This window comes from Cydia amplana, chromosome 1, assembly GCF_948474715.1.
Source record: "Cydia amplana chromosome 1, ilCydAmpl1.1, whole genome shotgun sequence".
Classification (NCBI taxonomy): domain Eukaryota; kingdom Metazoa; phylum Arthropoda; class Insecta; order Lepidoptera; family Tortricidae; genus Cydia; species Cydia amplana.
Genome location: NC_086069.1, coordinates 24,002,723 through 24,146,901, shown reverse-complemented (window position 1 = coordinate 24,146,901; position 144,179 = coordinate 24,002,723). Strand labels below are relative to the sequence as shown.

Here is a 144,179-nt window from a genome sequence, read left to right as displayed (position 1 = left end):
CCATATACTTAAAATACGCTTTAAATACAGACTGAGTGAGTTGGTTGGGGCTGATCGCCGATATTAGTCGGCTTTTCACTGTTTTAGTACAAGAAACGACACAATAGAAATCTATAAGTCGAATAAGATATCGAAGTGAACAACAAATTCATATTGTGTATTTATTTCGATTTCAGCATTAAACAATTGGATGTTTCTGTAAATGGGTGACCAAGAAGTCATCATTAAAAAGCATATTCATTTAGATAAACAAAAATACTGTCAACGCGTTTTGCATGCATTGAATTCATTCATGAATTTGGGCGAGAGGGATGCAATATTTATTTGGCCTTAATACAGGGTGATTTCGAGGTCGTGGAGCAACAGAACAAGACATCATACATAATTCAACGATGAGCCTAATGATGTTGTTAATTATTGTTTATCAGCAATAATGATGATTATTTTTCAGATGACAAATAGAAAAATAACTTTTTTGCATAAAATTTGGTCTCCCTACTCAATGTGACGTCTTGTCGCTTTCCATATAGCCAATGTCAAAAGTAATAGGGTGGCCATGATTACTTTAGTATAAGATTTATTTTACCTACTTGAAAAATGAGAAACAAATTATTAAATTATCCTTTAATCAAATACTACCTACCATATTATGATAACGTGGATCACTCACAGAGTTAGAAAAAGTGGTTCTGGATCACGACCCCGAAATCATTCTGTATACAGAGATCAGTGAGATTGTATAAAAAAATCTGAAAAGTCTTTAGGGATAATCTGACTTTGAAACAGGTATGCCAACAAAAAAGTCTCAAATATAAAATATCGTGCTAAGTTAAGAATAAAGTATCTGAAAAAGTAGCTAAGGAAACGATAAGATGAAATAAAAAATACGCCTTGAAGGCAATTCAACAAGTTGATCTACATAATCTTTACCTTGAGCAACCAATTAGGTACGTGCCGATTAGCCTATGAAGTCAGTTCAAGTTTCTTTATTAATTTAAAAATGAATTATATATCTCAGCGAGACAAGACAGCGCTGCCTAGTAATTTATTGAATTTTCTCCCATTTTTTCATTGGAGCCTCGTTTTATTCGATTTCGTCGCTATGCCGGCAGTAATAACATTATTTTAATGAAATTTTTGCTCGCCTTTACACGTTACACTGGATTGGATTTTAATTAAGGAGCTCTCATTTCGATGAAACGATATCGTAAAATTTCACAATTGAGTATCGCGGCAGTTGTTGTTGAGACGGTGTTAATCTGTCACAAGAATGTATACTTTTTCAATACAGACCGGATCAAATTTCAGCATCGAGCCGTTGTATGCTGGCTTATAGGTACAGTACTGGTTTTTAATATTAAACAGTGATCATATTTATTATAACATCAATAAATTAGGTACACCGACATACATAATTATAAATTAAATATTATATATTTTCCTAAAAAACTAAGCTATCAAACTTGTTCTGGCTCATATATGAGCCGTGGGAGCTGACAGAAACTAAGCTACGTATCAAACTTAAAATATATATATGGAAATGAAACAAACTAATCTTAAAATAAATATACTGCCGTAAATGTGCCTTCTTTGCTTACCAATAGATAATAAGACTGTGCTCCAACAGTTTTTATACAATGTATGAAACATATATCACCACCTAATTTAAGTGTTGTAATATGGTATAAGTTATGGTCAGGGGTCGGACAAAAAGTGCGGATGACGTCAAACCACTTATAGGATGATTTCAAATAGTATTTTTGATTTTCATAAACAATTATCACTTATCATTTATCAACCTCTTTATTAAACGATATCGCCACTTGAAATGAGTAAGTAGGTACGTTTTTGACTGACACATTGTCAATCAGATGAATAGTTATAATGTTTTTCATTAATAAAGTTACCTTTACTAGTTAATCAGAAGAACAATAAATTGACTTCGTTATTGTTTAGCTATTGTATCTTCACGATTATATTTAGCTAAAATTTATATTTACTAATGTATAAGAAAACGCTCTAAAATGTCATCTGTACTCGAATATTGTGGCAATTTTCCGTTTTTGGAGGTACGTGACAAACACGTATACTGCTCTTGCTGTAATCAAGATATACCAACGAAGAAATTTATTTTATTCACTACATCACCCTACCACCTGTATTATTAATGCCATGGATTTATTTACGATTATTTTGTTACTTCATTAATACTACTTTGTTACTACATGTCACACGGAAGTTTAAATACAAACTCAAACATCATCCTGTGTGCAAGATTACGTAATTTTTACGTCATCGGCACTTTTTGTCCGACCCCTGGTTATGGTCCACTTTAAATCGGCATTTAAAGAGATTTTTATTAAAAAAAACTGGCTTAACAGAAATTAGATGTTTGATATAATTATAATAACACAACTCACAAGTATTTCATTGCACCTAAATCTATTGTTCATTAATCATTAATAATTTGAGATTGTTTTATTTCAACATTGTCATTAAGTACAAATTTTATTTTGTTTTAGACATTGGTAGTGTAGTTGGTAGCTTTTTAAAATAAATGAATATACAAAATAAGTTTATATTACAAACTGACCAACAACGGACTAATGGCCTGATTAGAACTTTATGATACGTCAAAATTTTGCTAAAGATACGATGTCGTAATCCTCACCTGATTTGAAGTGACGAAGACGACACGGCTAAAACTGTAGCTCACTATTAATTCACTCTTGTTTTGAGGAAATATATGTGGTATTTATCGAGCAATAGGTACACATAGGGTTTGCAATCCGGATCCGGAATGTATGAAATTATCCGGATCTGGATCCGGATCCGCGGATCTTCCCATACATTTCGGATCCGTCGTACAAACTAGGTACTTACACACGACGCAGTAAAAATCTCCCCTCGCAGTCTGCACGAAAAAGGAGTAAATTGCTTTGTGCGAATAAATGGTATGTCAAAAACGTGTGGGCATATTAGCTCACACGTGAGGACGAAAATGCAGTCATGTAATTCCTGTGCACTCTCTAAAACGTATCCGATGGAATACCGTCCAGCAAGCGATTGAAAGCCGCTTTATATAGGTAATGCAGAGCATTTGACTACACGGTTTTGCAAAAATAGACTAGGAATCCTCTAGACGGAGTTTAGAGCAATTATTTCTTGAAACCGATGCTGCCAAAATACTGGGGTGCGGGGGACGAGTTGAGCAAGTCCCGTGCCGTGATTGGTCCGTTCAAAGACACGGACGTCACACAAAGACACTTTGACTCGAAAATGGAGTAAAACTACCGTATATTTGTGGCAGAGGGGGTAGCGCTACTATGATCAGTCTTCAGGATACGTTGTCTGTGCAAAATGCTAATAGGAATTGGAAAAAGCCCCCAGTTGCATTCGCCCCGCCACGTGGTAATTCGCGTTGATTGCCGATACAGTGCGAATTACTGCGATTGAACGCGACGTCGCTGCCAATACCGGGACCTTCGTTTAAGCCATTGACGTCGGGACGGTATTCGTGATTTTATCACTGCATTTCAGCTTATGGCCTATTTTTGAAGTGAAAACTTCTTTAGCGGCACTGTGCACTTTTTGAGGTGGGGAAAAAATGATAAACTCGAGACAGCGTAAGGCGATCACGTAACCGTAAGCCCCGTAAGGTGGCCACTCTTAATTTAGATGGCATTTAAATCAATAAAGAAAAACTCAATGTTATTTGACATTTATGTTGCGGACTCCTTTTCAAAACCTATACTTATCTTTTACACACTCTTTACCTATGTTCAAATAATTTGACGTTGTCATGGCAGTATGTAAATAAACATGTCAATGAAAAAGTGTGATCTTATTTGAGAATGATAATAATAGGTATATAATAAATAAATAGAATAGGTACCTCCTAAACGTATGTATCGTGTTACCGGGCGTCGGTAACATAGTGAGGTGAGTTTTCACTTCTATCGGCACTCCCAAAGTGCAACCCGTTGTTTTTTTATATAAGGAACAAGCGCACGGTTGAAATCCTGCTTGCCTATAGGTAAAGTACAAGACTTCACTGGGTTGGCAGATTAAGGACTCCATACTATATTATACTATGAAGCGCTGGTGGCCTAGTGGGAAGCGCTGGTGGCCTAGTGGTAAGAGCGTGCGACTTGCAATCCGGAGGTCGCGGGTTCGAACCCCGGCTCGTACCAATGAGTTTTTCGGAACTTATGTACGAAATATCATTTGATATTTACCAGTTGCTTTTCGGTGAAGGAAAACATCGTGAGGAAACCGGACTAATCCCGATACGGGCCTAGTTTACCCTCTGGGTTGGAAGGTCAGATGGCAGTCGCTTTCGTAAAACTAGTGCCCACGCCAATTACTGGGATTAGTTGCCAAGCGGACCCCAGGCTCCCATGAGCCGTGGCAAAATGCCGGGACAACGCGAGGAAGAAGACTATATTATACTATGAACGATTCATTCGTGATGCCAATAAGGATTCAATTTGTTGGTTTTGTGGCGTTAAGTTCTGTCGGTAAATCGCGCATAGTCGAAAAATTCCGTTATTAAAAAAATCAAAGAATAATTATTCGGTTTACAAGTGATTAAATATAGGTACTTGAAAGTTCCAGTCGTTGAAAAACTGAACTACTTAAAATAAACTTGATAAACGGTTTCATAATTGCGTGGTTGTGCAACTTAATGTAGGTACCTACCTCAATGAACCATGTCACAAAATTGTCGATATAAGTAACTTAGGTATCAGTTATTATGGCAATTTGGAACAGCACATCTCTTGCTCATATGTATTACTGTTAGTCTGTTATGGTGATACCACAATTTAAATGCCGAATCGAGCCCCACCGTGATTGCGGCCGCCATTTTGAATTTAAATAGTTAATTACGATGTTAATGAAGCTGGTTGAAAATAATATGTAGGAAAGTTTTGTAATGGAAATCGAATTACGGGTAAAAATAATTTTTTGTTATTTTGCAAAATGTTTGACTAGTCGTGATTTTTTCTATCGAGCGAAAATCAAAAAATCAGGATTCGAATCGCTGAAGTCCTTAAAGAAAGGGGTCAAGATTGATAATTAAATTTTTGCCAACCGTATATCCGTACCCGTGTGCAGGGATCGGATACCGGTATTTTTTGTATGGGAACGGAAACGGTATTTTTTCGTTCTTTGCTAATTACTTCATTTCTAATTGGGCAATCTAATAATACGAAGTCGTTACTTAAACACACAACTGAGTCCAACATGTCGAGTATAAAATAATTCGAAAAATATGGTTATTTCGATGTTTTTGCAAAAAACCGGTTCCGATCCCTGCCCGTGTGATCTAAAAAAGCCCTGGAACTTTTCAAAAACTCCATTCTTTGAGTCTACTGCACCTTAAAGACCAGTATGGTTACCATCAGTTTGTCACTGACATAAACACCGTCGAGAACGTAATTTACTTTCTATACATCCCGTTTGCACTAATATGCGAGTGCGAGCGAGATGTATAGAAAGTAAATTACGGTCTCGACGCGACGGCGTTTATGTCAGTGACAAACTGATGGTAACCGTACAGGCGTTATTTTCTAGCAATAGTAACTAGTATTATACAAACTAATGTTACTTTAAATATTGACATGTAATTTTTTTATTTACCAATAAAATATACATGAATACTGAACATAAAGTGTTTAAAGTAAACTAAAACCATGGCTCTGAGCGTTGATTGCGTTTTCCTTATCTATTGTGATGCGCCGGCCGCGCTGGCTGGGAGCTTGCGCTCGCCCGCTACAGAATGCTCCAATTATGTAGGTAATTTAATTTAGTCCCTAACTTAATTGTATTATTTTGTATAACGTGTAGGTAACTGGTAATAATGTGACATATAATTTTCTAGTTCTCTTTTAACATATTCAGGTGTTAATGTTTTCCTTCTATTAAGTTGATTTATTTAGTTTTTGCTTTTAAATTGAAGTTTAATTAATATGCTATTTGTTACGTTTCCAGATCCTATATGTACATACATATAGGCTACATAGCAAGTAGATAAAACAGAAGTCTGCATCAGACAGAACATAAAACAGAAGTATCTGTTCACAGTAACTAAGACAAATACTTACTTACGTACTTATAAAATTAGGAGGATATAGCTCTCCAAGCGTCAAAATAAAATGTAAATGAACATACATTTCAAAAAAATGGTAGGTAGGTAGGTAGGTACTTGTTTTTCTTTTACGCGGTTTACCAAAATCAGAACTGAATTTGTCAGCAGTAGGTAATTTTGCCTTAAAAAGTAATTAGGTAATTAGGTACTAGTTTATTCCTAAAACATTTTGGTCCTCATAGGATATCAAATAAATTGATTGATTGGCACAATGCCACGTGAGTGTCGGATTTCTCTCTTTCTTTTACGACACTTTAGCAACTCCATACCAAAAGACGCTAAAACAAAAATCGGCGGAGAACATATAAGAAAAAAGGGGACAATTGCTTATGCTTCTCTATACATATGTAGTCCTCATTTGACGATGAAAAATTAATTTTGGCCACTCGTGCTGTTATTGAAAGCCAAGTGAAATATGACCGTTGAAAACATTTAAAACATCAAAAGGGAAATACTCAGTGCTCCTGTGAAGGTTTCAAGGCTCAAAACGCAAACTTTGTGCCGTGAACATCACCATGAAGAACATAAAAAATTATAAATTTAATGCTTAGGTACCTACTTATAAAATTAACACTTTTAATGATTTAATGAAAATTAATGCTTAATACCATATTAATTCAACGTACAAAAACTACTTCTCCTTGAGATAATAAAATGGTCGTTTGTGGACGGATCTTAAAATTAAACACAGCCTTTTGACCAGATTAGGTGAAAACCCAAAACAAACCATTAACATAGTGATTCTTTGTTGTCCGCCTCATTAGCGGCGTTATGGCGAAAAATCTAACTGAAATCTCTTACAGATAACGTAATTAATATGTAAGTTTCGTGCCGAGGCCGTTGACCCTTGTCACGGTTACGGTCCTTTCCTCTATTTCCCGTATATAACGTCAGTAATCCCTTAAAGGAATTGCCTTCATTTTCAGCTTGTGATAAGTGGCTTGCGCCTTGTGTGAGCCAGTGTGAGGTAGGTAAATCCGTATTTTCTATTACTGGTGTAATTCCACTTTGTTTTTTGAGGTCACGTATTATGCATTACAACAATATCAAGGTACCTAACGGGGAAATGCTGCCCTAGCATGAATAACAAGCGTAAGAGCCATTGTAAAACTAGTTTAATTCAGACTTTGTTGCCCAATAATACGGTACATTATTGAATGAGATTTCCAACAGTTGTTACGATTTTTACCGACACGTAATGGGACAGAATTCGTATAATTTGATTAATTTGCCTTTCTAAACAAAAGTTTAGTCGGGTCATAATTGGATTAAGTCCTGAGTTAATTGGTCGTTCCAATTTCAGACAGTGTATAGGTACTTACTCAATGTTCTTATTGTCTGCGTAAGCGCGGTGCAATGCAAACCAGTTGTTTTGCCAAACCCACGATTTATTAATCCACGTAACGTCAAAGATACAACTTCCAGTTAAGGGTCTGACTGTTTTACAAATAAGAAATGTTAGGTTAAGTAGTCTGTACACGTCCAAAACATGTTAATGTTGTTATAACATTAACATCATAACCCAATTCCGGTAGGTACAGAAACTTTTTATAAACACTGCCTTAGGCAGCGCTTAGGCAATAATTGATAACTGACAGTAATAGACATGATATCTATCTAAGATATTCCTTGTTAACTGTGGAATACTTTCATTTACAAAACGGAATACCTGTACAAAATACATAAATATTGATATTTTTCGGATCCGGAATACATCTTCCATTCGTGACCCAATATTTGATTACACCAACCAAACATTTCACTTCCCAAGTCAGGCCTAATGACGTGCTGAATTCAAATACATGCACATGAGTAAGTAATGGACCTCCAATACCACCCCGAATACTAAAGAGCCGTCTTGGACTACTAGCCTGCTCAACGGGACAAAACACCTTATTACAATGTAGCTAGGGTATATTTTCCTAGTCACGGTATGGGTATGTTTATTATGAAAACAGTGGCGCCGGTTTGTAGTTTCTTGGGTAGTTAACCGTATGTGATCGGAATAGTTTTGTTTATATTCGATGTGTAAACTGCCATCTATTGGAATAATGTATGCAATGTAGAAAGCTTGTTTGAAGTTGTATTTGAGTTTAAACTGGCATAATTTATTGTAAAGTCTCCGTCAATAGAAATTGCTATGTATATATACTAACAACGTAACTTTGTTTTATCACTGTTTCTCTTTGAATTTTCACAGCACCTCATCAAACACCATTGAAACCATACACATATTGGCTACGTGCGAAGTACATGGTGGGAGAAAGTAAAGCGATCGCAGCGCTTGCGGTGGTGAAAATTGTAAATGAAAAAGAATAGCGTCTTTATTGTCTTTAAAATTTCATACAAGTTATATGGCTCGAACTGGAACTTTAATTTACGATTACTCCTGAGATATAAATTGTATGGTGCAATGGACCATTGTAATCTGTATGAAATGCTTAATATAACTAACGTAATTAATTTGATAATAATTGATACCGCCGTAATAATTGATTACCGTGTAAAAAGCTTTGCAAATGCCACATATGATGTGATCTTTTTCTAGAAGTTAAGTATGAGTATAGTAAGTTATCCTTTAAAGATAGACATACACCATCGCGGACTTTTTTGTAGACCCATGAAAGAGAGACAACCCCACCATACATTGTATTGTTATAGCTCAAACGGATTAGGCAGCGTTTTCGATTAAAGCTCCTAGCCAGCGTGTTTTTTTCCGACATCATCGTCATATTTCAACTATTTTAAACAAAACCTTAATAAGTTATATACCTAAACCTTCCTTAAGAATCAATCTATTGATAGATGAAAATCGTGTGAAAATCTGAACAGTAGTTTTTGAGTTTTGGAGTAGTTTTATAAGATGTAGTAAATTGACGTTTTCCCCTAGAGTTGCGGATGCTAGGTTGCGTGACAGTCGTGCACGACTGCATCTATGATGGGTAATAGTGTTGTAACTAAAGTTTGTGATATAAACCCGCTTTTAGAGGTTATACGGATTTGGGTTCCTATTAAATATTTACTGAAGTGGTAACAACAGGTACTTTTCTTATGATAGATGTCGCTAAACGCATTCTTAGAGCTTGTGGAACAATGAAGAATATAAATATGATTCGCCACAGTTGGGTAGGTTTCGGTAGGTTGGTTCGTTGAGCGGCGCGGCACCCGCGGCAGTGTCCCAGAGCCACTTCTTTTCACATTAAAGGCGGTAAATTTTCACATTTTCCCATTTTCCCGTACTTACTCCAAAAATGCAATAATCTGTTATAAATAATACCTAACGTTGTTCTATTTCCCCTGCGCACTGTTCAATTAAACTGTGAGTTACTTACTGTACTACTGTTGAGTCAGTAAAAAGGTACGTTAGTGCATTGTTATTCGTCCGAATTTTAAAACGGAATTTGTAATATTCATCCATTCACTAATTCATTCATTTTCGGCTTTTAGTAGTTAGAGTCGGACCAAGCTAACTCCGCATGACATTAGCAATGAGAAAGTGTGGCAATGTATCAAGGAAAATATGTCGTTTATAATGACACCGCCTCGCTTTGTTCTATCTAAATATTCCCAACTACCTAATGTATTCCCAACTCCTACTATTAGGTACCTCGTTCTCATTAAACAAACATTAGCACTGGGACCCAGTCACCGATTAATGCAAACAAACGAATATGCAGTCTTGTAAACACAATAAACACCAGGACTACAAAAGCGAGATCCCAGTGATACCCAGGATCAATTCAATTTGTAGCTTCCAACAATCAATGCTGGAATTACTGCGACGTGCCTGTTAAAACCGTTGTTCAATACAGTGTTTGAAGGTTGATTCGAGCCGCCACGCATTTAGGGCTTGAAGTAGCAAATTCCCGGCTAATTCTAGAGAAAAAACGTTTGTGTCGGGACTTCACAAGTAGCTGAGCGCAGGGCAAATATGGTACCTGAGAAAAATTTCTTACCGCCATTTGGAAAATACAAAAAAAAAATTGTTTCTTAAGTACATTTTTATTGAACACATTTAATAATATTATAATAATAAATTCAGCCTAATATTACGTGTTTATAATATTTTTATATTGTTTTTGTAAGTGTTTTTATATTTTAATTTTATATCCATATTGTAATAAAACCTAACTTAAGACGAAAAATGAATAAAGAGAATAATAATTCAGCCTATATACGTCCCACTTCCACTACTGGGCACAAGCCTCTTATGCCCGAGAGGATTTAGGCTATAGTCCCCACGCTGCTATGAGGCTTGGGGACTTCACATACACCTACAAAAATACAATGTTCAATAAATATAAACTTGAGCACTGCACATGTACCTATTGCATGCAGTATATATGCAGTTATTCTTCATCTACCATTTAATCAACAAAATGGAATCTTCCACAAAAGCTGCAGTATTAAACCTGGCACACAATCAATTTTATACTCTCTCAAGTCAGTAAAGTGGTAAAGTAAAATTTCAAAGAATTTGCCATAAAAATAACATTATCTGCAAAAAGCTATCCTAGAGAAGATCCACGGGGAATACCTAGAATATTGCATGTAATAACATCTTTCTCTTGTGTTCGTAGTTAGTTTCTCAATGCGGGTTTTCAGGTTTTCACCTGGGGGCTTCAGGTGCGGACTTTAAAGGAGATTGTAATACCTACCGGCAGCTTCACGCTAGCATCAACAATATACCTTTAATCAAATCATTCGTGCATTTGTTAACTTTGGTGTAATTTGCAGGATTTATGGACTGGTTTAACTGGAGCCATACCAGGCGCCTTACTCAACACATGCTCAATAGAGGGATCACAGACAGGCCCTTAGAGCCTGCATAGAGACAAAGAAACAGGTAGCACATCATTCTCGAATACCGAGAACGGCACCTTGGATCACGAGGTCTCTCTCCGAGAAGTTTTTGGTAAAATTTTAGATGAGGGTGTGCTATGTTCCTGGTAGAGCTGGGTTGGAAAGAGTAGCCGACAACCCATCATATAAGTGAAATTTAAGATAGTATTTTTGTATTAATAGAAAATAAATATTCGTCAAATTGCGTCAGTTAGAATTAATGTAATAAACTCTGCACAGATGTTGAATTGACAAATCGTGGTAGTGCCACTATAGATATCATATTTTCATAGGATTTTGGCATTTATGGTGGCATTTACACATTCTGATAGCTCGAAAACTGTGCAAATTAAGCTTTGTGCGACTCCTAGGTATTGTCTTTTTCAATTTTACGTTTAACAAACGTTGTGAGATAGGTAGCAACAATTTATTCAAATAAATTACCCATTTTCAAAAATGGAGCCCGACCATCTCTAGACTCGTAGTGACATCTACGCCTACGCCCCTGCTCAACTCACGCTCGCTTCTACAGCGTGTCCCTCAAACAAACGTGAGCGGACGATAAAGTGGCTACTCCGTTAAATGCCCCCCTCCCGCCTTTACCCTCGGATGGGGGATAACACTGGCTAATGAAACCTTTTTCCGCGATCTAGTTTAAACTGGTTTGTTTCGGATTAATAGGCAGTCAGGGAGCTGACTGTTATTCGATTGCTTTTTGTTTTTGGTTGTCGATTGCAGACATCTGGCTTTAGCGGGGTTTGCTGTGTCGAATGACTGCGTGCTGTACAAATTTGTGACCATACGGAGTTTTTTGCACTCGTTATATTTGGTACCTACCTATATTTCGATATTTTCGATTATAATAATTTATAAACAATTTGGTAGGTACGTTTCCAGATGGCTCATAACAACACATTGATAAACGTTAACAGTTCTAGTAAAACAGTTTGCAGACACCATTTTGACTAGTTTTTAGTAAGACTTTTTACCCGGCCCGACATGGTTTTGACAGGTTTTTAAATATGTATAGGTAAGTAAATATTTTTTTATTTCTAATAGGTAAATATTTTACCTATTAGAAATGCCCGCTTTTATGGTACCGATATGGCCACTTTAATTATCATAGAGGTAATTTTAATGGCACTTATTCTGTCTACAGCCATTCAGGCATTCTCTGCAAATCAAATTTATAGGGTTAAACAGAAAAGTTACATAGTATTTTTATATTTAAACTAACTCTAATAACTAATGAGCTTAGTCATATTTCAATTTGCTGTAAAGTCTCAAGTGTTCACGGCGACTGTCGACGGTAATAAATGTTGCAAGCTTTCTGCCCACAAGACAGATGTGGGGAGGAATTTTGCGCTGTTTTTAGTTCCCTAGGGACGGAAGGATAGCTCGGCTATTAGTGTTACTAGACGTAAAAAGAATGTTTACTTAAAATAATTTGATATAGATCTATAATGTTTTGGGCTACTTTTCTAAATCGTTTGTTCTTGATAACCTCGTCGATAAAGGTCATATTAAAATGCCTTGTCTGGGCTGCCTGTCAGATTTGAAATTGTTTTTTTTTTGTTTTTCAATTTAAAGGGGAACGTACCTATTGAGTACGAGTAAAATAGACTTAATTTTCGCACCAAATGTTTTAATAATTTCATATAGGTATTGCTACTTTATTTTTCCATCTCTTTACCCAATTACCATAAAGTCCATAAAAAGTGTTGAAAAGTTTTAAAATACCTTAGGTACCTATCCGTTTAGAAATGTTCATTAAAACAATTGCCAGAAAGTACTGCGCTTTAACAACAAGAGCAATTTAATAAAATTTATCAACCCACGTTAATTTTGCAGTAAAATTGTTGACATCTTATTGCAAAATGAATGTGGGTCGACACATTACCTATTGCTTATCAGCAGTGATCGTTAATTTTCCAGCAATTTTGGTGCAGCATTGTTGGTTAAAAACATCTGTATGGCCTACTCTAGGTGAAATACATAATTAGGGTTAATAACAGTAATATTATTTAACCCTAACCAATCCTCTTCCTAGAAAAAAAATGGAAGAAAATCCTTTATTTTTACTATGCTGCACCACAATTGCTGGAAAATTAACGATCACTGCTTATCAGTATCCCGTTATACGAGGGGTGTTCAAAATATTCTCGGTATGAGAATGAAAACAAATAAGTACGAAAAGTTTGATATTTTTATTTTTCAATATACTCCCCCCCTATGTTCATACACTTAAAAGATCGATCAATTATTTTTTTTAATCCCTCGTAAAAATATTTTTTATCTTTCGTGTAAAAATGCTCCTCCACTGCCGCCTTCAATGCTTCATCGTCAGAAAATTTATTTCCACGCAGATCCTTTTTAAGATTGGGGAGCAAAAAGAAGTCGCTGGGGGCTAAGTCCGGACTATACGGTGGGTGAGTAACAGTTTTAAACCCACATTCAACAATAGCTGCCTTGGCAATATGAGCAGTATGGACGGGGGCGTTGTCATGCAGAAGCAGAATACCTTTGGTTAACTTTCCTCGCCTCTTTTCTTTAATTACATCCTTTAATTGACGTAGAATGTTAGCGTAGTACTGTCCTGTGATATTTACACCTTTTTCTTTATAATCGATTAGTAATACTCCTTCACAATCCCAAAATATCGTGGCCATGACCTTGCCAGCTGAAGGGATAACCTTGAACTTCTTGGGATGAGCTGAACCCTTAATGTGCCACTGCATGGACTCTTGTTTACTCTCTGGGTCATAATGATGAACCCAGGTTTCATCTCCAGTAACTATTCTTTGCAGCACCTCATCAGGATTTTCATCGCACAGGTCAATAAAATCGGAACAACAAGCTACACGCATGTCTTTTTGAAGCCGAGTCAGCATTCGCGGAACCCATCTTGCACTTACTTTTGACATATTAAGATGGTCATGTATAATATCATGTACGGTACCAATAGAGAGATTGGTTACTTGTGCTATAGATTTTACCTTCACTCGACCATCTTCCAATATAAGTTTTTCCACTTTATCAATATTTTCTTGTGAAGTAGCTACTACAGGCCGGCCAGGTCTAGGGTCATCTTCAATACTCTCCCTTCCGCGTTTAAACTCGCTTGACCACTTTTGAATGGTAGATAAAGAAGGACCAGACTCACGGTAAACACAATCCATTTCCTCTTTTATGGTTTTTTGATTTTTACCCTGTTTTGTCAAGAATTTTATCACGCATCGATGTTCTAATTTAGTTAACATTGTCAATTCGCACATGATGTTCATGTTTGTTCAGCAATTGCAGAAAAACAAAAGACTATCTCGGTTCGAATTATACTTTTTTTTAATGTCAATGAATAAACCTTAGCGGCCAGTAACGAAAGAAATTTTAGAAGAGGTCGTAAGATATCAATACCGAGAATATTTTGAACGCCCCTCGTAGTAAGGTATGTCGAAATTGGAATAATATCAAAAGCTGTCGCAAAACAATCCACAATAATAGGATCAGGACCTATTGCTTGCATCGTAGTAACATTTTGCAACACTGTTAGATTACATGTGTTAAAACGATTGGATGAAACGCCGGCATCTCAGCAACTGTGTTTCATTTTCGATACAATTTATAAGCTTTTATTGCTGACTGTGATCTTTTAGATCAGCTCGATATTACCTCGATATTTAGCTCGGCATTAACCTACTGTATTGTCTCCTAAGTTTTAGACGTACGCAAGAATTTAGCTCAATCACCGTTTTATGACCAAGTCCAGTCTACGAAATGCAAAATATATTTTGGTAAAGTTTCTGGACGTGTACGGTAGCGTTATTATATAACATATAAAAGTAGAAAGTTACCAAAATTTCTAACAATCTTGAATGCTGTTCATGTTGCACTGTTATTTGGCAATCAGTTAGGTACGAAATATGATGTTTAAGTATTTTTAGGAAATGGGCCTTTATAGATTCGTTAGCCAGTTTTGAATTGGAAATATTTTTAACATTTTTCAGCTGGCTATCATTTCAGATATCGACTCCAAATTTATCTGCCAACTGAAATTGTTATTTGTTTTACAAGGGCGCAAAGTTGTTGTTTAACAGCTTGTGCTAATTTCAATACCCGAGCAAGTGAAACATTCCAAAGTTGCACGAGCGTAGCGAGTGGTGTGAAAAGTGGGATCTTGAGCATTGCGAGGCACGAGGGTTAAACAAATTTTGCCACCGAGTTAAACACAAAGTTATTCACCATACCAATGCGAGAAAAATACTAACTATAAAACATTAACTACACAAAATAAAACCAATTCAAATCCAAATGAACGTCATTAAATATTATGTCATTCAAAACCATCATTTAAAAGCCAATTCTTCCAGTCAACATGCAACGTTTTGATCAGATTTTGAACAATCAAGAGAGCCTTTACTAGCTGGTGTGGTGGAAATATTTTTTTTTCCTACCAACAACCAGCGCCATGGCTAAGGACGATATCATAGTCATCGGACTCATCGGCATATGCTGAGTGGCATCCATTTTGGTGGTTTGTATAGAATAAGATATTTGTATTATACGTTAAGCTAGTATTTAACACCAAATAAACCATTTCTATTTCCATTCAACACATTCAGGTTTCAAGCTAGAATAAGACAGTTAGGTGGGTCACCGCAACACTAACTTTTGCTACTTCAATAGTTACAGAATGTCGAAGAACACATTAATTCAAGTTTCGCGTTAAGATACAGTATCTGCACTTGTACAGTCGCCATCAGATATATCGGAGCGGCCAAGGTGCTCACAAACATCGGAACACACCTCTTTTGTCAAGGCGTTAGAGTGCGTGATCAGATTTTGTGAACACCTTGGCCGCTCCGATATATCTGATGGCGACTGTACCCCACCATTATGTAACTTTGTCCGCTTACATTTGCTAGATCGATTGCGGCGTCCGAGCAACAAAGTTCCCGTTATATAAGGAGGGACCGAGCTAACTTCCTTTTCCCTAAGTTGCTTTGACTAACAACTTGGTTTTCACATACCTACTCACATTCAAGTTTAACTTATGAACTTATATGTAGATCAGATGATAATGTAGTTTAAATATCGTGAGTAAACTTTGTGTTGTTCAAGTTGACTAAGTAATCGAATTTTGACTACATTGTAAACTCACAGCCACAACCAGTCACAACAACTACTACAACACAGAGTAAAATTATAGGTAATTCCTGTCAGTTCAATACGTATACCTATACAAATGTACGTTCTATACCTATCTACATAAAATGTTTTTGCTTATAGCATATTCATTAGAGCGTGTACGTAAACTGCAGTAACATTATGTAACTTTCGGCTTAGATTTAATAAATCGATCCATGGAAACAAAAGAAGGAGGTTATCAATTCGGTTGTATGTTTTTTTTTATTTTTATTTAATGTTGATAAGCCAGTTGAGCCTTCTTCCTCCTCTTCCCCTGTTGCCATTTTCCCTTCTAATATTAGCCACACAAAAACAGGAGAGAAATGACAAAGGTGGTCGCCGACGTCCGTCCGTTAGGCACGACAAATAAAGAAGCTTTGTTTTACTTGAACTAAATTATTTCGGTTCACAGCTCAAATACACGCTTCACTTCTTGTATAAGTCCCACAGTAAAATCGCTGAGCACGTCCTCATCTAAAGCTTGCCTGCTTTTTACTATCTTGTAGAAGTGGATTTGCGTAAAATGATTGCATAAACGAGCAAAGAAATCCAATAATCCACGGAGTTGCTGAATAAAACAAAACTATCCGGAATTGAGGCCCTACCGCGAAAAATGAAGATGGGAATCTGTTTATCTGCCTCTTTATCGCTCGAATACGCAAGAGCGATTGAGAGGTAGATAACGCAATTTCGATTCTCATTTTTGCGGTAGGCACTGACATAGAAAAGTAAGTATTACTCTGCGGTGAAAAGCGTATTCTGACCTGGGATTTATCTATAGATGTTTTATTTGGCAATGATTTGGTTGTAGGTAAAAGTAACTTATATACCTACATGTAACCACTGACTCGGATTTCTAAGAACAAAGAAAGCCTTTCTCGAGGCGAAGGGAAGGTTGAACATACGAGTAGGTACTATATATTTGTAGGTAGGGTTATTCCCACTATATACCTAGTTACCACCAAGTTGTTACCAGTGGTAACTACTGGGAATTTTTGTCCCACCTTTTACCACTGGTAACTACTGGAAAAAAAAACCCAGTAGTTACCACCAAACCGAGTTGGTGGTAACTACTGATATACCAATTAATTACGAATACAAATGATGTACCTTGGTGGCTTCTATAGATCAACTCGAAAACAAGATGGAGCATATAACACAACTTTCTATGACCGCACATAGGTGCTTCTGTAATTAAATATATATAGGAGCGTAACCACTGATTTGTGATGTCCGGTGGCCGTTGCTAGATTTTCATGCTTTAAGATTTTTAATGGATTAAAGAGACAAGAGAAAGAGAAAAGAAGCAGATAATTTTTTAAAAGTTATTTAGTAATTAATGAAAAAACAGTGTACTTACCTACTTATTTATACATAAACTGAATAAAGAATAACTTCATTAGTCAGAATTTGTCCGCAAATCTTACGCTAGTATTGTAAAAAATTTAATTACTTACCAGTTAAATGCCGTTTCCATTGACTTTTTGTACAATACTGGTACCAACGGTTTTTAAACCTAGACCAAGTTTTATTACAAACTACGGACCACTGGTTTAGCTTCAATGAAATTTAATTCGCAATCTTGTTCGACAACATTCTATAGGTATGGTAAATCACAGTTGGCCCATTATATTCCGTTTACTGCGAAAAACAGACAAGTACATAATAAAAACTGACTGTCCAGTATTAAAATTAGAATAAAGGTAGCATTCGTATGACGACGACTGCAGAAGCATATAGTACACTGCAGTACTGTTGCAGTATTACTGCTACGGCGTCATCCGAATGTCTCTTCCTGTCAGATTCCTCCACTTATTTTATCTATGCAATTAACAGTGAAAGCGTCTGCGTTAAGGTCGCAGCAGGAATGCTGCGACAGTATTTTCAAGAAGAAGTTTTAATTGAGAAAAATGCTGTCGGTATGGAAAAAAAATACTTGCAGAGACGTGTTAATTACCAACATAGTTAAAAAAAAGAATTTACAGATTGTTAAAGGGTTGCAACGCGTATGTGACTCCTCTGAGGCCTATGACCCAAGATAAACGGAAATGATGAGCATGAGTCGGTATTAGGCTTTAGCAACCGCTTTCTATTAGACAAACTCTAAAGTTTGTTTACCACGCGGTATAAAAAAGCGGCCAAGTGCGAGTCGGACTCGCCCATGAAGGGTTCCGTATTTAGGGGATTTATGACGTATTAAAAAAAAACTACTTATTAAATCTCGTTCAAACCAATTTTCGGTGGAAGTTTGCATGGTAATGTACATCATACATTTTTTTTAGTTTTATCATTCTCTTATTTTAGAAGTTACAGGGGACACACACACACACACATTTTACCACTTTTGAAGTGTCTCTCGCGCAAATTATTCAGTTTAGAAAAAAATGATATTATTAGAAACCTCAATATCATTTTTGAAGATCTATCATAGATACCCCACACGTATGGGTTAGATGAAAAAATTTTTTTTGAGTTTCAGTTCTAAGTATGGGGAACCCCCAAAATTTATTGTTTTTTTACTTTTTTGTGTGAAAATCTTAATGCGGTTCACAGAATACATCTACTTAACAAGTTTCAACAGTATAGTTCTTATAGTTTCGGAAAAAAGTGGCTGTGACATACGGACGGACAGACAGACAGACAAACAGACAGACATGACGAATCCATAAGGGTTCCGTTTTTTACCATTTGGCTACGGAACCCTAAAAACAGTGGCGAAGAGGCTCTGGGGATTGCGAGTCTTTATTTTGTATCTCTCTGGCTTACTGTGATGCACGGGAAGCTCCGGCAGCATGTTGCGGGCTAAGTGGTTGTACTTGTTACAATTACCTATTCCACAGCAGCCAGTGAATGCGTCGGTAATGCCCTAATGGCGAGAGCGATTTGACGGGCTCGCGGCGAGATACTTAATCGAAATATCATCATTCCATATCGATCTGTAGCGGCGTGTTTATATAAGCATGTTCAAATCACGACAAATTATCCTATAAGTAAATGCTCAAATGCTGCTTAGCACAGCCCTAATATGAAGAAAATTTGTCTACCTCTAAAGTGGAATTTATTCGCAAATGTATTCAAAATCACCATGATGTTTTATTTTACCTGCCGAAATGATATTTCTTACATAGGTATATACTTGTATAGGTATGTAGATAAATATGATGTACCTGTCTATGTATTGGTATTAAATAGTAGTACTCTCCTTACCCAATAAGGAGCACATTTGATCACTACATAAGTAGGTACATCACTTTTAGAACACCTAAGATGCTGCTACCGTCTCTAAAGAGGCCCACTGATTAACAGTCCGCCGGACGGTATCGACCCGTCAGTTGTTCGGAACTGTCAACATTTTGTTCTAACTGACAGGCCGATACCGTCCGACGGACTGTTAATCTGTGGGCCCCTTAAGAGACTCGCAAACCTTCATCCCAGGATCAATTTCTTCATAAATGCTAATTTTTTCTTACGCGGCTTCGCAAAAAAGGCTTATTATGCCTCCAGGCGGTTCCACCCAAAGGGAATTTGCAGTTAAATGTGTTTTCCGCCATCCTGTAAGAACCGCTTTATGAAGCCGGCGTTTACACATCTATATACCTACATGTATATACTATTTCATTTTATACCAATATAAGGAAGCGCTGGTGGCCTATCGGTAAGAGCGTACGACTTGCAATCTGGAGGTTGCGGGTTCAAACTCTGGCTCGTACCAATGAGTTTTTCGGAACCTATGTAGGTACGAAATATCATTTGATATTTACTAATCGCTTTTCGGTGAAGAAAAACATCGTGAGGAAACCGGACTAATTTCAATAAGGCCTATTTTCCCCCCTGGGTTGAAAGGTCAGATGGAAGTCGCTTTCGTCAAAATGAGTGCCTATGCTATTCTTGGGATTAGTTGCCAAGCGGACCCCAGGCTCCTATGAGCCGTGGCAAAATGCAGGGACAACGCGAGGAAGATGATGATGAAAATAAAAGTTAAAACTAAAGTAGGATTAGGTACTGTGAAATTACAAATTAATCACTCAACACACAGGCAGAGTCCATTCAAACAGTCTAAAGCGCTGGGACTTCCTGCGTGTCTTAGTTCGAGATACCGGTACAGCTAGCGTTAGCTAACTGACGACACAAAGGGCTTGACGACTTTTCAAAATCTAAAGGCTCGATGAATAATTAGCAGATTCAAACTATCTAGTGACTCTTGGAATCCTAAATTTACCATGGATATTGAATGTATTGAAAAGGATGAAGCCAGTAAGTCTGACGGAAAAAGAGAGCTTTCACGACGCTTTAGAATCCAAAGACTTACAATTTTAAAGCCAAGCTTGAAATAACATCAAATTGGCTCCTTAGCAATTTTAGAGTTATTCATATTAAAAGACAGTTTTCCTCCGACCCTTGGGTCAAAGCTAGCTGCACTATCAAGATCTTGACGTTTTGAGAACACAATAATGGACAATGGCACTTGGGCGAGATAAAACTGAGTCAAGTGCCGCCGCACGACAAACGGGACAACGCGCATATAAAGCTAGTGCTTAACCTCATTTTAAATAGGTTTATGCTGTTATTATGCGTTTGTTTACGAGCCTGCGTCTGTTACAAGTACCGGATCCAACCACAGACTTCCTCAAGAATCTTCGTAAAAGTTAAATAAAAAATAAACAGATTAAAGAGACTCATCTTCCTAGTTATCCTGGCTTTTTGCGATGGTTCAAGGGAACCTGGGGTCCGATTGGCAACTAATCTTAAGAATTGGCGTAGGCACGTTATAAAACTAGTGCCTAAACTAAGTAATAAAGTTTCAATCAGATTAAAGAGACTCACTAATATCATCAGTATATATTTAAGACAACTAAATTTAACCGTTTAATAAAGTCATCGGAAGAACATAGGTCCGTGTAATAAAGTTACTAGGGTGTAATGAAAGCTCGGGTGTGAGTCGTGATTCTAGATTATTTTTGATAGTTCGCAACATCGCAAATACTGCGATACGGATGCCGTCTATAAACTTGGCCTTCGCACTTCTGTCTTCATCTTGAATAAACAAGCAACAACGGTTGCTCTCCGGGAGTGCCGATAGAAGTGAAAACTCACCTCACTATGTTACCGACGCCCGGTAACACGATACATACGTTTAGCGGAGGTATTCTATTTATTTGTTATATATTATTATCATTCTCAAATAAGATCACACTTTTTCATTGACATGTTCATTTACATACTGCCATGACAACGTCAAATTATTTGAACATAGATAGAGTCTTGAAAAGGAGTCCGCAACATAAATGTCAAATAACATTGAGTTTTTCTTTATTGATTTAAATGCCATCTAAATTATGAGTGGCCATCTAAAGCTTACGCCCCTTACGGTCACGTGATCGCCTTACGCTGTCTCGAGTTTATCATTTTTTCCCCACCTCAAAAAGTGCCCAGCGCTGCCAAAAAACTTTTCACTTCAAAAAAATGACCATTCATAAAAATATATTGATATAAAATTGCTACTCGTATTATAACAACTCGCATCATACATCTGGCTCCTAGTGGATATACGCCAACATATTATAAAATAATAAGCGAATTAGAAAGAAAACATGACTAAATCTAATGACACCATACCTACAGTCCCTCAAACTGCTGTAGGGCGTGCCAAAGAATTAATTCATAAAAGTAACCATTAAGCTAACTAAATTTTCCAAATGTTTCTGTCAAAACCGTCAGTACCAAGAGCTTCAGTAAACAGTCCCGAATGCTACCCCAAAAGGGTCGCGGCTGAAATATTATGTCGTCAGTGCGTGATGAACGCATAACACACGATTGACTCCCTACCCCTGACCGATACCCACAGCCTCCCTTTATTTTTCTCGCGAGACCCCGGGTTTTACAGCCGGCCGCACCGAAAAATGTTTCTAAATTAAAATAAAGTAATTACGAGCAGCAATAGGTGCTTCGAGTACAATGGTTTGCTTTGTTTTTGACACAAATGAAACGGAATTACTCTGGTTTGTCCGCGCATTGTGAGCCAAATTAATCCCGTATTCATCTCGGTGCCATTTCAGGTTATATTTATAGTGGAGCTGGGACTCGTGTGTAGGGCTGGACCGGGCATTCCCGGGCGGAAAGAATAATGGCAGCGCACTCGGAAATATTAACACAAAAGGGCAATATTGATTTCTGTAGTGTAAGCTTTCCGTAATAAAGAAACATATTCTTATGTATTTTTACCATCATAATATCTTATGATACTTGCAAGTCAATTTCTTTTAAATCTTGTGCAATCCTATCTTTTAAAAATGTGAATGGTTTTAATAATATCTCTGTTGTTAGTAAGTTTTTATTGGCTACTTATTTTATTAAAATGTTAATTTTATTACGGAAATTGACAGTGAAAACGCCTGTTTTCCACTGGTGCAATACTGTCAGGATTCATAAGCTAAATTCCACCTTTAAACCTCCTAAGGCCCAAGGTCCTACCCATAGTACTTATTAACTTTCTTATTCAGACCCAGCTTCTACAACAATTGTGTAGTCATAGCGTACCACGGTCCTACCAGTAGGACTTACCTAATAGAAAACCCATTACAAATTTTGCGCTTATCGAAATTGGCGTGTACGAACTTCTAAAAGACATGCTTTGTTTTGTCTGTGAGCCCTTTAACAAGTTCGTAAAAAAAAATCAAAGTGCTGTACAAGGTGCTGTATAAGTACAATAACATTAAAAAAAGTATTTTAAATACTTGGGTCTGAATGAGTATAAAAAAACAATAGTACTACTGGTAGGACTACGTGCCGTACTGACTACATACTCAATTTTTCGTTGGACCTTAGGAGGTTAACATTAAGAATGAATTGTTTTCAGTACAAAGAGTAAATTCCCGGGGCTACGGCAATTCCCGGGATTCACGTGGTGTAAACTTTGTGACGGTCCGTCAGCGTACAATAACGATGTATTGAACCGTAAAGATATTTGGGTGTTTTATGGCGGTCAGGGCGAGTTTGACTGACAAGGACACACAATTTTTGAATAATAAAGTCGGTCAATTGTGAGTTGTTTCAATAAATATACGATATATAATATCTGCATACACGTCCGGGGTTTGAACCTTGACCGTCGCTGTTACAAAGCGGCTGTTTGCTAACTGCGCCACTATAGGATACACGTACGTCGGTAAAGTGAAATAGGCTACTTATTCTCGAAAGACCATTTATAAGAAAGGGTCGTGACGGGGTTTTCGTGACGGAAAAATCTTACATTTTTATTCGCCTACCGCCAACCGTCCGGAAAGGAAGTTCGTTCGAAAAATATCAAAATGCTATTGTGCTTGCCGTGTGCTTAGGCCTTAAGGTACATCCTATATCACAAACAAAGCAAGTCTACGTACGTAGGAGATGCCCAACGAGAACAAACTTTAATCACGCTTTTACAAAAATAACTCAGTCTGTAATATTTAGTTCGCTTTCTGTATGTACGAGTAAGGTAGGCAAAGTTGCTCGTTTTAACGTTAAAAGGGATGCAAATTGGAAAACATCTCGCAAGAAAAACGCAATCAAGTCAGGCGAAATTAAACTAGACCGTGATCTACAAACGGTGAACCCTGAAGCCAACTGCAGCGAACGGACAGACTACGTAAATACCTACTTTGTTTAATAAACCGGGCCGGTAAAAGCATTATTTGCAATTGTACCTTTTAGAACTACTGGAAACGCATAATTAAATTCAAAGGCGTTTTGGAGCGGTGTAAAGGATGGAAGGAAAAGCAAAAGGAAGGAAGGACTCACGCTAGAACGGCCCGGAACCGGGCCGAGGCAACTGACACTTCATTTTCTGTGACAGGTGATCACCGGATGACGTGATACTTTCTATATAAGCCTTTCCCGAAGTAAGAAATATGTAGTTAGGTATATTCTCAAGTAAGCATTTTAGAGACATATTTTTAGTTAAAGCGTAAATGAAATTCCCTAGAAGTATTTTTCTACTACATAACATTCTCGAGTAATGTCATTTTGGCTTCAAAATGAAATATGCATCGCTTTACCAACACAGCAGTTTGAAGACTTACAGCTTTTAGTGAGATTAAAAGAAAACAGTTTCTCATGTAATGTTAGGTATGAACGTAGTAGTTGGTAGTAGGTACACACTTTTCTTAAATACCGTTACCTGTGTCGATTTGTGACTGCACGAAGAAGAAGAAAATATACAATACAACTCATATTTCGCATTTTCATTCTCCTTTATAAATACATACCCAATATGCTCGTTATTTTGCAAGTTGCACTGACTTTTTACTGGAACAATCAAAATTATTTTAAATATATTTTTTTAAATATTCCTAATAGTAAGAAAACTTTTTATAGGTACTGCAATGAAATTGACATTACGGCAAGGTAAGAAACAAGGTATTTTATGAAGTTTCTTGGAACTCATTGATACGATTTAAACCTATAATGTTACCTATAAAAAATGTTAGAATACGTGGCATCTGGAAATCTCACGATGATTATAAAATACTTATTCCCCTCTTTTTCAGACTGTCCTATGTTTTTTATTTCCACGCATTTCGTAATACAATACATACATATTCCCGTTGACTGTACATTATCATATTATTACGTGCAACAGAAGCTGTTTCAGGGATATCTTTGGTAAAATATTAGCCTACAGCTCAGAAAGACTATTCTGGACCTACAAATGTTTTTTTGTGATATTGCGTATTTTGTGACACTCAGTTGACTTTAGCACATCGCTGTTTACATGTAACTAGCTATGTATGTATGTACTCTGTATCAGATTAATAAAAAAAATAGGAAAATGTTTGATAACCCAAATAAGGCTTCCATGTCATGAAGAGTTAACAAACTTTATTTAATAGGACCTCAGGAATTCTGCACGGACTCGCTACAAGTTGTATAAAAATGCGTGAGGCAGGGATCTCAGATTATTTTAATGCAAACAGTATAGCATTACAAAACAATAAATGGCTCTGATCCGTGTACTATATTTTCAGAAACACGCTAACAAAAGATTTATGTTCATATATGTACCTACGTATATAATATTTATATATATGGTAACCGAAGGTCAAACTTTTTTTGCAAAATATCAACGGTGTTCTAAGAACTTTCTTGAAACATGCCTACCTAATTCACAAACAACTAAAATTATATTTTGACAACAGACAGAAATTTGTCATGGTGCGTTCTCATGCTTTAAATGCCACTGCTAACCTACAGGATACACCCTGTAAGATGGATGTATGTATAATAATTTATAATATTCAATACCATTTGTTATACAAACGAAAATATAGCATGGTAAACAAAAAGACCACGATTGAGTACGAATGTATTGTGCATTGTGTTTCGAACATAACATTTTCATTTCATTTGTTCACTTCAATCAATCAGCACTTACAGATAAACCTTACGTGCTAATTGGCATTACATTACTTAGTATCTAACATGCATTAACTGCAATAAATACCTACACTAAAATAAAATTGGAATAAATCAAAACTAAAATTATATGTACAATGCCGAATAATTATGGAATTAGAAACATCACAATTTGTCAATGTCACAATTTTCTAAGTTTTCTAAATATAATATATAATAAAATAGAAGAATAAAATTGTATAAACGAACTCGCCATGTTGTTACGTTCGTTTCAATCATGAACTAGGTAAGTAGTACATTTTAGTACACGATTTTTGTAAAATGCGTGGTCTCATTTCGGGACGAATATTTCTAGCCTATAATATATATACCAACAAAGAGAAGGCTTATATTTTTCAAATGAAATATTTTTTGTTTACAAACACAGTTTACAGAGCTTAAAATTAAAAATATACTACGATTACTACGTCAAACCTGATACAATTTGTTTATAAGTCATTGTTGAAATTTCTATCGAAGAGGAATTTAAAAAAGCATTCACTGCAATTATTTCAGCTGTATTGTCATAACCCGCCTACTTAATATACGAAAAAATGCGACCTATGTGATGTAGAAGCACATTAAGGTTGCTGAATCTAGGCCTTAGTTGGAAACATTGCATGCGTTAGCGCGTAGGCACTGTGGGCACTGAGCTTCGAGTATTGCCATGCTCGGTCGCTTAATACCAGCCGATAATACCAGTCTTAACGAGCCAGTAGCTCCGAGCCGTCAAACCGAGCATTAAGCCTGCTAACCTATAAATAACCAGATATTCCCGGTCCAATTTAACCGTCGAAGGTGCCGACGTCTACTGGCGGCTTGCCAGAGGCATAATCAGGCTGGCCTGTTTATGTGCCATCTACTAAACTGGTGAATTGTGGGACTACTTCGTCCTAATAAACATCCGGACATCAATCAGGGCGTAAGGTCGTGTAAATAAAAATAATAAATAAATAAATATTTGGGGACAATTCAACACAGGCTTACCTAGCCTTAAACTAAGAAAAGCTCGTACTATGGGTACTAGGCGACGATATACATACTTTAACTCAGGAACAATTGTTCATAATACACAAATAAATACCCTTTTTTTTTTTTTTTTTGACGGAGTGGGAATGCATTTACGCACGGTGTGTGGGACTCGCCGCTCCTTGTCCCTCTCTTGGCGAGAGGGGGGGAGAATTTGGCCCTACCCACTAAACCCACTCCGGCGTTTCATCCTCTTTGCCGTTCGTGAGGGCACACTGGGATCGATATCATTCCACCACGGCGCCCTCCGGCAGCCCCGGCTTATCGCCAGGGCACCCTCACAATGCAGGGGGGGGGGGATCAGAAACGCTTGATCCCCACCCCTACGACGTGTGTGGGGCCGTGCAATGCAGGTTCGGTACCCGCCGGCCCCACTAGGGCTCGAGGCGAGCATATGCTCTTCGCCTTCGACCCTGCCGCCTGCGTCGGAGAGGAAGCGCGTCAGCAGCCGCTTCTCGCTCCCTTTCCGCCTCCTCCTTCTGCGACATAACCTCTTCGCAGAATACCCTGACCGGGATTTAAATCCGAGACTTTCTGGATCGTAGGCAGGGTGGCTATCGACTAGGCTAGGAGGCCGTTAATGAATAGGTACCTATTGATTGTGACTTCAAACCTACGCGTTTTTAGTGTTCCGTACAAAACTTTGTTCACGGAATACTTATTGTGAATAAGTTCGTTTTGTTAATCTGATAAGTTTAATTTTATCTCTTTAGATAAAAATATGTACATAATTATATTAGTACGTGTCTTAGAGCGCGTGTACACGGTGCCGCCTCCGCGCCGCCGCCGCGCCGCCGCCGCACGGGCTCGTGTACCTAGTACCTACACGGTGCCGCCTCCACGCCGCCTCCGCGCCGCCGCCGCACCTTCGCGCTATGTACACGAGACGCGTAAAGCCTGCCGCCGCGCCGCCACCGCGCCGCCACCGCGCCGCCGCCGCGCCGCCGCCGCACCTTCACGCTTAACATGAGACGCGTAAAGCCCGCCGCCGCGCCGCCGCCGCGCCGCCGCTGCACCTTCGCGCTATGTAGGTACACGAGACGCGTGAAACCCGCGGAGGCTGCACCGTGTACCCGCGCCCTTACGACGTCAATAATAAATCTAAATACATAGTAGGTACATATATAGAAAATTTTACTCTTTTGAGCTGCCAAAAGTTGCAAATATCCCGTTGATTTGGCGACATAAAGTCTCAAAATGCTGTGCCAGAAGGAATGGTGTCGAGCGTGCTTGAAATCTCTCTTCAAATGTCAATAGGTGGGAGAGTTGCAAAATTGTGACGTCGATATTGACTGAAAGTTTGTCGGGTCCAACGCGTTTTTTTTGCCTTTATTTCCAAAGTTTCGACTAGTGTATCCTGCGTCGATACGTCGGAAATAAATGTAACAAAATAAATTATGGTTTAATATGTGTTCAAAATGCGAATTTTAAATATTATATTGAAATATTGTTGTTAAAAATAAAACCTATACCTACTATATACGTAGTATCTATTTATTCGGATATAACAAAAGTTATCTTGGTTCGATCTGATCTTTTGGTCGGTTTTCCTTTAGTGTATGGTATCTATTTCAGTTTATAGTTTATATAATAGTAGGTAGTGTGACTACTTAAAAACAAATCAAAATATTTCAAAATTTGTTCCCTAGTTGATAGTAATGTTAGTCTTTAATACCATTAGGTTATAATACTTATAATATAGGGATGTTGCGGATGCCGATTTTTTGACATCCGCGGACGCGGATGCGGATGCGGGTTTTTAATGGCTCACATCCGCGGATGCGGATGCGGATGTAAAGACAGGTACATAAAAAACGTCAAATATTACATCTTAGTAATTTATATTTCAAAAACCGGCCAAGTGCGAGTCGGACTCGCGTTCCAAGGGTTCCGTACATTAAGTCCCACTCACGCTTGACTGCTCATTTCTAACAGGGTTTTATGGCTAATGACTAAATGACCTAGCAGTCTAGCACTTAAGTACGCCAATGCTAAGACGTTCCTGTACCGACCTATTCCACATCCGCATCCGCATTAAACTCCGCATCGATTTTATGCGGATGCGGATGCAGATGCGGATGTTGAAAATAATGCGGAAGTTCCGCGGTTGCGGATGCGGATGCGGATATTCGCAACATCCCTGTTATAATACAATGATAATAATTTGCATTGGCAAATTTTCAAAATGTATAGTAAAGTAAGTGTAAGCTATAAAACGGGGATTATGATGAACTCTGTAATAAAACGCAACACACAGCAGCCTGGGTACAATATACTAAGAATTTTGCGTAAAATATTATAAAATTGTACATTTTACTAGATAGCATTAGGAAATTTTACACAATGTAGCTCCGCTTCGAGCGCGCTAGTATTAAAATATGTAAAGCAGGTTTGCTGCGGAATAGTGTTCTCATTGCTTGAGGTGTTTAAGGAAATTCGTTATTTGCAAGAATATTTTAAACGTAGTGGGTATTCTTAAGAAATTCCTCTTTATAAGTAGGTTCTTACTCGTATAATATTTTTCTCTATTTTATGACTGCAACACCAAGATATATTATGATTCCATATCAATTTTACTATTAAATATTTTTCTACCTGCTAAAAGTTAGTCGATCATTTTAATTTCATACAGTCCGTCGAATGCATTATTAGCTGAATTAAAAAATACTCAGAATTAAGCTAGACGCATACACGCGGGCAAGCGCGAGCGGTTGTGTGTCTGCGGGCCCACTTAAGGTGACATTCCATTTCCAACTGCAGCTGCACTACTGCTCCGGCATTACTGCGGCGGCCTGAACGCGTCGGTGTGATTGTCAATTTCCATAGTAAATTGAATGACAATACCGACTGCATGTAATATGCTCATTTTAACGTATTTCCGACCGCAGCTGCACTACTGCTCCGACACTACTGCGGCGGCCTGAATGCGTCGGTCTAACTGTCAAATTCCATAGTAAAATGAATGACAATACCGACTGCACGTAGCATGGTGATTTTTGCATGTTTGGTGTATTATAGCAACTGCGGCTGCAGACCGCACGTCAAATCTGTCATCTGCTCTGAAATGTCTTTGGTCACAGATAGAAGTAGTTCTAAGCAAGGAGAATATTGCCACTACGTTGCAAGGAGTTTATCACACCCACGGATAAACAACCCCAATAATACCTAATGTTAAAAGTTCCGTCAGAGAGCGTCAAATTCGGAGAGATAACTACAATGTGGCAAACCCAATTTGTCAGTAAATAAGATGAACAAAGAAAACTCTATTACTCATCCATTTATTTTGGGTGCTAATACTAGCGTAAGACAAAGATAGTATGATTCTCTCTGTCTATGTTTCAAATGAGACAGTCCCTGGTCAAACTATACTACTTACGTGATTAATTTCTGTGATTTGGGGCTTTCTTATTCCTTTAAGCAACTACTGCGATTTCTTGATTTTCTTACGTTTTTGTCGTATTACCATAGATGTCTGTTCGAAGTTTTGTAAGGACAACTTTAAACGCGAAGCACTTCTTACGTTTGTTCCTTTCTCTCTATCGTAGAGCATACACAGCACCCCGAAGCACCTGCGTTCTCGTATGCGGAGCAAGTTCAGTTTCCGTCGAAAGGCCAACACATTTATTTTGTGCATAATTATTTTCCATCGTATTTTCACGGAAACGTACGAACGTGTCTTGCTATTTCAGTCAGTGTCGGTACAAAAAGTACTGGGGTTGACTGAAGTAGCATGACTAATACTAACGTTTCCGAGAAAATACGATAGAAAACCATTTGACAGTACATAATATGGTGCCACTTTACCGCCCTAGTGCGGTAATTGGCACAATACGAGCATAATAATATTATGTCGATAATTTAAAGGGCCATTTGTACTGTAAAACGTCGTACAATCGTCGTCGTATAACGTTTTACAGTACAATATCTGGGTGAGCGAACTTTGCTCAGAAAACATATAAAAACTCAAAAGTGCGTGTTTCCCAGAGATAAGACCTAGCTAGATTGATTTTTCGCTCCCCAAAACCCCCATATAGCAAATTTGATCGATATCGTTAGAGCCGTTTCCGAGATCCCCGAAATATATATCTAAATAAATATACAAGAATTGCTCATTTTAAGGTACCAGATAGATAGATTTAGATACTATGGCCCTTTAAATTGTGACATTGTCACGTAATAGGTTATTTATCGCATTAGCACCAAATGTACTGTAATAGTTATTTACAGTACATATGGGGCTACTTTTCCGCACTAGTGCGTAAAATAGCACTTTTCGTGCGTATGTCGAAACTTGAGAAACGTGCGAATAGGTAATTCGAAACTAGTGTCGATTTAAAACACTCCCTTCGGTCGTGTTTTAATTTATCGCCACTCGTTTCGAATTTCCTCTTTTTCGCACTTGTATCGAACAACGTTTTACAGTACATATGGCACTTTAAAGTTTCGACATACGCACGAAAAGTGCTATTTTACGCACTAGTGCCCCATATGTACTGTAAATAACTATTTCGATACAAGTGCGAAAAAGAGGAAATTCGAAACGAGTGGCTATAAATTGACAGTTGCGGTGGTTTCAAGGCTTGAAGGTTAAATAAACTTTGCAGAGTACCTACAACACGGATCATCACACCAACACGAGGAAAATATTTATTATTCAGATTAATTTATTAAAAGTATATCAGCCAAAGTCAACGAAATAGCTTTCTTCATAAAGGATTTCTTGTTACTGACAAGAGCGCCGCCTCCCATGGTCACCTGTAACACAAGAGCAATCATAAGATTTCAATTTGTTACTGGACTATAAAATATGAAGTGTAAATTGCTCAATTATAGCACTTCCAAATGCATTTATTAATTTATACCTTTAAGTATATTGAACCTCAGAAAGATAAATCTGTAATATTTTGCTAATACAGAACGACGTGTCACATCGCCTTCTCCGGAACCCACGAATCACCTGGATCACGTACCTACGTGATGTAGGTGGATCAAGTGCACGCCCCGTATACTTCACAAGCTACATGAGTCCCGCTCACGTCGGGTTGCTGTGTGCTGTTGCGGTCGTCACGCATTTGGCCAAGAAGATGGGGAAGATAATTTCAAAATGTTAGCTTACCTTAAGTAATTTTAAGGTAATTTGAGTGTATTTAGTCAATTATTAAGCCTCAAACAACGTTGAATTGCTTTTCATTTAATCGGTAATATTCCCTGAATCAGGACGACAATTCAATATCAGATTTTATTGGTAGCTGTCTTCGACTGCCTCTGATTCCCGTAGAAAGGCAATCTGGTCTTCTTTTTCGTTAGCATGTAGCATTATTGCAACTTGCTTTTTCTTGTAAAATATACGAAAACAAATTAGTATTTTTATTCATACGTCTGACACTGACATTGACAAGCAACTAACGAATGCTGCTGCGACTGCACGACGCAACAGCAGCAGTCGCCGCCGCTATCGCCGCTGCAGTAATGTCGCACCAGTAACGCCGCAGCGGTAGTGCAGCTGCAGTTGGAAATGGACTGTCACCTTTAGTTACGCGTACGCCCGGACCCGCCCGTGTATGTGCGTCAAGCTTAAAACTGAAGCTGGTAGCCAGACAACACGCAAGAAACTATATCTATAGTTCAGGAAAGCCAAAAATGCTGTTGTGAATGTCACGATCGGCAAAACCAGTTTCATTATTAACTTGTGCAACGGGACTTAATCGCGTATCTAAGTTTTAAGATTTACCTCCGACGTTTCGAGGACGGCGTTGTTGTTGTTAAGACCAAGTGCGGGTAGTTCGAAAAGCTCGCGCGGTTAGAAGATGCTGATGTCAACTTAAGCCAGTCTTCTCCGAGACCACGGGGACAATTTAACGCCGTCCTCAAAATGTCGAAGGTAAATCTTAAAACTTAGATACGCGATTAAGTCCCGTTGTACAATTTAATAATGTGTAAAAATCGTGAAAGTTTAAATCAGTGTTAAAACCAGTTTCAACGTAGTTTTATCAGGGTGTAACAAAACGGTAATTATTTGTTTGACTATGTCCTTAAGTTCGGGGATCAGAAACACATTAGAACCTAAGCCTGTGTATGACCCTTACATCTTGTACTCGCACGGTTATGTTAGACATAATTCCTGGATCACTTGCATAATCCATCCATCGGGATCTTCATGGAATTGCTCTCCAATATATGGATATTAGTAGCTTGAGTTTGGTTCGTCGAAAGTTACACCATACCGCGCCCAGCATGGGATGTTGGATCGAGACACAACGATCGGACCTTTCGTTCCCACCTATGGTTTTAGCCTTAGCCGAAGCCAGTCGCGCAATGTCGTGGCCAGGCCTACTATTGTTGACGAAACGAGCAGAGGTTATGAACCCACGAGTTATTTATTACATTTATATTTAATGAAATCGACGGTACGGTGTAAGATGAATCTCGTACCGTCAAGTTCGAGCCAGTTACCTACTTGCAACTTAGGATGTGGCGAGGGAAATCAGATTCGACGAAGCAGATTAAGAGATAATCGATTGCGCAGTACTGCTTCGCTGCGCCATTTAGTTGGAGTATCTACCTACCTAGTGGCTCTATAACCTGTAGACCTCGCAAGTCTGGCCATTTTGAAAAGATTCCATAACTAAACCAACATAAAAAAAAACATTTATAAAGCTTGAAATTTGAAAAACTTGAATGAAGTTACAGGTACAGGTACAAAAAATTTGTCTCGCGGGTCAAATGAAATCAGATTGTATCTTGTAGGTAGAAACAATAACCACATTTATACAGCAACTTCCACACCTAAGCCTCGAAATTCATAAAAAAACCTATAACTGACTCGCACATCCTAATTTCAAATGTATATCCTTCAAAACATCTTATATTGTTTTCAAACTGATGAAATAAAATGAGAACTATAGTCATTCAGTACAGTTCATTTTTAAACAAAACAGAAAACTGTTTGTAATAACCGGTAATCAACCTAAAAACGCAGAGTGTTCGAAAAAAGGCAGGGGTGAAAAACTCGGTCGGATTAACAATTAAGATTAGCGGGGTAAATGAAAGAAAAACAAAGGACGAGCGGCAGTGGTGCAGATAACAGCTGAATTGAATTTTCATAGTAAAGGTTCGCAACCGCTGGGCTGGGAGTGGACGTAGCAGTAAGTATTACCAAATTATTCTCGTTTCATTGACGACTCGAGCAACAAATAAAAACTAAAATTAAAATGGTGACAGGCAAGGTACCAAATAGTTCGCTAGTGATAGTTTGTTTCATCGTGGTTTACCTACTCATAATATTTATTGCATACTAACGTAATTTAAAATATCTTACCATTTATTTCAAAAGAGCTCAAATTATGCAGTTTATTTATGTAAAGCTATGCGATTCCAGTTAGTTTATTTTCGCTTCACTTCATATACTTATTGCATGTTTTGCTAATTTATAAAATGATATTAATGTATGATTTGCAAATTCTGTACCTATTTCAACATCATATCATTTTGCGAATTGTACATTTCACAATTCTAATAATGTGGATATGAATGAAATCAAATAGCAGGCCAGTTCAAGTTCTAGTTATTATATCTGTTTCAGATATGATACTGATCTGACAGAGTCAAAACTGACGGTTTTGGTTGAAGAAATGTCACTTTTGAGACAGACAGATCATACTGGAAAAAAAGCGAATAGGCCAAATGCTTGTCAGATTTCGCACTATATAAGCTGCAAGCGAAATACATAAATATACTGGGTCAACCAAATCTTGTCAGTAAATAGGAACAAAAAAAACTATACTCATCCTTTTCTTTTGGGTGCTAGTACTAGTGTTAGACAAAGATAGTATGATCCTCTCTATGTTTGAAATCAAACAGACCTTTGACACATTTTACTTTAAGTACAGTCAATATCGACACAGACAAAGTGCCAAAGATACACTATCTTAAGGTATGGGAATGAAGTTGTATTTAATACCTTGACTGTACAAGCAAACGATTTGTGACACTCCAGAAACGATCTGTATCTGTATTGTGTTGTACCTGTATCCTGTATCTGTGAGTGTATATCGTAATTTTAACTTAACTTTATCGATAACCGATACCTTAATAACATTCAAATTTAGAATATCTCTGAGAAACAAAGCAATTTGATTTGGCTTTTATTCTAATATCAGTCGATATGACGTTTTATTCGAAATGAAGTTTCAGTCACAAACAATTTTGTCTAATTTCGCATGTTACTTGATATGGCAGTCAGTTTTCGACTCTAGTTTGTTTTTGAATAAAAAAAAACAATGGATGCGCGAAAAAGTGAAGTTAGGATTCGTTTACGATTTGTTCACAATACCTATATTTTCGTGTTTCTGAAGAAATGCTCTGCATTTCGCGTATTTTGCACACAAGCTTTGCGATGAACGATGAACGTTAATAATTATATATAGATAAGTAACTGACGAATTCATATACGTTTTTCTATCTAGTTAGCATTATGAACTTGCATTTGACTTGTAGTGACTAAGTATCTATTTTACTTTAGATATATTTGTTGTATTAGTTAACCTGCTGTAATTCTTGCAAGTCTTATTAATCGGTGCATTGGCACATGCTGTTATTGCGTGTAAATGTATTTAATAAATAATAAAAATAATAAATAATGAATCCAAAAGGCAGCATCGCAAAGTTGTGCTTATACTTTCTGGAACACCCGATATGTACGAATGTTCGAGCTAATTAGGTGAGTTTTTGCACAAACGTAAACTACAGAGTTTTAATTGAGGAAGCGTTTCGTACCAAGAGAATCATAGAATTGTAAATTGAAACGAGTTTTTACGTTGCTCTAATTTCCATTAAAATTTCCTAATATAGGTAAGTGCAAAATAAACTTTTGCAACAGACTTAATATTCGGTAAAAGCAAAGTCATATTTTAGAATAAATTTGAAAGCATAGTTTCATAGTCGAAAAAAGGACATATGTTCAAAATGGTCAAATGATATATTCGTCGTTTTCACCAGCTAGCTACGCTTAACGCCAGCACCGAACGAAATGTATCGAATGGGCCCGGAACTTTCATCATTTGGAAATATCAAATGTATCGAAAAGTCGGGTCGGAAACATTATTGCCAAATATATTACTTTCTGTTCGGAGTTGGATATAGGTACGTGCATTTCTATTATCCTTATTGATGTTAGTAAGTAGGTATGACTATTTTTCAGTAACCCATGTTAAGGAATTAATAATTTTTACAATCAATTTTACGTGAACTAACTCCGATTCGTCTGAAAGTATGTTACATACCTTTTTTATCATCATGAACTATACAAATGTACCTATCAATTTACTTAGCCTCACGGTGTAGAGTTTAAAGTGTCATATCGTCGTTAGTAATATTAATGGATGCCGCACTAGCGTATCAATTCTCATAATTGAAGACGCCACCGAATACATTAAGGGGTGGCATGACTGTGTGGTGTGTGTACATTCAGATTATATTAAATTTAGGGATTGTTGAGTTTCCTTCGCGTAGCGGGCGCAACTAAGCGTTCACCTTAATAGTTTTACCAAAGATATACCTATCTATTATATCCTCCGTATAAGATAAGTAAAGTCTAAGGAAAAAAGGTGCCGGAAATTAAGAAAAAGTTATTCTCGAATAGATGGCGCCACACCTTTAGCCTATCCTCGGGTAGATGGCGTTGGTGACACCGTTTGATATTTAACAATTAACACATATTAGTGAAAGAACATGGGTCAAAGTCATATGGCGGTCTAAAAGTAATACTAAATAAAATTTTAATATCATTTCATATACAATCATAGTATACATTTTTTGATATTTTTATACAGTTTCATTTTTAGTTTTAATCCTGTGTCGATAGATGGCAGTAAATTTACTATGACTACAAAATTTACTATGACAATAAAAATAACCCTCTATACCTACTATTTATTCTCTTTGGTTTTACAAAGGCAGCACTTATCAATAAAACTGACGGTGGCTCACCTATAAAAATAATGGCAGTAAGTAGTTATGTATACAATTTGATACCTAAATTATCTCACCATTCGTTTGGCGCTACGGGGTCGGAATTTTCCCGTGCGCGATCGAACCATCGAAAAGCGTTGACCGGAAAAAGAAGACATCCGTAAATATCACGCAACAACACGAAATAAGGTTATTCTACTACATTGCATAACCTAAACCGTTGACGATAAAACTATGCAATTTAAAATACATGACTTTCTTTATATACATACATATAATACATTCTTTATAAATTTTAGAGTTTCACTAAGTTTTTATTTATTTAGGTAGCCCATGAAGGCGCGGGTGTTAAACTTTTTTCACGACTTCAGAGCAGCTGACAGAGGCTTATAATTATTACATGTACTCTTTAGTATGAAAAGATATTTTAAGCAAGGCAAGAAAAAGGAATTATGGTCCTGAATAATATTAGAATCTTATACAATACATTTTTATGTTAATGATGTTTCGATAAAATTTACTCTTCTGTTCATGTTGAAGTGCTAGATTCGCCACTTTTTTCCTCATACATATCAGGGATGTTGCGAACATCCGCATCCGCATCCGCAACCGCGGAACTTCCGCATTATTTTCAACATCCGCATCTGCATCCGCATCCGCATAAAATCGATACGGAGCTCATGCGGATGCGGATGTCGAACAAGTCGGTACAGGAACGTCTTAGCGGCGGCGTAGTGCTAGGTAATTTCTTCATTACCTATAACGAAATCGTCTAGATCCAGAAGAGTCGGCCAAGTGCTCAAATAATAAACGTTTCGTTTTTTTTTAATAAAAAAATACTAAATATGTAATATTTGACGTTTTCCAAGTACCTAATCTTGACATCCGCATCCGCATCCGCATCCGCGGATGTGAGCCTTTAAATATCCGCATCCGCATCCGCGGATGTCAAAAAATCTGCATCCGCAACATCCCTGATACATATACACATAGTGTGCGTCGAAATGTGCCAATGTCTGTCTCCTTAAAGAGCCGCATCCGCCACCCCACCCTAATGAGTACTAAATATTTATGGTATCCGCGACATGCCCAAAGGAATCCTGCCAAAACCCACACAGGGGTTTCCAAAAAGCCCTACGAAAATATCATTGAAAAAATAAGCGACGGCATCTTCAATTGGAAAACGAAAAAGAAAAAAAAACTTGAGAAAATTGCTATTGCTACACTTTTTATCTGGCGGATTTATAGTGCCTAAAATAGCCACTTTATTTACAATGACGTAACTAAATAATAAGCTGTTTAAGAACACAAGGTGTCTCTTGTCTGGTTTAAAATACACCTAACCTCGAAACTCCATCTACGAGGGGCGTTCAAAATATTCTCGGTATTGATATCTTACAACCTCTTCTAAAATTTCTTTCGTTACTGGCCGCTAAGGTTTATTCATTGACATTAAAAAAAAGTATAATTCGAACCGAGATGTTCTTTTGTTTTTCTGCAATTGCTGAACAAACATGAACATCATGTGGGAATTGACAATGTTAACTAAATTAGAACATCGATGCGTGATAAAATTCTTGACAAAACAGGGTAAAAATCAAAAAACCATAAAAGAGGAAATGGATTGTGTTTACCGTGAGTCTGCTCCTTCTTTATCTACCATTCAAAAGTGGTCAAGCGAGTTTAAACGTGGAAGAGAGAGTGTTGAAGACGACCCTAGACCTGGCCGGCCTGTAGTAGCTACTTCACAAGAAAATATTGATAAAGTGGAAAAACTTATATTGGAAGATGGTCGAGTGAAGGTAAAATCTATAGCACAAGTAACCAATCTCTCTATTGGTACCGTACATGATATTATCCATGACCATCTTAATATGTCAAAAGTAAGTGCAAGATGGGTTCCGCGAATGCTGACTCGGCTTCAAAAAGACATGCGTGTAGCTTGTTGTTCCGATTTTATTGACCTGTGCGGTGAAAATCCTGATGAGGTGCTGCAAAGAATAGTTACTGGAGATGAAACCTGGGTTCATCATTATGACCCAGAGAGTAAACAAGAGTCCATGCAGTGGCACATTAAGGGTTCAGCTCATCCCAAGAAGTTCAAGGTCATCCCTTCAGCTGGCAAGGTCATGGCCACGATATTTTGGGATTGTGAAGGAGTATTACTAATCGATTATAAAGAAAAAGGTGTAAATATCACAGGACAGTACTACGCTAACATTCTACGTCAATTAAAGGATGCAATCAAAGAAAAGAGGCGAGGAAAGTTAACCAAAGGTGTTATGCTTCTGCATGACAACGCCCTCGTCCATACTGCTCATATTGCCAAGGCAGCTATTGTTGAATGTGGGTTTGAAACTGTTACTCACCCACCGTATAGTCCGGACTTAGCCCCCAGCGACTTCTTTTTGTTCCCCAATCTTAAAAAGGATCTGCGTGGAAATAAATTTTCCGATGATGAAGCATTGAAGGCGGCAGTGGAGGAGCATTTTTACACCAAAGATAAAAAATATTTTTATGCAGTATTAAAAAAAATAATTGATCGATCTTTTAAGTGTATGAACATAGGGGGGGAGTATATTGAAAAATAAAAATATCAAACTTTTCGTACTTGTTTGTTTTCATTCTCATACCGAGAATATTTTGAACACCCCTCGTACCTCTTATTTCACATCCTAAAAGGAATTTGTTTTGGGAACTTATTATGTAATTTAAAGATAAAAATTATCCGTTCCTGTGAGTGCCAATTTTTCTTATGACAACTATAGCGTTACGTCTTATAACCACCATAATATTTTTGAATAAATATTGTGGACTATATTAAGAATATAAACTACCTAAATGTTTATATGCCAAATTAGAAAATGTCATATTATTTATTCTTCACTAGTTGAATTAATTATTTGGTCCACGATTAAACGTCAATATAACCGAATTAATCATAATGACAAAAGAGATTAATACGATACGAACTCACTAAGTTAATAATTTTGATGTACATTTAATTGTTTCAATAATATACCAGGTATAATCTATGTCATAACAATATTATACTGCCATTGACACCATTTTGGACGTATAAATTGAATCGACCATCCAACCTGATGTTGAAAAAAACAATTATTATCGACATTGCCGGACGTAAATACCTACATTTTAAGCCCGCGCTACCCCAAATATTTAGTAGCAACGATGCGAGTTTTTGTAAGTACCTAGGTATATAATATATAAAATTATTAATAATCCTTTATAAAAACCGACCAAGTGCGTGTAGGATCAAGCATAATGGAAATTTCTATACCTTGATACGGTATAAAAAACTTCGCGGCACTTACGTCATTTGATAAACAGAGAAGCTGTTTGGAAAAAAACTATTTTAAATAGGTACTTAAATAGTGACATAGGTAATTAATCAAACATGAACCCTGAACTAAATAACAAAAGATAGATTTACCTAAGACAGATTATTCTACTAAATACGATTTAATATAGGTACCTCTATAAAAGCTAGGTACCAACACAAAACTCAAGCAAGATAGAAACAGCCAAACTAATAAATTGTGAATATAAATAACTTTCCTTGGCTTGTCAGTCTCAAGTCTAGAAGATCTTCCCGCACTAAAGTTTCCCCTTGTATAATAACCAAATTATCCCCCTTGTTTCGTTCACTAAATCGTTTATACTCAGCGTTGTTCACTTAAATATTAGCTCAACTAATTTTCTCGAGGTAGTGGCAATTTATGCGTAGTTTGTACCATTTGGGATCACTTAACTTAATAAGGGTTTACAAAATGTCATCAAGGAATGGTTTTATTATATTTTACGGTTTCATTTTGTACCGTATAACTTATGACTAATATTATTACCTAAATGTTTAAGAATAATTATGTGCTTGGGTCTAATTTCTCTATGAAACTAGCTCGCACCTGTAGAATTGCTTTGAATATATTTATTAACTTCATAATTTATATAACTATCATATAACAATCTGTGTCTAATATTTTGAAGTGTATTGCAAATACTTAAATGAATACATAGACAAACTGTTTATTTCAATACACAGATAAAAACAAAGTCAGACGAGATGAGAGCTATAACAGACATTAAAAGAAAGCTAGTACTGGTGCCTACATATTCCACAAATACAGTCATGTACATGTGCAATATCTGTGTGTGGGTTTTGTTGTTTATCAAAACAAAATGGCTTAGCGATATTCGTCGCTCCTTCGAACGAAAAACTACATTATTTTAAAATAAAACACAACGCTGAGCTATGTATTAGTTTGCGTGCGCTCTATACGGCTACCATCAGTTTGGCACTGACATAAACGCCATCGAGAACGTAATTTACTTTCTATACATCTCGCTTGTACTCGCATATTAGTGCGAACGAGATGTACAGAAAGTAAATTACGTTCTCGATGGCGTTTATGTCAGTTTTGACACTGTCAGTGACTCATGGTACGGGCTGTGTAGTCATAATATATTATGAATATTTCGAACATTGTTACGCATCATGTGAAAATTCACCATTATTTTTCAGATTATTCTCTGCCTAGTGGCTTCGCTGCTCTACACCGAGGCGCGCCCCGACTGGGCGAGCAACACCGTCGGGTACGTCCAAGGACTTGTCAGCTCGCCCGCTGATGCCTTCGCGCAGTGCGTGAAGAGCGGCTTGAGCGTCGAAGTCTGCAGAGAGAAGATAAAAGAAGTCTTCCATGTCTACTTCCCTTATTTCCCTTAAGAGCCCGTACCATGAGTCACTGACAGTGTCAAAACGGACATATACGCTATCGAGAACGTTTTTTACTTTCTATACATCTCGTTTGCACTAATATGCGAGTACGAGCGAGATGTATAGAAAGTAAATTACGTTCTCGATGGCGTTTATGTCAGTGCCAAACTGATGGTAACCGTACTTATGCCTAGATCTATACGTTAGGTTTCTTACTATTCGCTTTTTTTTTCAATTTGTGGAAATAAAGGTTTTCTTGTTTTAACTGTATTACTTAATTATTTGATCCTATTGGATGTATTTAAAGACGTTTAGGTGCTAGGTATGTTGTATTATCCGTACCCTGTATGTTCTGTGAAAATATTATTTAATTCAAAATTATAGATGACTACTCTATCATCGTAAGGGGCTGTTCATAAATTACAAAATGGACATACATGCCTCAAAAATGATCATACCATAAATAATAATTACATTGCACGACAATCAAATACTTACCCTCACTCCGAAAAATCCGTTCAAAAATTTCATTTGCTCGATCAACAGTTGCTGCTTGACTTTGCTATCTCACATCTGCATTTAGACATAACCGGTAACACTTTTACATGTTTTCCTGTTGCGTTCCTAACAGTTTTCAACCGACATGCCGAATCTTCTACGACCGATGCACACTCTTTAATGTGATCGGCAATGCCCTTGCCTTGAGACGGAGTTTTACGTGCTTAGTTTGAAAGATAAAGTCTGAAGCGGTAAGTAATCTAATCAGGAATATGAAATATGAAACAGAGTACGTTGCTGAGAATCAACTACTTACCTCTGAACTGATTTAGATCAAATTTGGTATTATTATTATTATATTGGTATGGTCTACATCTTTGATTTATTTGAAAATAACACTAAACGTGATTTAGAACCTGAACTTAACTTTCCAAAAGTATCCAGAAACTACGTACATAGTTTTATATAACCAACATTTAAAAAAACATTCAACCGAATTGTGAACCTACTCCTTTTGAAATAGTGAAGTCGGTTAAAAACAATTAAAACGTAAATGGTTACTTCATTGGGAATCAATTTTAAAATTAAGTGTCAGTTATTTATAGGATAGTAATAAATATTTAATATCGAATAATGGCGGTCCTTAACATACAGACGGACTTACGGACCGCCGAGGCGTAATAATAACAGAGTTCCGTTGGCACCCATGAGGTACCGACCCCAATAAACAGTTTGTCAGTGATATTTCACGCTGGAGTCTATCTATTCTCTTAAATTGGAAATCCGACCCGCAAAAAGCGACAACCAACGCCGTACGAGTGTGACGGGATGGACAGCACGGGCCTAGTGCGACCGTCTACCAATAAATGGCTGAGGTTAGGACACACAGAGAGATATACCTAATTTAATAATTTTCGGTTAACATTTACATTTTATGTTTATTTAAGAGTATGGCCATGTTTTTCTTTGACCTTTCTACCTACAGTTGTGTTGCGTGGGTTTAAGTTTAGTAATTAAGATTTTGAGCTATGCAGATGACGTCGGTTATTCTCCATAATAGAAAACTGAAGCTCTTAGCATATTTCGCTTTATTGTCAGTTTAATCAACTTTTAGGCTTCGTAATGTAAATTAAATTTATACGCGCGTGTTTGAAAAATTGTCACATTGCTGAAATATGTTGCAACATGTTGGCTGTGACTTACAAAATTATTTACAGTTTTACAAAAATGACGTTAACAATTCATAATGCAAATAACAACAAATCGTAAGCTACACTTTTTTAAATTATATGTTTGTAAATCTTCCGATTTTCTACCTAATTGTATGGTAAGTAATGTCCCTACTTCTCACTGTACAGATTTTGAATTAAACACCAATATTTTAAAACTTATTTTGCAGGTTGATGCAGGTTAATGTTAGGTTCACCAACTTATATTGTATCGTAATATATACATAATATTCGGCAATAAGAATTGGTAAACGCTTTACTACGAGCGATTGTTCTGCCCAATGTATGTACTCGTTTTAATACACATTCACTGCCAGCATCCCGCCAGGCGGGCGCTCAGTCCGTAGTCGCTTTTCGCTACATACCTACGGGTTTTTACATGTTCGGCTACGCTCGTAGCGCGTAGCACTCGCTGGCACTGAATGTGTTAAATGTATGCTATATCAGTTTTTGTTTCTGTGTGCCCACGCCCTTATCACATCACAGTTCGTTACTTCGGTCTTTTTGTGTGTTTTCACTGGTTCCACAAAAAGCTCCGCAGTTGTTGCCGTAGGTACTCGAAAAAACTCTATGATTCAAATTCAATAGAACATACATAGGTAAGTCGTTTATTCAATTTTCAGTGGTACAATTTTAGATTTTTGAAGTTTTATAGAATCAGTCAATAGTGGAGAGTTGTTTTTGCAGTGCAATCTGCACAATTTTGATAGCGTTTTTAACTCATTCTTGTCATGTGTCTGTCTCTATCTGTCTCTGACATCGTAAATGAGTATTACTAGGAAGGTACCTACTGAACGATTAAGTAGGTATCATACTCCTACATAAAGAAATTTAATTGAAAACCTTTGCACCCGGTACAACTCGCGGAGGTCTTTTAGATTAAAATATTTTAATATTTAGATATATTTAAGTTATTTTTGTATGTTTTTTTATATACCATTAACCTTTTGTATACTAAATAAATTTTTCGCATTTTGACATTTTGACATTGAAAACAGACTAATCTAGGATATTTAAGATAAGTACCGAGTTTATTTCTAAAAAAATAACCTTTATTAGGATAGATCCCCAGGTCAAAAGCACCCGATATACGAGCCTTATTAAATATATTTGGCTAAAAGATGAAATCAAATAAAGCATTTTAAGATCGGGACTATTACTTGCTAGTTCAAAGACCTGAAAACAAAGGCTAAAAAATGATTGCATAATGATATATCTTTTTATTTTACCCGGTATAAATTGTTTGTTTAATCAATTAAACCAAAATACCTTAAAACATCTTTATCAATCACCAATGTTTAGTTCAAATTAAATCCGATCGGCGCAGATTTTACGCGTTAGAACAGGAATGAATTGGCCCTATTAACCCAACCCTCTTTAATTGGAAAATAATTGCGCTCTTTTATCTCGGCCGCCGTAAAAGTGCCAATTGTGCTCACATCCCTAATAAAAGAACCTACAAACTGAAGTAATCAGACGAAGGCATCGGAACCTAACCGCTAATTGCAATTTTCTAGTTTTTAAGTGTACTCAGAATCAGCAGACTCAAGTGGCGATCGGATAGCAGAAAAAATAAAGTTCCAATAGAGGGTGAACGGGGGTGAATTCGCCCGCCTGCGCGGCGCCAGACTCCCCTCCCTCCCCTCGGCGTAGCCGACTCAGTCAAAACCTACCTTCAGGGGTAGAGCACGTTGCGAACGTTACTTCTGTTTGTAGCAAAAATGCGTTCATATCACGCTGATGTATGTGTATAGTGAACTGTGCTGCAGTGCTGTGTTGTGTGTGTGTGTTGGGATGTTTTACACGTAAGTATGCCGTCTGTAGGCGGCTTTTTTGTGCGAAAGTGCAAGTTTTAGTTTGATGTTTGTGTTGTCATCTAAAGTTGAAAGCGTGCTTAGTTATTTAGGTTAATCAGCGAGAGTGAGGTATTCATCTTTTAATGTGTCTACGTCTTTTTATATAAGTAGTCTGGTTACTATGTAATCATCCGAAAGTTTTCATAATTACAGGTAGTCTAAATATTTACATTTTACTCTAATAGATAACATAAGATTGATTTCCATGTGACAACCTATTTCAGAAAGAGCATTTCACCGATTTCAACTCGTTGCACGTATATATATATATCTATCGCTGTTTCCTATGTATACGTTAGTGTGGAGAACCGAGCTCGCTGCGGACTCTTAAGGGTCACACGAACCCGCCGTAAATACAATCCTCCCATCGAAATTACGTTCTCATTTTAAAACGACATGCTTAAATTATACATGAATACTTAATTGGCATGAACATTGGATGACTCGCGTTATAGACCAGGCCGCGCCGTGTCCGGGCCGGAGTTTCTGGAGCTTCGTTTTCTATGGAATGCATCACGTGATTACCTGTCATTGTCATAGAAAAGTAAGCGCCGGAAGGTCCGGCTCGGACACGGCCCGGTCTATAACGTGAGTCATCCTTTAACATAACATAATATCTATATCTGTTACTAGTTTTGTACACATATTTAACCCCGCACCCCCGCTCCCCGTTGCGCACCGCGTTTTTGTAGACCCGTTTGTGTAATTAAATATGGTACTAGTTTGTAATGCTAAAATTGTTACGCAAAGAAAATAGACTAAGTAGAAGTTTTTTTATGAGAAACTTCAACGTTCATGTCAAATTTCATGTTATTTCACAATGTCATTTTAAAATAAGACGGTTAATTCGATTGTATGGCGGCGGCTGAGTTCGTGTGTCTCTTAATAACTTACGTTTGGGTTAATTACCCCATTTGATACCTATAACATCTTCTCTTATTTTAAGAAGAATTAAGAAATATGCCGGTATAGTGTAAGCTTAGTAAGTTCAATAGTGAAATCACACGACAGCTGGTTGTATTTTAGTTACTATGACTCCTTTTAACCTGACCTATTAGTTTGTAAAGAAAAGGTCGGATTTTGACCAAACATCAAACGATCTCTCTACTCATAAACGACTAAACCGATTTAGGTAAAATTTTCATAATAGTGTAAATGAGCATTTCTCAAAAAGTTTGACGTACATTTCGATCACATCTTAGATTTCTATAAAAATTGGTATGCTGGTAAAGTACATGAAGCTGAACAACTTCCACCATAGGTATTTCCCAAAATGTCCCAGAAAGTTTTTATGAAACATTCCTTTTTTGTTACCAGATTTCCTTACACATTTGGTAACAAAATCGAAATATACAAACTTTTTGAGAAATGCTCAAATGGACCACCTACCTAGTTGGCCGGACAAGAGAAGAAGGGAAACCTAGAATTACGTATCTCCGGCAAAAAAAAAATAACGCGTCGTATGAGGAAATTAAAAGACTGGCACAGGAAAGAAATGATTGGCGATTACTTACTCCACCGACAAGAGCAAAGCTCTTAAGTTAGGTACGATGATGATGATGACCTAGTTGGCCGTCGTAATTTGCATAGATAATATTTTTAAGATTTTTGTTTTATATGTTATAAGCAGGGATGTTGCGAACATCCGCATCCGCATCCGCAACCGCGGAACTTCCGCATTATTTTCAACATCCGCATCCGCATCCGCATCCGCATCCGCATCCGCATAAAATCGATGCGGAGCTTATGCGGATGCGGATGTCGAACAAGTCGGTACAGGAACGTCTTAGCGGCGGCGTAAGTGCTAGGTAATTTCGTCATTCATTACCTATAACGAAATCGTCTAGATCCAGAAAAGTCGGCCAAGTTACTGTTTATTAAATATAACGCACCTATATTCTTGCTCAAATACTAAACGTTTCGTTTTTTTTTAATAAAAAAATACTAAAAATGTAATATTTGAAGTTTTCTAAGTACCTAATCTTGACATCCGCATCCGCATCCGCATCCGCGGATGTGAGCCTTTAAATATCCGCATCCGCATCCGCATCCACGGATGTCAAAAAATCTGCATCCGCAACATCCCTGGTTATAAGTACCAAATTGAATTTTAATAAAATTTCTTTAATTTTACATTACAAACTAATTGACGAGGTACTAAATATGTAGCAGTAAAATTTGACATATCCATGAACAAAAAAAAGCGTTTACTTATGTAACGGTTTTACTAGGTATAACATACTTCAGTCAATCGCGCGATATGATTCGGAGGCCCTAGGTAGCTCCATACAAGCACTAAGCGAAACAAAATTTTAGGCCAATTCGAACGTACCCGTACACTGATATCAGTATGATATTTAAATCATGTTATTTAGTTATCGTACGTCTCGCCCGCGCTAATACATGTACGGACAAGTACGACTGAAATGCACGTTAACTAGTAATTAACATGAGGACGCTCTGGTCGCCGTTCGAGTCCATTTGCTCAATTTTTCATCCCATGTCGCCTTGACTCTATTGCGGAATTGCTTTGCCACGCCTCGGATGACTTACATCCTCACCTCAGAACATCCCCGACGTGGCAGTGCGTTGACGAAGCAAGGGATATCGACCGTGAGCTCAGGGCGACTTTGGAGATGGTTTTGAATGTGGAGCTTAGCAACACACAGTGGGTTCAGGCTGCTCTTCCCATACGGTATGGTGGTTTAGGGATACGCGCGGTTGAGGGGTTAGGGCTAGTCGCGTTTCTTGCGTCGGCTCACGGGGCTGCGGATCTTGCCACTCGCATTTTCCCTTTACATGGTGGTAATGTTCCGGTCCCGTTAGTTTCTGATGCTCTAGCGAGATGGTCGGATGCTATCCCCGGCGCTAAGCGGCCTGACAATCCCGCTGTTCAGAAGCAATGGGATGACTTGTGGAGCAAGCACGTCTACGACTCACTGTTGGGTGTTGCCTCGGGTGCTGACGTGGCTCGCCTTAAAGCCCTTGAGCGACCAGAGTCTGGAGCGTGGTTACATGCCTTGCCTTCGCCGCAGCTTGGGACGGTCTTAGACAACGATTCATTGAGAATTTCAGCGGCTCTCAGGTTGGGGGCAAGGGTGTGTGAGGCCCATCGTTGCCGTTGTGGAGTATTGGTGGGGGAAGATGGGCACCACGGTCTGAGTTGCCAGAGGTGTGCTGGGCGGTTCCCGAGGCACCACTCATTAATGAGATCGTGCGGCGGGCTTTAGTGTCGGCTAACGTGCCGTGCGTTTTGGAGCCGCCGGGGTTGAGTCGCACAGACGGTAAGAGGCCAGATGGACTTACCTTGATTCCGTGGCGGAGGGGGCGCTGCCTTTTGTGGGATGCAACTTGTGTTAGCACTTATGCTGCATCTCATTTGAGGCAGACCACAAGCTGTGCTGGCTCAGCAGCGGAGTCCGCGGCAAGGGCTAAGCACGCGAAGTATTCCGCGCTGGAATCCTCGTACGACTTTGTGCCGGTGGCTATCGAGACGGCAGGGCCTTGGGGGTCAGAGGCTCGCGCTTTCTTTAGGGATTTGGGGCGTCGTTTGCGCGCGAGGGGCTGCGATCCTCGCTCTGGGTCGTATCTGGTTCAGCAGGTTTCCATTGCAGTTCAGCGGGGGAACGCAGCAGGAATAATGGGGACCTTTGAGCCAGGACGATTCAGGGTGGTTTATTTTAGATTTTTGTGCTGTATTTATTTGTAGTTTTAGTATATAAGTTAGTTTATAGGTATTTATTGTAAATTATCTGTAATGTGACTTAATTGAGATGTATTCCAAAAAAAAATATATGATGTACATTACCATGTAAACTTCCATCGAAAATTGGTTTGAACGATTAACATGATTCAAATATCATTATAAACCGTTCAAATATGAGCCGTGGGAGCTGACGAGTTAAAGTAGGTAGTAATAAAACAAAGTTGATATTTGTTGAATTATTGGTTCAAGTACCAAATGATATTATCCGCATTTAATGAACACGCGATTCATTCAACTGTTGAATTGAGACGACGCAGAGAGGACGCAAAATCTGACAGTTGTACATGTCGAATAGGGGCCCTGAGTGGAGTGATATCAGAGAGATGTCATTCTGTATCAGTGTACGTTCGAATTGGACATATATTTAACATGAAAAGTCATTACTTACGGCGGAATGTTGATGTCCGTCCGGTCCCGCATCAAGTTTTAATTGCCAACCCACGGCCTCGTTCCATAAATCCAGAAAAGTCGAATCCGCATTAAACAGAATACATTATCCCACAACAAGGGTTTTAACGAAAGTGGTACCCTCGGGACTTGAACGCTATACAGTTTCGTGGGATACGGATTGCTCAAATCGAATTTGAGGCGAAAAACAGGAAGGTCCCGTAATAAACAGGGGCCTGTAACATGAGCAAATAATTAAAACATATATTATACTCCTCAAACTATAAAACTTTTGTTAAACAACTCCTAAAAATTATGAATTCTTTAGTTACCACTTTTTCATGCAAAATAAATATTGCCTTCAATGTACGCTGACACCATGCAATGTGTTTGACGGTTGCTTGGTCAGTTTGAGGAGTACAGCCTACAGTTTCATTTATTGCTCCTGTTACAGGAAACACCCTGTATACATATATTAAGTACCTACGTTCTGTTAATGTATTATTAATTTTTTTTAGTGTGTTATGTTGTGTGGCAAAAGTTTTTTGCAAATATCAATTAGGTAAATGGCGTAAATGCCAAATTCCGTGCAGCATCGCGAAAATGGTTTTTAGGGATTTCGGTAAGCTGATGTGAAAGCACTCCACTTTATCGACAGAAGCGAGAAAAATAATAACGGGTGACTTTATAACACTTTAAACTCTCGCGTTTTGTATACAATACACATTTAATAACACAAACCGGTCTACGGAATGATTTTCAGTGATCACAGCAGGTGCATCTCAGCTGAAACGTCGGAATTTAAGGTAAAAACAATGAAACTATATGGCGGTAGACCCATGTGTATACAGTTAAAACAGATGAAAAGTAGTCGCGGTGCACTAGTGCTAAGCCTACTGAAGAGTGAATTAATGTTTGTTTTTTATACGAACCTGCCTGCGTGCCTGAGTGGTTATTTGTTTGTTCCGCTCGCGGTGGAGACCACTGGGTGTTGGTGCTCGGAGGCGCGGTCCTTCTTTAGGGAGCTCGGGAGTCGCTTGCGAGAGAGGGGACTTGCCGCGGTATTCGGAAAACAAGATACGTTCTAGAGAAGAGAACGATACGATATGTACTAGGTACCAACAAGTTTAGATTTCAACTAGATATCTTTTGCAGCTCAATTCGGGCAACTAATGTCACTTTTACGTTAAATTATCGTTTTAAGATCGTTTTGAGATCTAAAAATACACAACGAGACGTTTTAGATATTGTGAAAATCGTTCAAGAGTATCTCCAGAATCGCGGAAATGTCAAATTTGACAGGCTAGATCTTAAAAATATCTTTGTCGTATCTTGGTGATGTCTAATAGATATCTAATAGATACCTAGTTCAAAATCCGAATCGGGCCCCTAATCCCCGCTCTGGGTCATTCCTGTTGCAAAGGTTACCTATCTATTGCGATTCGACGCGGAAACGCAGCGAGCGTGTTGGGGACTTTTGCGCCTGGAATGACTCGGGGTGGGTTATTTGATTAGTTACCTAGTATTCGTACCTAGATATTAGTTTTATGTTAAGTGTCTTGTGTTAAATGTAGTAGTTTTTAAGGTTTTTATTATTATTGTATTTTTTGACATGTGTGGAATATGACTGTATTTAAATAAATAAATGATACAATACAAAAACTATAAAAAGCGCTGGTGGCCTAGCGGTAAGAGCGTGTGACTTTCAATCCGGAGGTCGCGGGTTCGAACCCCGGCTCGTACCAATGAGTTTTTCGGAACTTATGTACGAAATATCATTTGATATTCACCAATCGCTATTCGGTGAAGGAAAACATCGTGAGGAAACCGGACTAATCCCAATAAGGCCTAGTTTACCCTCTGGGTTGAAAGGTCAGATGGCAGTCGCTTTCGTAAAAACTAGTGCCCACGCCAATTACTGGGATTAGTTGCCAAGCGGACCCCAGGCTCCCATGAGCCGTGGCAAAATGCCGGGATAACGCGAGGAAGGAGAGAGAGAAGAAGAGACAATACAAAAACTATACGTTTTTATAGGTAACACATCGGTGGAAAAATAATATACGACCTGCTTGGTATCGGTGATGGACAACTTACTCCAAAGGAGTACACGCGTGTATTATGATGGTTAGGTTAGGTACTTGCCATGGATAGGTACTTTGAGGCAAGGTGAGTGCATATTTAGTTGTCATTATATTTCGTGATCACCGCAATAAAAACGATAATTATTCAGAGTAGGTATTAGTATCAAAAGCTCTTATTAACAAATAAACAAACAAAATATATTGGCATCAAAGATCGTCGCAATTACTCTGCTGAAAATACTAATGTCAAGTGAGGTAAGTGCAACTATGGGGGTTATTGCGTCTCTCCGTTCTTTCTCGAATACGATTGGTCGAAACGCCCTCTACTATGCAACATTTCATTTTCAAGTAGCTCAGGCATGAACCGTTGCATAGTAGAGGGCGTTTCGACCAATCGTATTCGAGAAAGAACGGAGGGACGCAATAACCCCATAGTTGCATTTACCTCACTTGACCTTACAGGTATCTCGCACTTGCTTCATTAGTACGTTAAATCCATCTCATATTGAACCATACTTACTTTATTATTAACAGAGTATCATCAGGATCTGCTTAATGAAATCTTCTTTTGTATTATAAATATTATAATAAGGAAAATAAGACTGGGAAAAAATAAGTAGTAAGTAAGAGCTTATTACGGACACGATATTTATTATTATAAATATAAAAAGCGGCCAAGTGCGAGTTGGACTCGCCCATGAAGGGTTCCGTATTTAGGGGATTTATGACGTATTAAAAAAACAGACACGGACGGACGGACGGACGGACGGATGGACGGACGGACGGACAGACAGACAGACAGACAGACAGACAGACAGACAGACAGACAGACATGACGAATCTATAAGGGTTCCGTTTTTTGCCATTTGGCTACGGAACCCTAATAAAAATGCTCTAGAAAGTTTACTTAAACGATTACCAATAAGGGCTTATAAATATGACTCGTTGACTATGACTTGTTGTCGTGACGGTGTCGTCATATAGGTACCTAAAGTTACTTATCCCTACTTATATGTATATGTTTAGTTACTAGTACTAAGTAACTCTGTCTGTCTTTCTGTTACCTCTTCAAGCTTAAACCACTGAGCCCATTTAAGATGACATTTGGTATGAGCCTCGGGGAAGGACAAACTAAAGGATAGTTTTTATCGATCATCAATTCATCATGCAGACGAAATGGCACCATACCGTGCAGACAAAGTCGTGGGCAGAAGCTACGTAGTAACTACCTATACATATAACACGTGAAACTTTAATATTCATCTAAGAAGACAGTTGTTGTCAAGCTTGGAATAAGTACCTAAGTACACCTATTTAGATATTCCTGTTCTTAAAAGTTCGTGAACTCAAGACTTGAAGGTTAAAAATGATTGAATCTAGTCTTTATTTATTCGAGCGATGTAAATATGTGACGTGAGTCGAAAATAAACTCGAATGTTATGTTAGATCTGTTTAACACTGGGTATAAAGACGAACTTGAAAATAAAGTTATACTCCCGTCTAATATTATAAACTCTGTCTGAAGTTTGAGTGTTAAATAATTTATGACTCCGACTCCATCGGACTTTTATACGTGTGTACGTTACATAGTGGTTTAAAAAGATGAAAATAACCATTTAAACACCAACCCCCTTATTTATAAACGTGTTAAACCTCAATTAGCTAATAATCGTTTGTCTTATTCTGTCATTTTGTCTTATGTACTTGTCAGAAAGGGATAAAACATAAATTAATTAATTAATTAAAGCTCGTAGCGCGTTTGTGAATAAAGAGTTAGGTAAGTATATTCGTAAATATATTCGGACCTACCGGAATAAATTAAATAGCTTATTAATTCAAGGCAAATCTATCTTAAATATCAGTGTTTGTTTTGTTACACATTTTTTCTTCCAACCCACAACATTTTAAAGTGGTAGCTGTGTCCGATGACGAGGCTTCATAAGTAAAAATACATTTTGTATTCTACCAACGTTAGAAACTCACTGGTAATATGCAGACGAAGTTTAAAATTTGATCTTATACTTACAAGTCGGTAACGAGAAAGTAAAGCAATGAATTTTTAACCAGTTTTCGTAGAAACTTAGTGTACTGGCTTTCTACTTCGGAAATTTTATGATTACTAAGTCAAGCCACCTTAACTTGCTCTCGCATTTTTACTCAATAATAGTTTATACAGTTGAGAAATAATATGCACGATATTACACATTAAACTTAAATTCTGAAAAACTTTTAATTGCAAATAGTACCAATATCTATAAAAATATGTAAGTTTTGTGACGATGTAATAAAACTATGGTACTTTTTAAGGCTAGAAAGCTATGTTAATAGTGTTTTTTTTACCGGCTGATATTCACGTCGATGAATACCGATGTAAGTTAGGAAATAAAATTTAGCAAGCATTTTAACCTAGCCTAAAAATACGGGAAATTTCGTAGCCTGAATCGCTAACTTAAGCGAGATATAGATTTAAAAAAAATGAAAACCCTTACGCTAACTCAAAAAAAATCAAATTTATGTTAAAAATGCCTTATATCATTTTGGAAAAGAGCTGCTCTTCGAACTGGTGGATCGATTTCTTTGATACATAGCTAAGAACCACCGCACGAAGACTCGCTTTCACGTAAAAAAACGCACCGAAATCAGGCCATCCGTTGGAGAGCTACGATGCCACAGACAGACTGACAGACAGACATTGGCGTCAAACATTTCCCCTCTTTATGCGTCGGGGGTTACAAACTAGATATTACATAATATTAGGTATTTATTTTTGTTATAAGTAACAGTTTTGAATGATTCACGGTCAGTTTCACTAGACTTATCTCGACCGGGACCGGGTAATCACGGTTTATATCGCGGTCGAGATAAGTTTATTTTTGTTGTTGTCTTATTTAGTACAATAAAGTGTTTATTACTTACTTGATGTTACCCTTCACCTTTCCTTAGTTTGAATTTCCACCCAAAATATTCAGCATCAAAATTGATGGCTAATAACATAGCTAAGTATTCCTTAGATCGTTCGACCTTCCTAAGTTTCCGCTAATTTATCTTTGGGTAAAGTAAATTTGTATGGTAGTAATTCAAACACGCATTTCACTCAGGCTCCCTAGCGTTGGCCGCTTTATAAACAGCTTTCGCCTCCTCTCATCACTCATGTGTATTCTAATCTAATTTGACGAAGAGGTATATTCGTACTGCATATTGATGTAAATTTTATCTCATTTTGCCATCATTCGCCAGCGTATCTCGCTCGTACCATTGTCCACTCTGTTAAGATAACCCTATGTGTGCGTCAAGCTTTAGTCTGTTCAAAGATTCACTTTAGGTCATTGAACTCTTAACATTTTATCTAGACTACCATACAAGATGAAACGGAAGGAAACATTTGTATCAGCAAACTTCCGTGGAGCCAACAAAGTATTTTATATGGGGAATATTGAACAAGTACGAGGGTCCATTGATTGAGGGGAGAAATTTTGTATTTAATCAAAATTATCTGCAAACAATACTCAATGATTTATAACTCAAGATAGATTATAGGCGTTCCAGAATTGAAGCTCTTACCTTGTGACAAATTGGACAAGTTGCCTTTAGTCGCGGCTGGACAAGCGAGAAATGTGCACGTGCTAACGAGCTCCCGCACACCGATATAGAAAGAGACGACCTTATGTTTAACAACGAGTGTGACAAAGATGGATAGAATGAGAAAATTAATCAAAAAAACCAGGTTTTTTCGTAGGCACAGAAATAAATATGGAAGTATTTTTTGTACTCCTCAAGTATGAGTATAACCTATCTATGGTTATATAATATCATTGACAATACTACAATGTTTAGAAATACATATAAGAAAAGTCATAATTAAATGATACTGGTTGTGATGAACGTATCAAGCAAATACGCAGGACCAAAATAATCCTATGCAAGGAGATAATGGTACCAGCCTGAGCGCTTGAATAATTTATACGCTTTATACTCCAGCGTTCTTGTTTAAATCGCACATGGAAATTACAAAATCATTAATCACGCAAACACAATGTTCTACGTAAGTATCTACGTAATCGAAGGCTAAGTCTTAAGTGGAGAGTGTAACCTAGATTCGCCCGAGTGTAAGTTGGCGTGTGGCCAATAAATACGGTGAACTCGAAGACGAAAATCGTTTTTCTAGTTAACAAAGCAAATTAATTTAAAATGAAAATAATCAATAACGACACGAAAACAAAAAAACAAACCGGTAACTACCTAAGTTAAGGTCAAGGATTTAACTTATAATTATTTATGTAGCTGTGCAAAATACCTTTATTGTCATAAAATTAAGGGGTAAAACATGGGAAAATTACTGGAAATTACTACAAAATTATTAAATACCTATCCTACGCTTTTACTTTACACGATCTTTTTTAAAAAAACTTAAACATTGTTAATAAAATAGTGGACGGTCATTTCTTCATTAAAAAAATTACCCTTTATTTCTATGGAAATTGGCATTATAGAAAATGTTTGCTTAGGTATCGTTTAATTCATATTCACCACATTTTTCGATATTTTTAAGATGTTAATTATAAACATAATGAATGAACGACAAGTATGCTGCTGCATTATGCTAAATTGGGTCCATTTCGTGAGGCACATTTATTGATTTCTTGCTGTTGTTGTTTTCTGTACATGTACGTACATGTTTTGTGATCGTCACGATAAAAATATTTTATCTTTATCTTTAAATAAAATTCCATTTATCTTGACTTGACTGAGTTGACTGATTGGTTGGCGATAATAGATTTGTTGGTAATGGCTTTAGTTCATTCCAATTGAGTTTTCATAAATGAAGCACTAGAACCAAATCGATTTCTGACTCGCGTAAATTGAAATAAAATCAATTTCCCGTACTGACAGAAGTTTAAATTGCTAGTCACCATGTAAACTACGCAATCAAAACTATTGTAATGCAATAGGTTGATCCAAATTGAAAACGCAGTATCGATAGACCATCTTAATAATACAATACCGTAAAATGGGGTGAGTAGGGTTCGCGGGGAGAGTTGAGTTATGAATGGGGAGAGAAGGGATGAAAGGGGGGTGAGATGGAATTTTAAAACTACTGCTACAAAAATAATGGAAAGTAAAGGATAGCAAACTAATTAGAGGTAGTTTTCTGGCTCACATTATCATGTTGCTCGTGTAATTCTAAAGATATGGATAAAAGCAAAGAACACGACGTACATGGATAGATACACGCCTACATATGGACTCTGAGCTAGGATTTGTTATATTTTAGAATCCAGTAGGATACTAAAATAACATGCATTCGTACAGAGAAAATGGTAGATATCGAACTTATCTTCCTTATCTAAATAAGCAATACCTGCAGTAATGACACAATGTTAATTGGGCAGAACAGTTAACAGGAATTTAGCATATTTTAAATAATTATACATTTATAAATAGCTATAATTATAATATAAAATACATGTTAGTATTAGAAATTAACTATCGAGTTAGGTCATTAGAGAAACTGTTCAGTTCGTTTCTTGATAGGAGTGTTGCCTGAGCCATTTACGTATGGTATGTTTGTTTTTAGGATTGAGAAGGATTAAATGTTTAAACTGCGACAACTATACATAGGTATTAAAAAATCTGTTTCAGTTTGAGTGAACTCTGGTAAAATCGGAGAGTCAATAAAAACTCATGCCGGTGCTCTGCCAATAAACGCGGCGCAAAAGTTTTTTCCTTAGAAATACTTTGACGTTTCTGTTACTTTATTGTTATTACGAGAGTGGTTTTATTTTTATAGCTTCGTTTCACAATGAAGTTAAGCTTCGGGAAACTTTTGTTTCTGTTTTGTTAGTCTTTAAATGGGTAAATCGTTAATATCGTTATGTATCCATAAACTAACAGAATAAAATTAAATACAATTTGTAATATAAAAAAATATTAAAAAAATTGCCAAACATTATTCGAATATAAAATATATGTAGGTGCTTACTCGTAGCAATATGACCCATATAATGTTAACCCAGTAATCTTAGTTAGCTTACCTCCTCTACGTCATAATTTCATCGCAATAACTGTAATTGAAGAAGAATGTCCAGAAACCAAACTAATCACAATAAAGTTACACATTAGCCTAGTTGCCCCTGCGGGATTAGAAGTTCAAGTGGCGGAATCTGCATAAAAACTAGCAACTGCACCAATTCTTAAGATAAGGCTACCAAGTGAATGCCGGGCTCCATTCCAAGTGGGAAAGTATACTGGAAGAGTTGAAGAACTTTTATGTACGACGTAAATAATATACATTAAATCAAAGAAGGCTCCAACAACTCCAATTCTGGCAGTTGGCCGTACTAAAAACCTCATTTTATTTAATACACATTCAGAACGAGCAGGGCTTGCGTAATAAAAATATAGACAGGCCATAAAGTAGTTAAATGGAGTGATGAATACATAACTCTGGGTCGCTGTCGGATTTTGGTACCGCCAATATTACGACTGCTTAATGGCTGAAGCTGAAAGTTATAGTACTGAACTGAATGCGATTGGGTAAAATAGTTTTAAGTAATTTAGATCTATCTAAAACTGAATACACACCTTCACGAAAAAGTGATATAACTAGGTTTCAGCCTTGGGAAAAATGGTTTGTCTCTGATCTTGTGTAAAAGAAAAGTTTCTTCTAGATAAAATAAACAATTTTAATTTTAGCGACGAATTTTTAATTAACTTTTTTAGAACAACACCACTTTTTTTTTCAAGGTATGCCGTTTTATCAATTAGATTCTACAAAAATGCTAAGTTCCATTTTTATTATTTTATAAATTTCAGTGTAAGCGTTAAATTCGCGCTTTAAAACTGGCTGATACTACCACATATTTGCTCCCAAAATACATACAGCAAGGCTAATGCGACGGCCATTCAATATAAATCTAATTACTGCTTTTGAAAAATAAATAAAAGCCTGTGGAACTTGACCGGAAAAAACGGTCGGTTAAATTGACTGTTTTGTCCGTACCGAATCATTCACACGAGCGAAGCTGTGCGGAAAAAAAACTGGTAATTTAGTCAACTTGATTGGCAAGCGGCTTGCAATACTCGGCAAGCGGGTCTTCATTTTTTTCATCCCAGTCGCTCGTAAATGAAAAAGGTGTTTTCATCGAGTGATAAAAATGTACTATAAACCACGCATTACGTTTTAAAAGGTTTTGGACTGTATTTTACGTGTTACTCCAAATTTTGCATTTATTGGCAAATTTTGCTTTTAATTTTTTTCTCGTCACAACCGTGCCTGCTAATGAGATTACAATTTGATTCTCGCCCGAGGGGATTTGTTTTTTTTTCTTTTTACCTTTATTTTAAAAGTTCTGATTTTGCTTTGTTTACCATCTAAATACCCTGATAGACATTTTTGGTAAAACAAAATGAACTAAAACTGTAAACATTACCGTTAATATAATCCTCATGATAACAAATTATTTATATTTCCTAAAATGATTGTCGGAATAGATACACTAGATTGGATTAAACAAAACAGAAAGTTTCCTTATCTAGTTTATACCACATAGATTTTAATAGATCGTAAAGAAACAAATGGAATTGTGTTATTGATTGATCACAATCACGAGTCACGTATGTTTATTAATACTTGAATAGTAAGTATATAAATTAAACAGTGTTGGGTTCAAATGTCGATGTAAGTATTGAAATATTGATTATTTCAATTATTGGTCAAGCTTCATTCAAAGATGTTATTTTTTTATAACAATATTAACAAACTAAAGTAGAAGTCTGTGCGGAAAGAGAAGAGTCGTGGAATGTATTGGGCCCCATACATTCCACGACTCTTCTCTTTCCGCACAGACTCTAGTACAGTAGAAAACCAGAATACGCAACATTTCTAATGTAAATAAAACTGCATTTTAGACTTTCTTCATACAAAAATAGGAGGGTGTCAACTGCCAAATCGGACTACATTGTTAATATGCTATTCCGTTTTCCCCTAAAGTTAACCGTTTTACTGCACGTTTAAATTTGAACACGTAATGTTACGTGAACGCTCGCCTAAATTGACAAAGCAAAGAGTTTTAAAATGGTTTCACGGCGCCCTCAAATCGCACTTGGTCGTGCTTGCTTTTAATTTTATGCAAAGTCTTGTATTAGCCTAGAGGTTTATGTAAATTGGGGCCTTCGTTGTTCTATTTACACATTTCGTGCGATGTAAATTCGTGTAGTCCATGTGAAGCTCAAAATTTTTATTTAAAGTCAAATTAAACATAGTTTTAATACAGTTAGCAATAATAATGATTGTGTAGTTATTCTAAATTAGCTACCTAACAGTCTTAAGTTTTAAATCGTTTATAATATTTTTTATGTTTATTTAAAGTTTAATTACTAGGTTGTAGCTCGATTAGTTTTTAAAAGTTAAACTTATCAAGTAGATAAGTAAGCCGCTTCTTAAATTATATTATTCTTAGGTATAGGTACCTTAATTATCGTCAGCTAAAGTCGCATACCTCGTAACTCCATTTTTAATATTTCCATCTCCATTTCATAAAATCATGTTTAGATGTAAAAAAAAACTAAGCAAGTCTTCATTAATTGGTAATGAAGTTTGCTGTGCCTCCTGTAAAATTTGGTCAGGTTGAGTTACGAAGTTTGCGACTTTAAACGACGTTACGTTATATTACCTATTTTCGTCAAATGTATTTTCTGTCGAATACGCTTAAGTATATTTTGGCCTCTGTTTTGAAGTTAATTTTGAAAGCTGTAATTTAAACAAAGATTGTAATAAAAAATATATTTACTCAAAAAAACCTCTTCGACCGTAGAGAGAGTTAAATAAAACTATTATTGTTCTCGTTTCTTGTTAGCTTAAAGGAATATTATGGAGAAAACCTCCGAAGAATAGAAACCAAACTGGCTGTTAAAGTGTAGAAGGATGGGCCATAAAGTGCCGACATGCTATTACGAATGTTACTACACGTTTAGTCGACATACGCGGTTTTAGGATACTTGGCTATGGTTAAGATACCTAAAGTTATGTATTTCACCTTGTTATGCAACGAAGCGTATATTGTTAGGATATATGGATTAAAAAATACAATGAGCAATTGTTAGCATACAAATACACATGTTTCGATTTGTTTGTTACAAAGTAAAATGTGCTACTTCGAGCATCCCGCAATATTGAAAGAAAGGTGTTTTTAGGGTTCCGTAGTCCACTTGGAACTTTTTTTTACAACATATTTTGGGGACTTACCTACATTTTATGATACTTCAAGTGAATATTTTCGGATATAATAGATCCGAAAGAAAAAGAACTTGTGTCCCCCCCCCCCAAATGTGAAAAAAATCGTAAAACAGAAGCTTAATAGATACTTTTTATGAAAACTATAGAGAACATGATGGGTCCAGCCGTTTTAGAGTAATTGCAAAAAGCCTTCTCTTCATAGTAAAAAGTCCTGTTTTTGTTTGTTACAAAGCGCCGCGAAGGTAATAAGTACCTATATGCTTGTAATGTAAGTACGTGATACTTACTATTTGTATGTGATACGTTTAGCCTATTCTGACAGAATGGTAACTACGGAATCCTACACTAAGCATGGCCCGACATACTTTTGGCCGATTTTTTGCTAATATTATACTATATTTAAGTCGATTCATATTCGCGGTATTAATTGTGAATTTTTAACACAGTTACATTTCTTTAAACTCACTTGGGGTAGTAATAATTAATTTTCTTTATGACCCCAATGGCAAATCGCGAAACTTTCAAACAACTAATTCGTCTGATTTCCCAAAATAAGCCCCACAATTCCACATCTCAAAACTCAAACCTCAAGTTTCATGAAATATGTCCCCCGTTTTACTGTGAACGCAAAACCTTTGCGTCATTTCCATATCGCGAGGAATCCGACGATTTATCGTCCGTCTTCGCGACAAATCGCTGGATCGATCACGGCGAGCGTCGACGCCGATCCATCATGAACGTTTGCACGGATATTTTCACATCGACTTGAAGATATTCATCTTTCACGATATGCAATGGGATTTGTTGTTCAAGCATCCTATACTCAGTTGGCCTTAATGTGAATTAGATAGGAACTGTTTGGTAACTATTGCTCGATTGGGTTTTATCTTATTTCGATAAATCTCAAATTACTATAACAAATATGTATTACGATTGTAGTCAGGGCCGGATCTAGGGTAGATCGAGTGGAGCGGCTGCTCTAGGAGGAGGGCGCCAAAATGGCAAATGAGAAAAAAAAAAGATTTAAAAGACGCGAGTGTGGGCGAGGGGGGTGGAAAATACGCTTGAAAACTTCTACGAAGGGCGCCAAAACCCGATTTCGCTCCACCCTGATCGGGCAGGCCCTGATTGTAGTAGGTACCTATTTAGTAAAAAAAACTTTACAAAGGAATGAAATAATTGTCTCTAATATTACGTTGATATGAAGTACCTATTCCTATTCGTTTTCAATTATAGTTAGGTACTCTCTAAATCTTTTATTCCATTTCAATTAAAAATACATTAAAATTTACTATAAACTAAAATAAAACTAAACTTAACAAGGCCACGACTGAGTCAAACAACTCGTCTCGCGCGCTTCACCTAAATTGGAACTAGATCTATGGTTTTCAATTAGCCCCCCTTAACTGTCAAGTCTTGATCTCTATTTTGGTAGCTCACAAAATTAGCTGCATTAATTTGGTCAATTTGCACAGATAGAAAAAGCTAACTGCTAGTGCTAGGCTAGTAAAGTTAAAAACTAATTCAAAATATTACACTATTTTATTGTATACAAACAATAAATACTTAGTTTTGCAGGGTCCTGTTTTCCTAGCTTGGTTTGGCTTGGTTTATGGTTTTAAATCAATTTATACCTATGTAATTTATACCTTTACCCCCCTAAAATAATACTTACAAGTAAAAGCGACGCAAGTAATCTGGCCATGTTATAATAACTAGGCAGGTTTTCATTTTTTTTAATGTTTATTTAGGGACAGATGGTACATAGGTCTAATACCTAACTAGCAAATCCATATGTAAAAGCTACCTCTATTTATCAACTCATCGGTGAATCTGATTGAATTGACACACAACCAGGCGTGTCTCACTCCGCGATTTCGTCGCTTTGCTACAGGTAGCTAAAATTGGTGTGGAACGGATGTACCGTTCCACACCAATTTGGGAAAGCCATAAGCCGCACGTGGCGCTGTCGCCACCTAGCGGCCATCCATATCTGTGCTGATTGTAACAGAGGCGTTTTGTTAGAGAGTGAGTCTTCTGTACTTAGTACTATTATTTATTCTGTGACACAACTTGAATGTGATTGTGATGTATATGTAGGTAAACCATACCGAGTTACGTAAGTAGTATGTGGTTGTATATAACAATATGATAATGCTTTTCATGCGTGCTGAATAGTCGTGTAGGAAGTTTTACTTGAGTTCCGTAGTTTCGTGTACCCAAGTTGTTGCTTAGTGACAGACAATAGTTATTTGTTTTACAAGGGAGCAAAGTTGTTGTTTAACCTCTCTAACTCTCTATTGATACACGAGCATGCAAAAGATTCCAAAATTGAACCACGAGCGTAGAGAGTGGTCACGAGCGTAGAGAGTGGTTTGATAAATGGAATCTTGAGCGTTGCGAGGGTTTCAAGCCATGAGGGTTAAACAAATTTTGCCCCCGAGTGAAATACAAAATTTTTCACCACAGCAATCCGAAAAATATATTAACTGTAAGATATCAAATAAAATCAAACCACATCAAATAAAATTCTACCAGCAGTACCACAGCTAACATAGAAACAACTCAAAATTCGCATCTGATTACTTTGTGTGGATTAAATGAAACTTTCTCATCAGTTTTTAAGCAATCAAGAGAGCTTTTACCAGCTGGCGTGGTGAAAAGTTAATTTAAATGCGGGTGTAGAGACAGAGTATTCTGCTTCACAGGTAGTGAGTTCCTTTGCCGTGTGACTCGGATTATAGGCTCAGCTCAACAGCAACATATAATATTCGTCCCAGAAGACAGAATGAGATCAAACATTAACGAACTGTTTGCTTTAACTTGGGTGTGTTTGCTTTATCATACTGTTTGGCTTTGTACTCGCGGGGATATGTCGTGACTTGGTATTCCCCACGCGAGCGCCGAGCGATCGGCTTCGGCATATTGAGGGCCCGATTCGGATTTTGTAATAGACATCTATTAGATATCTTTTAGACATCGCCAAGATACGATAACGATATGTTTAAGATCTAACCTGTCAAATTTGACATTTCCGCGATTCTGGAGATACTCTTGAACGATTTCCACAAAATATTACTTAGAGATCTAATTCACATGTAATAGATCAAACACGATCTATCGTAAAAGTGACATTGGTTGCCCGAATTGCGCTGCAAAAGAGAACTAGTTGAAATCTAAACTATAACGTATCTAGTACGTGTCGTCTCTTGTGAATATCTTGAAGTTCGAATACGGCAGTGAGACGTGTTTAATCTGCTTTTACGCTATTTGGGTGCGACTTATATTGGCTCCCCTGAGATGGACACGTGGTAAGCAATGAGAATTGAAGCCGTGTTTTTGTTTGAAAACGTACGATTGTTGAGACGGAGTTTTGTCAAGTTAGCAACTACGTAAAACAATTGTGTGACTACTTTTTATGATTACTAAGGCGGCGTAGGGACAATGGTAGGACTCTGCTGACAGCATGTGGAATTTGAAAGCTTATGAATGCTTATGAATTATCTTATCTTTATCTTTATCTTCGACAAATGGTGAAATGTACAAATGTACACGTACGTATCAACGTATATGAGGAATCAGTGTATTGCTTGCTCAGTTGTCAAATGCAGCCCTCGCATTCCATCCCTTAGGTAGTTGTCAAAAGCAGCCCCATTGCATCGTCAGGAGATTTGGCAACGTAGGTAAGTCACCAAAGAAAACACAACACTACATACTGCCGTATTCGAATTTCAAGATATTTACAAGAGACGACACGTACTAGATCCATTCTAGATACGTTATAGTTTAGATTTCAACTAGTTCTCTTTTGCAGCGCAATCCGGGCAACCAATGTCACTTTTATGTTAGATAGAGTTAGATATCTATTAGATGCGAATTGGATCTCTAAGTCATATCTTGTGGAAATCGTTCAAGAGTATCTCCAGAATCGCGCAAATGTCAAATTTTACAGGTTAGATCTTAAACATATCGTTATCGTATCTTGGTGAAGTCTAAAAGATATCTAATATATGTCTATTTCAAAATCCGAATCGGGCCCATACACTATATAGTTACACTACATACACTAAGGACACAATTAGGGTGCTGCGAGTTGACATTTCTGAGCTCTACATCTTTCATAATCTTATGGAATATATAAAGACGGTAGATAGATACTCTGCTTTCGTCTTATATTCTACACGTTAAGCTGCACATTTTGCTCCTGATTTTAAAGCTAATGTACTCGTATAATCTTATATCTGACAATAGCTTACAGAATATTTGTGTTGGATTTAGCAACTCAAGGACGGCATTAAAACTCCCTTACACGATTTCATTGTGCCATCACTCTCAGTACATTTGATTCGTCTTTGTAAAATATTAATATTGTAAGCGAGCGTTGCAAGTGACGTCAAAATGTCAACAACTTGTAAAGTTTGAGTGCAACTGTAATAATTGTTGCTGATAAACGTGATATATCATAATTCAAATTGTAATGTGATCGCAGAGATATAGCGTTTCAGTTTTATAGTTTAGTTATATTGATTAATACATTTTAGAGTATTTATAAGATTAGGTATATATATATATATATATATATGATAATCATCTTCCTATATCGTTGCCCCAGCTTTTTGCCATAAGTGCCTGAGGACTGCTTATACAATTCGAATTGAAATTTTCTCGTATAAGCATTACTAACAGGTACACCTTTTTAGGGTTCCGTAGCCAAATGGCAAAAAACCTTATGGCTTATAGATTCGTCATGTCTGTCTGTCTGTCCGTCTGTCTGTCCGTCCGTATGTCACAGCCACTTTTCTCCGAAACTATAAGAACTATACTGTTGAAACTTGGTAAGTAGATGTATTCTGTGAACCGCATTAAGATTTTCACACAAAAATAGAAAAAAAACAATAAATTTTTGGGGTTCCCCATACTTCGAACTGAAACTCAAAAATTTTTTTTTCATCAAACCCATACGTGTGGGGTTCTATGGATAGGTCTTCAAAAATGATATTGAGGTTTCTAATATCATTTTTTTCTAAACTGAATAGTTTGCGCGAGAGACACTTCCAAAGTGGTAAAATGTGTGTCCCCCCCCCTGTAACTTCTAAAATAAGAGAATGATAAAACGAAAAAAAATATATGATGTACATTACCATGTAAACTTCCACCGAAAATTGGTTTGAACGAGATCTAGTAAGTAGTTTTTTTTTATACGTCATAAATCGCCTAAATACGGAACCCTTCATGGGCGAGTCCGACTCGCACTTGGCCGCTTTTTTTGTCTATTGGTTATATTTATGTTAAATATATTTTTATGTGTGGCTTAAATAATTTAGAGTACTTCTCCTCTTCTCTTCTTCTGTGACAATGCCTAAGTCTAGCCACAATATCCATTGTTATATGGAAAGTGCACTGCAGCGTTTCCTCTTAAGGCGGTAAGCTCTCTAAATAAATTAAACACAATAACGAACATTATGTAGCCGAGTCTATCATTCTCACATGGGCCTAAAGTAAACATTAATCGTTGAACCCACGACCCTTTGCTGACATAAATTAACGGCCCAACGCATGTCTATAAATCATCACGGCTGGGGTACTGCTTGACTGGTAAAACATTTTAACTCGACTGTGAGAGATCCAGTGTAACCTGATCCCGACATTAGTAATAACTGTACGTAGTTGAAGGTGAATTTATAATGGATACGTTAATGGTTGTGAATAATAGCCGGTCATCCCTCTGGGACGAAATGGTAGGAAACAGATGGAAGCATGGATTACTTACATATAACTTGAATTGGAATTCAACTCGTCGCGGTTAGTTGGGGTCATTTATAATACACTAGTTACTAAGATACATAACTGTTAGGGATTAGTTAAGAAATATGCTAATGAGTCAAGACATATCTGTGATCGATGCGGCAAGAAATGCCGAGCGGCCATTGGTTTATACAGCCATCACAGTTGATGTAAGCTGTAGACTACCTCCTCAAAATACCTCCTTATTAGTCGCTGCAACTATCATCTGAAAAGATGCTGTGGCCAATGATGATGATGCTGAGGCTGTAGTAGGCAGTCCAGTCGAGTATTGATTGACTGTGAAATATCATTAAAACACATAAACAAAATATTAAATTAACTTTGTAAAACTTCTAGAGAACAAAAAAATAAATTACACAAGTATTTGGCACAAACATACGTAAAACACTTGAAACTAGTGTTGTGAAAAACGCTCATTTCGAGGCTTAAAGACTCGAACCTTTAAGGCTCTCGAGGCTTAACGCCTCAAGGGCGGCAAAGACGATTTCTTACATCCATACGCGTAAAATAAATAAATACAATTCTCAAATATAGTCGAGTCTTCAAGACTTACGAGTCTTGAGGGCTTGAGTCTTTAAGCCTGAAAATTAGAGATGCCCCGAATAGTGGTTTTGGCCGAATACCGAATACCGAATATTCGGCCCCTCTCTCGGCCGAATACCGAATATTCGGCATGACACGCGAACATTTTGAGTCACACTTATAATGAAAACTGATCGCTCACAAAGCTCAACGTTGGATGACGTTAGCTAAGATATATTTTTGTTGAACAGCATTAATTAATAGAGTCAAACAAAACAGACTCATGATAAAAATAAAATGTTTTTTAATCAGCAAATGCTCAATAAAGGTTCTTCGTATTTAAGAACTTTCCAAGAACACATTCTAAATATACCTACATAGTTTTTGGTTATTTTTAATGTGCAATTTTTCTTTTTAAGTAGGCGCAACAGATATTCGGTATTCGGCCGAATAGTAGGCAACATTCGGCCGAATACCGAATATTCGGCAAAGTGGCCGAATAGGCCGAATACCGAATAGTTGCCGAATATTCGTGGCATCTCTACTAAAAATAAGCTTTCACAACACTGCTTGAAACACATTACCTTCTTGAACGGAACACAAAAGATTGTACAGTATAATTGAATAAGCTCAACAAAATTCAATTGACAAACAATTCAAGAGCCATTTGCATTCGTAGCTGATGCTACGGGGCCCTTAGGGAATGAAGGCGCTTTGTCTCGTCAGACGGGCTATGATGAATGGGTGAATGTCTCGTCTCGTCTATAGTGCCTACGAGTAGGGCGACAATTATTCTTACATACGTTAACAGCTTTCACACACTGCCTGATTCAAACTCTAAGATACGTCAAAAATTGTCGAAGAATTGCCGCCGGCATTCATGGCCTAATTAGATTAAGCTAGTTATTAATTTAGTTTTGTATTTGTAATGTAGTACTTGTATATTTATATTTAAATAAATGGTTATTTTTCATAGCAATAAAAAATACCTAATCTGACTAGGAATCTGAGTCAAGTCTAATAAATGTACAATCTTGGAGCCAAAGAATGCCATTACATTGTCATATTGCAACATACCATACCTATAAGCATACATAAGTTTGCCTGCACCGATGCCAGCGAAAATGAAAAATTATGCGACGTTGCGAGCTCATCGCGAGGCTGCACAAACGCTCCTAAATATGGAACAACAGTAACAGGGGAATCCTGCATACGTTAAGGTTCGTTTGTGCTGCTCGTCAGCGGGAATGAGATGCAGCTATAACTATCACTACATAGTATAAAACAAAGTCGCTTCCCGCTGTCTGTCGGTCTGTCTGTATGTATGCTTAGATCTTTAAAACTTCGCAACGGAATTTGATACGTTTGTTTTAATAGATAGAGTGATTGAAGAGGAAGGTTTATGTATAATTTGTTAACCCGTGCGAAGCCGGGGCGGGTCGCTAGTTAGTTATATTTGTACGTACTAACGAACAGATACTTCAGCTTCAGTCTTTTGAAGAGATGAAGAAGTAAAGTCTGTATTCACGTGTCATCGATAGAATAAGGCGGATTATTTATTTATTAAAAACTGCAGATAGGTACATCCTTTTTTGCCCTTTGAAATCACCACGTGATACCATTTGATTGCACAAAAAATGTAAAAACAATACAAAATTTCACTATAAGCTAGTGTGAATAGCTAGGGCTTTTTGATAAAAAAAAAATTATAAACTGAAATAAATGTCATATACTCAGAAAAAGTATACAATACCTATATAATATTTATGAAAATAATTTAATTTGTTCTAATGCGTAAAAAAAAATCAATCTTTTTTAGATAGACAAAACTCCTGAGCTTTGGCATTTCTTAAACTGTTAAGTTCTTTAAAAAGTTGGCCGGTAGGTAGTGCGGGTACCTACTCTGATACTGTCTTGTACTCGGAAATCAGAAATATAATTATTGATTTAAAACGTCCTCTTAAACAGTCCTGTCTTAAATATAAATAAAACTATTTCATTTCAATTTATTTCCATTTCGTTTAATTCAAGTGATTTTTAGGGTTCCGTACCCAAAGGGTAAAAACGGGACCCTATTACTAAGACTCCGCTGTCCGTCCGTCCGTCCGTCCGTCCGTCTGTCACCAGCAGTGTTGGCCGAAAGTTAATGCAAATTGAAAATGCTGGCCATTAACCATTATAAATTGAATCGTAAACTATAATCGTCCGATACGGTTTAAGGTTCAATTTATAATGGTTAATGGCCAACATTTTCAATTCGCATTAACTTTCGGCCAACACTGGTCACCAGGCTGTATCTCACGAACCGTGATACTTAGCTAGACAGTTGAAATTTTCACAGATGATGTATTTCTGTTGCCGCTATAACAACAAATACTAAAAACAGAATAAAATAAAGATTTAAGTGGGGCTCCCATACAACAAACGTGATTTTTGACCGAAGTTAAGCAACGTCGGGCGGGGTCAGTACTTGGATGGGTGACCGTTTTTTTACTTGTTTTGCTCTATTTTTTGTTGATGGTGCGGAACCCTCCGTGCGCGAGTCCGACTCGCACTTGGCCGTTTTTTTTTTAATCGAACAACCTTGGGTACTTATACTCCCAAAGTAATACTTTATCAACCGCCAACGGAAACGTGGGGACCTTTCATCATTACGTACAGGCTACGTGTTCTCTTTGAAGGCGCGAGTTCAGGATAGCCGAGTGGAATAACCAGTGCAATGGGGTCTTAAGACCTATAAAAACACAAACTTACAATTTTATTAGCGGTAAAAATTATACCATAGGTAGTAATATGTTATTGTTGTAGGTTTTTATAAAAGATAATTCATGTATAGACGGTCAACCAAATCTTATCAGTAAAAAAAGGCGCGAAATTCAAATTTTCTATAAGACGGTATCCCTTCGCGCCTACATTTTTCAAATTTGCCGCCTTTTTTTACTGTCAAGATTTGGTTGACCAGATGGTCATGGGATGGATGGACAGTTATAGATATAACTACTATTAGCAGGTAGGTATTACACTACACACTTTAAAATTAAATATTTTTTTCTATACTTATATTAATTTAAACTACCTGAAATTGGCCTGGGTTTTTTAAATGAGATTTTCCGCTTATTACGAAAACCTTGTAAATATGTTTTTCTGCTGTTACCTACTGCATTTACAATCGCAATTTTAAAATAAGTTAGAGAGTTAGACGAAATTTAAATTCAAAATGAAATTCAAACAGAAACTTTCATGTCTACCTGTCCTAAAGTGCGACAACTGTATAAACCGTTTCTAACACAGTAACAGAAAAAGTAAGGGCAAACCGCCTAGCCTGGTACGGACATGTGATGCGGAGGGATGAAAGTCATGTGACGAGAAAGGTATTACGAATGAATGTGGAGGGAAGTACCAGGAGAGGAAAACCGAGGAAAAGGTGGATGGACTGTGTGAGAGATGATATGAAACGAACGCAAGTGAATGATGAGATGACGGGTGACAGAGAGGTATGGAAAAGGAAGACATGCTGCGCCGACCCCAAGTAAATGGGACAAGGGCAAGATAATGATGAACTGTATAAACCGTTTCTTCGAAACGCCTGCGCTCGGTAAACGATTAGAATGTTGTCCCTGCACGACATAAATCCGCCGTACCCCTCAAAGCTCGCGATAACCCCCTCCCCGCATAATCGCGTAGTTAGGGGGGGCGAGATGGATTTTTTCGTCGTTGAATTTCCCCGACTACAGGGTGTTGTTTGAAAACAGTGAACCCACAACTGAAAGGACTTGAGTTAAGGAATTTTCGAGTTAGATAGGTCCTTTCGTGTAAGTTGAGGCTAGTTAGACGGGGGAGAACGGTTGGTAAATACTGGGCTCTTGGCTGAGATTGCGGTTAGGTTTTCAAGGCTTTAGAGAATTACCTCATTTTGGTAAAAACAAAATAGTGTTAGTATTTTTCATATAAATAATCGAATTACTAGGTTTCTTATTAAATAATGCCGCGAATGCAGATAACGCTTAACGCTAAGAAGCGCTGGTGGCCTAGCGGTAAGAGCGTGCGACTTGCAATCCGGAGGTCGCGGGTTCGAACCCCGGCTCGTACCAATGAGGTTTTCGGACTTTATGTACGAAATATCATTTGATATTTACCAGTCGCTTTTCGGTGAAGGATAATATCGTGAGGAAACCGGACTAATCCCAATACGGGCCTAGTTTACCCTCTGGGTTAAAAGGTCAGATGGCAGTCGCTTTCGTAAAAACTAGTGCCCACGCCAATTACTGGGATTAGTTGCCAAGCGGACCCCAGGCTCCCATGAGCCGTGGCAAAATGCCGGGACAACGCGAGGAAGAATGCAGATAACGCTTGTTCGATCACGGCTCTGGGCATTGGAGGCCGTGGTAATTTTTTAATAATAACAGTAATTTATACTTTAGTGTTGCTACTTAAAATAACGCAAATCAAAATGTTTAATAAAATAAAAATGTATATTTGTTGTAACTTTGTTTGATGTATTAATATCTACTCATTTCTATATCTACCCGACTACGAGAAGTGTTTTGTTTTTAACCGACTTCAAATAAGGAGGAGGTTATCGATTAGACCGTATTTTTTTAGCAATCTTTGTATTTTTTAATATGTGAATCGATTTGTTTGTCATAAGACGGGTGTGACTTTTAAATGCATGTTTTTAGGGTTCCGTCCCAAAGGGTAAAAACGGGACCCTATTACTAAGACTCCGCTGTCCGTCCGTCCGTCCGTCCGTCCGTCCGTCTGTCACCAGGCTGTATCTCACCAACCGTGACAGTTGAAATTTTCACAAATGATGTATTTCTGTTGCCGCTATAACAACAAATACTAAAAACAGAATAAAATAAAGATTTAAGTGGGGCTCCCATACAACAAACGAGATTTTTGACTGAAGTTAAGCAACGTCGGGCGGGGTCAGTACTTGGATGGGTGACCGTTTTTTTGCTTGTTTTGCTCTATTTTTTGTTGATGGTGCGGAACCCTCCGTGCGCGAGTCCAACTCGCACTTGGCCGGTTTTTTTTAAACATTTTGCCTTTTAAATAAACAGTTAAGTATATGGATATACCCGCCGCATAAAATAAATCCTGATTTCGTATGCATAGCCACGAAAACTTGGATGTCCTCGCAATGTTCGCTTTGCATTTGGAAATGCAGCTATTTCAAATTCTTTAGATACACAAGAAAGTTATTTAAGTGGGTCATGTGAAGTATATGAACGCGTCGTTGTTTTGTTCCAACTAACAAGTAAAATAACGTTAGGCCATGGCGTTGCGGCGAGAAATTGCTGCTGCAAATGTCAAAATCGATTAGATTTAGAACTTAATTGTACTTACATGAATGTTTAAATAAGTTTTTGGCAAAAATTTCATTTTTGGTACAAGCTTTTATCGCTGACTGTACTTTTCTTACGACAGACAACTAATACTCGTCGAGACAATTCTAAAAACCCCTAACACAATTAGGTTGCGTTGTTTCATCACAGAGTTCCTATGGCCACCTCCTGTCTCCATCATCAGATCAGCTCGATGGTACCATAATATTGCATTGTCACCCAACTTACATGTGTAAGTATGCAAAATTTCAGCTCATTCGGAAACCGGGAAGTGGATCAAATTTAACTTGCAAGATTCTATTACATAGTTACATACAGGTCGACCTAATAAAAGCTTGTTAAAAATTGCAAGGATGTTTCAATGCTCGTAAATTTACAGATACACAAAGTGCGAGACGTTCTATAATTATTTGAATGTGAAAGGAAATTACAATATTTATTTACATAATTCTATTTGTAATTATACCGGGTGTGGCCTCAAACTGACCAACAATGTACAGCGACTTACTTTGATCAATTTGAGGAGTACGGTGTATTCGGGTATTTCCGAATGACGAATAGGTAGTGGCGGATAATTCCGAAAGCTGACTCTTACTACAACGGAATATGAGTGATTTGCAATGATTTTCGGGATTACCCGATTTCCGAAATTACCCGAATACCTAAACCTTACAGCCTATAGTTTTGCTGGTTTTACAACCCACACCCAGTATAAAACGAGTTCCTCACTTTATTTACACGAGTAAATAAATCTGAGTAAGACATAATCACTACATAGCTAGTTAAATACACGATTGTCCATAGTATTTGTCTCCAACTGATTTCCCTTGCTAATGCCAAGGAATCTTCAATTTGCACTCGAACTGCGGCTGCCTCAAAGGACTTCCTATTTAGTTGGGAGAGGCCCATTGTGGGATGTTGACTTTCAAAGTAGCCATTAAAGTTGGGATTATGATTAGTGGGTAAGTAGTCGAGTGGGAGTGGAAGTCAAGTCTCAATAATTGGATCGGCTTAAACCCATCTGAAGCGTATATTTTGTACAGGCGTACACAGAACTAAATTCACACTATACAAATTTAAAATTTTAGCATTATGGCATTTATTAATTTAAATGAATAGAAACAAAACCATTTAAATTAAATAAACCTTAATAATGAATCTTTATTGAACAACAACATAAGTATAAAGTAACAATAAAGAAACCTAAATAAAACTACCTACAAAACTAAAACTACTATGTACTTGAAGAAGGAAAACGGCTCGGTAAATTTACAAAAAGTTGGCTTCGATGAAATAAACAATACGTACCGATATAGGGACTTAGAAATATTAAAACTGATCTTTGTAGGTATTTGATCTTTCATTCTTGGAAATAACTGTTTTCCCATCTTTTTTGTCAAGCGGCAAGTAATAATGTTGAGTGAATAATTTAGGCTTATAATACCTAAACTTAATATATCTTGTGTATCTACTACAATTTCGTTTAAAAAAAATATATTAATAATACGATGTTAATAGTACCTACAGCACAGAATAAATAATAGTACTAAGTACAGAAGACTCACTCTCTAACAAAACGCGTCTGTTACGATCAGCACAGATATGGCCGCTAGGTGGCGACAGCGCCACGCGCGGCTTATGGCTTTCCCCAAAATTGGGGCCGAACGGATGTACTTTTAGCTACCTGTAGCAAAGCGACGAAATCGCGGAGTGAGACACGCCTGCCTACAGCAAGCTGCATACGTAAATGCATGACATGAACTCATTATGAATAAAATCTATTCGTACATTGACATTGTACTTATGCATCTGGTTGTAATTTTGTGCGGTTCCAGCCAAATTAATCGCGTAAAAGTACAGCCAAGTTTCATTAAACCATTTACTGTCAGTTACAAGTAGGTACCTTGAGGGAAAATTGGAAATAAATCAAGTTATCAAGTATCGAGACGGCCGCTTTGTCGTCCCTCGGACAAAGTCTGTAAAGTAATTCTGAACTTAATTCATTTTTAACCTTGTTCTTTTGCAGATTGATTAAAAATATTGCCCCTCGCCTTTTGCTACAAGTACTGTGGTATTTTATTTCAAAGAAATTCTTAAATTATTACAATGAATGAGACCTTAGGTACTTTAAAAAGTCATTTTCTGAAATTTTCGTGCTGACTTAACGCCGAGTTGGGCGACGAGCACCAGATTATTTACATTCGACACCAAAGGTGGATTAAATGAATGGTTATTTCAACAGTACTGAAAATACATAATAATGTGTCTTGTCAAACAAATTGAGATCAAAGCCCAAACTAATTAACACACCACAACGTTTCGCTTTACGCTATGTAAATTCTACACGTGAACTAGATTTGAAGTTAATATCAAATGATTTACAATCAAAACATGTGCCGCAAACATTGGGACTAAACACTTGTAGCAAACATTTTGCTTAAATTTACGACGTTAAGTTTCAGTCCCTGCGCGAGCGTAATTATTCCAATAAACATACCATTAAATCAAATGCCGTTCAGAGTTGTGATATTCAAATTATTCATAACCATAAATATCAATATAATAAACATAATGTGATACTTAAACAGAACTTTCGCGTTCCGAATACTTACGTGCTAAATTATACGAAAAGAGAAGAGAGTTCAAGTAAAAAAACAGAATAGATGTTTTTAAGAATTGCTTCTGCGATTGCTGAACGAAGACCACCTGACTTGTTGAACTAACAGTTATCTTATCTTATAGTTTCGGGAGCCCTTACAGATACTCTTCGACCCATAGGGATCTTTTGTGCAATTGTGCCCTTTAGAAATTTGACGACTGGTCTGGCCTAGTGGGCAGTGACCCTGCCTGTTAAACCGCGGTCCTGGGTTCGAATGCTGGTATGGGCATTTATTTGTGTGATTAACACAGATATTTGTTCCTGAGTCTTGGGTGTTTTCTATGTATTTATGTATTTGTATATTATATATATTATGTATATCGTTGTCTGAGTACCCACAACACAAGCCTTCTTGTGCTTATGTACTGTGGGACTTAGTCAATCTGTGTAAGAAAGTCCTATAAAGAGTGCTTTAACCGACCATATTCATGTGCCGGATAATGGAGCTCATGGGTAGCGTTTTGAATTCCTTTGGGTCCAGATATCCTGCTCCAAAGACCTTCATTCTTTGTCTGGCGAGGGCGTGACATTCACACATTAGGTGTCTTACTGTCTATCGCTTCGCCACATTCGACAATCGTTTTTGTCGGAGGCGTAAAAATGAAAACTCTTACCACAATAACACCACCACTTAACAGTCAATTCCACCATCCAACATGATGAAGCAACTTGAGTTTAATCCTTTAGCGGGCAAGGCTCAAAAAAATCCTCAATTCAAGCCTCATCGCCAATCTAGATAGCACAAAAAATGTTGTACAAGAAAAAAATACAAAAAGATGATGTTATAGGGTGGTCTTTTTTGAGACCCTTACTCTATAAAGGGTTAAGTACCTATCTAATTACTTTGCAACTCTTGTGGATAAAATCCAACTTTCTTAACAGTTATTAAAAAATAAAAAGGGATTTTATGAGTTGGTGTGGTAAACAATAATATAAAGAGTGGTAAAATTTGTCTACCTCCAACTTTTTCACTTTCTGCGCTGTGTATAATATATATTTGCTGAGATGACCACGGAAAACTGTATCGAAAACTCGGAATTAAAGGTAAACAAAGTTATCGCTATCGACCCGTTTCAACATACTCCTTATATTGTTAGTTTCATTTACTTAAGATTAGACCCCGTTAGCGATTAGAAGAAGAGCCCGTTAACGATTTTAGAACCAAAATGTAAAATTGATAGATTTAGTCGTTGAAATTGTACACCTTTTGTTACGTTATATCTAAATAACAAGTACAGTAAAACCTGCTTAATACGATCACGTTTAATACAATTTCCCGCATAATACGCCATTTTACGCCGGTCCCTGCAACTTTAGGCGTGTTTTCATACGTTTTTTCACGGTTAATACGACTCGCGACCCGCTTAATATAGTTAGGGAGGCGAGGTAGCTAAATGGCGTAATTCAACGGCGCCGTCGAGACCTATCAAAATCGAAAGATAAATAATTTCGAAAAGAAAAGTTCGTATGGCAAAAACCATTTTAGCGGTGGGTTTGGCGTGTACGGTTTTTCAAAAATGTTAAAAAAAACAGTTACTTGGGCATTCTCGAGCGCGTCAGATATTCATACTACGTATGCCCCGAGTGCCTCTGATAACAACGGTATACTAATCTGCCGGTTTGCGTGGTGGGGGTAGGCATATAAAGTAGTCAAAAATGCAAAAAAAAAAATTTACTCGAGCGCGTCAGATTTTCGGAAGGGGTGTTAAGTAGGCCCCAAGGAAGCTTCTTTTAAAATAAAAAAAGCGGCCAAGTGCGAGTCGGACTCGCTCATGAAGGGTTCCGTATTTAGGCGATTTATGACGTATAAAAAAAAAACTACTTACTAGATCTCGTTCAAACCAATTTTCGGTGGAAGTTTACATGGTAATGTACATCATATATTTTTTTTAGTTTTATCATTCTCTTATTTTAGAAGTTAGAGGGGGGGGACACACATTTTACCACTTTGGAAGTGTCTCTCGCGCAAACTATTCAGTTTAGAAAAAAATGATATTAGAAACCTCAATATCATTTTTGAAGACCTATCCATAGATACCCCACACGTATGGGTTTGATGAAAAAAAAATTTTTGAGTTTCAGTTCGAAGTATGGGGAACCCCAAAAATTTATTGTTTTTTTTCTATTTTTGTGTGAAAATCTTAATGCGGTTCACAGAATACATCTACTTACCAAGTTTCAACAGTATAGTTCTTATAGTTTCGGAGAAAAGTGGCTGTGACATACGGACGGACAGACAGACGGACAGACGGACAGACAGACAGACAGACATGACGAATCTATAAGGGTTCCGTTTTTTGCCATTTGGCTACGGAACCCTAAAAACTGTCGATTTCGGCGTGACCATAAGTTACGATGAATTTTTGAAAATGCAAAAAAAAAAGGTTTTTGAAATACTCGAGCGCGTCAGATTTTCATAGGGGAGGTTTATCTCGGTATCCTGAAAGCATATTTTTTTAATCTGACAAAAATGTTGGTGGGTTCTCTTAATCTGACCGAAAAAGGTTTTTTGGTTCAAAAAATTCCGTGGCCGCGCTTTTTATTTGGACAAAAATGTAAAGAGACCTTTTTTGTGTAAATTAAAATTACCTTTTTTGTTTATTTAAACTTTTTTTTTGTAAAATGTATCGTTCGCGACTTATATGCCGCAACGCGTTCTTAGGAAGACGAAATGGCTCCTCCACACTTCCGGTCATGCGGAAACCGGCAGATTTTGCATTTTTAGTAAGTTTTAGATTATATTCTTCAAAATAAAATAAAAAAAAATCGCGCTTGAGAATGCCGGATTAACGTTTTTTTTTTACAAGTTCGCGACCCTATAACTCGGCGGCGTCAAGGACTTATCGTCAGATTAGTTAAATTTAGTCTTTAAACACTAAAATCAACCCCCAATATCTTAATCTGACGCGCTCGAGTATTTCAGACTATCCATTTTTTTTACTAATCTGATCGTCTATACTAGGCGCGCGTCACTACATATAGAGCTAAATACTTTACAAGGTTGTTCTATTAGGTCTAAGGTATCTCTCATATCTTAAACTGCCACGCTCGAGTATTGCCGAAAATTCCCCTATTCGCCTCCCTAACTAATACGCTTATATTATTACTTACCCGTCCCGTTACGCACCATCAGCACGTTTGTGTTATTGACACCGTCGTATTGTTATGCAATACGCCGTTAGCCAACATTTTTTATGTGTTTATTACCTCCCTTAGGTTTTTTCTTTGTTTTGTCTAATATCCTTTGTCGGGTCCTTATTAGCGTGAGAATGCAATGCCATCTGCTTGACCGTTACGGACCACGGAATGCAAGCTATCGCTCCCAGATTTATTGACACTATTTGCAGTCAGTTACTCCACGACTTTCTAGTTGAGCCTATCATTAGTGTTCCTAGATTAATTAACCGCGTGTGAACTTATACCTACCTACACTTAGATTTCATTCGCTCCTTATCACCGCAATTATATATTTTGGTCTTCACGTTTAATACGCTTTCCCGTTTAAGACGCTTTTTTTGCTAGGTCCCCTCGGAATCGTCTTAAGCGGGTTCTACTGTATTGGTTTCTATTAGCACGTCTTCTCATCTTGCTTTTTAATAATGATGTCCCTAGCTTGCGTCACCGGCAATATATGACGATAAGGGGCAGTAATATCGTCTAATTCCCTAAATAAACTTACTGTTGGCAAAATTGCAAGTACAACAGGATGTTATACCCTACCCATATAAATCAAGCAAATACCTACAAATCGCTAATATATTGCTAATAGAATAGCGCCGTATCTGGAGTGTGGGACGCACCAATTCGTAAAATTACATGCATATAGGGAGCAGTACAAACACAATTGTGTGGAACTAATAATAGATTAATCAAATGTATTGATTTGATTAGGCCCTGTGAATTGCGATAGTATATTAGCGGTAAGGTTCGATCGGAAATTGCCTTTGTTCAAAATCAAAAAAGAATATTACGATATTATTATGTTTCAGGGTATATTATATTATTAATTAGACATTGTATCTCGACAATGATAATGAATGTATTAATACCACATCAAGGCAATGTCTTTACCAAAACCGCCATGAATTGTTTTGGATCAACAAATGAGCTGATAAGATCGAGACGGCAGGTTCGTCATAGCCACATAAATATGTATACAAAATTATATTAAGGAGATTGAAGCTGACATTACCCGCGTCCACACAGTGGTGACATTCGTATGTCAACGGTTGCTGCAGTGATCTGGCGTTAATGCCGCCGCCGTATCGGTCAATTTTCTAGATAAAATGAGTGACGTTAGCCACCGCATTACTTCCGCGATTATGACATTCAATCCGTTACAAAATAATAATTGACAGCGACAAGGCCGCAGCACGGTTATGCAGCTGTTGCTGACATTCGGATAGTTGATATCCGAATGTCACCTGTCTGTATCACTACCACCAGTTTGGCACGGACATAAACGGCATCGAGAACGTAATTTACTTTCTATGCATCTCTCTCGTACTCGCATATTAGTGCGAGCGAGATGTATAGAAATTAAATTACGTTTTCGATAGCGTATATGTCAGTTTTGACACTGTCAATGACTCATAGTACGGGCTCTTAACGCTGTAACAATAACGTTGCTACTGTCTACCTGTAATATATCCCAGCATAAAATAGATATAGTCTGTCAAGCTGGATATGTCAGTAACAAATGTAAAGCAAACTAAAGTATGGTATCCCTAGGAAACGAACAAAAAGCAACAATGTACATCGAACAACGATGAAATGTAAACAAAACAGTTCCACAGATAAGATATAAATGACACGTCGCGATTAACGAACAATTCAAACGTAGTGCTGCTAACCCACAATTTTTCAAATTTCCCGCGTTTTTCTACTGACAAGATTCGCTTGACCAACTGTACCTGTCTAAATCATATTAGGACATCAAATAATATGAAACGTTTCCCAGCACTATTTGAGTCTAAACTTCAGTTACAAAACTATCCTCCATTAGTAAACGCAAGTTCCTCATGTAAGTAACTCGCTTTGTCTGTACTAGTTTCCACGTTTTGAGAGTAAACTAACTTAGTTTCACGTTGAGGGAGCGACGTTTGCTACACCTCGTTATTTACATTATGACTATAATATCGAGCAGGAATTATTCTAGGAATTATTTAATTAAATAGTATTTATTTTTATTCTTTAATAACGTCTTATTAAGAGAGCCGACTTTATGTTGTAAAAGTACCAAGTACGATGATCTAAGTACATATATAGGTTCACGGAATAGATATATCAAAATACTCACTACCCAAGCTTTATTATAAAACTCCCCTTCGTTACATTAGTTCATTCATTCGTCACATTTCTGTCGCCCTTCGTTATACCTAACATTGTTGAAGCCGGATAGGTCACCGGAAGTTTACACAACGGAACGTGCCATACACTCTGCCTCTCTCTGAGGCTTCAATAACGGTGGTAAACATTTTTGTACCAAAAGGAGGTATTGAGAATGCGCTGGCTAGACGTGAAAAAAGCTAGTGGTCCTGATGGGATTACATAGTGATCGGGTTGAAAACCTGTGCGTCTGAATTAGTAGTCTCTAATAATAACACGACTATTTTGTCTCCCTGCGGAAGGTGTGTTCTATTGGTGTGTTGGATCCGATTTTAGAGAGTATAGACAGGAATTTCACGACCTAACTCCACTTTCTCCATTACATCACCATACATTCAGGCTTGGGGGGGCGAATGCATCCTTACGCCGCGCCGTCAACATACGATTTGCCTCGTCCTGTCTAGTACGAACTGTTGAGGAATGGAATTCGCTCCCGCCGTCTGTATTCCTTGACTGATACGATCGCTCTTTAAGATAAAATTGAATAGGCTGTTACTGAACCGGTGACCTGCATCTTAGGCTCTTTCATCGCTTTCCACCAAGTTAGATTGGAGTAAATCGCTGATCAGTCAATACTAAAAAATTAAATAGGTCATAGTACCTTTTCCTTATTACTATTTCCTTCCTTTTTGAGTCCTTACAATTTATTTATCAAGTAAATTAAATAAAAATTTGGTACCTTTATGAATGTACAATAATTAAATACATATGTACCAAAACAGCATATACTTTTTTTTTACTTATACCTTCGGTTGTTTCTTATTTTAATGCGGCTTAGGCTTAGGTACCACACACACCTAAATACCATTAGACACATGATCCTTTGACATGATTATAATTGGCAATCAGTTATATTCAATTATTCAGCCATAACCTGCTTACACATTGGCTGCAATATGATTATTAGATAATGTTAATTCACTGAGCGCTTCACTCATTTGATTACTTGATTGGATACCTAATATTGTGGTCTATTTGACCAGGATTCGGTTATCAGCTATTAATTGGTGATGTAAATTAGTCATTGATCTAGCACTATTCGCAGATAAGAGGAGTCAGGTAACACAATTCCTCCCACGTTAATACTTAAACAGTGTACAATGGTACACTTATTCTAGTTATGAAATACTACTCACACGTAAATTATCTAACCGCTTTCCGCAGCCCAAAGTTTTTATTATAATGGGATGCTCGATGCGGCAGCAAAGAGTATACCAGCTGGCGTATTACATAATTGTTATTATGTAGGTATTATCATTTCTTGCCTCCCAATTAGATAAACAGATATACAAAATAATGTTAAATACGATTTAACATTATTTTATGCAGGCTTTAGTAGTCATTATGTGATAAAAGGTCTGTTACGAAACGGCTGTCACGTACGCTGAACTCAACACATAGATTTACTCGTAAGTCGTTAAACCTTTTTTAAATCCCACTGTGAAACAGTGTTATTATTGAAAATGTCTACTTGTACCCTTTATTGTGAAAAGTGACACATCGATTACCGAGCTTCACTGGGATAAAAGTGGAAAAGCAATTTAATAGAGTTATTCTCTGGCAGAGTGTGGTTTTACATGGAAATACCAGAACTTATTGAGCGCTTTCGCCACAGATCTCTTATACTAGATGGAACATTTAAGGTAAGACATAACCTCACCACATAATATATAGATTCTCACATACATCCCGCGTGCGAGAGATCACAATTCTTGCAGATACAGACATATACACACGCAAGGGATTTATTAACATCACTTTTAATAAAATATTCGGGACTACACATCGATAAAATCCCTTAAAGCTCAATAAAAGCTTTAAATATGTAACAACAATTTAAACTGAATAAATGTGACATTTGAATGTAGCAACATTACAAAATTTTATTTGAAATGCCCTGTTAGTGTTGATCAAATATAGAAAGCTAGATTTGACTCACTTCCCGATTCCCGATTAAGCTGTGCATACCTACATATGTAAATAGGATGACAATGCAATATTATGATAACACGGATCTGATTTGATGACGGAGACAGGAGGTGGCATATTTTCCATTCTCAGTTGTTCAATTGATAACATTAAATAGCAAATCATTACCTTCTAGGTATATAAGCATTAAAAATGATTTACAAACCATAGAATGCAGGGGGGTCTCTTATTATGAATACAATGTTTATTTCAATGTCGCCGAAAATAGATTACTTTTATAATTCCCTCGACATTTTTTTCTAAATTGACGTCATTATATCTTTTCAGCGATACGGGCCCGAAGACGGAAAAATTATAACAAGAGGAAAGAAAAAACGTACAACATTGTACAGAACTTAATTTTCCGGTCCCTTAAAATTTGTCGGAATATCTCTTGGGAATCAAACTCGATTCGTTATAAGCAGAATAGGTATTGAGAACATTTTTATAAAAATGAACGTTTAAAGATATATATGTATATTTGTCGAGGGATTTTCTACGTAACAACGTTGCCTGTGTTGATGCGAAATGCTTTGCAAATATGATGTGAAATTATGATATTTAATATTAAAACCGGCCAAGTGCGAGTCGGACCCGCGCACGGAGGGTTCCGCACCTTCAACAAAAAATAGAGCAAAACAAGCAAAAAAAAAGCGGCCAAGTGCGAGTCGGACTCGCCCATGAAGGGTTCCGTATTTAGGCGATTTATGACGTATTAAAAAAAAACTACTTGCTAGATCTCGTTCAAACCAATTTTCGGTGGAAGTTTACATGGTAATGTACATCATATATTTTTTTTAGTTTTATCATTCTCTTATTTTAGAAGTTAGGGGGGGGAGGGGGGGGCACACATTTTACCACTTTGGAAGTGTCTCTCGTGCAAACTATTCAGTTTAGAAAAAAATGATATTAGGAACCTCAATATCATTTTTGAAGACCTATCCATAGATACCCCACACGTATGGGTTTGATGAAAAAAAAAATTTTGAGTTTCAGTTCGAAGTATGGGGAACCCCAAAAATTTATTGTTTTTTTTCTATTTTTGTGTGAAAATCTTAATGCGGTTCACAGAATACATCTACTTACCAAGTTTCAACAGTATAGTTCTTATAGTTTCGGAGAAAAGTGGCTGTGACATACGGACGGACAGACAGACGGACAGACAGACGGACAGACAGACGGACAGACAGACAGACATGACGAATCTATAAGGGTTCCGTTTTTTGCCATTTGGCTACGGAACCAACGGTCACCCATCCAAGTACTGACCTCGCCCGACGTTGCTTAACTTCGGTCAAAAATCACGTTTGTTGTATGGGAGCCCCACTTAAATCTTTATTTTATTCTGTTTTTAGTATTTGTTGTTATAGCGGCAATAGAAATACATCATCTGTGAAAATTTCAACTGTCTAGCTATTACGGTTCGTGAGATACAGCCTGGTGACAGACGGACGGACGGACGGACGGACGGACAGCGGAGTCTTAGTAATAGGGTCCCGTTTTTACCCTTTGGGTACGGAACCCTAAAAATTACTGTAAAAACCCGCTTTTAGTGAAAAAGCCGTATCGCCTTAGTGAAAACGTCTTTTCACTAGTTAAAACTAGTTTTCCGTATGGTCTCGGTGAAAACTAGCATTGACTGGGAGTTTTTAGTCAAAACTAGTTTTCGCAAAGTGCCTTGTTGAAAACTAGTTTTCACTCGGTAGTCAGTAATTTTTACACGACTGCCCAAAACAAAAAGAGTGTATTGGTTTCAGCGTTCATGTTTGTTTGTATGTATATATGTATGTGAGTTTCTTTATTCCACGATAACTTCAGAATGCCTTAACCGATTTAGATGTATGATATATCATTAGAATCCTTACGTCATCCCGGGTGACATAGGCTATGTGAGGTCATTACAAAATCAATATGGCGGATTAATACGCCAAATTACGCAACCTTAAGAGAAAAATATCTTGCAAACCTATCGAGTAGGGTATCAAAATGTAGAGCTTTGAATGACGAGTAATAATATATATGCAACATGTTGATTTAAATCTAATTTTGAGAAAGTAAGAATTATCAAAATATGTTAAGAAAAACAAATCCCATGAAACCAAATATTATTATTGAATCGGATATTAAAAGGAAGGTTTTGACCGCCGATCATAAAAATACATATTACATTATACTAATAGGTACTTAAAGTTTTTAACACATGTTTTAAAAGCCGCCAATACCTAATATGTTCCAAATTGCGCTAATGGAATCGAAATGTGTACAAATAACTTATATTTATTAATCGATACGATTGTAGAGTCCGTCTAAGCTAACTCTGCACCGACTTTGACAGAAAAAATCATTGTCATTAAAAACCATTTTTTTTGTAAAAATCTAATTTTTTTCAAAGGCCAAAGGCCGAGCTGCATACCCTACACGAAGGCCCGGAGCGTAAGACAGACCCGGTGCGCGCTTTATACAAAATCCCCAAGTATTCTAATTGCAAAGGCCGAAAGTCGAGCTCCTCGCAGGGCCGAAGGACTGGAGCGTATATAAGGCAGGTGCGTGCTTTTTGTATCTTCCCCAAGTTTCTTAATTGCGAAGGCTGAGCTCCGCGTAGGGCCGTAAGGCCCGAAGCGTAAGCCACGTGCGTGCTTTTTGTAAGTTCCCCAAGTTTCTTAATTGCGAAGGCCGAAGGCCGAGCTCCGCGTAGGGCCGAAGGCCCGGAGCCAGGCTCGGTGCGCGCTTCCAACTTCCCTATTTATGCATAATCATTCCGAAGGCCGAACTCCGCGTAGGGCCAGGAGCGTAAGCCAGGTGCGTGCTTTTTGTGTCTTCCCCAAGTTTCTTAATTGCAAAGGCCGAAGACGAGCTCCGAGTAGGGCCGAAGGCCCAGAGCCAGGCTCGGTGCGCGCTTCCAACTTCCCCAAGCATCTTAATTCCGAAGGCCGAGCTCCGCGTCGGGCCGTAAGGCCCGGAGCGTAAGCCAGGTGCGTGCTTTTTGGAACTTCCCCAAGTTTCTTAATTGCTCCAATTAGGGGCCGATGGCTCGAAGCGTCCGAGAGAGGATCTTTCCACGCAAGCTTGCGTCCATGCTTACTAGTTCTTAAAACACAGAAAAAATATTACAAGTATCTAAATGATAAAGGCCGAAGACCAAGCTCCACAAAGGGTCGAAGGAACTTTTACAGCTCGCTATAAGCCCACATATTTTATGCTTGTACTATTAACCTAAATCGCAGTAATATCTATCAGATGCCACAAATTTCGCTCAAATCCGTTGATTAACTGATGAGGAGGTAATCACGTAAATAAACCTCCATGAGTGGTACTTTAGATCCGAATAAATCAGCGCCATCTGTATCAGCATTAGGTACATGCAATTCTGAGTAATGGCTACCATGTACATATATTATTATCTAAATATCGGTATTATAATTATGCGGTATTAAAGATATTATATATGTAGTTGCAGAGATAGTACGCTCTAGCACTTTTCAATACGTCTGGTTTTTGGGTCCGACCTATTTAGGTTTTCAAGCACGTTTCATGGTAACATATCAAAAATCAGCATGATGAAAGCTCCTTGAAGGAACTACATTGCCTTAAATCATAAAAAATATGGTTAGTTTGTATGATCACTAAAATGTATAAAATAAAAATAATTAATTAAAAATTAAAAAAACACGACTGCAGTTTAAAAGCGAACTGAAAAGCAAAAAAATAATTTTAGTTATGTTAGTTACTCAACTTAATTAATGTAAATTAGAATATAAGTGTTCATGCAGGGTCATAAACAGCAAATGCAAAAGTTTAGGCTAATTTAGGATCGTGACTGTACCTGTATATTTTATTTTGATTGCAGTCGGGGACCTTTTAAATGGGAAAATTTTAATACATCAAGGTCTCCGACTGCAATTGAAATAAAATATGCAGGTACAGTCACGATCTTAAATGAGCCTAAGCTTTTGCATTTGCTGTTTATGACCCTGCCTGAACACTTATATTCTAATTAAATTAATTAAGTTGAGTAACTAACATAACTAAAATTATTTTTTTGCTTTTCAGTTCGCTTTTAAACTGCAGTCGTGTTTTTTTAATTTTTAATTAATTATTTTTATATCGGTATCTGAAGTAAGTTTATTAGACGTCATACCGAAAAGCTCCCGTCAAACCGGGGTATGGTCGTCACATAAATATCTCAGCCACGAATTTTACCCCATTTTTATTTTTCTGGTAATTAAAACGGGCCTCAATTGCTAAAATCTGCAGTTACCTACGTTTTGAGCGCGACAAAAAAAAGAGAAAGGGAGAGAGAGAAAAGAAAATTTTGGCAGATAGGCAGTTTAACACATTCACCGCTGAGCTACGGTCGTAGCGCTACGTCGTAGGCGTAAACATAGGTTTCCCGGTATGTAGCGAAAATGATTAGCAGAGGCAAAACGATAACCTGACGTGATTAGCGCTGAATGGGTTAAAGTTTGTGGAATGTAAACCGTTTGAAACTTTGTGTGAGTTTTCTCCGAATTGGAATTTTTCTCTGCGTCCGGATTAGCACAGAAAGTTGAAATTGCTTTAGTTTAGCTGCAGAACTATATCCTATGCTATCTAATATTTTTAAATTATCTCAAACAGATTTTGAACTTTGACTTTTTCTTAATACGCGTTCCCTGAGAACAAAACTTCGGTGCTTGCTTATACTTCCTACTAATAGGTTACCTACCACCGCCGTCTATCTAGGTACAGCCTATTAGTGACTAGGCTGACTCGCAGACGATGGTGGGAAAAGCTTAAAATAAGATCCCGTTTGGCACACTAGCTGTGTACGGAATCCTGAACACCAATGTTTTCAAGAAGTCCGTTTCAAGGAGATGTTGGAATGGGGTATGTCATTTAGATTGCCAAACGACTCCCAAAAGCCTCCTCAGGCCGCTTCAAAGTGTTGCTCCTCCAGTTACTTTTCTCATAAAATATATAAGGCAGGTCACTTTTCATATCTATTGCATTATGTATTTAACAATGTAAGTACCTATTCGGTATTATCTTTGTGTCTATTTTTCTAAAACATAGAGAAATATCTTGATTAATTACGAATTCGAGAGCTATAAAATAAAGTCATGCTGAAACCATCTGTTTTCGTTTCTTTATACTTTTTGACGCGTTCTTTATCTTGTCTTTAAAGATAAAAAAATGCCTATGCCATACCCTTTTGAGAACTTGATTTAGCTATCAAATAATTATTAATGTATGAGTAACAAATAAAATGAGTGTTGTCTACATGAAATAACAGATGCTATTTAATAGGACCATCCCATATAAATAAATAAATAAATATTAAATAAATATTATAGGACATTCTTACACAGACTGACCAAGTCCCACAGTAAGCCAAGAAGGCTTGTGTTGTGGGTACTCAGACAACGATGTTTATAATATACAAATACATATAAAACACCTAAGACTCAGGAACAAATATCTGTACTCATCACACAAATAAATGCCCTTACCGGGATTCGAACCCAGGACCGCGGCTTCACAGGCAGGGTCACTACCCACTAGGCCAGACCAGTCGTCCAAATATAGCATATTAATTAGATTAGATATTTGCTAACTACTATAGTTAACACTATTCGATTTCCAATCTATTGGCAAACCTGGCAACTCACTCTCAAGTTTGGAAACCGTATTCACAAGACGTTTTCAATTTCCGCGGCCGCATCACTTGAACGAGGCCAAAACATCGAAGCTTCTTCAAGTGGAGAAGTGACATAATGTCTTTTGGCGGGGCACGGGGGAGCAGCCAACTAACTGCCGAGTGACGGCGTTTGAAATTGCGCTCCGTTGCACTTTGATGATGCGATTTCGATCGCAATACATGATATAATAGAATACTCACAGTACCTGTGTTCCTGTACTGTACGGAAAATATTTAGTTTTTTAGTTTAGTAACTTATGTTGCACTAACTAAATGGAAAACTATACATGGAGAGTTCATCAGGTTGACATTTGGATTGCGACTGCAGCAGTGTTGCTATTACAGTGTCAAGGTGACTTTTGGATGGCAACTGTAGCTGCAATGCTATTGTAGCATTACTGCTGCGACGTAGACGCGGGCACTTTCGCTGCCAAATTCCTTGATAAAGTGACTGACGTTCGTAGCCGCATTACTGCCTACGATTTGTCAATAATTTTACTAAAATTGGCACCAACGCCGCCGTAGTAATTGCAACTGTACCTTTTCTGTTGCAGCACTGACGCAGTGGATGTCACTGTCAAATGCCTTGATAAATTGCGATGATGTCGCTGAAACTGTATGGTCTGAAACGACAGAATACCTACGAGATTAATCCGTTTAAATTGTTTTATCCTTCATTTTGACCTCGCAGTCCCGTGAGTTAGAATAACAATGGTAAGAACTACCGAAACCGTTAAGCGATGGACTCACCTACGGTCGTTGGGCAATTGGGAATACCCGACCTCGAGCTGTGTCCACGTCATGTTCCGTTCCACGTCTCTTACATATCGTCTTGACATTGATCGTGCATAAGTAATGGGCTGTGAGCCGTCTAATGCTTTCAGCGTGGCATACATTAATAGCAGATACTTACATATTATAAGGGCCGCATTTATAGTTATTAATTAATCCGAAAATGTCTCAGTATATGCTGAACAGTTAGAACTAGAGATGCCCCGAATAGTGGTTTTGGCCGCATACCGAATACCGAATATTCGGCGACCGAATATTCGGCATCGGCACAATTACATATTAATGAAAACTGTTCGGCAACAAAGCATAACGTTTGCTAAGATAATATATACCTACTTATTTTTTGTTGAACAGAATTAATGAATATTGTTAAGAGTCAATCAAATCAAACCCACCCATGATCAAATAAAATATTTTGTAATCAACTAAGGCTCAAACTACGGAACCCTAAAAAGGTCTTCGTATTTAAGAACTTTCCAAGAATACATTTTAAATATTAAATGTAACCTAGTTTTTGGTTATTTTTATTGTGTAATTCTTCTTTTTAGGTAGGTGCAACAGATATTCGGTATTCGGCCGAATAGTAGGCAACATTGGTTGAATACCGAATATTCGGCAAAGTGGCCGAATAGGCCGAATACCGAATAGTTGCCGAATATTCGTGGCATATCTAGTTAGAACAACCTTTTTGCTCAAATTTTCCATGAATTAATTCCCATTGTTTCGCATTCTTTATAACACTGTAGTTGGTTTAAATGTGTAATTAATAACAGAAAAAACGTGTTTCACCCCGCCCTTCTATGTTAAAATACTTGTTTTCATTATTATTACCGGTTAGTGTTAGTAGCTACAGGTAAATACCGGTATTATAAATATCGGTTTCTCTTCCCTGTCCACAGCTTTTGTGCCACATCTCCACGTTCTTCTATCATTTCTAAGGCGCTTACATTGTTACCAACATAAACATAAGAAATTCTTACAACATTATCGTTTAAGGAATACCTACTCGTGAATCTTCTGGTTAAGAAACTCATTCAAACATCCCATAGGATTTTGAACCTAAACCCACTTGGCACACAGTTGTTTTTTTGTTGTAAGTATTTTGGAAAGATGACAGTTATCTCTCTTGTATTTTACTAAGTTTTGCTTCTGCTTTGAATGGGATCTTTTCAACGTTACATAGGTACTTTTATAAATGTTATTTCAATGATATATACAATATTACCTCTACTAACATCATATCTAATATAAAGTACCTACCTACCTATGGGGCATTTCACGTGAAGCGGACAGGGTAAAATGGTTGAGGGTTCCGATTTCGGTTATATTCGAGTATGTTACACATGTATGAGTTCTCGACACAACCACAAAATATTTTTACAATTGGAAGCCTATTTCATAAATTATGGGTCTTAGAAGATTTGACTTAAGGCGAGATTTACACTTCTTTAAATGCCACGACTCAGTTAGAGGAAATATAGTGAACCAAACTAACTGCTACATTTAATTAACCCATAAATTGTCTTTATTACCTCATATTTCGATTTCGGTTATAACTTTTTTTTATGAAAAAAAAAGTGTAAAATATTTTTTTTTTACTTTTTTACAAAGTTTGCATTTTTTGAAAAAAATTTTTGCTTATTAATTTGAAAGCCTATATTATATTTTTACTCTACGCAAAATTTTCTGGTGGGCCGCAAAGTAGTTTAGGAGCTATACGAATAACAATACCAAAGTGCGGCGTCAGCCCCATAGTAGCATCACTCTGTCCATAGTTACGAGGACACATTTTCGTTTCACAACTTTTTAAATACTGTTGTTAATGGTTGTGTCTTATTATTTGGGTGATTTCCCACTAGTTACCACCAAATTGTCACCAGTAGTATCAACTGGGATTTTATTCCCACCTGTTCCCACTGGTAACAATTGAAAAAAAAACCTAGTAGTAAAAGAAAAAAAAACCTAGTAGTAAAATACTAGTGGCATTTTTTCTCAGGGGTCATCCATTAATAAAATTATTTCACACGTTTAGGGGGAGGGAGAGGTCAAAAAATGTGACATGTTTTGACTTTGTGACGTCACTTAAACTTCACCTGTAACAGAATATTGTTTCCATTTTTATTCCTAATCCGTTTCGTGTCATAAAATATCTAATACTAAAATAATAATTCCTACGTAATTCGAATTCCTAATTTAGTTGAAAACAAAATTGCAAAATATGTGACGTCACTCCGGGTGGGGGGTTAGGGTTGCCAAATGTGGCAAGCAGGTAATTTATGGATGACCCCCTCAGTAGTTACCACCAGAACTTTTTTAGTGTTCCATACTAATTAAAATACCTAGAATAATACACAAAAATGATAACAATGTTCGGTTACAGATGAAGTTTAAGTGACGTCACAAAGTCAAAACATGACACATTTCTTGACCTCTCCCTTCCCCTAAACGTGTGACGTAATTTTATTAATGGATGACCCATGAGAAAAAATGCCACTAGTATTTTACTACTAGGTTTTTTTTTCAATTGTTACCACTGGGAACAGGTGAGGAAAAAAATCCAGTTGATACTACTGGTGACAATTTGGTGGTAACTAGTAGGAAATCACCCAAATAATAAGACACAACCATTAATAACAGTATTTAAAATGTATGTGAAACGAAATTGTGTCCTCGTAACTATGGACAGAGTGATGCTACTATGGGGCTGACGCCCCACTTTGGTATTGTTATTCATATAGCTCCTAAACTACTTTGCGGCCCACTATAAAATTTTGCGTAGAGTATAAACATAATATAGGCTTTCAAAATAACAAGCCAAACTTTTTTCAAAAAATGCGAACTTTGTAACAAAGTAAAAAAAAATATATTTTACACTTTTTTTTCATTAAAAAAAAGTTATAACCGAAATCGAAATATGAGGTAATAAAGGCAATTTAAGGGTTAATTAAATGAAGCAGTTAGTTTGGTTCACTATACTGCCGTCCTCAAGCTAAAAGGCCGTTAAAGGCTCTTACGACGTTTTTGAGTTAATATCACAGCGCGATACAGTAAACAATTCTCTATCTACCTATCTAGGTGTCATAGCTCTATGTGAAAAAACCGCGAAGTTACGGCCGTCCCGCGAGCGGCTAAATACACCATTTTGCCACTTTTACCAGCAAAAAGGCAGTTTTTAATTAGAAAATTCACTAAAAGGCTGTTAAAGGCCAATAACTGCTTCTTACTATTTGACATCGGGTATTTAGTACAACTCTTAAAAACAGTTATTGCAACTTCCACGACTAAAAGGTGGCTACTGTACTTTAACTGCTCCCTAGCGTAACAAATATTACGGCCAAATGATGATTACTCCCAAACTAAATAGCAGCTAAGCTATAAATACACAATTAAAAAGCCGTTAAAGTCGCTTAGCCGCCTTGTCGTTAGTATAGGCGTAAAAGGTATACATGCAAATGCATCGGTTTAAGGCCGTCACGGCTTTTTAATTTGGCAATGATAGAACAAAATAGTAGACAGTTCCAGAAATATATCGCGGTAACTAGGTATTCCATATCAATAAGGCGGTTACTTGATCCTCGCTCGAAGCAACGAAATCAGTTGCGCGGGCGCTCCCGTCGAGTGAGGGTGTGGCACGTGAAGACCGGGCGCAGTTTCCCGCCAATTCCAGTATGCAGCCGCGCAAACTCACGAGGTAAAGTATTTTTACGTATTCATTTGGGATAAGTATTATGTACCTACCGTTTAACGACCTTCTTATAGATAGTTTAACACCTGTTTTGGCGCGTTATTTCTTTAGTCAAGTTTAGTACTCTACTCAATGTACATTTTACTTCATCATTTTCAATTGGGAACTAATTTGATGTGTAGGTATATCTTGTGAAGATATGTTTAATAGCATTGTATGTACTATGAAGCTTGCCTGGTGATGGAGAGACAAAACAATCATGAGAACTCATAAAACAATCTTTAAATTGTCTGTCTGCCTGTAGTGTGTTGCATAAGTTGTATTAATAGTATAATCGGAAACATAATCTTACTTTTTTGACCAAAACGTTTTTATGGACGTCTTCTCACAGTTAAGTACACTTCACATACCTACGCGGGACAAAAAAACTACTTTTTTAGGATAAGGTAGGCACCTAGAACTTATAGAAATATGTTTAATTGCTCCAGGTATGAACCGAAGACCTCTCGGTTGAAAACCATTTTAGACAGATGTAGAAATCCATCAAACCAAAACAGTGAAGACATCCATCATTCGGTCGATTGTCATAACATCCAGTTGCCTGATCATTATGTGGAACCCACGTCATCACACGAAAAACCTGTGGAAAAAGGATTACCTAAACATTGTGTCCAAGAGATGGTAAATGAAGTCAATCGCAGGAATTATTCACTCACATCTGATATATTTAATAATTTTAACGAGTACGCTACCACACAATCTAAATCTTCTGTCTTTTTGTCGAATGCCGTAGATCTTCTCCAACAAGCGTTCCCAGCGACCAATACTGAAAAACAACTTGATTTAAGGTGTGATGAAGAGCTAAGCATAAGCAGCCGAAGTTCTTCATCGTCACACAGAGATGATGATTTTTCATCCGATGATTCCGTGCGCGACAAAAATTATATTCCAGAAACGAGTAGTAGTGATGATTCTGAAAATAAAATTGCGGCCCCAGTCTTGAATAAACATCCGAATAAGCACTCCCATATGTCTATGTTTAATACAACCAATATTATTAAGCGAAGAAATACCATTAACATAGAAATCATACCCGATACCCAAACTAATAAAATCGGTGAAAGAATTCTAAAACGAAGGAATACTACGGAGTTAAATTATATACCCACAATTAACAATAGCGAAGAGATTAGTATTGATTTATCTGGAGAAAATGGTCAAAGTTCACCTGCACCTAAGCGAAAAAAATACGATACAAGTCTAAGTGAAAGAAACGCCGACAAGAAAGAAGACAAGCGATTGGAATATCTGGTTAAGCCAGGGTGCGATTCAAAATGTCATAAAAAATGCACTACCTTATTGACAGATGAAGAGAGAGAGGATGTTAACGACAGTTACTGGAATTTAACATGGAAAGAAAGAAGATTATTCATACAAAATAATGTGCCTGTAGTTGTACCTAAGAGGCAAAAGACTGGACCAAATCTTCGAGCCCCAAGGAGAACGTTTTTCCTAAGAAAACATGATGATACAAAAGTGGCAGTTTGTAAAATATTTTTTTTGACTACACTCGGATTTAATAAAACGAATGACAAGGTTTTGTACAACTCTTTAGCTGATGACGATTTGACCGATTCACGTGGAAAACATACTAAGACATTAGCTTACGATAGAGAAATACTTCGTCAACACGTTGAATCGTTCCATCCTTTAGAACCACATTACCGAAGAGCGCATGCTCCTAACCGTAGATATTTGCCGAGCGACGTAACTATCACGTTTATGCATGACCACTTTTGCAAAAAATATCCTCAAGATCCAGTTTCTTACGAATTATATAGGCAGGTCGTTAAAGAAATGAATATATCTTTTACTAATTTAGGAAATGAAGAATGTGAGGTTTGCGAAAGCTACCAAATACACAAAAAAGAAAGTTCTCATAATATCGAGGAAAATATTCTAGATAACTGCGAGGACTGCACATCATTTGCGATTCATCATGACAAATATGTTGCAGCTAGAAAATTGTATGAAGAACACAAGACTGAACAAGACCCGGATAATATATATTTTAGTGCTGATTTGCAAAAGGTTATAATGCTTCCAAGATTGGACACATTTAAGAAAATAATATTCTGTTTACGTCTTGCTACATATAATCAAACCTTTGCACCATTGGGAAAAATAACATCTAGTATTAAACCTTACGCTGTTCTTTGGCACGACGCTATAGCTGGAAGAAAGCAAGAAGACATAATGAGTGCATTTTTTTCATTCTTTTTGCAATATCGTGACACCAAACATGTAAATATATGGCTTGATAACTGCAGTGCACAGAACAAGAACTGGCTTTTATATTCCATGCTAGTTCATATGGTTAATAGCGATTATATAGGCACGGAATCCATAACGTTGTACTACTTCGAACCTGGTCACACTTTCATGAGCTGTGACCAGTTTCATCATCAAGTCGAATTGTCCATGAAACACAAAGGCAAAATTTACGACTTTGCTGATTTTACGGAATCAGTGGGATCAGCGAACAAGGGAAAAGTAACAGTGAAATCCATGGTAATTGAAGATTTTATTAACGTGCCTAACTTTACTTCAGAGCGTAGAATTCAAAATTCGAATCCACGTGTTTACCTTCGTGATATTACACAAGCATGTTTTACTAGAGGGTGCTATGATTTATCATACAAAACTGAATTCAAAAATGATTACCAGCAACTCCGCTTTCTAAATGACAAATACTTGAAGAATCCAAGCCCTATTACTTTTCCCAAACGAGTCGATCCCAAAGGTACCGACGTTGGTAGAAAAAAGGAAATTATAAACAAATGCTCACAAGTAATACCTACACATAAGTTGAAATTTTGGCGCGATTTGCCAGAATCGCGGTAGTATGTCGCTATTAGTTTTAATGAACATATTATTTGAGTTAAGAACCTAATTACTTTAATTATCGGGCATGTATTACGCCTGTAGTATTCTCTACCTCACTATTCTTAAAAATCATGTAAGACTGATCACTGACTTATATGTTATATTTAATTTTTAAGTAGAAATAAAGTTGATTGATCTCCATAAGTACAAATACGAATTTGTTATCTACTTGTTTAAGTAATTGTGATCATTGTCATTAGTTGTGTAAGATTTGTGACTGACTATCTACCTTTTCGTTAAAAACGATTATGGATAATTCTGTAAGATGATTAAAACATATTTAGCTGTATTAAAAAGTTATAGTAGTTATAGTACAATTACAAACAATATGGGTAAGCCATTTTACTATTAAAATAATTGCTCGTACTGAAGACTGAGGGGTGTTTTTAATTAGGAATTACATTAAACTGACGTAACTGTGATTTTAAGCATGTAAGAAGATCGCAAAGCGAATTAAATTAAGATGTGCTTACTCCTACGTTGTCCCACAGTAATATTATGATTAGCAGAGTTTATTACTAACTTGAACTTCAAATAAATATTATTTTGAGAATGATTGAACGCTAATTTCTTGGATTACATTTGATTTTTAGTATCTTATGTCTTTTATTTATTTTCTTCCTGCTCTGAATAAAGTAACTTCTTAAATTTGTTTATGGTAATTTGAAATGATTGTAAACTAAAAAGCAGTTATTACATTTTGTTCTGAAGATAGCTGCCTTTTTATCTAGCTGAATTCACAAAATCTTTTAAACGATACAATTACAAATGGTTTTGTTAAATTAAAAGGCGTTTAAACATTTTTAATCACCTTTTAGTCTTTGATGTATTAGATGAGTTGACTTATTATTCATACCTAAAAGGCGGTTAGATCTACTAGTCACCTTTTAGCTATGTTCTACTTTTTAACTTCATATGACTTGTACAACGTATTCAATTTTAGATAAAATTACAAAGTTAAAAGACCGCTAAATATACTTTAGCTGCCTTATAGTCGTTTAATTAGCGTAATTTTGTTAAACAGGTACAAACCAAGAACGGAAATTTAATGATTTAGAGCACTTTTTAAGAATTATTACTAAATTAAATTGACTTAAAAAATAGTACTAATTAAATACTATATTATAACGTTTAATGTATATGCTTATATCCTACTAATTTCAAGAAAAATGTTTTCGCGCGTTTTTTGCTCATTTCTCAAAATGGCACTGCTGCATTTTGCGGCCTTTTAGCTTGAGGACGGCAGTATACTTCCTCTAACTGAGTCGTGGCATTTAAAGAAGTGTAAATCTCGCCTTAAGTCAAATCTTCTAAGACCCATAATTTATGAAATAGGCTTCCAATTGTAAAAATATTTTGTGGTTGTGTCGAGAACTCGTACATGTGTAACATACTCGAATATAACCGAAATCGGAAACCTCAACCATTTTACCCTGTCCGCTTCACGTGAAATGCCCCCTATATTAGGGCGTTTTTTAGGGTTCCGTAGCCAAATGGCAAAAACGGAACCCTTATAGATTCGTCATGTCTGTCTGTCTGTCTGTCTGTCCGTCCGTATGTCACAGCCACTTTTCTCCGAAACTATAAGAACTATACTGTTGAAACTTGGTAAGTAGATGTATTCTGTGAACCGCATTAAGATTTTTACACAAAAATAGAAAAAAAAACCATTAAATTTTGGGGGTTCCCCATACTTAGAACTGAAACTCAAAACTTTTTTCATCAAACCCATACGTGTGAGGTATCTATGGATAGGTCTTCAAAAATTATATTGAGGTTTCTAATATCATTTTTTTCTAAACTGAATAGTTTGCGCGAGAGACACTTCCAAAGTGGTAAAATGTGTGTTCCCCCCCTGTAACTTCTAAAATAAGAGAATGATAAAACTAAAAAAAAAATATGATGTACATTACCATGTAAACTTCCACAGAAAATTGGTTTGAACGAGATCTAGTAAGTAGTTTATTTTTAATACGTCATAAATCGCCTAAATACGGCCTTCATGGGCGAGTCCGACTCGCACTTGGCCGCTTTTTTTTGTTGTCCCCTACACTTTTTTTTCAAATTTGGGATTTTTTATGTTATTTCTACTCAGAATCACGAGCTCTTTCTATCCTAATAGGAGGAAAAAAGTGTCCTAAGGTTTTTATTTCCATTACGTCACCATTTTCATAGACTTTGTATGGCGGTCGCGGAATGGAAAGATCGAAAAATGTATGGAAATTTTGGGACACTTTTTTTCTCCTATTTGGATAGAAAGAGCTCGTGATTCTGAGTAGAAATAACATAAAAAAACCCAAATTTGAAAAAAAAAAGTGTAGGGGACAACAAAAAAAACGCCCATTAATATAGATTAAATAAATATAATTATTATTCTTGCTTTTAAGTATTTTAACAGATTTTGTACTTGTACGACATCCCGTTTTTTTTTGTATTTTTAAAGCATGTTTAAGTCACAAAGGGGTAGATCTAATAGGCACCATTCATACACGGGGTAGCTTCACACAGTCACTCTTACAGACAAACTGTACGAATGTACCCTAATTACCAAAATTTTATTTATTTGGTTCACCAACAACTGTTAACATTAGCACAGAAAGAACAATCACTTAAAGGTAAACACTGCATGCATTTCAGACAAACAAATAACAATTACAACATTAATAACAAAGATGTTTTGGACGGAACATTGTCTAACAAAAACCTGTCTGTTTAAAAAAATAAAATTATACCATGTTACATTTTGTATTGTAAGAAAAGTAGGTGTGTTTTTAGTGACGAAAAGTTTTAACGTATAATTTATTACATTATTGATATTTTCATAATTTTGATGTTTTCTGAATGTTCCCCTATGTACGAACGTGACCAAAATTGGTTGAAAAATCTAAATCTAAAAAGTCTATATCTATATCTTCTCCTAACTATAATATACTCTTACTCCGATAGGTACCTAATGTAGTTATCTAATAATGAAATTACATACTTATCATTGCGTGTGCAGCTTCTTCACATATAGATATAATTATTATTATATTCAACAAAAGCATCTTGTACTTAGTAATTACTCCCAATGACAAAGTATTAGGTTCGCGTAAACCTAACATGACGGCACAGTCGACGGGAAGTACGAGTAGATGTGCCAACGTATAGCCAACCTGAATTGTAAAGGCACAAAGGCGCCCTCATGTGTGTACGTACTAGTGTAAAAATTGTGATACTGGCATTTCCTACGTTGTCACAATTTACGTTTCCTGCGATATAAATTGAGAAAGAATCTCTGCTAATTATATGTATAACTGAAGACTGTACCTAATTTAGGCTATGTCAAGACCTTCTGTTGCCGCCATTCAGGGTTCGTTGCGCCATCTCTCATCAGGATTTACTTAGTCAGCAATGTCAGCATCAAAAGTAGCAAATAAAACAACGCTCCAAAATTATCTGCCATCCTGAAATTATTTTTGAAATATAGATATATATCTCTCCAGTTCGCATTCCAAACAATCTGTCATAGTCTATTTATTCTACACTTGCGACCCGCCCCAGCTTCGCACGGGTTAACAAATTATGCATAAACCTTCCTCTTGAATCACTCTACCTATTAAAAAAACCGCATCAAAATCCGTTGCGTAGTTTTAAAGATCTAAGCATACCTACACAGGGACAGAGAGACAGCGGGAAGCGACTTTGTTTTATACTATGTTGTAATGATGATCTGATGATTTAAATAGTAAAAGTTGTTCAGTATTACCTACAACTACATATTCACCCCTCAGAGTAATGGTCAGACATAACGAAAACACCCTGTAGTATTTTTTTTATTAAAATATATATTAGAGGACATTTTACACAAATTGACTAAGCCCCACGGTAAGCTCTAGACTTGTATTGTGGGTACTTAGACAACGATATATATAATATACAAATACTTAAATACATAGAAAACAACCATGACTCAGGAACAAATATCTGTGCTCATCGCACAAATAAATGCCCTTACTGGGATTCGAACCCAGGACCGCGGCTTCACAGGCAGGGTCACTACCCACTAGGCCATGCAGACCGGTCGTCGATAATAAACGAGTACGGTTTAAACTTTGATAACTTTGCTTACAATTGCTACCGCTCAATTTGAAAGCGATAGAATACGTAGGTATACGTAGATTGCCGTGATCGGTTACAGTCTGGTTCACAACTAAGTTCGCCCGGCGGGCACATTCGCGCACACTTACCGAGCTCCGAGCTGTACCTATTCTAAATGGTGTGAGCGTGGTTTGAAGGTTTAAGGCATGGGATATAAGCGTTTTGATGGATTAAACTCTTGTCCTGAGACCATTCATGACTGAGTTCCCCGGATGGCACATTTAAGTACTTATGACTCACGTTATAACCTCCCGGGGCCGGGCCGGGCGTCCGACACTTCGTTTACCTATAGAAAACATCACGTGATCACTGATATAAACTGAAGTGTCGGTCGCCCCGGCCTGGACAGCGCCATTCTAACGTGAGTCATCCTTTACGCACAGCTACGAAAGTAGGTATCTACTTTAAAATGACATGAAAATGATTCGGATTACGATACATATAATACTATTCTTAATCGTTAAAACCTACCTAAGTTCTCGTCCATTCTACACAGTAAGTAAAGAAGTCAAAACGATGCGACGCGCTGCGACGGGTTCTTTTACGCAGGTAAAACGTTAGTCTAAAGAAAGAAAACTACCCCTCTGGTGGTGTACCTATAATATAAAACCCCACTGGTGTTTCGGGTGTCTATGGGCGACGGTAATCGCTTACAATCAAGCGATTCGTCGGAACATGTCATAAAATAATCAAAAACTATTTTAACTCTTTCCCTGCATATTTGCACCAAGCGCTGAATCGATCGAGACGTCTACGAGATGAAGAGATTATTCCACAGCGGCCATCCACAATTAATCACGACGTCGAAATCTGCATAAGAATAGGAACCTTCTACCCTCGTCTGGCCTTTACTCCAGAGCCAGAACAAAACGATGCTTTTCTAGCAATCAACGTATTGAAAGGTTGTATGTCATTGCATAATCTTTTCATCTTTGCTGAAGATTAAAAAAAAAGCGGCCAAGTGCGAGTCGGACTCGCCCATGAAGGGTTCCGTATTTAGGCGATATATGACGTATAAAAAAAAACTACTTACTAGATCTCGTTCAAACCAATTTTCGGTGGAAGTTTATATGGTAATGTACATCATATATTTTTTTTAGTTTTATCATTCTCTTATTTTAGAAGTTACAGGGGGGGGGACACACATTTTACCACTTTGGAAGTGTCTCTCGCGCAAAATATTCAGTTTAGAAAAAAATGATATTAGAAACCTCAATATCATTTTTGAAGACCTATCCATAGATACCCCACACGTATGGGTTTGATGAAAAAAAAATTTTTGCGTTTCAGTTCGAAGTATGGGGAACCCCAAAAATGTATTGTTTTTTTTTTATTTTTGTGTGAAAATCTTAATGCGGTTCACAGAATACATCTATTTACCAAGTTTTAACAGTATAGTTCTTATAGTTTCGGAGAAAAGTGGCTGTGACATACGGACGGACAGACAGACGGACAGACGGACAGACGGACAGACAGACAGACGGACATGACGAATCTATAAGGGTTCCGTTTTTTGCCATTTGGCTACGGAACCCTAAAAAGCTTATAAGTAGATTAGTGATTTTGAAGATCGATCGGCAATTTGAGTGACTGATTTTAAGTGAATGGGACTGATAAAAATGAAAAGATGACGCCGTAAACAACCGATCAGCATAATGTAGGTATTTAAACACTGCCATGTCAGGCGCTACCTAATGTCACCATTAAATTTCAACTCAAATCAAATATTTTATTGCATTTCATGTGTACAGAGGGACCTTAGGCTAATAACAGGCTCAACCGTGAACTCTGCGAGTGTGTACAGTATCGGATTTGCAGTCTTTGCCGCCCTAGGCTCCAGGCCTTGTAGCCGCCCCTTTCTCAGCATCAGCACCCATCATATTGACTACATTTAGGTCAGGCGACGAAAAGGGTAGAGGGAAATGCTTGGGACACATTTTTAACTTAGTAACTCTATTTGGACTCGTTAGGAGGTGAACATATCAAAAGTCCCCTTGAGCGGGGGTAGGAGGGTTTGGTTGAAGGTCCCATTTTTCGGGTTTTTGCTTATTATATCTCAGTAACTATGCGTCCTTGTGACAAATTCATTATACAAAATCAAAGCTAATTAAATTTGCTACAAGTTTTATACAGTCGAGTCAGTCGAGTTTTTCGATAGGTATTTTGTTTAGTTTTTGAGAAATCCGCTCTGTAATTTTGCATTAAATTTCCTTCAATACATAATATGTAAATATTTACGGTAAAACTACGTACAACCTATAAGATTTTAACAGTGTATTCCTGTAGGGCTAAGATGGTCGGTTTTTAGGGTTCCGTAGCCAAATGGCAAAAAACGGAACCCTTATAGATTCGTCATGTCTGTCTGTCTGTCCGTCTGTCCGTCTGTCCGTCCGTATGTCACAGCCACTTTTCTCCGAAACTATAAGAACTATACTGTTGAAACTTGGTAAGTAGATGTATTCTGTAAACCGCATTATGATTTTCACACAAAAATAGAAAAAAAACAATAAATTTTTGGGGTTCCCCATACTTCGAACTGAAACTCAAAAATTTTTTTTTCATCAAACCCATACGTGTGGGGTATCTATGGATAGGTCTTCAAAAATGATATTGAGGTTTCTAATATCATTTTTTTCTAAACTGAATAGTTTGCGCGAGAGACACTTCCAAAGTGGTAAAATGTGTGTCCCCCCCCCCTGTAACTTCTAAAATAAGAGAATGATAAAACTAAAAAAAATATATGATGTACATTACCATGTAAACTTCCACCGAAAATTGGTTTGAACGAGATCTAGTAAGTAGTTTTTTTTTTATACGTCATAAATCGCCTAAATACGGAACCCTTCATGGGCGAGTCCGACTCGCACTTGGCCGCTTTTTTTTATGATATCATGCCTGTCACGTTCTAACAAGTATGTAAGTGCGAAAGTGACGCATAACATGACAAGTGATAAAAATGCGACCATGATATCGCCGCTGATCATATTTAATTTAAGACTAAAATGTCCTATAAACTTTTCTGGAACTCGCCTTGTTTCAGAATTATTACCAATTAAAAAACAAAACATCTAAAATGCATTTACGGTGGCGATGTAGCCACTATGCGACGTAGTCTACATATTATCCTTATTAATAAATGTCAGAAAGTAGTAACGCTTTGCAAAAAAAAATAGGTTTTACGAAAAAAAGCAAATACTTATTCATTTTAAGTGACAGTTTTACCAATAACACTTACTTTTTATGTACAAAAACATTCAAAAAATCTTTCTAAAAAGAAACATAAGAAAATCTTTTTTTTTGCCAAAATTCACCTATAAACACTCATATAACATTTTTTTTCCTTATTTTGGCCTCCAGCGAATTCCAGAGAAGTTGAAAGGACATTTTAGTCATTTAATATGATCAGTAATAAACTGTTAAAATTTTTCGGGTTCCTTTCCTCGTCAATATTATTGAAGAAAATTTAATGCAATATTTCAAGAGCCACTGCGAAATCGACGCCACACTCGCGTTCGGGGCTTCGCGACGCGATTCGCGCACAAGTGTCTCTAGGCTCTAGGCCCTCAAGATATCGAAAAACATGACTGAGTAAAACTTGTAGCAAATTTAATCAGGTTTCATTTTGTATAATGATCATGTTTGTCGTTAGAACGCTACGTTAGTTTCCGAGATATAAGCGAAAAACCGAAAAATGGGACCTTCAAACCTCCCTTCCCCCGGCTCAGCAAGGGCTACGGCCGGGGACTTTTGATATGTTCACCTCCTAACTAGTTCAAACAAAGTTACGAAGTCCAAAATTGTGTTCCAAGACTTCCAAGCATTTCCCTCTATGGGTAACTTTTTTTTGAGAATTCGTTGCCTAATTTTGAATTATTTCTTGTTATAATCAGCGAATTTTTTGTCACAATTTGCCGCCCCTAATATCTCGCCGCCCTAGGCTCGAGCCTACTGTGCCTTATGGGAAATCCGGCACTGAGTGTGTAACAATAATATAAACTACAATTTGAGCCTAATTTAAAGCCATGAATTAAAGCATATCTGCTTGAAAGGAGTGAAAGGACTAATGTTTTAGAAAATACCATGAAAATCTAAATGCAATCAATACCAATTACAACCGTACTCGCTTTTATTACCCCTGGGGCTACCACGTATTTAGCTTTAAATCCAAGCATTTTAAATTATCGTTAGGTAGGTACAAGTTAAAACATGTTTTGTTTGTTTTCATATAAGTACATATACTTATCTGTATGTAAAGATTCGAGCCTTATATTTGAAAACTCCAATAAGACCCTAAGTCTTGTGGGATGTCATATCGTATAGGTATATTTTATGCAACAAATGTATAAACAGTAATCTCAAAAAAGGCAGGTGGTGTGGGCTACAAAGCGAGCCCGGGGAATTGAAGCGAACAGCAACAAGAAAACTACAGCATGGAGTTTTCCAAAAAAAAATCCTACAGGAGTCAAAAGATCGGCACGGTGTATGCGACACGTAGAGAGTTGCAGGCGTTCATAGGCAACGATAACCACTTACTATCAGGCGAGCGATGTGCTTGTTTGCCACCGACGTGGTACAAAAATATCTTAAAATAAAACTTGGACCAATAAAAAGTCAAGTGGAAGAAAAACTTTGTACCTATTCATAAAATATTGAGACTCAAGTTCACGCGACTGTGCCAATGACACGATGTCGACATCGGTCTTTATAGTTGTGACATAATATAATATATTATGTAACTTCACTAGAGTCAGATCTAACCAACGTAATTTATAGATCACATTAAGTACCTGCTGGAACATGCAATTACGATCATGTCTATTCCTGAATGACTATTGTATCTAATATTGAATAGCGTTGCTAAAGCACTTGTACTGGCCTGCGTTCGATATTGTATTGAGTTGAATGAGCCTACAGTAGCTACAGTAGACTGCATCCTACCGATCACCAACGTCTGTATGCGACTTACTCCACGTAGAAGGCGTTAAAATATCCCCCACTCACTCCTTGTTAGTAAATTACTTCAAATTACCTCATACTAAATGGTGATCTCTATTTAGAATAGAACAGAATAGAAATAATTTTATTCGTGAGCACGAACACAAAATAGAAACAGATGTAACAGATATAACAGAGATATAACAAGAGATAACAAGAGATATAACAGAGAATAAAAGGATAAAGTGCCACGAAATGGTCTCATCTCAGCATGTTGCTGGCGACTTCCAGCGCTGATCTTCCGATGAGACCATCCGGTGAAACAATCAAGACAGGTAACATGAATACAAAACAAAATTAATATATAACATACAAAAGACAAAGACAGCAAAAAGATAAAAATACATTACATTTTTTTCACCTCCATTTAAATCATTATAATATTCTAATATCCCTAAAATTTCTTTTTAGGGTACCTGTGTACTAAATTTCATCTGAATCTATTCAGATTGTTTTTGCTTCTCCTATCCTGTTGTTTTTCCCTCGAATTGAGTTTTTGTCGATATTAATATTATGCTAGATCTAATAGGCAACTGTGGTCTTACCGGAATTATACAAAGTACATTTCTGTGTAGAATAATACTTATTATATAAAAAAAAAATCATTGTTAACACAGGTCCTGACCAAATCTCATATTAAAATACCAAATGGGATTAGTACGTAATGAATAACAATCCAACCAATATCATAACATAACAACAGAAATCCGAGGAAATCGTGTTAACATCCCGAATAGGCGACTAATGTTATTCAGCTTGGCCCATATGCGATTATGCGGCCTACCGCCTATATTACTTATGTTCGCTACTGGCTGTTTCCGTGCCAGCTAAACCACGTATAAGTCGAGTCCAGCCGGTTTAACATGATCTAAATGTCCCTGGAAAGACGCAAGCAGAACTTAATAATTATGTCTATAATAAATACAACATAAATACACACATTCCCATGTCCCCGTTGTCACAGACTGTCTTAAATTCATCCGCGCTCCATTTCATAATTGTTTTCCTCCCAATAAACGAGTGTCCCACAAAACAGGAAAATAATCCATTATCGTGGTCCCAAAAGGATCAAAAGGGGATTTTTAGGGATAATTAGAAAGGCTTATTTATATTCAGGCCGGATTTAGTTTTGTAAGTCTTTCTGCATGAGTAAACCTGCACGTGTAGGTACAATATATTTGGGTATTTTAGGTTCAGTAATATTTTAACCGCGACACACGTGTTGTAGGAGACTGGGACGCTTTTTTACCGACTTCAAAAAAAGGACCGTTCGTTTTGTATGTTTAGTTTATAAATTACCAGAGCTGCGTCATTTCTGAACCAATTTTCAAATTATTTTTTGTTTAAAAGTATACGGTTCCTCATTTGTTCAATTTATTGTCAAAATTCAGTTCTGATCTAACGGAACTTATCAAAACATAGAAATATAGAGATTTCGATTTTTTATCAATAAAACTATTTGCATTTAAGTAATTAAAGTAAGATTTTTATGAAGTGGCACTTCTGATGAATACCTTCAACGACGAGTATTTTACGTTTGGCGAATTGTCTGTTTCGAAAAGTTTTTTAAGCAAGTAAGGTTTTAAAAGAAAAATGTTTGAAGGTCCAGTTTTATAATGGGTTCCAAGGGGAATTGAGGGAACTCAAAATTTTATGGATTCAGATCCAGACTTTAAAACTTAAAACATACCCGAATCGCGAAACTTTATAGTGATATGACTTTGTAGTATTGATATACTTATGGCTTTTCTAGCCATCATGATTTTTCATAAAAACTATTAAATTCTTCTTAAAATTCCTATATTACCTATAGTGTAATGCGCCTACCAAAGTCAGCTTTATCCTGAGATTACAGTACACAGCGCATTTAAATATTTCACTGAAAAGGCTTCGTATGAGCAAACCGAATTTCATAAACACATTTTTTATAAAAGCACCTTTCATCTTGAGGCAAATTCAGATATGTAAAATATAGTAGTTTGTAGGTGCGTCGTTCAGTTGCAGACGCCTATATTGGTAACATTTTGCGCGATTTGCGCAACTGTATACAACACATTGATTTAAATATCAGTGCATCGTTTACAGTTTACACTAATATTGGAAACAACAAATAGTAAGAGTAAAATCAAAAAAAATAATAGTTAGGTAATAAAAACTATATTTCTCAAATACAAAATGTGCGTCGTCAGGACTATTTATTTATTGAAATCAAATATCATATAGGTAAAGTAGGCATCATATTGTATATTACCGAACAAGCCTGTCTGCCTCGAAAACTAGGGCTTACAGCTGAGCCGCAAAGCCATATATTTTCAAAACATTAAATCATTTCCATAACAACGGCGTTCCAAATATAATTTATCGAAAAAGTAATAAATGTAACGGCCAATTTTTGCCGACGAAGCGAAATAGTGTGCACAATGTGTCCTCGCCAGCCAACGTCGACAAAGAAACTTTTCACAATGAAATCCACATTAGTTTGGTAGTTTTGCAAATGTAAATAGGTGGGCAATTTGGCGCTGAATGTAGAGCAAAAGCATTTAAACGGGACGGTAGATATTAGGAGATTAAAGGGCTCTTTAGACGGGGCGAGAACTCGCATGCGAGTTTGATTACATTGCGTAGTTTGATCCGTCGGCTGAATTGATGTCACCTCATTGGTCCGCAATGTAGCTAAAATCGTATACGAGTTCGCGCGCCGTCTAAATGCGCCCTAAGGCTGGATAAGAGGTCGTATTCCGCTTTTGAGTTCCTTGGAATTCCAGGAAGCTTTCTATTAATAGGTATAACTAATCTTGTACCAGTTGTACCATGTTTATTGTTGTATTATACCAACACCGGCTGCACTTAGCCGAGAGGCTCTCGCCTGAAAACCTTTTTTTAACAGACTTCAAAAAAGGAGGAGGTTATCAATTCGACCGTATTTATTTTCTTGTAAGGATTTTTCTTGTATTTGTTAAAGAGCTCCTGATATTGAGTAAAATGTCAAAATTCCAAAATCTAAAATAAAAGATAAATAGATACAACAAGCGAATGACTGTAGAAGAAATATATACACATTACACATTATACAATGTTTTTGTCGTTAGTTCGCATGATATATACAAACTCGTAACCTGTGAATAATGACACGGCATTGATAACACGGCAGGTGCCAGACAGCAGACAACTCAACAATAACAAAAAGTAATAAGTACACCACATTAAATTCGTCTGGACCATTATGGTCCAGACGAATATATGTTTATGATAAACAGGCAATTTTAAATTGTCTTGTGTTTCGCTCTTTATAATTTATAATTAAATATATTTGCGTGTTTACCGTTTTTTTAAGTAACTACACTAGCAGTAGCTGTAGTAACTATTTGTGTCGGTTTTCTTTATAACCAAACGTGACCACCAACCAGATGAAACATATTAGTGTCCTACCGAAGGTTCGGTTTCGGTTTCGGCCAGTTTCGGCCAAAAAATTATGTTTCGGCCGTAGTTTCGGTTTGGCCAAAAAACGGCCGAACCTTTCGGCCGGGCCGAAACATACGCAATGGTACTTCGTTCTATGAAACTAAACTATGTGACAAAGACCAAAAGTTGTGGAACAAGTAGGACTACAATATTAATACATATACTTATACTGATTTATGTATACAGAAATTAATCGGTTTATTATTAAACACAATTCCACTAATGATGGGCCCACTGAACGGTCGACGCAGTCTTAAGAGGCTGTCAATACCTAAAACGCGCACACTGTCTAATTGTATCGTAGTACATGAGATAGCACTGTCGCGTGTTACTGGGCCTGGGCACAGATCATCTTCCTCGCGTTATCCCAGCATTTTGGCCACGACTCATGGGAGCATGGGGTCCACTTGACAACTAATTCCAAGAATTGGCATCGGCACTAGTTTTTACGAAAGCGACTGCCATCAGACTGACCTTCCAATCCAGAGGGTAAACTAGGCTTTATCGGGCTAGTCCGGCTTCCTCAATGGTAAATATCAAATGATATTTCGTACATAAGTTCCGAAAAACTCATTGGTACAAGCCGGGGTTTGTAGTGTTTGTGTACCTGCGACCTTTGGATTGAAAGTCGCACGCTCTTACTCACCGCTAGGCCACCAGCGCTCAAGGGAATAATAAGAATACTCATCATCTTCATCTTCCTCGCGTTGTCCCGGCATTTTGCCACGGCTCGTGGGAGCCTGGGGTCCGCTTGGTCACAGTAATTGGCGTGGGCACTAGTTTTCACGAAAGCGACTGCCATCTGACCTTCCAACCCAGAGGGTAAACTAGGCCCGTATTGGGATTAGTCCGGTTTCCTCACGATGTTTTCCTTCACCGAAAAGCGACTGGTAAATATCAAATGATAATTCGTACATAAGTTCCGAAAAACTCATTGGTACGAGCCGGGGGGTTCGAACCCGCGACCTCCGGACTGCAAGTCGCACGTTCTTATTACCGCTAGGCCACCAGCGCTTCTTTACTAGTTTTTTGGCCTTAAATTGTTCAACTTTGATGCCTAATATCTCGAAGTCAATGAATTTTGAAGTAAATATGGAATACTATATTGCTTAAAGCCGTTGCTGTTAATATATATCAAGTAACATTTTAGTCCTATAATTTTAGTTTTTATCGCTAAAAGCTTGTATAGACGTCGTATTAAGGTTTCAGAGGTGACCACCTGTTGTATAAAAGCGTTTGACAACACTTTTTTGCTCTATAGGCTTATACAGCTAATATATTTTATAAGCAACTGATGTAAAGGTTTACTTCACCATTTTATAGAGCTGTTATAGGCGTGTACTATAGTAGGTTCAAATATAGCCACTATAGAGCAATATTACTGTATAATAGTATTTGGAATCACTTTTATGCAACTATTCTATAAGCAACTGATGTAAAGGTTTACATCATCATTTTATAGAGCCGTTATAGGCTTGTACTATAGTAGGTTCAAATATAGCTACTATAGAGCAATATTACTGTATAATGGTACTTAGAATCACTTTTATGCAACTAATTTGCGCTATTAAGGTTCCCTGCAAGCCGCTATAATTTTGTGTTTTAACAGTGACAAAAAACCCAACTATATAACGATTTTAGGATATAGTGGCTTTAGAGATCACTGATATAGTACATAATACTTTAGTAGTGATACGAACACTATTATAGAACTGTTTTGCTCTATAGTAGCGTTTTTGGGACATATTTATAGCGTTAAAAAGCACTATAGTAGTTTTTAAATCCCTATTATATCTCATCGCTATAATCGTCACAATGACTCTTTTATATCACAAAACCGTTGTATAGTGGTTTTGGTTTTTCTTTTAAAAGATAACAGCGTTATAGCTGAGTTTTTATGTCTTTTATAAACCCATTTAGATACATAAAGGTAGAAAACGATTACTTTTAAATGATAAACTTGACCTGTAATGGCTACTTATATCTTGCTTATATGAGTTCAGGTAAGCCACATAATGTGGTTCCGTACAAAATATTTTTTATATAAATGAATTGATAAAAAAGTTCCCAGTGATATTAGTCATTGTAGTTTAGATTTATCAAGCAATGACAAATCACACATACAACAATACAACAACACAAACAACACAAAACGACGATACAAGCAGAAAAAATCGTAACAGTTTAGATATTTATCGATATCCAGACTCCGACTATTAACACATTTTTTTACCAATGACACTGAAAAAGAAAACAACAGTAATGACTACATCTAAATTAAATAAATGTCCTATGTCCTTCTAAAGAGTTTGTAGGTGTAACTGGGTCACAGCAAAATTCTTTTGGAACCCTAATTTTATTCATGATGGCGGTGAATACTTCGTCGTAAGTTCTATAGTTAGCCTATAAGAGCGTATGTTTTACTTATTGGCTCCATAGTTGTAACTATTATTTTATTAAAAACATATATAAATCGAGGGCGCATTTAAAATACTTCATTAAACTAATACTATTCTAACGGTAAAACTTCCGTCCCATACACATTTTTGCAGTAAAGATGAATTTAATCGACATCTAAATAATGCATATTATAAACTCTTTACTTATCACTTATTATACAATTCCAAGTTTCCTTGTGTTGAACCGTTTTTGTTTATTAAATAAACCCACGCATAAAACCACTGACGACTTGCTGCGTTGTAAAGGAACTATAAATTCTATTATAGCATAAAAAGGTGATATAATGGAATCACAAATGCTGCTATAGTATAAATTAACACTATAATGGTGTTACTGACAACAAATTAGCACAAGAGTCATTATTACATCACTTTTATAGACCTAAAACGTCACGACTGACACTGCTACAGGTCTGCTATGTCACTGAATGGCACATAAGATGCGCCATTTCGGCTTTATAGGGCCTTCTTAGGTCTTTTATAGGGCCAATAGGTGGTATTGAAAACGTTCTATTGACTACTATAGTAGCACAAATTGTTACTATATGATAAACTATAAAAAAACATAAGAAAACTAAGGGATTCAGATCGATCAATTTCAAGGACATTCATAATCATAAGCATAATCGTAACATTGGGTGTTGACAGCCCCTTAATATGAGTTTAAAAGCGGTTCTTGACATTTTTTCAACGAATTTAACAAGTCTTCAAAAGATTCGGTTTCGGTTTCGGTTTCGGCCGAAACTAGAGCCAAAGCCGAACATTCGGTTTCGGCAAAAAAACATGTTTCGGTCGGACACTATTCTATATGTCAAATTTAGGCCTATTAATTATCGTTAATTTTTGAGTAGAATTAATTAAGTGCAATCTTGTACAGCTAAGTTGTTAACTTAGCTCTAAACTCTTAGTGTTGATAAAATACTATTTAATCACTCTCTGTTCTATCCAGACTAGCTGAGAGCAAGTTAATGAGAAAGTTTTAATTAATTTCGTAGCCTATAGGACAGGATTGTTCGGGGCACTATTCATGCAGTGAAACTTTGATTCGCTGTAGAACGGAAATGTAACTAGAGTTAGATATTGTGACAATCTGCTTTAACATACATGGAAAAAGTAATCGCTATAAACCGTCCTGCGCAGGTATTAGAAGTTTAAGTTAAGCACGCGGCTATGTAAGTGTAATTTCTACGTACTTACCTATTTTTGTTAAAAATAACTTAAAAGCGAGTGAAACAACTATCTTTTTCATATCATACTTCCGAAAGGGATTCTCTTTTTACCGTGTGACCTATCAGTTTTTACATCAATAAGTATTAAATTAACTCATCTATTCCTAGGTTACCTAACTAAAAATCCGTGTCACAGTTGAGCCCTCACTCAAAACATACTGTTGACACACTTTTAATCGGTTGTATGCAGCCAAATCTATAATTGTCAGTTGACCGTAAATAACTAACTCACAAACCGCTTGAGTTACGAGATAATCCTATAAAATGTCATTGTAAAATCAACAATGATATCAAGTTTAATGTTATAGTTAAAGATATAATAAATACAGTGAAACCTGGATAATTGCAATCTAAAGGGACCGGCAATTTTTTGTCAATTAACCAGGTTTTTCATTTAAGCAGGTCGTGCCAATTAACGAGGTTCAAAAAATCGTTGTGTCAATTATATAATAATAAATAATAATAAAAAGCTTTATTTATTCCATAGAAAATAATAAGTTACAAATTAAGACAATTAAAAAAAAATCATTAACATAAGATAAATATTAGTAAATTTAGAATGTCGTGCAGAAGTTGAATTTAAACATATTTTCATGCCATAATTGAATTAGATAACTAATATTGATTACAAAAAAATCCTAGGTAACTTATATTATATGGACCCCCTTCGGGTAAAAGCCTCCTCCATAGAACTCCATTTGTCTCTATTTTTTGCTGCATTTATCCAATTTTGGCCCGCAATTGAGACTATTTCATCTTGCCACCTGTTATTTGGCCGACCTTTGCCCCTAGAGCCATGAGGTCCTGCCCATTTTGTTGCAGTTGATGTCCATCTGTCATCGCTGTATCTTGCAATATGGCCGGCCCATTTCCACTTCAAGCTTTGAGAAAAATGTAGAGCATCTTTAAAGTTAGTTCTCTTACGTATTTCGGTGTTTCTTATCCTATCTCTGAGCTTGATGCCTAAACAACTTCTTTCCATTTTTCTTTGTGTAATTTGGATTTGTGTTTTAGTTTTGTGGTCAAATATCCAGGTTTGACAGCCGTAAGTCAGGCAAGGCAGGATGGAAGTATCCATTACAACTTTCTTTGTTGTAGTAGGTAATTTTCGTGCTTTCAGTATTTCCTTGTGAGCCCAAAACTTCTTCCATGTGACAGCTAAGTCAATTATATAGGTTCTCATTAATAGATGTTGCGTTCTGACAAATTGCTTTTATGGAGGTTCAAATAACCATTGAAAGTAGATTCTGGGTTTCTGGTCTGTATATTATATAACTTGCACTTTAACACTTAACTACATTAGTTACTGCTTATAATCATTTGGGTTTTTTAAATAATCCCTTGAATTGTAGAAGAAAGGTTTATTGGAATGTAAAAAGCATATTATGTTTTTGATTTAATCAAAACTATTTCACCTACTACAGTCTGTGATAGATACCCAATTAATAAATTGAATTCTGGGTGAAGATTTAAAATAAAATTATCATTGCTATTAAAATATTGTTTCTGCTCTCTACAAGTCTACATTATTTCAATAACAAAGGTCTTACTTATAGACTCGTTTCAATTATAGAGGTAATAAGAAGAGCTAAAATAACGGTTTTTTTGCACAGTGTCAATTATAGAGGTCTTAGTTGCGATGTGGTCAATAACAGAGGTAAAATTACGAAAAGCACTCAAATCTAAATTTCAATTATAGAGGTTCAAAAATTTCAATTATAGAGGCCTTTTGGTCTCAAGGGACCGGGACCGGACCTTTGGTTGCAATTATTGAGGTTTTGCATTTATCCAGGTGTCAATTAACCAGGTTTCACTGTAATTAATAGGATCCTCGGGTGTTTGGAGGTGGTAGCGTCAGTCTACGAAGTTTTGTTGACTTCGTAAAAGACAATATTACTTACCGTTGAATTATGTGTCATTTATGCGATTTCTTCTTAAACCGACTAATAATTTACTGTAAATGAGAAGTCTTTTCTCTTTTTAACCGTTTTACACATAATATACACATATATACTTATATATAGATATATTTGATTTTATTGTAATGATTTAAACCCACATTCATTTTCAGCTTCGTTAGCCGATAGCCCGAGTCGAGGGTTGGCAACTGTCAAAGGTTCTCACACATGGCGCCATATTTGTCTTAAAAGGTCATAAAATAAAAAATAAAAACTCGGTTTTACTCGAATTATGACACCAAATTCGTAGTAATTAACAACTAAAACCTATGCTTGCGTCGTCTATCTGTAGAATACCAGCCAGCCTATTGATTCTCACTATGCTCACCAGATTTAAACATACCTAGCCTGACATAATCATAAAATGAAGTAATATGAAAATAAAAAGGAATATTAATGTAATTCTTACTAACAATGTCGCATATCCATAATAGTTATAAGTACAACTATTGTGTATACGCGGAAGAGAAATCGCAAACGATCCATTCATTTCATATAAATTTGTTTCCAGCCCCGGCCCGCCGCATCCGATAAATCAATGTTAATTGAGATCGATCAGCGAACTTACCTTCACTAATGAATCCCCTACACCAGCCATTTTCACTGTCCGGCTTCACTAAAACTGATTGCCTATTTGGGACAACTGGGCCTATTTGTTTGTAGCCATTATCGAAGCCGCAAAGAAGGATGAAGATGTTAGATGATGTTAGATGTTAGATTCAATCTTGATACTAAATCTCGACATTTATGACAATTTTTCACACTACACTCTGTTGGACAATTTACTATCAAACCAACCCAACTGTCATTTTAAATTAAATTGGATTGAAACAATCGAACAGTCATATTTAGGATATTAAAAGTTTTATTTAGGATATTAAGAGTTTTATAAAATTCTAAAAATGCTATTCCAGCCAGAATACTTAGTTATGAATATGATTAAACTCATAGGTAGCATATAGGTAAAGAGCAGACCGACATTTATTTTTTAAATCGCTTGTAGTAAACCTTAAATAAATTTAAGAAAAAAGTCACATATAATCGTCACATTAATTAATATGTTTATATGTTTCAGTTGTTTTTAGAATGATTAATAATAATTATAATGATTAAGTTATTTAATTTTAGGAGAATAAGACCCTATTTAATAGCTGTCGTGGCTGTCACACTGGTATGTCAGCGCTATTGTACTCATTACAAAAGTTTTGACATGTTTAAATTTTGGGACATTGCCATAATATACGTTTCACCTGGTATAGGTAGGTACAGTCAAGTGTAATATGGGTGTACAAATCATCTCAAAAATATGTGCCATAACTCTTATGTCAGCGAATTAAGAACTAATGGCACATATTTTACACTTGACTGTATGACTGACTAAATCAACTAACCTATATATGGGCTTGTAAATAGCAATGGCGTTGAATTTTTAAAATTGTTGTTGTTGTGTGTTGTTGTGTGTGTAGATTTTACATTGTTTTTTCACTCGCGTTGGTGGCACATTAAAGGTACGGTCTGCTTGATGGAAAGCTGCCACCGCTGTCTATGAATGCTTAGTGTAAGGCCTGAGTGGACGCTCGAAGCGGAGCGTTCGGCGGGGCGTGCAGCGTGGCGTCGGGCTCACAAGTGATTTGAGCAGCGTGCACTAAGGCCGCTCCTATACGTTTGCATTTGTTTAACATGCACGCCAAACGCCCCGCCCCGCTGCACGCCCAACTCGAGCGTGCACTCAGGCCTTACACTTAGATATACAAGAATTCGCGGTTGTCATGTTCAATAATTAAAGCAGGCGCCTCATAGTCAACACTGTGCATTCTTATTTTACATGATTGCACTGGAGTGCATATCGCATGTGTACACTTATTTGTGAAAATAATGTCAATTCGTAAAATTCGAATATGCTTCTTACTTATTTGATACGGCGGTCACCTACGTGATTCGTACCTCTGATTACAGGGGTGGAAAACCTTTTATTTATTACGGTCGGCGCTGGTCTGAGTAGAGGCAATCTTTATATTTCGGCCATTCTTATCGACGTGAAACCGTAAAACGTAGAAAGATAATCTAACTTTATCTATAAAAACTATAGGTATCCCATTCTTATTTAACCTTCTTAGCTACAATTATGTAGAATAACTCTTAATTAACTACGTACCTAGTTAGCAACACGCTCAACTAAAATTTTCATTGAAGCGCAGTAGAAAGTTGGAATAGACCTGTTGGAAATGGTTGTTTGTAAAAGGGAGTTTTAGTTTAACTTTCCTTCCTTCTACGTTGTCCTAGAATTGACGGTCAATGTCAACTGCAATACATTAGCAGTGGAATAATTACAGTCAAAAATGTCTTGATCTGAGGGTACGGCAGTGTCCCCGCAAAGGGCACTGCCAACCTTTTCTCGTCACGTTTCGTCGTATTTTAGAACCCTCATTCATAATTTCGGTTTGGATTATACTAGAGACCTGAAATTTGTAAGATGCTATTTAGTAGTAGATTAACCCTTAAACAGGTTGTGTATCTATAAGTACCACATAGCAAATGATTCTTTTTTGACGAGCTGAGTAAATACAACGACCGCAAAATGTCATTGCCGTAAAGTCTTATAAGTGGATGATATCGGAACGTAAAAAAATGACAGGTGTCAAAACAAATTTCTTTGACAATTTACTTAGTTGTCAAGTTCAAATCGACAACAAATGGCAGTTTTTGTACGTTTCTCCCGCTGTATAAGTTCGCTACGCCGAAAAAAAGCACTGTAAGTATTTTGTTTTGTATTTTTATGGTAGATTATCAGATAATGTATGTGTAGTAAGTCATAACTTACCCTAGTTATTGTTTTCTGATAAAATATTCGATCTAAAAGTTTGTGGTTCGTATGAACCCTCTGCCCGTCTGGGGCACGTTCGAGTGGTTTATAAGTGGCCTCTGCCCTGCAGGGAGTTTACATAACATTTAAGGGTAAGATTCATTACTATGAATGAACCCTCATAGTACAAAAGTCAGTCAAACTAAGAAAAATATATCGCAATAATATTATATTTTCCTTTGGTTTTTAAATTAAATATTTATTCAACGATTAATCTTACGAGCCACGATATCCGCGCGAACTCTATTATCTTAATTAAATTATGGTTTTATTATTTTATCGATTACATGTGAAGACGTGACTTACCCTTAAAACTACTACGTATGGCTAACAAGGCAGTGGCCATATATGTGCCACGCAGCACCATTTTTAACGCGCAGAGGGCATATAAAAACCACCGGGTTTTTTTATTGAATTAATGATATAAACATAACAAGAAATTACTTTTCTTTTAACGCTATTATCTACCCGAATCAGTAATCAAAAGTAAAAAATTCGTCAGGCCTGTTTAAGGGTTAAAAAAACTATCTATTATACTCAATTTAGTTTTTATATCCTTAATTTTCACTGCCCGAGTCGTATGATCATAGAAAATTGAAAGTAAGTACTTCCTGAAATCGTAGAAGGCTGATATTTGACATGCGGACAACGGTAGTTACAGCCATCAGCAGAAGTTGCTAAGAGGGCCAGGTGTTCAAAATGATCTTGAGGCGACTTTATTGTTAAGAGAATAAGAGCGTATCAAGGTAACTTTGAACATCTCGCCCGCTTAGAAACTTCTGCTGCTGAAGTGCTGACTGTATGTACGCACCCTGCTACTCCTTAAAACCAATAAACATGAAAACAACAGTTCCTGAAATACTAAAATGTATGCAGTAGTGATTGGAACGCTAATAAAAAACCAAAAAAAAAACTATTTTATTCAGAATGCAGATTTGATTTGAACTGACTCGTTGTTGAAACTTGCCGGTTTATATGGCTCTGCCTTATAGTAAATTGTTTAAGCAAATGTGTTCTTTCTAGCAGAGCTGGTATATAAAAAGTTATAAAATCCCCCCATAAACATCTTACGTAAATTATTATCAAGACTAACAGGTACTATTACCTAGGTAGTAGGTACCTACTTACTCTTAAAAAAGTATCAGATCTCGTAACAAGTACCTAGACATTTACTTTGTAAATTGTCACTCTATAAAGCCAACATCTTTGTAAAATATTACGGCTTGGCCGTTTCGCTTTACATGGATAATTACCGAAGGTACCATGGGTGAAGGAAAGCCCTGCATGGCCGCCTTAAAACGGTAAAATATTTTATGATGGTAAAATATATTATTAGTATAAATTTCTTTCTTTCTTCTTTCTTTCTTTCTTTCTATTTCATCCCCAATTTACTAACTACGCCGCAGCTAGCGATTATTAATGTACCATCCTGTAATCTCAAACTATTTTGACAAATGACAATCGATTTGTCATTTCCTTTCGGGTCAGGTGGATCGTACCTATGTATCGAGGTCATACGGGGCTTTAGAATTAATTTTGTTTGTCTTTTCTGTAACCGGCCAGACCTTGGAGTAGGTACTTTAAGCAAATCGAACTAAAAAGTGTAAAAGATGCAGTACAATTTTAAATCAGGGTCAACTTGTGTTATTTTGTTTAAAATTAGAAAAATTCACATTTAATTAGCTTAGATACCTAACGCTGTAAATATCTTTGTGTAGTACACGAAACACAGGGGCTTATATGTACTTAGCTCATTTTGGGGTTAGGTCGATTTGTATAACATCGTCCTGTATTATTTTTTTCAGAGTTAGACTTATTGGACCTTTTGGCCCGTGGACATTTTAGCCCCGCTCTGCACTAAAGATTTCTAAAGAGGCTCTATCCTCCATAGACTGGTTGCACAAACACGACCCGTAATTTACATAGTTGAGATCAAAGCCTGTGTAAACAGCCTTAGAAGGGCTACTGCGCCTGTAATTACTTTGTATTGGCTTAAGAGTTAAGAGGCTCCACGTGTCTGATGACTTGTGGTTTGATTGTTGGGCGTTTTTTTTTTTCAAATTTGGGATTTTTTATGTTATTTCTACTCAGAATCACGAGCTCTTTCTATCCTAATAGGAGAAAAAAAGTGTCCTAAGGTTTTTATTTCCATTCCGTCACCATTTTTCATAGACTTTGTATGGCGGTCGCGGAATGGAAAGACCAAAAATGTATGGAAATTTTGGGACACTTTTTTTTCTCCTATTAGGATAGAAAGAGCTCAACTTTAAAAAAAAACGACTTGTTATCTTTTTTGTGTCAGTTAATGACCACATTTAGACTTGACACAGCGCTTCCAATACGCTGGGTAAATATTTCTTTCATGTTTTTTGTCACTGTCCGATCCCATGTCGTGATAGTGCACCTGCACAGAGTTAACGTTTAATGTTAACGAAATAAGTAAGTAACTAGTTTTAATACCAACGCCAAACAACAATCTTCTCCCAAATAATACCGAAAAACTCTGCTACCAACCGTATGAGACAATATTAGGCTTTGGGCTGAAATAAAATTAATGACAGGTACCCTACACCTAAGAAGGTCCCCAAAAACTTCGATTAAACCACCCCACGAAAACTTTAGCAAAACAATTTCCCAAATACGAAACAATACATTTCAATGTAAACTCGAGTTTCGATTTCCTATACTATCCGCAAACAATTGAAAATCATTCTTCAACGAAATCAGGTAAGGGCGCGTGTACACGGTGTCGCCTCCGCGCCGATACCGCACCGCCGCCGCACGGGCTCGTGTACACGGTACCGCCTCCGCGCCGACACCGCACCGCCGCCGCACCTCCGCGCTATTTACACGAGACGCGTAAAGCCCGCCGCCGCGCCGCCGCCGCACCTTCGCGCTATGTACACGAGACACGTAAAGCCCGCCGCCGCGCGTCTACGCGTCTCGTGTACATAGCGCGAAGGTGCGGCGGCGGCGCGGCGGCGGCACCGTGTACAGGCGCCATAATAGGTATAATTATCTTACTTCTAAGCTAAACAAACACGATTCATTGGAGTAATAAACAATTTTCAACTATGTAAAGTCTGCGTGGGTTAGCCTAAATAATATGTTAAGCCTTTGATACCTAGTTAAATACTCGCTTAAGTCAAACAAAATGGAAGCTTGAATCAAATCTTAAGACACTGCATCAGTGCGAGCTGTTTTAAATCTAAACATCTGAACCGATTATCGCAATTATGCAAACAATTTATATCAGAATCTAACTCATTTAATTGAGTGTAATTAAAGTTCACCACTCGGAAAATTTGTTCGCGTTAAATAAATACCAGCAATAACAGCCTATTTTATCACCGTCCTCGCTAAACAATAAATAAAGGATACATTTCCCAAACGTAATATCACAAATAAGGTTTACAAATAAGCGAAGAAAATATAGCGCGGTCGATGCGCATAAATAATGCATCACCCTTAAATAATGCATGAGCTGGCTACTTCCCCAAGTAAAATATGTAGGAAAAGTCAGAGGAACACAAAAATTACCAGCGTTTGACGACGAACCGTCGACCTACAATTTGATTCAAAATAAGTAAAGTACGATGTCGCCAACCTTCGTCACTGTCAGTCCCGTTACTTTTAATTTAACTCCATTAAATTCTGTTTAATTTTAATACTCTGTTTCATTTTCATGTTGTATTTTGCTTTACCCCTCGTCTCGATCTCTCGATACAATGTTTACAAATGAAACAATCTACGACTCGACGAAAATCATAATCCTCGATTGAATTTGTTTATTTTATTAATTAGCTTCGTATTTATGTTGATGTATGTAAGTACCTATGTATAATACTGAACAGAAAATTTGTCAAGATGACATTAATTTCCGAAAGGCGTATTGATATTAAAGCTATTTATTGACTTGGAACATCCATATATTTTGTACCCGAATTTCATTGGGCTTAAGTAACGCGCCCACCTTAGTTAGGTACTTACATTAAGACAAGGGTCACGTCAGCACATGGGGACTCAAGGATAAAATCTATTTGTAACAACGATTCATTGATCCTTCCTTTGAACAGATAAAACAATGGGTTGGGTCGGATGCAACACCCGCGGTGACGTTCTAATCGGTTTTTTGTTTATTCCAGATAATGATTGCAGCGAGTGAGACGCGGATGGCGTGAGACACGATGAGAGTGAGCCTCGACATGCGTCTTCTGGCGCTGTGTACCACGTGTCTCCTGGTGCCCGCCATCGCCTGCCCTCAACAGTGCATTTGCAAGTGGAAGAACGGGAAGCGCTACGTCGAGTGCTCCGAAAAAGACCTCAAAACTATCCCCAGTACGCTGGACTCCGAGACGCAGGTCCTCGATTTCTCGGGAAACGATCTTCAAGTCCTTCAGAAGGAAACTTTCCAAAAACTCGGGTTACTCGACTTGCAGAAGATCTATCTGCCGCGGTGCAAGCTCCAAAAGATCGATAATCACGCGTTCAAAGGACTCGCGAATCTTGTCGAGTTAGACCTCTCTAATAACTATCTCACGGTCCTGCCTTCCACCAATTTTGTCTATTTTCCTTCGCTAATGAGACTTTCAATCAATAACAACCCTATAACGACTATCAAAACTCATTGTTTTCAGCGTCTTTCTTACTTGAACACGCTGGAATTGAGCGATTGTAAAATCGAAACAATCGAGAACGACGCATTTTCCGGGTTAAATCATTTGGAATGGCTGCGATTGAATGGAAATAGACTGTCGAATATTAAAGGTGACAATTTATTCCCTGACACGTTGCGAGGGATCTACCTGCAGAATAATAATTGGAACTGTGACTGCCATTTGAGGGATTTACACGGGTGGTTGTTAAATTTCAACATGCCGCACGCTGTGGAGCCAATTTGCTCGCTCCCCGCGCGTTTGCAGAAACGCGCCATCACCGCAGTCGCTGAGGCCGAGCTGGCTTGTTTGCCAAAACTAACCCCTGCCTCCGTGTATTTAGAAACTAATGAGGGGCACAATGTGACGCTTGAATGCGTCGTCAAGGCCTTCCCGGAGGCTAAAGTGACCTGGTTGTACCGAGGACTAGTAATCCACAATTCCTCGAATCAACAATCGGAGATTCGTGACATGTATTATGTGGAAAGTGGTGAAACTGAGAAAAAAAGTGAACTTTTCATGTATAATGTAGGTAACGAACACAACGGTACTTATTCGTGCTTGGCCGAAAACCCAGCAGGGCGGGCGCTGGCCAACTACACTGTAAAAATAATCTTCAAAGAGGAGCCAGTAGTGATAGTAGTTACGTTTCCTCAGCGGCATTTAGTGGTAATAGTTACAATAGTTTTTCTAATTATCGTCCTACTTATTGCAATAATAGCAGTTTTTCTACTAAAATTTAAAACTGACACTAGAAGTCGTAAAAAAAAAGAAAGTGGGAAAGACGTAGCGCTGTGCAACCAGCTGTTGCCGGCTGCGCGGAATAACGGCCTGCTAACCAAGAATAACGGCTCGGTGATCGTGAACGCACACTCGCGACACTCTCTACACTACATGGTGCAGGGCCGCGACTACGAGCCGAGCGAGCTGTATCAAAGCAACAACATCAAAGGCTTCGTCGACAGGAACCCTGACCTAATTAGCGACGCTGAAACCGTCGCTAACAATGCGCAAAACGAGAACACTGCGCTCTCCGTGTACAAAGCACAGGTCGCGAGTGACGGATTCGAAGAGGAGACGACGTTCTCCGCGCCTACGCCGCCGCGGCAAGTGACTTGGCAGGACCAGCAGGCGCTCAGCAACGTTAACATTCCGCCGAATCCCGTTAACAATATGTACCAACACTCGGCCGATGTACATCTCAACCCCGGCTGCTTCCTTGACAGCGAAGGCTACCCCTACGACTACGGCCTACCAAAACACCCATGCCGACCTCCCATAATATCCAATTATTCTGTAATAGGGCCTTTTTATCAAACTCTGCCTCACAATAGGCCGAAAGGTCAAAAGCTCGTATGCAAATTCGCTAAGGACATGGAATTTAATACGCCTCCTTGTGCCAATTTAGAAATGCTTAACGGAACAAACGTAAGGCGGACTCTGGAAGGGTACCCCGTGCCGCGGAACCGACAAATCGCTTACGTAGGGAACGGGACCGTGTATTACAACGAAGAATTTGTGCCGTCACCGCCGGAGGGGTATAAGACCGAATCCGTTGGACCATGCTGCGCGCCGGTAGAGCCTTGCTCCTCTTGGGTGAATCCTAAGGGAACCTGTGCAGTGATGGTACCCGTAGGGATAGCGGAAGGTACGGGACGGTGCGGTTATCAGGTTGAAACGAGATGTGTGGATACACAAACGACAGAGAGATTACCCGGGGAAGGCACGGAGGCCGTGCTCAAGCCGCTACCTCAAGTGTCCAACGCTAAATGCGCTTCCGACATCTGTTCGGAAAGCCCAGATGAGGGCTACGTCGGTGAAGCAAACGACATGTGACGTCGGCGACACGATAATGCGTGAAGAATATCCGGAACGCTAGCGAAGTGATAAAGCGACTGAATTTATACTATTGTTCGTAAGTTCGAGTGGGTACCGTTAAGGTGACGTTCGGATGTCAACTGCAGCTGCATTACCTACAGTTGAGGCTACGTTGTTTCCGCCGCTCTATCTGTCAGTTCACATGATAAAATTAGTGACTGAATGAATGTCATAAACGCGGCGGCGAAAGTCACTCATTTTATCAAGGAATTACGAGTATGCATGTGCAGTTGACATACGAACGTCACCTTTAGAAGCTTTTACACTGTACGTCAAAATTGATAGAAAAAAGTTTTGTTAAGGAATTCCTGAAAGTTTGCTCCCATTTTAGTGAAAAGGAGGGGTTGAATCCCGGTTCCCTTTTATTAAGTGTTATTTTAAAGAATTATGCAAATTCTCTGAAAGCGCAAAAAGACTGCGGAACCATTGTATTCAGGTCACCGCATTAAAATAAGCAGCTCTCGAAAGTAGTCCAGTAGGACTAATATGGCCGGCTCTTTATCATTTGTCACCATGGCTGTCACGTTCTAACAAATATGTAAGTGCGAAAGTGACACATGGCATGACAGGTGATAAAAATGCGACCATGATAGCTGTTCAGTACGGATATGATGGTCGTTCTTGTCTACGTGACAGCGTGATAAAACGGTGTCCGTCACTTTCTTTCCCACGGTGTTAAACAGTGACAGTTATTTTATCACGTGGATAAAGATGGATAAAGCTATCCATAATAGGCTGGCTGGTCTTAGTAAATATTTTAAAACAATCGGTGAAATTGTCCACAAGTTAAATTGGAGATCGTTCATACAATAACTATGTTTGGGAAAGCTTCCAAAAAGTTGCTTCACAAAATCTAAAATAGTGTCCTAGTTTTATCACAAAGCCAAACCTTAAATATTTTAGTAAAATAATCTTTTAACAGAACTTCATTTAAAACAATAGGTAAATAAGGAGTATTTGTTATACAATTTTATAAATTAATGTCACATTTCGAAAGATGAGAATAGCTGTGTGTAAAAATCTATTGTTTGATTCAATTTCCCATAACCTTGTCATAAATGGAAGTTCCATTAAAATGCTTAAATACCTATGCTTACATTATCTCGTGTGGTACGCTATAACCATTTCTTGGTAAATGAAACGGCCTAAAAGCAGAAAATAAATTGATGCAATGAATTTCTCCTGAGTAGATATTCTAACGGACGATCTATTCTAAGCACTGTTCTTTTAGTGCTAAGATTCGAAGTTGAACATAAATTTATTTAAACATTCAGCGAGATTTGCTTGTTGTTTCTGCTGCAGACATGTAAGTAAAGTATGTAATCTGGCGGGACATGAATTTGCTCAGTAGAAAGAGGTCGGATCATTGATTCTTTTGAGCGTGAGTAAGAAAAAGCTATTTGTGCTTTATTGTCACTACTTAAGATATAAAATTGGACATTTGCGCCGTAAAAATACAATACCAAAGTTCACCCACTCATGTTTAAAGTTAAGACCATAAGTATTAAGTAGATTTCTTAGAAAATGTAAATACAGTGTAAATACTAGATTTTACTATGGACATTTTCCGAATGGAATTATGTAGTGATCAATAAGTATAGTTAAATCGATATCAGGGTATCTCCCTTAATTTAAAAAGGTTGGCTCTTTGATATTTCCAAATAACATTTTTGCGGGTTTCAGTTAAAAGCAGATTAATAAGTAGACACATTTGTTGCTATTAATGTACGGCGCGATTCGGGAAATAATTTAGAGATTCACTAGATATGAAATAGTAAAGATATGTGACGTTCCACGGCAAAAGGTACCATTGCCCCGGCTGAATATTGGAGCGGCGTTAATAATAGCGTAAGCGCCAGCCGCCATAAGGTACCTTTTGCCGTAGAACGTCACATATCTTTACTATTTCATATCTAGTGAATCTCTAATTCATTTCCCGAATCGCGCCGGTAGTTAAGGATGACTCACTCTAGACCGGGCAGTGGCCGGGCCGGAGCTTCCGGCGCTTCGTTTTCTATGGAAAGCACCACGGAATCACCGATCAGCATAGAAAATGACATTGAGTCATCCTTTACATTAACTTTGTAACTTAAAGTGGTTTTCGATAATAGTATATATTTATAATAAAATTATATTAACATACACAATTTACTCCGGAATGTAAAAAAAAATTAAATACCTATGGCGTTATTCATAAACGGCTGCTAACTTAATCAGTTGATGATCGTCGTTTGTCCCTATCTGTCGTTATGCCATAGAGAGGGACAAACGAAGATCATCAGCTGATTAACTTAGCAGACGTTTATGAATAACGCCGCTAATATCTAGTTGTATCATTCATTTAGAGAACAATAAAATAAAATATTCCTCACGAACAAGAGAAATACGGCCTACTCACAGAGACTGCTAAACAGTAATAAGACTAATAGAAATTGAATTTGTATCAGTTATGAGAATATCTTTTTCGTGTTATCTGAAATGGTAAAGTTGTAATAAGAAGTTTATAATTGGCAAACCCTTTTAATTGTACGATTAAAAAAAAATACTAATCCACTCGCCGGATATCAATCAAGCGTTACTTACTTACAAAAGGATGTAATATAATAATAATATATTGCACTTATCGTAAACCAACAACACAATTCTATATTATTGCAGCTTTTTTATAATTGCGATTTAAAGCATGAAATATGAAAGAGTCAGTCAACTAGGGATGTGTTACGTATATTTAATGATGGACACTATCTTTTGTATTTACGCAGTATTAATTTGGGGCCTAGTTGTACATTTCTTCAATAACTATGGTTTTGCAAGGAAGTACGTTCAATAAGTATAAATGTCAGAACACTTAACTATGAATCGAAAGTTATTCTTGCAAATGACGTGGTAATTTGGGGTTTAAAGTACTTCATATGCATTAACGAAAAACCCAAATTGATTAAAATAAAAGCAATAATTAAATATACTGGACGGATTTAATGACTTTAAGATTCACTTCCACGTTCCCCCTCAAGTTACCTGAAGCCACAGAACAAGTTAGAATGGTGATGCGAGCAGGGTACGTGTCGCCGCGGGGTTTTGAGCAAACGCTCGCATGCTACTCGCCTGTGCTGACCGAAAATGAAGTAAACTTGCCTTTTTGCGCCACAATAACGTTCAGATTAAGAAGTTAGACATCAAATCTGTCTAAAGGAGGCATATCCATTCACCACGCACACAAGGCGCTAGCTAGTTTTTACTACCGTTGCACGAGTGTTAGTAGATGTGGAGAGGAACGAGCGGCGACACCGGTTCCGATACTAACTGCGCGCGATAGCCATTCTAACCTCGTTAATATGTTCTGTGCCTGAAGCCATTATGAATGTGTTAAGTATAACACATGCAAGAATACTATAGTTAAATATAGCAAAATGACAATGTATTATATACAACAGACTATTGAATTATTTTGCGAATTTCAAACATTTTTTTTAACGTTATGTATTCTTGCATGTTACCTACATGAACAAAATGTTATCATACCTACTAGAAAATTAATTTCATCAACTGTCTGAATCTTGGTTGAATTTACTCTCATTAATATAGTATTAGGTGCTCTGATCATTCACCGAAATAGGTTTCTAGTCCTTTACTGATTTTCGTTAGCTTAATGAGACAGGCTTGTCAGTACTAAGGTTGCAACAGCACAGCAATCATATGAAAAATGAGACTATATTCGTCTCGTCAAAATGACAAGTCCATGACCATCTAAATCTAAATCTAATCTAAATCTAAATCTAAATCTAAAACCGTTTCTCAAAACCGTGTTGGGTCGTAAATTCCTTGAGCTTTAATTTTCCAATTTTTTACACATTTAGCGGCACACGGTGATCTGTTGTTGCCACAGGTTTTAATTGGTTAACTGTTAACTATGATCAACCAATTAAAATAATTACTGCCCATCTACTCGACACTTCGGTATAACAAAGTACCTATATACCTATTGCTCAAGCCTGTTGCATTAGGCAGTACTTTACATTACGTTTTGTAATTGTTTAGTATAGATTGGAGGTTTTTATAGGACCGACTGGATAGAGACCCAGCACGATATCACACTGTTACTCTTTAGTAAACAAACTGTAGATGTGCATGAAACTGGAATAAAATGTGTATTTTTAAGTTGTTGTTTTTTATTGAAGCTACCCAGGGAACGAATAAATAATGCCACACATTGACAGACTCTCTGCACTAAGTTTGACGTTTAATTGCAGTTATTAAGTTCGCAGCATTACTGCTGTAGTATTGCAGCGTGACATTGCGACTGACTGCATTGCTGCGGCACAGTATGTCATAATCAGTGTCGATGCCCGGATTTTTTACAAGCGGCAGTAACGCAGTAGGCAGTAATATCGCGCCGTAATACTGCAGCGGTGATGCTGGTGCAGCCTGAATTTAAATGGCATCTTTATATTATTTGCCTTTACGGTACTACAAATCTTCACCCTATCTGCCATTGTAAGATGTTATGGGTTACGTTTCACAAACTACAGCTAAAATTATCAAAACAAGTGCGAGTCGAACTCGCGCACGAAGGGTTCCATACCATTACGCAAAAAACGGCATAAAATCACGTTTGTTGTATGGGAGCCCCACTTAAATATTTATTATATTCTGTTTGTACATTTTCTATGAAATTTACATACATTATCTGTGAAATTTTCAACTGCCTAGCTATCACGGTTGATGAGATACCTACAGCCTGGTGACAGACAGACGGACAGCGGAGTCTTTCTAATAGGTCCCGTTTTTACCCTTTGGGTACGGAACCCTAAAAACGAAAAGGCAGAATAAAAGTTTTCCAACAGAAGCCCAGGCACCAGGCACGTATCACTTATCTAGATACATTAAGTTCTCGAAGACACTCAAAGAAAGAGGGTGTAATAATTATTAATGTTCCGACCTACTTTCATAAAACTTACCTATATATTATAGGTATGTAGGTTCAGGGGTTCTTACGACTCAAACAAAAAGTCCGATTAACTGGGAAGGGGCTATTTTTCTTGGCTTAGGGAAGTGGAACGGGTCAAGTCTGCCCTTCACTGAAGTAAGGCTAAAATGCCTTATGTGAATAAGACCTAAGTTGGCACTTACGCTCATTAGAAGTGAGCTTTGTGACAACAAATGTCGAAAGTGGCGTAGTTTTTTGCTGCTTTAAGTCCTTTTGAAATAAACGAGTCGAAGTGAGAGTCCAATTTATTATTGTACGAGGAAATGCGCTTTTCATTACTTTTCCTGACCCTTTCCAATGGACGGCTAAAGATCGAAATTGAAATCACCTCACCAGATTTTATTAGTAATACGAGGCAACTTCTTCTATATATTGAATAGATATAATAAAATGCAAACGCAAAATTTTAGTTTTTATATTTAATTTTTACACATTTTTACAAAGGCAAAAACCATGAAAAAAATCACACGGATACCTACTATATTATATTAGCGATGACAGACTACAAGCAAAAACTTACTAGGTTAAAGTTCGCTCGATAAAAAAGCAAATCTTAATTTAATTTCAATTGAATATCGTTACTATGCATACAATACAAATTACAATACAAATCGTCTTTATTGCACAACCTCAGAATAAATGTACATTGAAACACAAATAATACATGAAGACAGAGGTAAACAACAGGCGGCCTTATCGCTAAAGAGCGATCTCTTCCATACAACCTACCATACCATACCATACCATTGCAATATAATTTTAGTATAAAGTACAATACAAGTTTCGCGCGGCTCGCCATAGGTATATTTTTTTCCCCTATAATTTCATGGTTTTACGTCTCCTCTTAAAGAAATTGATTTTCAATACAAGAAGACAGATAAAAAAATATGATGGCTTCACAAATTAAAACAGAAAGTTGAAAGTTGTACCCCTATAAAGATCAAGTATCCGTCAGCAAAAGTCCAAAAGGTGGCTAAGCTAAACTACGATTGCAGCCGTGACGTGAACGTTAAGAGCACCATAGACAACACAATCAATATTAATGGGGCGGATCTAATAGTGGTAACACACTATCGCACCGCACCGTGACCTTGGTGTGTCGCACCCATAAGTGAGAGCGAGAAAGAGATCGCGGTGCGGTGCGATAGTGTGTTACGACTTTAACCTTGGAAGTGGAATTAACATCGTTCTCAAAGAACCGTTACTATTTCTTCTCATTTTAGTTAACAGGACCAAAGCTACAGTCGTACCGAGAATGAGATATTATAAACTGAGGTGACTATGAGACTCTAACGACCCTACTTTATTATTAGTTTTTTTTTTGTTTTAAATATATTTTGTAAAATTTTCCCGGGTATTTTTCTTCTGTGTCTTTTCCTAGTCTAGCCTACTATGCGACGCTAGACGTCACAAAACTACTCCAGTTATGTATATGTAAAAATAGGCTCTTAGTTTTTTATGATCATCAGTTTATTTTTATTTCCATAGTAGCTTTAGCCCGCGACTTCGTCTGCGTAGGATGTTGATGATTGATAAAACCCATCTAAATCGATGCAGCAGTTTAAGCGTGAAGAGGTAACACTGACAGACAGAATTACTTTCTTAAGGTCAGTCCGGCCAATTCCGTCTGCAGGGAATTCCGTGCACATCAGGTAGCGTAAAACGGGGTGAGTAGGTTTCGCGGGGAGAAGTGGGTTATGAATGGGGAGAGAAGGTTTGAGAGGGGGGTGAGAAGGGATTTTAAGCTACAAAAATAATGTATTCCAATTTAAAATGGAGCTATAGTAATACGCATAATAAAAAAAATCGATCCAACAATCTTCCAAAATCCTCCTTTGTATGAAAACCCTTCTCACCCCAAATACGAGGCACTACGGGGTGAGGTGGGTTTTCCTCTTTATCGTCAAAGTTATGAAATGGAACTACCCAAAATAAAATAAAAACTAAAATACAAACGTCCGGAACACTTATTATAAACACCATTCAGTTTTCATATGTAAAAAATAAAATTTTATCGAGGTTTGAATTTCAGTTTTGACCCTACTAAACCCATTTTACGGTAATGCAAAATATGTAAAGGGGCAAAGGTAATTTAGTAATCTTACCAAAATACAAAAATACGAATAGGTAAAATACACAATTTTTCGTAATGGTGGACTCAGGATCTAGTGTATAGCAACCTCTGTGTAGGTAATTGTATATGCCTGGACCACTCCAAGGATACAGCTTAGGTACAATCCTAATTTCCCGTTTAACGTTACCTACGTAATTCCCGGAAATCACTAACTCCTCTATTAATTTTAAGTGTGGTTTAATTTCCGAGACATGCGCTGCTTAGTTGTAAAGGAACAAATCTTGCTACGCTTGAAACGTGTCTACGAAGTGGTAAGTAACCACGTACCGGGTTAGTTTCAGCCAATAGTTGTACAGCAGGTGGCAAATTAATATTATTTTAATTGCTTTGATTTTGAGCGGAATTACTGTAATTTTTACGTATCTAAGGAATTCAGTTAAAAACCCCACAGTCTCAAATTATCGCACTCAATGGAAAAGCTTATTAGCATTCTTATTAACATCTTCTTATACTATTGAATTAATCGCGTGTTCAATAAAAAAGAGTTTTTACGGTAACAGTTTACATTTTCGTAATTTTAAACTTATACGTGTTAATTAATAAACAATTCCAATTCAATATACTCGTAATATTGAAATGGAAATCATCCGTTCTAATTCTGATGTTGTCTATATCAAGTCTCCCTACATCACGAAACTAAACTAATTTAGTAAACTTAAGTTTGGAAATCAAGTCAGTAGCAGAAAAGGAACTAAATGCATTATAACAAATTTGAATAGGGTTGGCTCAACTACCTACTTATCATGGAGCAGAGAAACTTTGAGATCACATTAACTTACGGTGCTCGCCTCAACTTAGTCGGCGACACACGGTACCGAGCTCTGGCAGGCTGTACTAATTTTTGTTACCTTAGCCCGTACTATGAGTCACTGACAGTGTCAAAACTGGCATAAACGCTTTCGAGAACGTAATTTGCTTTCTATACATCTCGTTTGCACTAATATGCGAGTACGAGCGAGATGTATAGAAAGTAAATTACGTTCTCGACGGCCTTTATGTCAGTCACAAACTGATGGTAGCCGTACTTGGCAATAACCGTGTGACTATTTTAAATGTTTAATGTACTAGCTTCCGCCTACAACGTTGTCTACGTAGAATGATGATTTCAGTAACAAAAACTATTCTATATCCTTCCAAAGGACTCAAACTGGACAAACAGACAGAATTGAATAGCAGGGATGTTTTGTATCACGGAAGTTTTGTAATTAAACTTGGCCAACATTGAATAACCAATTTTATTATATATAATAATTTTAATATCAGTAGCAGAAGAAGATATTTATATTATATAAAAAATTATGAAGTAAAAGAACTTAGGTAGGTATGTAGGTATATCTAAATTATAACCAGCTATAAAATTATTTTAAGTAAATACTTTTGGGTTATAAACACAAACGGTAACGGCCAAATTTCTATTCTGTATGTCCTTTTAATATCTTTTCCCAATGTCCTTTCTTAACTTTTGTCCTCTCGCCAGATACTTTCTTCTTAATTTGTCACGTGAATACCATCTTAAACTTTTTCCTTGATAAAACTTCGCTCGTTAAGTCTCTTTATTTGTGTGACATACTTATCACGGTAATTTAAAAACACATTTTTTATCCAGGATTGCAATTTTGTTTAACTGTTTTATTTACAGATTCCAAGTTTCGGTTCTTGGTTTCATCCTTGATTAATTATAATTTTAATATCAGATGAGACATTCGTATCTCATCTGATTATTTGTAAATCTGGATATTATCAGTAACAATTTAAATGATTGTACCTTGATAAACCTAAAAGAAAATCGAAATGCTCAGTTAAAGACAGTCTCATTTTCATGATAAAGATTCGGGAAAAAAGAATATGTAGTAGGTATCTGGTATAAATTATGTAAATGAAAGAGGAACATAAGAAATTTTACCTTTTGGCAAATGAAAATGAAACCGCTAAGCGATTAGGTACTTACTTCCAAGCCATTCCAATAAAACATCCCTGTTTTAGTATTCCACGTTTCTGACTCCTCAAGGAGGCGAAGATCATACCGTAGTCGTTTCTGGGCATTTAAAAATTAAAAGTATGCGTTAAATGGAGTTTTAAAAGCGGCTCACGGATCTTCGAAATAAAGAGGATCGTTCGGATGTTTCTTACTCAGGGCAACGAGCATTTGAAATACATATTTCAGTCATTTTTGAAAGTGACTTGCTAATTTCAGTACCTACTTACTACTTACTTCATAGGTATTCTGAGTTTTTAACTCGACTATGTACCTAGGCGTTAAAAGTTGTGATGACCTTAAAAACTTTACAAGGTTAACTTTCAATTAAAATTTTATGTTAGCAATAGGAGCAGTGGCTAATTTCAATTAAACTTTATTTATTTATTTAATCTTTATTGCACAAAAGAAAAACCTTATAGTACAAAAGGTGGACTTTGTCATAAGGCTTTCTTTACCAGTCAACCCTAAAATTGTGGTCCAATATAGTTCTTAAGTATTTTATCAAAATAAACCGATACCTAGCATTAACGAGGGTTTAAGAGAAGAAAAGATATTATAATAGGTATATCTACTTAATTTAATATCTTACCTATAACATGCAAAACTTTGCCTTGATTTATGAAACCTAATTATGACCTCTAAGTAACAAATAATGGTACCTTCTTCCATCCATATTTACTCTAGGGCATGACTTATATCAGCACATAATTATCTCGACTACCGTAGGCTCAAAGGGCTTAACGGACAAAACGCGATTTTTCAGGAGAGCCAAAAAACAGTTTTTTTTTTGAGAAAAAAAACATAACTTTTTTGTTTGTTTCAACAAACTGATGCCTGTATGTGGCTTATTCTAAACTTTTTGAGCTCTTTTAAACTGATTGCTTGAACTTATATTACAATGCTTAGTTACGAAAATAGCATGTCCGTTACGCCAAAAAACACGACTGTTTTTAAGAATGGCGTCTCTTACGCCTCTTTTTTTATGGATTATCTTATTCGAAAAACGGCGTAATGTACAAAAAAAAATACTATTTCAGTACTATTTGGCGTAAATCCAACAATTTCGTTGCAATATGGCAACTTTCATTTAAGGAACACTAATATACTTCTAAGTACTATAATTTACAATTTTTATTTCAAAAACTTATAGAGATGTATTCATTGTTAAGTTTTTTCCCAATTTTTGTTATTTTGGATACCTAAACGTGGAAAAGGTCGTTTTTTAGCCACAAAACCAATGTTTTCTTTTTTATTTGTTTATATTACTTCAACAGAATCACTTCTGTCCTACCATCTGTATCTATTTATGTATATCAAAACAATTTATAGCAATTACTTTTACCATAGAAAGTATGTATGCGTTATTTCTGTTTGTAATCTTAATTTGATCATAAATTTTACTTTTACATACCATTAATTTTGATACGATTGTACCTAATACAATAGTAGTTTTGACATCTCGTATGTCTGTTCAGTAAAACTTAATGAATATGTGATTATTTATGATATAACATCAGAGTAGGTAGCAAAAAAGACAAATGGCCAGGCAGGTACGTACTTCTATGTAAACGTTTATAGACAGTAACTTTCGGTTAATCCTATAAATTAGGGTTTAAACAAAAAAGTATTAATATTACGTCTAATCAAAATTGCAAATGGCCCAGCCCCATACAAAACCAAAAGTTATCAGTCTAATCTTAATCTTTGGCCATAATTATCATTTGAATATAGTCGTGTTTTATTATTTTCATAAAACTGATGAAAAAAGTACCCACTAGTTCAGTTTAAATTGTTAAATTTTAGTAACCCTATAAATAAAGCATTAATGAGCACATGAGCAGGTACTGAAAGTACCTACTTAATAAAAAAAGGACAAGGAAAGTACTAGGTCATTCCACTTAATAAACTCGAAATTGTACATAGTATGTTGGCGTATCTCTTACATTGAATTCTCTAACACTCGTATAAATATCCACTAGTTGTGGGCGTGATGAAAAATATGAAAAATCAATGCGCGAACACAATTTTCCAACGCATTTTGCCGTATCTGCCAATTAAAATAAATTGACAAAGACATTTTGGCGTAACTCCCAACTTTTTGTACGATACGCCCTTTTGCATCGGAAATTTTATTAAATTTATTTATTTAAAGCAAAATGCAACAGCTTTACAGGACTAGCCTAAGTCATTATTATAACTAAGTTCAATTATAAATAATACTAATAATAATAAAATGCTCGCACTCGTGCTTGGCAGCACAATTTCAACAAGCCCTTGAGCTTGGTTCTCTCCCACCTTCCTTAACAACTGGTGTCACCTTCCTGCTCTATAAGTCCGGTAGTACCACGGAAGCGAAGAACTACAGACCCATCACGTGCTTACCTACACTCTATAAGCTCCTTACATCCATTTTAAGGACAAAAATCAACGCGCACATTGTCGCTAACAATATTTTGGCCCCCGCTCAAAATGGATGTAGGGTTGGGTCCCGTGGTACTAAAGAGCTCCTCCTCATAGACATGACCATTTGCCAACAAATCCGGCGGAACAGGGAGGCCCTCTCAGCTGCTTGGATTGACTATAAGAAGGCCTATGATTCGGTGCCTCATTCATGGCTGGGGAGGGTCTTAGAGCTGTATAAAGTTGATGCAGCTTTGAGAGCCTTTCTAAGCGCGTGTATGAGGCAGTGGACCACAGTCCTTCGTCAACCAGGAGGCGGGGATGACCGCCCTGGCCCGCAGGATTTCATAAGGATTGAGCGAGGAATATTTCAGGGTGATAGTCTGAGTCCTCTATGGTTCTGCCTAGCTCTGAATCCCCTCAGCACCCTGCTGAAGGATTTGGGTCTAGGTTGCCGGCTTCGGAGAGAGGGTGAAGTCATTTCTCACCTTCTATACATGGATGACCTCAAATTATTTGCACCAAATAACCAAGACTTGAAGGAGCTACTGAAAACCACCGAAGTCTTCAGTAGTGCCATCAACATGGAGTTTGGTGTCGATAAATGTGCGGTTATGCATGCACAGCGGGGGAGGGTTGTAAATTCAACAAATTTACAACCTTCTGAAACAATGTCTTTCAGATCTATCTCTGAATCAGAAACCTATAAATACCTTGGTATGTCACAGTCGTTGGGTATTGAGGACGAGGGTATTAGACGGTCGGTGAAGGAGCGCTTTTTCAGTCGGCTCACAAAAGTTCTTAACAGTCTTTTGTCAGGAGGCAACAAAGTGCGCGCCTTCAACGCCTGGGTAATGCCCCTACTCACATACTCCTTTGGCATACTAAGGTGGACTCAGACCGAGCTGGATGCCCTGGATCGGAGGGTCCGGTCACTGCTCACCGCACATCGGATGCTACACCCACGCTCGTCAGTTATGAGATTGTACATCCCACGGAAATGTGGAGGCCGAGGCTTCCTAAACGCCAAGGATCTCCACAACCGCGAGGTGTACAATCTCAGGAATTATTTCCTTAACAACGAGTGTGGGATGCATCGTGATGTGGTGGCAGTAGACAGGAACCTCACGCCGCTCTCCTTGGCAAACGAGAACTGGCGCAAACCTGTGGTACTAAGTACTGCGGATCGCAAGGCGGCATGGGAGAGTAAGGTGCTACACGGGCGGTTCTACAAGGCCCTCACGGGACCCGATGTGGACCTGCTCGCGTCGGTGAACTGGCTACGATTCGGGGACCTCTTCGGAGAAACCGAGGGTTTTGCCTGTGCAATTGCGGACGAAGTAATGATGACGAACAACTATCGGAAATATATCCTGAAGGACGGTACGGTCGACATTTGTCGGGCATGCCGCCGTCCCGGAGAGTCACTCAGGCATATCATTTCCGGTTGTTCTCATCTTGCTAACGGCGAGTACTTGCACAGACATAATCTCGTAGCCAGGATTATTCACCAACAGCTTGCTCTTCTATACGGTCTTGTGGACCGCGAAGTACCGTACTACAAGTATTCACCTGTGCCAGTTCTTGAGAATGGTCGTGCCACGCTCTATTGGGATCGATCTATTATCACTGACAGGACTATTGTAGCCAATAAGCCTGATATTGTGATAATAGATCGAGCGCAACGCCGGGCCGTGCTCGTTGACATTACCATCCCCCATGATGAGAATCTCGTGAAAGCCGAGAAGGACAAGTCCAGTAAGTACCTAGACTTGGCTCACGAGATAACCGCCATGTGGGATGTTGATTCGACGATCATTGTCCCGATAGTTGTTTCAGCGAACGGTCTAATAGCGAAGAGTCTCGACCAACATCTTGAGAGACTCTCGCTAGGTGGTTGGATCAAGGGCCAGATGCAGAAGGCGGTGATCTTGGACACGGCGCGGATAGTCCGCCGGTTCCTCTCTCTGCGGCCCTGACCACCGGTAGCTTGGGCCCTGCCCCGCTGCCGGCGGCATTCTAGGTTAGGTTTTTTATAATGTGTTTATATGTATTTTTTATTGTTTTGTAAGTGTTTTTATATTTTACTTTTATATTCATATTATAAATAACCTAACGTAAGAGGAAAGATAAATAAAGGAATAAAATAAAACAATTAGGTACATAAATATCATATTGTCATAAAATAAGAATAAGAATAAGAATAAGAATAATTTATTAAGAAAACCTTATTGCTAATGTTACATTATGCGTGAATTTTTACATATTACGTACATTGTTACGTGCGCCTGAACTAGGAATATAATCCTGTATCTCAGGCAAAGAGATAAGTAATATACTTTAATGATCAATATAGCAAATTAAAATCATGAACAAGAGACATAAATAGGTATTGAGATATCTTACACTTTGTAACCAAGTATTGCTGTGTCAGTGTCTATAGTATACAATTTATAAAGTAGGGTGATCGTGTTTATTTTATTATTGCGTTGTTATTAGTTTACCTTAAAAATAGTTACTTACGAGGTATGAATTACATTTGATAGGTTTACGGTTAGTAGGGCAAATTAAACATAAGGTACCTATTGGTTAGTAAATAAAGCACTTATTGATGACAATTTAATACAATCATTAATTACTGTATGAAAAACATTATCCATCTATACGTCGATCGCAAATGATAATAACTACAAACCAACTAGAACAAATAATGTTTTAGCATGTACTTAGAGCATATTTTAGCCCTCCCCATAATCAATAGAGTTGATGTAACGTCGTTCGGCCATTTTCCTGACGGGACAGTCAGGGTCCCCAGTTTTATGAGCATTGGGTTTTTTGAAGAGACTGCATGATGCGCATTTGGGATATTCTTCTTTAAGCACACAATCCTTGTCCGAGTGCCCAGGATTACTGCAATGTCCACAGGTGAATTCTGGTTGTTTGCATGTTTTGGCAGCATGGCCGTAAAAATGGCACTTGAAGCACCTTGTAACAGTTGTGAAGTCTCTACAGGACACGATGACCAGTTGATGAAGGCTCGGTTTAATACATAACATTTAATCATTTCAATCAGTAGATTAGTATCTTTTTAAACAATCTTTCTTAATAACCCTCCAGCCGTCCGCAAACAAGTCGCAGGAGTGTTGCACGTGCAATGCAATGCACTGAATGCACAGCACAGCACCGAGCTCATTGAGCGTGTTCAAAGTGTATCAGCGCTCGGCAAACGGGCGTGTTGTGCCGCGAGGCCGTGCGGGCAGGAGGGACCGCGAAGAGACGCAGCCGGTCAGCACGACCGCGTACGCTCGTCCGCGACAAATAGTCGACATGCCTCACCAAATAACTCGGGGCAGTCCAGGAGACCACCCAGGATACGAAGCACGGTTATCAGCTGGTCGAACTATGTATTGTCGATTCTACCATCCGGTCAGTTCTTTTCTCGGATCCGGAACCCGGCCATTTACCGGTTCACCCGACGCACGGCCGCGACGTGCATCCGCGTCGCCATAACTTATCCGAGGTAGCCCGGCATAAATCACGCCGCTTTTTACACGCGCGGTCGAGATACCAATGTGAACACACGGCGGTCTATTTTAAAAATATCGCTTAGCTACAAAGTTTGTGAAAACATTGTTATGATAGTTTCAAAGATATTTAAAATAGAACGGTGGTTCCAAATTTGATTATAGTCAGTAAATAAAATAGGTAAGTTTTAATAATTTTCCTCTTCTGGGTTCTTATCAGTTTGTTCTCGAAATTAAATTATTGCAAGTTAAATGTGCATGATCTACTTTCCAGTTTTACATGCAAATGCAATGTTTGGGTAGGTACCTAATCTTCAAGCTGCTCTGACGATGAGGAGGTAGGTAAGCTATAAATTTGTAGTTAAACAACGCAACATCATGGAGTTTGGCGTTGGGCTTGTTTTAATGAGTAATTGATATACTAACTTAAAAGTAAACCGTGCATTTGGCAAGTTTTATCAAACTTACCAGGGAATTATTGATTATTTTACAGGTATTCTTCAATAACCACACCACAAAAATTGCCCCGTCCGGATTTATATCCATGTGTCCACCCGGCGCCGCCTGCCGTCTGACGCCCGCAGCACAAAAAACAGTGCCTTTATTCCCAACATTTTTACCTAGCGACAAGCTAAACCAACAAATTTAAGTTTGGCCTTGGATTTTGAATGATTTTTAAGGACCTCAAGGTCCTTAATACACTGGTGGGCTGAGATGAGCTCGGCGAGCGACATAACAGCAAAAGGGCCAGAGCTAGAGCTTACACTGATTCGGTCTTTCGCATACAAGCCTACTGAAATGGTAGTTTTTTTACGATCGCTCTACAATAGCCCTCCGTTTTGCCGCTGACTCCAATTTTTCTTCATTTAAAAGGAAGTTTGCACATGGGCACACACTCCTTCAATTGTACAAATACATATATGTTGCTATTGTTGCTCATTAGTGCAATGTATTCTATCGTAACAGGATTAGCTTAGAAAATGAAAGATCCATCAGTGTCACAGACTAGAAGCTAATAGTTAGTAGGTAGTTAATTAAGATGGCTATGGCTATCTTGGTCCTAGCCTAGTCTGTAGGCTTGGACCAAGCTAGCTTTGCATGGCATTTGCAATTTCAAAGTGTGGCGATGTCATAATTAATGTCAAATTTATATGAAAATATGACTTTTATATCACATCCACACTTTGTTCTGTTCAAACCGGTGCAAAGTTACTAGAGTTTGCAATCCGGATCCGAAATGTATGAAATTATCCGGATCTGGATCCAGATCCGCGGATCTTCCCATACATTTCGGATCCGTCGTGCAAACCCTAAAAGTTACCTTAGACGGACTCTAGTAACCCTGCCTACGAAGCTGGAGGTCCTGGGTTGGAATCCTGGTACCTATAGGCATTTATTTGTGTGTTTATCACGAGTAGGTATAGGTAAGTATTTATTACTCAGTTACGGATCTTTTCTCTGATTTACTTATTTAAACTAAATACCGGGCAAAAGTTTCAGTGCGTTCTATGTTTTCAGTACAGTATGAAATAAGAAATATTGTTATTTGCTAGAAATGTGGTACAGATATTATGGTGTTAGCATGCAATTTCGCGTGAATGAATACTTTTGTGTGATGAATGTTTGTAGCAAGCGTGATAAGTTGTGCACTTGAAAACTTTAGTAGAGAAAATGATCTCAAACTTTTGTCCTTAATGTGAAATATTATTGAAGCGAATATTTAATGGCCCTCAATATATCTACAATAAAAACGTTATATTCTATAATGTCTTTCTATTAAATTTAAAGAAAATAAGTTAAGATTTTCAGTCGAAATACTCTGTAGAGGTTGTCTCCTTTTCAACGCAATTTACAAATTTTAAATGAATTTAAACTTTATTGTATAACTTAACAAACAAAGTTCTTATTGTCTTTAAAATTCTAGAAGCAATCTATTGTGTCTAAAATTAGAACACAAATATTGAATTGAAAATATACAATTTAGTTGATTATACAGAAATGGAATCGGGCGTTCACCTCAGACGTATATTTCAATACAAAGAGCGGTAAGAGCGGCAATTTGATGATCTCGTGCAACCGTAATAAAAGGGCCGTAAATCGTGCAAACGTATTGTTATTACGTGCACTCCCGGGCAGGCACAGGGAGCACAGGACAGTGGGCCAACCAAAGAAAAATTAACAGTAATAATAGTACAATATCTGGGAGACCGAGCTTTGCTCGGAAAACATATAAAAACTCAAAGATGCGCGTTTTCCCAGAGATAAGACCTAGCTAGATCGATTTTTCGCCCCCGAAAACCCCCATAGTATAGCAAATTTCATCGAAATCGTTAGAGCCGTTTCTGAGATCCCCGAAATACATATATAAATAAATATGCAAGAAAAGCTCGTTTAAAGGTATTCGATTATTGCGGAAGCCGGGAAAGGGCAATTCATAGATGAGCAATCATGCTTGTTATACAGTCCGTATACGAGTATATGCCGAATACGACTACACTCCTAAAAGTAGGCTGCATTCCGAAAATTTCAGATTTCGCTCAGGCAACCTCCTAAGTACTAATAATAGATATAATTTTTTAAATTGTTATAAATGTTATAATCCATGCCGAATCTAGCTATCTCATTTGGTACGGTTGCCTACAAACTCCTCTGAGACTAATAACAAAGGAGATTATGTTTTACGAGTAGGTTTGACTAATCTAATTCCACTTTCGGTCGTCTTCGGCTATGTCGAAACACTGGAATAGACGACCTAGTATTACTAAGTACCTACTATCACAAACAGTAAAATCAAATAATATCGTACGTATAAGGAAGTCGCTCTGCTGTATGTTTATCTCAACTGTGTCCAACGTCTCAAAGGGCGAGCAAACACTCGCTGCGTAATTTTAATTTATTATTATCGTACTAAATAATTTCCACTTAATTACTTATTCAAAGCGAAAAGGAAACGGACGCAATGTACCGCGCTAATGAAAAAACTTGGCACTTTCTTTGCCCATGAATTAGCTTTTCGAAAATCGCGGTAATCCACAGGTGATCCACTTTTTACAGGACACTCAGTATGCAAACACGTAGGCCTTCAAGCCAAGTTTTCTAAGGCTTTACTATGGGAGTGCGACACACGCGAAGTATTGTTAGTGCAACGTATGATTAGGCGATGTACGACATGTCATTTGTGGGAACTATTGTTCGTGCGAAACATTATTAGGCGATGCACGACTATACGATGTGCCGTTTGAGCGAATCATCGTGTGTGCGAAATATAAATCAATAGGTAGGTTAGGTTCGTTAGGTAGCTTCAGATGCACGAAGGACAAAGCGCCCAGAAATTTCGCGGGGCTCCGTCTAGTTCAGTTGCAAAGGAAATGTTTTTTGAGAAGAAACAGTGTAAGTACTGAGACCATGTTAAAAATAAATTACCCGTAGACTCACAAATACTGTCGTGCACTAGAAGTATTGTCGAGCCGTAATATGTCGCACAATTTAACTTCGATCAAAAATACTGCCGGACTATAGTTTGGTCCAATAGTGATATGTCGCACAATATCACTTCGCAGAATTGCAGTGTCGTTAAAAAAAATATGTCGCACAATCGTGCATCGCACACTTGGGGTCGCACTTATGTAATAATCCCGTTTTCTAGCCGTAGCGGAAGTTCAACCAATTTTCTACTTTAACGGGTGTTTCTACCACAGTACCATTATTCTAGTTTTGTTTTATCCGGTTTTTCGCGTGCACAGTACACAGACACGCGTGCGTGCAGTGCGGGAAACGTAGCGGGGTCTGTACTAAACAAACGCCGCTCGCTGTCACTGTCACTTCCTTATGTATAGTTATACTTATTGGATCATTTTATTTTATACAGTCCGTATTAGTTGTCTTCGGTTTCAAGCATCAACAAACACTAAGATTACAGGCCTAACTAGGTACCATGTATACCATGTTCCAATATACCATGCAGCTTCGTGGCCACGCCGAATGGTTAAAGATATTTGTTGGACCAAGAACCAGCCCGGGGGTCACAGCCTCTGTCCCTCAACCAGCGCCCAATGTCCATAATCATACAATGGTCCCAGGTAAGCGTAAGGCCGCATCTGCCTTCTGCCATGTGTAGACCGACATGAGCAAAAGTACACACACAATATCCTTTGTACAATGTCTCAAGGGCCTATTTTAGATTTAAGCTAGTTATTAATTTATTTTAGTAATACCACTGTATATATCTTGTTTGTAAATAAATGATTTTTCACTTTATATATATTTGTTTAAGATACTGTGACACCTCGGATATGCCTGCCTTAGATAACACGTCAGTAAATATCGCGATATTTTATCAATATTTTAAAGAATCACAGTATTAACCTGAACGTCTAACCTTCGCTATTGGTTTAACACCCACCATCTTTGCATATAAACGAGGAAAATCAATTCTTGAAACGAATGATGGGGGACAAAATATTACCGACTTTCACGAGCCTCCGCATAATGAGGCCTTACCATAAATTTACGTTGTATATTCTGGAGACTGTTTCTTACAAAAAATACAATGTACCTACCTTTGATTTGGTAGTCGCAAGTTTTACCGCTAGGAAGACTACCTACCAACACTATTTATTGAATAATTAATCTGAAATTTCTGAATCAGGAACGATCTCGAGCTCCGTCCCAAGCAGGTGTCGGTTCGACGCATGTGAACTAAATTATTATAATTTATACGGTTGGCTTTGCTCTGGTTGCATTCGCTTACAGAGCTGCATAATGAAGGGAAAATGCAGGTATAAAAATAAGTTATGTATTTATTAAAGTGAGGTTTGCAGTTTTGGGTAAAAATTATATTGAGTCAATCGGTTACATTAAGGGACACACAGTAAAAACTATTTGTAAATAAAAATGTGTTTTCACCAGTCGCAAAATAAATAAAATGAGAAATATGGGTACCTATCATTGTGTTTTTACAGTTAAAAATAGTTTTTGGAAAGTTCCTTGGTTAAAATTTTAACTATTTTTTTGTAGTTTGACTGTGAAAAACCAAGTGGATAAAAGTTTTAACCAAGTCAATTGTTTAGTTTGTATTTTTATGTCACAATAAATAACAAACCAAGTCAATTAAAGTAAAACTAGGCACTAGTGAAATCGAGTATTGACTCAATGTACACGTCACACTATGTTCCTTTATCAAATCGATTTGCTTAGGTACTCAAGGTCTGTAATTTAATTCCAATGCCTGACTATATGATATGAGTCTTATTAGCACGCGTTTGGTTTCGCGTAATCGGAAGCGGCTGCTTTAACCAATACAATTCCAATGCTAAGTCAGTTTTATTTCAGAACTGCAGCGGAATTTCTTTACCTTCTAAGCATTCCGATGTGTTGAGTTTATTAAACATTACAACTGATATTCCAGAAAATATCTATAGCCTCTAACCGCCCAGACATCAAACCTTGTCAATAAAAATTAAATTTTGACTTGTCAAAACGAAGATTCAAATTAGAATAGAACAGGAGACCTATTTATAGGTCTCTGGGCGGTTAGAGGATAGTATAGTGTTGGTTGGTACTTTTCCAGTTTTGATTTGAAGTGATTGGATCTTTCAGTAGGTATACATAAAAGTACATAACTAGTAGTTCGCCCGAACTGAGAAGTCGCGGTTCGCCAAAGACTAATATTAAAGTGTAGACAGATTCTTAGACATCAATTTCATTTTCGACACGATTGAATAAAAAATGTGTAAATTCAAGATTACTGCCAAATGCCAATACTGGGATCCAAATGGCAATACCGGGCAGCAAATACCAGTAATGGAATTATACAAAATAAAGACTTAATCGCATAATACCGACAAAGTGTACATTTATAGAAGGTTTAAATCTTAATCTAACCAAACATAGCTGGTCAAGCAGATCTTGTCAGTAAAAAAGGGCGCGAAATTCAAATTTTCTATGGGACGATATCCCTTCGCGCCTACATTTCTCAAATTTGCCGCCTTTTTCTACTGACAAGATCTGCTTGACCAAGTATACCTAAACCTTGTACAAGTAAGCTGCATTAAATAAGCACTTCATATATGTTGCTCCAAACGTTCACTGCTTCAAATCCAGAAACACGTAAACTTCAAGACGCCAGTCACATTCAAACTGGTCGAAAATAAATTTATCCCGGGTTGCCATTGCATAGAAATAGTAAGAGAAAAAAAAATACAATTGGTAGAAATTGCTATATTTCTTATTTTAGACAAAAAACCCATATATATTGCACACAACTTTGTTCATATTACACACTCACATTTATAAATTAATAAGGATAAATATATTTTACACTTTGTACGTAAATAC

The 144,179-nt window shown here is 37.2% G+C and overlaps 2 protein-coding genes across 2 annotated transcripts; both read left to right on the top strand.

Moving 5' to 3' along the window:
* The first annotated feature begins 44,362 nt into the window (after positions 1 to 44,362).
* On the top strand, positions 44,363 to 122,904 carry LOC134651342 (uncharacterized). Its single transcript, XM_063506420.1, has 2 exons — positions 44,363 to 44,871; positions 120,433 to 122,904. The coding sequence occupies exon 2, from the start codon at positions 120,475 to 120,477 to the stop codon at positions 122,776 to 122,778; it is 2,304 nt and encodes a 767-aa protein (XP_063362490.1). The 5' UTR covers positions 44,363 to 44,871; positions 120,433 to 120,474; the 3' UTR covers positions 122,779 to 122,904.
* LOC134654087 (uncharacterized) lies at positions 91,584 to 96,286 on the top strand. Its single transcript, XM_063509510.1, has 2 exons — positions 91,584 to 92,241; positions 92,724 to 96,286. Exons 1-2 carry the CDS (start codon positions 92,219 to 92,221, stop codon positions 95,137 to 95,139), a joined length of 2,439 nt encoding a protein of 812 aa, XP_063365580.1. The 5' UTR covers positions 91,584 to 92,218; the 3' UTR covers positions 95,140 to 96,286.
* Positions 122,905 to 144,179: the final 21,275 nt, after the last annotated feature.

Bases quoted from the DNA above. Each gene is read 5' to 3' on its own strand.
- LOC134654087 (XM_063509510.1), top strand. From the start codon at position 92,219: ATGCAGCCGCGCAAACTCACGAG. The intron at 92,242-92,723 runs GTAAAGTATTTT...TAATTGCTCCAG, and splicing joins CAGCCGCGCAAACTCACGAG to GTATGAACCGAAGACCTCTC.
- LOC134651342 (XM_063506420.1), top strand. From the start codon at position 120,475: ATGAGAGTGAGCCTCGACATGCGTCTTCTGGCGCTGTGTACCACGTGT.